Source organism: Podarcis raffonei, chromosome 5 (assembly GCF_027172205.1).
Source record: "Podarcis raffonei isolate rPodRaf1 chromosome 5, rPodRaf1.pri, whole genome shotgun sequence".
NCBI classification, from domain to species: Eukaryota; Metazoa; Chordata; class Lepidosauria; order Squamata; family Lacertidae; genus Podarcis; species Podarcis raffonei.
The window spans coordinates 97,923,627-98,045,522 of NC_070606.1; the positions used below are offsets into that span (position 1 = coordinate 97,923,627).

At 46.2% G+C, this 121,896-nt stretch overlaps 1 protein-coding gene across 8 annotated transcripts; it reads right to left on the reverse strand.

Annotated features, from left to right (window-relative positions):
• Window positions 1-14,894: 14,894 nt before the first annotated feature.
• ARMC9 (armadillo repeat containing 9) lies at window positions 14,895-119,564 on the reverse strand. 8 transcript variants are annotated; one of them, XM_053390846.1, is made up of 26 exons: window positions 119,349-119,564; window positions 118,293-118,377; window positions 117,185-117,310; window positions 116,436-116,591; window positions 113,333-113,488; window positions 111,468-111,560; window positions 108,191-108,215; window positions 104,862-105,019; window positions 102,585-102,683; window positions 95,767-95,802; window positions 88,222-88,256; window positions 86,828-86,939; window positions 83,981-84,073; window positions 83,175-83,265; window positions 79,867-79,990; window positions 76,454-76,593; window positions 75,276-75,352; window positions 72,420-72,494; window positions 64,115-64,205; window positions 60,803-60,861; window positions 53,291-53,395; window positions 52,777-52,892; window positions 46,123-46,247; window positions 45,648-45,780; window positions 37,405-37,577; window positions 33,400-34,393 (listed from the first exon to the last, which is right to left on the reverse strand). In XM_053390846.1, the coding sequence occupies exons 2-26, from the start codon at window positions 118,344-118,346 to the stop codon at window positions 34,371-34,373; spliced, it is 2,475 nt and encodes an 824-aa protein (XP_053246821.1). In that variant the 5' UTR covers window positions 118,347-118,377; window positions 119,349-119,564; the 3' UTR covers window positions 33,400-34,370. The 8 variants fall into 8 exon arrangements, with proteins under 8 accessions (XP_053246823.1, XP_053246821.1, XP_053246820.1 ...); XM_053390845.1 differs by having other exon boundaries at window positions 108,191-108,212; window positions 116,424-116,591; window positions 119,349-119,563; XM_053390843.1 differs by having other exon boundaries at window positions 116,424-116,591; window positions 118,293-118,398; window positions 119,349-119,562.
• Window positions 119,565-121,896: the final 2,332 nt, after the last annotated feature.

The window sequence follows — 121,896 nt, forward strand, 5'->3', positions numbered from 1 at the left end:
ACGTCCAAATATGGAAGCAAGTTGTACCTCTTTAACTTTTAAACTGGCTATCTGGGCTCCTTCAAAATAACGCCAGACTTCTTGATGACTGTAAATAACTCTTTCCTGGTGTGTTTTGAATGCCCTCTGTATTTGGTAGTGATGTATGGAAGTGAGAGCTGGACCAAGAAGGCTGATCGCCAAAGAATTGATGCGTTTGTATTCTGGTGCTGGAGGAGACTCTTGAGAGTCCCATGGACTGCAAGAAGATCAAACCTCTCCATTCGGAAAGAAATCAGCCCTGAGTGGTCACTGGAAGGACAGATCCTGAAGCTGAGGCTCCAATACTTTGGCCACCTCTTGAGAAGAGAAGACTCCCTGGAAAAGACCCTGATGTTGGGCAAGATGGAGGGCACAAGGAGAAGGGGACGATGGAGGACCAGATGGTGGGACAGTGTTCTCGAAGCTACCAGCATGAGTTTGACCAAACTGCGGGAGGCAGTGGAAGACAGGAGTGCCTGGCGTGCTCTGGTCCATGGGGTCACGAAGAGGCGGACACGACTAAATGACTAAACAACAACAACAACAAAGGATAATAAACTTCAAATGGTAAAAAAATAAAAAATAAAAATACTTCTTGACATAGTGCACTGTTGAACTATGGAACTCACTGCCACATGACATGCAATGGCCACCAACCTAGATGGCTTCAGAACAGGATTAGACAAATTCACGGAGGAGAATGCTCTTGATGGCTCCTAGCCAGGATGGCTCTGCCCTGCTTCTCCAGATAGAGGCAGCAACGCTTTGGAATGCCAGTCGCTTTGCGTGTGTCCCATGGGCACCCGGTTTTCCACTGTGAGAAGGGGGTGCTGCGCTAGATGGGGCCACTGGCCTGATCCGCTGGGCTCTCCTGATGCCCTTAGGAAGACGGGCGTTGTCAACATCTGCAAACAGAGCTGCTTTTTGGGGCTCTGGGAGCAGTAGAGCTGTCCGGGAGACTCAGTGCCCCAGCGGTGCAGTACAAATCGTGGTTATCATTTCCTATTGCAGTAAAAATAAAAGGGCCTGCACTTATTAAGAAATTCTTTCCACGAGTACTAGTGGTTTCCAGGCTCTGTGAGCTTATGACAGCTGCGTCCTGAATGCAGCTACTTCAGGAGATGGTGCTGGGGAGGGCGGGGGTCCAAGCACGCCCAGCCCCTCGTAGATGAGGAGGAATGTGGAGGATGATTTGCAGCAAAATGGCAAGCGGGAGAGGCACACACAGCTGCAGCAACAATATTAAAAGTCTAAAGAAGGGGTTCGCAAGGTTTGTGGTGCTACCCCCCAGGGATGACCTGGGGGGGCGCTAAGAAGCAGGGGGGCGTTGGGGCGGGATCAATGACTACCAGACTTTGAAAATCTGATTTCCCTGGATCAAGTCCACCAGCTTTGCTGAACTGATGAGACTAAATACAGTGGTACCTTGGGTTAAGTACTTAATTCGTTCAGGAGGCATAGCTGTCAAGCGTCCCTTATTTGGCGGGACAGTCCCTTATCCCAGCGCCATGTCCCGCTGCTGTCCCTTATTGATTGATGTCCCTTAAATAAGCTACTGAAGTTAATTGGGCCCTTTCTATGTCCAGCTGTCCTTTGTCAACAACAAATTATTGCTGTTTTTTGCGTTGAATATATGCTATATGGTAATTTATGGACCTAATAGGTATCTAAAGCCACTTGCACGCAACAAAATATGTATTTTATCAAAGTAATTGTTGATCCCTTATTTTGGCTGCTGATCTCTTATTTTTGCGGCTGCTGGTCCCTTATTTTCAAATCTGTAAGTTGACAGCTATGTCCGGAGGTCCGTTCTTAACCTGAAACTGTTCTTAACCTGAAGCACTTTAGCTAATGGGGCCTCCTGCTGCCGCCATGCAATTTCTGTCCTCATCCTGAAGCAAAATTCTTAACCCGAGGTACTATTTCTGGGTTAGCGGAGTCTGTAACCTGAAACATATGCAACCTGAAGTGAATGTAACCCGAGGTACCACTGTAGTTTTAACTGGGTTTTGAACCAATGTGCAATTAATGGTTACAGTTTTGAATTTTATTTTATCTTCCTTGGGGGTGTTGTGCAAACCGCTCTTCTGAATAATGCTTTTTATAGGGTCAGGTAGAGGGTACTAGGGATGTGGAACAAAGGGGGAGGTGACCCGGAAAAGTTTGGGAGCCACAGGCGTGAAGTCTGGTTAGTGGTAACCAAGCAAGCGTTACGGTGGTGGCATTTTGTGAAAGAAGATAATTTTAGTTGGCTTCTCTGGGGACAATGGAAGTGTGAGCCTTTGGGGGTAGAGTCAAACCGCTGGAGATTCAGCATGATAAAATTAATTAAAACATACCTGGGATCTCTTCGGCAAGAGGGATGATCCAACATGATGATCTTTTCGGTCAAAAACGACATTAGAATATTTGCTGAGAATGTGGTATTTGCTGAGAAGGTCCACTGCAATGTTAATTAATCGCTTTCTCCTTGCAAGTTCTGTCTCTTTTCTTGCTCCCTGTTCAGCACCGCCGGGGGAGTTTTACACAGAAAGGCTTCTAAGCAGCTCACAAAATATAAAAACCAATGACACAACATCACAGCTTAAACCTCCACAATTAAAACCACAATAATACACGTTCCACAGTTCTAATAAATAATTATTTCAGTGTGGCAGTCAAAAGTCAAAAAGAAAAAGAAAAAAATACGAAAAAACAGAAAAAAATACATAAAAATTAAAAACGCATTAAGTTCACCAAAATTTACTTTCATTGACATATTTTCCCGACCTCCTCATACCTCCCCTTTTTGTATTCCAATTCAAGTTATTGATTCAGCAAATCCTTAACCATAATTCTTAACCTAATAAATTAACATGTTATTATTTTACTTTTACTCTTTCATCCATTTCCTCAATTTATTTTTGCTAACCTTATTTTCCTTTAATTTAGTTCATTTTTTTTAAAAAAAACCAATTTTACCTTATCCAAACTTAAACATCAATACTTATACATCAATACATATTCTTAAAACATTCTTTCTAAAGTCGACCCAAATTCCCTTCCACGAATTTCCTAAATTTCATAAACATTACAAAAACAAAAATAAAAGCAAAACACATTATACTTATGTACCCTTTGGATTCCCAAACCCCACCCCACCCTTTCCCGGTTCCAGTCCCCAACAAATGTCCATCAGTCTTAATCTAATATTTAGCCTGGAGATCTCACATCCGAGGCTCTTAATTCTCTCTCAATTCCTCTCTGCTGGTTTTTTTGATAGACCTTAAAATTAAACACCAACTCTCGGAGAAGCTCTGGCCCTTCAGGATCCATGTTTCTTTCAACCAGTCCTCCATACTTAAAGGTGGAACCCAAATCTTGTTTCTTACTCCTTTCAAGTCCAAATGTCCCCAAGGCTCCAACCTCCACCTTGAACAAATTTATAATCCTTAGGTCTTCGGATCTCCACATAAGGAGATCTTTCCTTTCTTCAATCTCCAATTCAGGCCAGATTTTCCACATCAAATTCTTATTTTCCTTCATTACCATCATGTCAGGCCTCAAGTCCTCCTTCATCATCTGCAGCTCTTCAGGGACAACATATGTCTCCTTCTCCAAATTCTCAAAGTTGTCAAGTTTCTCTTTCTGTTCAGTTGAATAAACTTCCAGATTCAACTCCTTATCAGTTTCAATGATATTGTTTACAGTTGAGTCCAGAGTTGTAACATTTATAGCCAAAACATCAATTTGGCCTTGCAACTTTCCCAAGAGAACAAAGACTCTGTCCAATTCAGCCTGAATTCTCCCTTCTCCAGCCATTCTTGTAATGTCCCAAATCCCCCTCTAGAGGGATTTTGGTTTCTTAGTGTTCATTCCAATCCAGGTCCAAAAATCCAACCAGTTTGTATCAGTTCTTCCTTGTTTTCAACAAATTATAACAAAAATTGTAACATGTATAACCAGCAGAAGCAACAGAAACAAAGTTCTCTTTTTCCGTTTTGACAGCTACTTTGACAGCTGTCAAACTCTTTAGTACCTCATCGACAGGCTCTCTCACGGAACACTCCCGGGTCCGGGAGGGTGGCACTTCGGTTCCCAAAATTAGCTCTTTATCCTCCAGCAAAATTTCTTATACTGCCAAATCGTGAAATTAAAGTCTTTTACCAAAGAAGGAAAGAAGAAAAGGTTCTCTCGACCTTAGTTAGCAGGTCTTTGCTTTAACTTGTTTACAAGACGGGGAGGCAGACTTCCTTTTTACACCTTCCCCGATCGTGCCTAATTCTTAAAAGCAAAATTTTCTTTACAGTACCAATTTCCGTAGTACTCACGGGTTGTTACTTTTAGAGTCCAATTGTTCACAAGAAGAAGTCAGCGCTCTCCGACCATGGCATGCAGCTTCACTCCGCAGGAGAAGCAGTCGACTCTCAGCACCGCGCCGCTCACCCCGTCCCCCGTTCCGAAGCCTTTAAAAAGGCTCCTTCGCGGGTCGGGGGCGCAAATGGTGCCCGCCGAGTCACCAGGTTCACAGGCTTCAGCGCCTGTGATTTCTGAGGGTCCCCGCGTCGCCGCAGCGGCAAGAGCTCGGAGGGAATCCGCCATTAGCCGATGGCGCTAACCCGGAAGTCCCCAACTCTCCAACTTTTCTTCATTGCTCCTTGCTCCTTTGAGTTGCCTTTTTCTGAACGTCTTCCAAATCTACAATATCCTTTTTCAGGTGAGGCAGCCAGAACGGCACACAATATCCCAAAACTGCAGTTGTACCATAGATTTGTCTTTTATTTAAAAAATCATTTTTATTGATTTCCCAATAAAAACAGCCCATCAACATATCCACTTCGTAATCCAATTAAAAACAATAAACTAAAATTTTTTAAAAAATCAAATTACAGTCCAAATTGTTAATTACTAATTTTTCCGGGCACCCCATAGTCTGGACCTCTGAAGAATATCTCCAATATTCCTGCCTCTTCTTGTTGCTTTCATATTTTCCACATTCTGATCTTAACGCTTTAAAGCTCTCCGTCCCTGGCTGCACCATAGATTTGTCTAATGGCGTTATGATGCTGGCAGTTGTTGTAAATAAAAATATGCCCTTTTCCCTTATGGGGTATCCAAGAGCCCATATAGAGTCCTTACATAAGTTCCCTATTGGTAGGAGAAAATAACAGAGGCCAACCAGAGAATATTGAGAAGCAAAGCAGCTAGTAAGCCTGATCTTTATTGATCTGTTGCAACAGGGTGCTCCCCTCACACGCAGGAGAGGAAGAGGACCCCCAAAATTGCTGTGCAAGGGCTTATAAAGACCTTTTGAAATTCCCATCCTGTAGATCAAGACCACCCCCAGAAACATTATGCATACATCACAGAAGGGGTGTAACCTAAGACCACCCCTCAGATACCTCCCACCTACATCACAGAAATTTAAATGTTGTTTTTCTCTTGTCCTTGTTTATCTCCTGTCTGGCAGGTTACTTGATTGGATTTCCCGGGGAGCCTGGCCATTCTTTTGTAGTGGTAAAATACTTATTTCCTGGGCCAGGTCACAGGCTCACACCTTATTCATATCTTAAATGTGTCCTTAAGACAGGATTTGTGAGGAAAGAGACAATGGGGAGACTTTTCCAGTTTGACCTTGCAGAGAAAACATTTGGTCAGTTTAGGAATCAAAATGGTTCCAGGTTGGCCTTCCTGTGTTGATCTATGTATGTGCGGTTATGAACATTGCCATATATCTAAGACCATAAAATTCCTATCACACAGTTTTCTTTTAAATTCTCCACTCAGAGGGTGACCCTGGACCCCCCAATCCCTTCCTCTCAGCCTAGGGTTGTTGTGAAGCCGAGACGGAGGGTGGGGAGAACCACACTGAAAAGGGGGTTGGATATTTTGGGGGGAAGCCAAATGACTGATGAAACTGTAGAACAAAGCCCAGTTCTTTTCTGATTATGGGCCAATGCCCTTTTCTTTCTCCATCTCTGCTCCGACCTGGGATAAATCAGCTCCCAAAAGTAAGATATTCCTCCAAGACTAATTAGGTATTCCGGGCTGCACCCAGGATAAAGGGGGGTGGAAGGGGATGATGGGAAATTCCACAGGATTCCCCCCCAGATGCTAAAGCCAGTCCCTGATATAGAGGAACAAAGGGATTCCTTTTGCAGGAAGGGCATGCATACAGATGAGGCCAGGGCCTGGGACATCTGGAAGAGCCTTTCTCCTGAGGGTGAAGACCACAATATGCATCTTCTCAAGGAAGATTAAATGAAGCTTCAGATAATGCTAATTATTTTTACAAGCCTGAGATGCAAAGCTGTCATGCAGATCCACATATTGCCCAAGGTGATCTATTTTACTTTTGCAATGCTCTTTCGGTTCACTGTTGCTGTTTTTCAGAAAGGGGGCGGTGAGCTTTGCAACATCCTGTTTTTTATTTTTCATAGTTTTTTAAGGTTTCCACCTTATTACAAACAGAGTTTTGCCGTGTTGGAAGGATCCCCAAGGGAATCACAGGTAAAAATCCTTGACAGGTGACCATTCAGGTAAAGGTAAAGGACCCCTGGATGGGTTAAGTCCAGTCAAAGTCAACTATGGGGTTGCAGCACTCATCTTGTTTTCAGACTGAGGGAGCCGATGTTTGTCCAGAGACAGCTTTCCAGGTCATGTGGCCAGCAGGACTAAACTTCTTCTGGGGCAACGGGACACCATGACAAAAAAAAGAGCGCACGGAAATGCTGTTTACCTTCCCGCTGCAGTGGTACCTATTTATGAGAGCCAGTATGGTGTAGTGGTTAAGAGCGGTAGTCTAGTAATCTGGGGAACCGGGTTCGTGTCTCCGCTCCTCCACATGCAGCTGCTGGGTGACCTTGGGCCAGTCACACTTCTCTCAGCCCCACTCACCCCACAGAGTGTTTGTTGTGGGGGAGGAAGGGAAAGGAGAATGTTAGCCGCTTTGAGACTCCTTAAAGGGAGTGAAAGGCGGGATATCAAATCCAAACTCTTCTTCTTCTTCTTCTTATCTACTCACACTGGTGTGCTTTTGAACTGGCAGGTTGGCAGAAGCTGGGAGAGAGCAACGGGCGCTCACCCCATCACGCGGATTCGAACCACCAACCTTCTGATTGGCAAGCCCAAGAGGATTAGTGGTTAGGCCACAGCGCCACCCGCATCCCTTTGACCACCCAACCTCTGCTTCAAGACTTCTTCTTCTTCTTCTTCTTCTTCTTCTTCTTCTTCTTCTTCTTCTTCTTCTTCTTCTTCTTCTTCTTCTTCTTATCCCACCTCTTCAAGTAGCTCAAGGAGGCTCACATTTTATCCCCAGGGCAACAACACTGCGAGGTAGGTCAGGCGGTGTGATAGGAATTTCGAGACAAAAATTTTTTTTCCTTCCAGTAGCACCTTAAAGACCAACTAAGTTAGTTCTTGGTATGAGCTTTCGTGTGCATGCACACTTCTGTATCTGAAGAAGTGTGCATGCACACGAAAGCTCATACCAAGAACTAACTTAGTTGGTCTTTAAGATGCTACTGGAAGGGAAAAAAAATTTTTGTTTTGACTATGGCAGGCCAACACGGCTACCTTTCTGTAACAGGAATTTCGAGGTCTTAGATATATGTTAGATGTTCATAAGTGTACCAACCAAGCACATACATAGATCAGCACAGGAAGGCCAACCTGGAACCATTTTGATTCCCAAACTGAGCAAATGTTTTCTCTGCAAGGTCAAAGGAAAATGGAAAAGCCTCCCCATTGTTTTTTCCTTCACAAATCCTGTCTTAAAGACACATTTAAGATATGATAGGGTGTGAGGCTGTGACGTGATTCAGGAACTAAGTATTTATCATCACAAAAGACTGGCCAGGCTCCCCAGGCAATCCAATCAAGTGACCATTAAACAGGTAACCTGCCAGACAGGAGGTAAACAAAGCACTCAGATTTCTGCTGTAGACCACCCTTTCTGTGATGTAGGTATGATGTATCGGGGGGGGGGGTCTTGAGTTCCAGGGTAGGGAATTTAAAATGTCTATATAAGGCCTTGCACGCCATTGTCCTGGGTTCCTCCTCCCTCCTGCGTGTGGTGAGTGAGGACCCTGTTGCAACAGATCAATAAAGATCAGGCTTACGAGCTGCTTTGCTTCTCATTATTCTCTGGTCGGCCTCTGTTATTTTCTCCTACCAATAGGGAACCTATGTAAGGACTCTATATGGGCTCTTGGATACCCCATAAGGGAAGGGGGGCAGATTTTTGTTTACAACAGAGGAAAAGCAGTGACTGGCACCCAAGGTCACCCGGTGAACTTCCTGGCTGAGTGGGGATTCGAACCCTGGTCTCCCAGGTCCTGCTCTGATACCCTAACCACTACACTACACTCTTATGTTCACATGAAGAAGGGACAAAGCAGTGTTACCCTACTAGTACACGAAAACCTTCAACGACTTGGGACCTGTATATCACCCCATACGCACCCAATCAGCTGCTTTGATTGGTGGAACTAGCACTCTAACGGGTGCCACACAATTCTCCTTTGTATTTGTAAGAATTCAAATTTTTAGCTTGGCAGCACCCATCCTGTGGAACTCCCTGCCTCTTGACACCAGGCAAACTTCTTCTTCACTGTATACTTGTCAACATTTTTTGTTTAGGTAAGCCTCTCCAGACATGTAGAATGATGGCAGGTGTTTTAATCTGGTCTTAGCTTATAGCTAATTTTAATTATTTTCTTAATGTTTTAGATAGTTGCTTTTAACTTTTTGTTGTTGTTACTGATACATTGATTGGATGATTCTTTCTGTAAACCATATAATGCTATATAAATTTTATCAATCAGTCTATTAAAATAATGCATGGGCTCAAAGTCATGAAGTACAAGAGTTAGGCCCTCTGAGACAACTTCTGCAAAGTTCAAATGTACAAAAGATAAACACGGAACTGGTAACAAAATATTGGCAATAAAAATCTTAGCTGTTGCTGGGCTCCCATTTGCAGCCTGCAGTGGGGGGAAAGAGAGAAAAAACACTTGATCTCCACTGAATTCTAAACATATTTGCTAATTAATTCTCATTTAGTAATTTTGCCACGGACCTCCTTTTGAAGACCTTTTATTGGAGAATGGCGCCTTTCACAATGTCCTGGGGAGGCAGAAATTCAATCTGCAATGAATGGGCACCAGCTAATCTCCCAATGTATACATTTGAGCTTGGAAATTTAAAAGACAAAAGAGAGTCCGATAAGATTGATTTGCCAGGGGGAGAAACCAGGAAACAGGGATTGCCCCTTAGGAAAGCAGAACACTTGGGAAATAGATGCATAGGGCTCTGCTGGGACGCACCATGAATTAATTACCACCAGCTTAAGCATTTAGTAATTTAAGAGTGATTGCATACAGTCCATAAAATTCTTTGCTCATATCAAGCCAAGAAGGCAACATTTTATTTTATTTTTTATTTTTATTGGTTTTTCACAAAAATTTAAACAAACAAATACACACATATAAACAAACAAACATAGATCATAGTCTTTATAAACCTTGATTTAATTAACATAGTTTAGTGACTTCCTCAATATATATCATTTTAACGGTTTTCCAAATCAGTGTTCTTATAAAATTTTTATCTCTTGACATCTTTCTTTCTTCCCAATTCCGTATTAAACATATTAATCCATCACATAATACATATTGTAGTCCTAAGCCTGTCCGGTATTTGCAAGGTTTTCCCAACTAATTTAACTTAACATATTTAACTAAATAGTCATTAAATTTCTTTCATTCTTCCTGGAACTCCTCCTCCTTCTGGTCGCGGACTCTTCCGGTCAGGTCGGCTAGCTCCGAAAAATCCATCATTTTCATCTGCCACTCTTCCACTGTTGGTATTTCCTGGGTCTTCCAGTTCTTAGCTAGTAAAATTCGAGCAGAAGTTGTGGCATACAAAAATAATTTAACATCTTTCTTGGGCAATTTCAAACCTGTTATTCCAAGAAGAAAGGCCTCTGGTTTCTTTATAAATGTATATTTCAACATTTTTTTCAATGCATTATAAATCTTTTCCCAGAAGCCTTTCACCTTGCGGGGCAATATTTTTTAAAACAAGATGATTAAAAGGGTGCTCTCTAGAAGGCTAATAGTGAAGGGACACAGCTCAGTGGGTGCAGCAGCTGCTCTGCATGTGTTGTTGTTGTTTAGTTGTTTAGTGGTGCCCGCCTCTTCGTGACCCCCTGGACCAGAGCACGCCAGGCACTCCTGTCTTCCACTGCCTCCCGCAGTTTGGTCAAACTCATGCTGGTAGCTTCGAGAACACTATCCAACCATCTTGTCCTCCTCTTCTCCTTCTGCCCTCCATCTTTCCCAACATTGGGGTCTTTTCCAGGGAGTCTTCTCTTCTCATGAGGTGGCCAAAGTCTTGGAGCCTCAGCTTCAGGATCTGTCCTCCCAGTGAGCACTCAGGGCTGATTTCCTTCAGAATGGATAGGTTTGGTCTTGCAGTCCATGGGACTCTCAAGAGTCTCCTCCAGCACCAGAATTCAAAAGCATCCATTCTTCGGCGATCAGCCTTCTTTAGGGTCCAGCTCTCACTTCCATACATCACTACTGGGAAAACCATGGCTTTAATTATACGGACCTTTGTTGGCAAGGTGATGTCTCTGCTCTGCATGTAGAAGGTCCCAGATTCCCAACCCTGCATGGAGCTGAACCTGAGACCTTCTACACTCAAGGCAGCTGCTCTGCCTTCCTCAAGTTCAGGAAGGGCCAGAGCTCAGTGGATGGGCAAAGGGGCAAAGACAAATTCGAGGAGGACTTGTCAAACATGTTCAGCAACGTCTGCCGTCTGGAATCGGCATAGAATCGTAGAATTTTACAGTTGGAAGGTAGCCCCAGAGTCATCTAGTCCAACCCCCTGAAAGGAAGGAACCTGAGAGGGAGAGGAGAGGCGCCGCCACAACTTATTTTTTACAACCAAGAGTTAGCATAAAGCAGAAAAGTTCAGAAAAAGGCATGCAGCCTGCTGCAAACCCCAGGAAGCTTAACCATCACTGTAATGGCAGTGAAATAAAAATTTTAGGGTCTTATATATATATAATAGGTAAAGGGACCCCTGACCATTAGGTCCAGTCGCAGATGACTCTGGGGTTGCGGCGCTCATCTCGCTTTACTGGCCGAGGGAGCCGGCGTACAGCTTCCGGGTCATGTGGCCAGCATGACTAAGCCGCTTCTGGCGAACCAGAGCAGCGCACGGAAATGCCGTTTACCTTCCCACTGGAGTGGTACCTATTTATCTACTTGCACTTTGACGTGCTTTCGAACTGCTAGGTTGGCAGGAGCAGGGACTGAGCAACGGGAGCTCACCCCGTCGCAGGGTTTCAAACCGCTGACCTTCTGATTGGCGAGTCCTAGGCTCTGTGGTTAACCCACAGCGCCACTCGCGTCCCTCTTATATATATAATAAATGCTCAAAGATGTACCAACCAAGCACGTACATAGATATGTGGACCACATGTCTGGAGCATGGCTGCCAACTTTTCCCTTTTCTTGCGAGGAATCCTATTCGGAATAAGGGAATTTCCCTTTAAAAAAATGGAAACATTGATAGCTATGGTCTGGAGCAGCACAAGAAGACCGTTCTGAAATCATTTTGACTCCCAAACTGACCAAATGTTTTCTCTGCAAGGAGGGAGGGGGTGAGGGAGCCACCCCATTGTCTCAGGAATTTGGTAATCACCATCTCAAAGAAATGGCCAGACTACCAGGAAAGGCAATCAGATAAGGCATTATCAGATAACCTGGCAGACAGGAAAAACTACATTCAAATTTCCTTTTCTGTGATGTAGGTATGATGTTTGTGTGGGGTGGTCTTGGGTTACACCCCTTCTGTGATGTATGTATGATATATGGAGGGATGGTCTGGAGCTCCAGGGCAGGGAATTTAAAATGTCTATATAAGGGCAAACACACCTTGGTTCTGGGTCCTCCTCCTTTCCTGCGTGTGAGGGGAGCACCCTGTTGCAACAGATCAATAAAGATCAGGCTTACTAACTGCTTTGCTTCTCAATATTCTCTGGCTGGCCTCTGTTATTTTTCTCTGACCAATGGAGAACCTACAAAGGACTCTATAAGGGCTCTTGTGTCCCCCATAAGGGAATAAGGACAGATTTTGTTTATTACAGCAGGAAATCACAGAACTGATTCATAGAGTCAAGTACCGGTACATGATGTTCTCTGTTACTGTGCATCAGATGCACAACCGGACAGGGTGCCTGCCAACAATTATTACTATTATTATTATTTTTTGAATTTATATACCGCCCTATTCCTATAGGTCTCAGGATCAGACCTCCAAGTGTCCCTATTTTCCAGGGACAGTCCCAGATTTACAGAAGCCGTCTTGATATCTGAACTGATCCCAGAATGTCCTGCTTTTCCTTAGGATAGCCTTGTTTTCTTCTGAGAAATGTTGGGGGTTATGCAGTTATGCAACCCTGGAGCCCAAGGAGATAAGTAACTCTGCAACCTTTAGAAGACACCTGAAGGCAGCTGATATAAGCAAAGCATTTCCTTCAACCTTGTAGAGAAATATTTGAGGTGACTGAAAGAGTCAAAATGGCTTTAGGACTTTTCCTATGGGTTTCAGACATGTGGTTTATATATTTATGTATGTGTTTGCTTGGTACATTTATGAACATTTATTATACACCTAAGACCTTAAAATTCTTACAACACAGCCCTGTATAGGGAAGATTTTTTTTAAAATGTTTAATATTTTAGTATGTTTTTATATACATTGGAAGCTGCCCAGAGTGTCTGGGGCAACCCAGCCAGATGGATGGGGAATAAATAATAAAATTATGATGATTATTATGGAATAGGACGTCCCTATTTTCCCCGGAGAAATGTTGGAGGGTATACAATATTCTTAAACAGCAGCCTTTTAGGGCATCTTCTTCTTCATCTGCCCTTCATCCCAAGGTCCCCAGGGAGGGTGACAACAATTTGAAATGCAACATAAAAACAGATTAGAGCAAATTACTATCTACCCAAAAGTGGATAGAGAACAGTTTTTCTCTCTCATAGCACTAGAACTTGGCGGACATTCCACAAAGATGAATGTTGGAAAATCCAGGACGGATAAAAGAAAGGAGTTCTTCACGCTGTTAAATAGTTAAACTATGGCACTCCCTGCTTTCTGGTCTGGTCCTAGCAGGATGGCTCCTGCAAAGGAAGGTGGTGAAAAGAAGATCAGCCGTCAATGAGGTGGTACGGTCTCCTCAATGGCTTTCTGCAGCGTGAGGCCTGGCTTGGCGAGGAGACGCCGTTGCAGATGGATGTCCCGGACCCCGCAGACGATTTGATCCATCAGGGCATCGTCTAAGTCTCGGAACTCGCAGTGCATTGCAGCCTGTCGGAGGGCGGTGGTGTAGTTGTTAATTGACTCCCCCTCTGACTGATTCCAGTGGTAGAACGCATGGCGGGCAGCAATCTTGGACGGCTTTGCATAGTGGTTGCGGAGCTTCTCTTGGATCGTGTCCCACGGTGTTGCCTGGACTGCTTCAGGCGCAACCAATGCTTGGGCCGTCTCAAACACCTCAGGCCCACAGAGGCTGAGGAATAGGCCCCGCTTCCGCTCCTGTGATACTCCTGTCAGCTCGTTGGCTTGGAGGTAGCAGTCGAACCGAGCGAGGTAGGAGTCCCATGATTCAGAGGCTGGCGCAAACGGCGGTAGAGGCACAAGTGAAGCCATGATTCCGATGCCTGTGTGAAGGGCGATGGATGGAACACAGTGCTCTAGCCAGAACAGTCAGCTCTGAATTGGTTCTGCTCCGTGATTTCACTCAGTATTTCAGCTCTGTGATTCAGCTCCATGATTCAGCTCTGCTCAGAGGGTGGCCACATCTGGCTGTGCTCTGATGTCCATCGATCCCATCCTCGTTGCCAGTGTTAAGTTGTGGGTGAACATATCAGACGACACAGCGATTCTTCAAACAGCTCTTGTTTATTCACAGGCCAGGACAGAACTGAACTGAAGGGTTCAGTCAGCCTGCTTATATAGAGCTCCAGTACAATGTAACTGTAACAATTTTCTAAAACTATCCAATCACTGAACGTCACTTTCGATCCCTTCTTTGCATAACTATCTACCGTATCCCCCTGCTGGCCCAGGGTGAGAACTTCAGTACATAACAGTGGTTACTCGGGAATATACTATAAACATTCACAAATGGATCCATGGCGTGGGCTTCAGGAAGCGGGCTCCTCGTGCTCTCAAGGAGATCCATAAATTTGCAATGAGGGAGATGGGGACTCCTGATGTACGCATTGACACGCACTTGAACAAGGCTGTCTGGGCAAAAGGAGTAAGGAATGTTCCTTACTGTATCCCTGTGCGTTTAGCCAGAAAACGCAATGAAGACGAGGATTCGCCTAATAAACTGTATACACTGGTCACATATGTGCCAGTTACCACTTTCAAAAGCCTACAGACTGTTAATGTGGATGAAAATTAATATTTCATTACAATAAAAATGTTATGATTAACAAAAAACCTAAAAACTATGGAACTCCCTGCCACAGGAGCAAGTGATGGCCAACTTGGATGGCTTTAAAAAGAGGATTAGACAGATTTGTGGAGGAGGAGAGGACTATCCCTGGTTTCTAGTCTGGAGGGCTCTGCTCTGGTCCACAGTTGGAGGCAGCGATTCTTCTGAATCTCAGTTGCTGGAAACCAGGAAGGGAGAGTTGCTCTTGTGTTCGAATCCTGAATTGCTGGTTTACCACAGGGACCTGGTTGGCAACTGTGAGAACAGGATCCCAGACTTGATGCACCACTGGCCTGATCCAGCAGCCTAATATCTAATATCTAAACGTGATATCTAGACCAGAGCAGCATGTTCACTGATATGCCTCGGAATGGCCGACTTAAACCTAAAATTCGCGGACTTCCATCCAATCCTTACACGATGAAGAGAAGCAGAGCTCGGAATGGCTGGGTCTCTTGCCGCTGCGGGTGGGGGGACGGGAGTTCTGCTCAGACTGGCGATGGCTCTCCCTGCTACAGGAAGAAAGGGCATCGTTTTCTGGCCTGGCAGGGAAAACGAAAAGTCAAAGAATGGTGAATGCTTGTACACTGGTACCTCAGGTTACATTCGCTTCAGGTTACATACGCTTCAGGCTACATGCTCCGCTAACTCAGAAATAGTGCTTCAGGTTAAGAACTTTGCTTCAGGATGAGAACAGAAATTGTGCTCTGGCGGCACGGCAGCAGCAGGAGGCCCCATTAGCTAAAGTGGTGCTTCAGGTTAAGAACAGTTTCAGGTTAAGAATGGACCTCCGGAACGAATTAAGATCTTAACCCAAGGTACCACTGTAACTGAAAACTATTACCGTGCAAGAATTATTGCCTCCTGCATTTCCTGTAATAGGGAGGCATTTTGCATCGCAGGCTCTTATTCTTACATTCTTACTACCACAAGAAAAGCATAGTTCCTCAAAAATATAAATCTCAAGCGTCAAGGGCCATGGCAAATTCTTACGAAGAAAACTGCACAGTGAAGGAGCCAGACACACATCTTGGGAAGAGAGTTCCCCAGATTAGCCAAGCTCCTGTGGGTGGTGGAACTGCCAAGTCCCCCGCTACCTCTGCTGATCTACGAGAGGGTCTGTGGGGAAGGGCCTGTGACTGGGACAGGTATGCGGAATGTACTGGGTTCGATTCTCAACATGGCCAGTTCATACGCCCAGGAAGCAGGTGCTCAGTGTAAGATCTCTTCAAAGCATTCATATAGCCGTGCTCATGCTAATCCTCTTAACTTATTGCATTTCTCTTATTTCCACTGACCCGTAGCATAAGCATGCTTTGCATTCGTAAGGTCTCAGTTTTAATCTTCAGCGTCATCAGTAAAGAATCTGGGGGAGTCCTTTGCGTATCGTCCTGGAGAGCAACTTCCACGCAGAACAGACAATACTGGCTTATGCGCAGCGCTGGCCTCACAGCTTTCTGTGCTCACAGCCAGGAAAATGTATTTGCTCCTGGACCTCAAGGAAAGGAACTCTGCCCACGCTCAGAGGAACTAAGCTCAAGGTGCCAATTTTTGTGTGAAAGAAAGATGGCAGCCGTGTTTGGTTATGCTTTCCAGATCCTCACCGATTCCCACCCACAGAAACCCTTGCTTCAAAAATGATTATGGGCAGAAATTTAAAACACGGCATTTAGATCAGGTCTTGGAAGATGCTGTCCCTCCAGATGTTGTTGTTCTGGCTGGATGATGGGAGCTGATAGCAACAACATCTGGACTGCCACAGCTTCCCTGCTTGTCTTAGTTGTAAAAAGGTAAAGGTACCCCTGACAGTTAGGTCCAGTCGCAGAGCACATCTCGCTTCACAGGCTGAGGGAGCCAGCGTTTGTCCACTTCCCCAGACAGTTTTTTCCGGGTCATGTGGCCAGCATGACTAAGCCGCTTCTGGCAAAGCAAGAGCAGCGCAGGGAAACGCCATTTACCTTCCCGCCGGAGCGGTACCTCTTTATCTACTTGCACTTTGACATGCTTTTGAACTGCTAGTTTGGCAGGAGCAGGGACCGAGCAACGGGAGCTCATTCCGTCATGGGATTCGAACCGTCGACCTTCAGATCGGCAAACCACAGCGCCACCCGTGACCCCGTCTTAGTTGTAAAGGTAAAGGGACCCCTGACCATTAGGTCCAGTCGTGACCGATTCTGGGGTTGCAGCGCTCATCTCGCTTTACTGGCCGAGGGAGCCGGCGTACAGCTTCCAGGTCATGTGGCCAGCATGACTAAGCCGCTTCTGGAGAACCAGAGCAGCGCACGGAAACGCCGTTTACCTTCCCGCCAGAGCGGTACCTATTTATCTACTTGCACTTTGACGTGCTTTTGAACTGCTAAGTTGGCAGGAGCAGGGACAGAGCAACGGGAGCTCACCCCGTCACGGGGATCCGAACCGCCAACCTTCTGATCAGCAAGCCCTAGGCTCTGTGGTTTAACCCACAGCACCACCCGCGTCTTAGTTGTACACCTAAGCTATTCAGAGTGTGCTGTTAAAAAAAGCAACAACAAATGTGACCAATGCAGCAGACAATTAAACTGTGGAACTCATGTCCACAGGATGGCTTTGAAAGATAAGAGAAATTCAAGGAGGAGGAGAGGGCTATCGAAGTCTACTAGCCAGGACGGCTATTGCTCTGCCTCCACATTCGAAGGCAATAATGCTTCTGAATGGAAATCCCAGGAGGGGAGAGGGTTCTCATGCTCAAATTATGCTTGAGGGCTTCCTGTTGCGCCATCTGGATGGGCAGCTGTGAGAGAGGATGCTCTGAGTCTGATCCAGCAGGGCTGTTCTTCTGGTGTCCAGATGTGGTTCATATAGGGGAGCTGTGATCGACTGCCTCTCTCTGCTGAGTCAAACCAAGGCCAGCTTTTGCATACTGTGTGGTGTGATTAGAATTTTAAGGTCTTAGATATATATTAAATGTTCATAAATGTACCAATATACCACAAGTCTGAAGCAGTACAGGAAAACAGCCATGAAGCCATTTTGGCTCCCAAACTGCCCAAATGTTTTCTATGTAAAGTCAGAGGAAAATGGAAAAGCCTCCCCATTGTCTCTTTCCTCACAAATCCTGTCTTAAGGGCATATTTAAGATATGAATAGGGTGTGAGCCTGTGACCTGCCTCAGGAACTAAGTATTTATCATTACAAAAGACTGGCCAGGCTCCCCAGGCAATCCAATCAAGTGACCATTAAACAGGTAACCTGCCAGACAGGAGATAAACAACACACTCAGATTTCTGCTGTAGACCGCCCTTTCTGTGATGTAGGTATGATGTATGGAGGGGTGGTCTTGAGCTCCAGGTCAGGGAATTTAAAATGTCTATATAAGGCCTTGTGCGCCATTGTTCGAGGTCCTCCTCCTTTCCTCCGTGTGTGTGGGGGAGCACCCTGTTGCAACAGATCAATAAAGATCAGGCTTACGAGCTGCTTTGCTTCTCAATATTCTCTGGTTGGCCTCTGTTACTCTCTCCTACCAACAGGGAACCTACATAAGGACTCTATATGGGCTCCTGGAGACCCCGTACAGGAAGAAGGGCAGATTTTGTTCACAACAGTGGAACCGCCCTTTAGAAGGTAGTTGTTCAACACCAAGTGCCTGCAATGCGCTTGTCTTGCAGGCAGTGATTTAAGAACTGTGCCTCCTTTGCTTGAGCTCTTAATCCCGTGCTTCCCTGCCCTTAATTCCTCTCCCTCTCTGGGTTCTGGGTGTGCCTGCATCTGCAAACCCCAACACAGCAGTTCTCTCTGCCCTGCAGCAGCCTTTGCCCGTCTGCTTGAGTCATCTTGCAGAAGGTGCTTGGACATCCACACACACACTGCCTCCATTCAGCGGCGCTTGGCTCCAAACACTGTTGCGCTTTTCACAGCTTCGATGCCCCTGGGATCTCTCTGGCACTCTCGGATAACACAAGGCTCTTTTTCCCCCCTGAAGCAAATCACAAGGAGTGCATAGTGTGTGTGTGTGTTTTGCAGGGGAGGGCCAGAGGCTTCCACAAACAGCTGCTCTTTATCCTTCAAAGCCCTCAGTCCCCCTTTTTCTGTTTGAAATCAGCGCTGGGACAACCAGCCAACCGGTTTGGAGCGTCTACATCTGAGCACCTTCCAACCAAATCCAGAAATATGCTGACACGCATCCTGTCTGTTCCACCGTAACCTTGACAGTACAAGTCCAAAGTAGCCCATTGTTGTCGCCATCCCGCCTTCTCCCAGTTCTTCCTTCTCTGCCAAGCATCCCAGCTCCTCAAACAGGGCTTGGCTATTTTCTCTGCTTCAGGTGACTGGGTGCTGCACAAAGCTCCGCTATTCCCAGAAACAAGAAAATGGTCTTGGTTTTCTAAAAGCGAACGAACTGGCAGCTGCGAGGAGTTTCCAGAAAGTGTTATCACATAAGCAAAGACAACCTCCGCCCCACCCTGTCACAACTGCCGTGAGCCTGTTGCCCCTTGGTAATTACAAATGGGAAAATAAATATTCCCGATGCAACAAATGCCCCAGTGTGACTCCAGAGAGATTCAGGGTTTAGGAAGGAAACAGCTCAGTCTCAAAGCTTTATTAAAAGGAGAAAGACTAAGCTTGCTAGGACAGAGGAAAGCAGTTTAGCTTGGAACGCCTTTAAAACAGCTGCAAATGCTACCAAGCGTAATAAAAAAATTAAGGTCTTATATGTATAATAAATGTTCATAAATGTACCAACCAAGCATCACAGAAATTGGCCTTTTCTGGGATGAATTCAATGGTGACTGTGGAAATCTGGTAGATGGAGAAACTCCATTGGCCAGGACAGTTACCCAACAGCGAATCGTCGTCAACCTACCTATCAAACAAAGAAACAACAAGGGCTCTTCTTTTTTTGCTTGAAATGAGTAAATTATGTTTCAGATCCATTGCTTTATGGGTTGGAAGTATTTTGCTAGTGACTATGACATGTGCTTCCTTTCTAATAATCTCTTATTGCCAGATCACAGCCTCGCAGAATGCAAGCACTCTTTGTCTCAAAGGGTGGCTTCAAGACTGGTTCTTATCCCTGAAATGTTTAAGTCAGGTCTCTATATCAGGGACCCCTCACCCACCGCCATCGTGCCACGGAGTGTAAGAACTCTCTTGGGGTCAAGATAAGCACTAAGACAGTTTCTTCACCCACAACGTAAACCCAGCTTCAAAGTTTGTGTTACTGTTATAAGAATTTTAAGGCAACACACACACACACACACACACACACACACACACACAGTGGTACCTCGGGTTAAGAACTTAATTCGTTCCGAAGGTCCGTTCTTAACCTGAAACTGTTCTTAACCTGAAGCACCACTTTAGCTAATGGGGCCTCCCGCTGCTGCTGCACGATTTCTGTTCTCACCCTGAAGCAAAGTTCTTAACCCGAGGTACTATTTCTGGGTTAGCGGAGTCTGTAACCTGAAGCATATGTAACCCGAGGTACCACGGTGTGTGTGTGTGTGTGTGTGTGTGTGTGTATATAATGCTCATAACTACATATATAAACCACATGTCTGAAACCCCACAAAAAAAGTCCTGAAAATATTTTGCGGAAATAAAACCCCTGCGTCCAGTCACACTTCCCTTGCGTGGCTCTGCTTGGGAGCTGACCTGGCAGGAGAGCAGAGTAGCAGCGGTCCTGTGTCCGTGTGAGATAAGGGATAAATCAAGTCCAGAGACAGTTCGGTTCTTATCTCTAGAAGCGTTTATTTACAAGCCATAAAGCAGTCTCATTCCATCGGAACATGGAGGCATTCTCAGCCGTGCTCCAAAAGCACACACGCAGCCTCTGAGCTGAGCTGCGTCTCAGTCAGAATCGAAAGCAAGTCTGAAAGCAGACACACGCTGTGACTCACTTCTCTGCGACAAGCTCCTCCTCCCAGATAAAGGACACCACGGAGTTTTAACCCTGTCAGTTCCAAACTCCACACCCCCTCTTGTCCTGCATCTGGGGACAGTAGCCAACAATGCTTTCCCCATACACAGACCCTCACAGAACTCCTCGTGCTTCTGGAAGGTTAATGGTTTTGTGAAACCATCGGCGAGGTTCTTGGTTGAGGGACAGTATTTCAGAGCAACTAGCCCCTCATGAACGCTCTGACATACATTCCGGAACCGTATGTCCAAATGTTTGGTCCTCGCCTTGAATTGCCCTGTCTCAGCCAATTTGAGGCATGGTTGATTGTCTTCATGCACCACAACGGGCAGACAATTCTCTCCACAGATTTCCTCGACCAAACACACATAGAACTCCAGTTCTCTGCAAACCTCTGATAGCGCACTGAACTCAGCTTCAGTAGATGAAAGCGCTATGAGACTTTGCTTCCGGGACCTCCACCCAATCACTGAGTCCCCAAACTTCACCACTAGGCCTGACACTGATTTGCGGTCCTCAAGGTTAGCCCAATCCGAATCCACCCAGGCGGTCAGCTTGACATCGCCCTCAGCTGACATCTTGAGGCAAAAGTCTTTGGTATCTTGCAGGTAACGTAGCACCCGCTTAACACCATTCCAGGCCTGCACACTAGGACTTGAAGCCTCTCTACTGAGCAGATTGACAGCAAACGCTATGTCTGGTCTGCTCCACTGTGACAGATACAACAGACTACCCAGAGCTGACTGAAAGAGCTCAGTATTTTCGAACACCACGCGTTCTACTTGCTGACACTCCTTCACGTATCCAGCCTCCATGGGTGATCTGGCACCTGCACATTCAGACATCCTGAACTTCTCAAGCAACTGCTCAATCTTACCTTTCTGGCGAAGCAAAAAGCTTCCATCACTTGCTCTCGTGATCTTTACGCCTAGATAGGACTTGACATCTCCAAGTTGCTTCAACTTGAACCGCTTTCCAAGCTCCTTAGCAAACTTCTCCACCTGTTCACCTGTCCGTGCCATGAGCAAGATGTCATCAACAAACACCTGGGCCACTTGCTGTTGCAAGCCTGAATCTCTAATGTAAAGACAACTGTCTGCAAGAGATCTCTTAAAACCTAGCTCTTCTAAGGCTTCATGTAGGCACATATTCCAATTCCTGGCAGATTGGCGTAATCCATAGATGGATTTGTGCAATCGCCACAAGACGCCTGGCTCACTGACTTCAAACCCTGGAGGAGGAAGCATGTACAACTCCTCCTGGAGATCTGAGTTCAGGTAGGCGACATCTACATCAAAATGGTTCACCTTCCAACCTCTCTGTGCTGCTATTGCCAAAAGCGTTCTCAAAGTCTCCGCCCTTGAGGTCGGCGAATATACCTCTGTGAAGTGGACACCCCTTCTCTGTGTGAATCCACGGGCCACTAATCTTGCTTTGTACTGTGGTTCTCCTGCTTCTGTGGGTTTAAGTCGGTAAACCCATCTGCAGCCTACAGCTTGCTGGTTAGCCGGCAGCTGTGTGAGTGAGAACACTCCAAGAGACTCCATTGAGTTCATCTCCTTCTGCATCGCCTCATGCCATTTGCTGGCTTCTTCCCGAGGCAACATCTGAACATCCTCAAAGGATTCAGGTTCACATCTAGCCACACCAACCCAGACACTCGTGGCTTCATACCTTTCAGGTGGCTTCCCTTTGGTTGATCTTGCTGACCTCCTCAGCGTGAATTCTGGAACTGCGCCTGATTCACCTGGATCAACCCTACTATCCTCTGTGGCAGAAACATCCCCCTCTGACCTGCTGCGCCGTTTAGGGCGAACAGCTGGTTCTGCTGGCGAGGATGGTTCACTCCTTAGCTCAGACTTGACAGAGACCTGTGGAGGGGTCCTGGGACTCCCTTTCGGAGAGATACGGAGCCTCTCCCTTGGAGATCCCTGCTCTGGACTCTGTGGCTGTGGACTGTGCACCTCAGCAACAGGTTCAGCCTCGTCCTCCTCCTCTTCCTCATCTGAGTCTAACAGAACATCCGGGTTCCCGTGAAGACGCTTCCACCCACTCTGCTCGCAAAACTCAGCACTGCCGCTAATAAGCAGCTTGGACTGGTTGCCAGTAGGGTATGCGAAGCGCCACGCCTTTGAACCCGGCTCATAGCCTACAAAGATCATCTTCCTAGACCTTGGCTCACCCTTTCTGCGCATGGCCTTTGGAATGAGAACCCAAGCCGTAGACCCAAAAGTGCGCAGAAAACCCACTTTCGGCTGCTTCCGGTGAAGCAGAAAGTACGGTGTGTCTCCTACACTGGAATTGAACACCCTGTTCTGCAGGAAACATGCTGTTTTATAACTCTCAGCCCAAAAGCGCTGTGGCAAACCCGAGTCTGCCAACATAGCATTCGCTGATTCCTGTAGTGTGCGAAATTTTCTCTCTGCAACCCCATTCTGTTGCGGAGAGTGGGGGGCCGTCAGTCGATGACTGATACCCTTCTGCCTGAAAAACGATCGCAGCGCAGAACCTGTGAACTCCCCCCCCCCGATCAGATTGAAAGGAAATCACCTTGGTAGAGAACCGTAGCTCTACCGCTGTGATCCAATCCCTGATCAGTGCAGCTGCCTCTGATTTCTGTTGCAGCGCAAAAACCCAAGAATGTCTAGAAAAATCGTCAACCAGAAGCAAAACCCATTTAGAACCAGCTAAAGAAGGTGTCGGCATGGGGCCCGACAAATCTGCATGGACAAGTTCAAAGGGTTTACTGGTTCTCCTCTCTGACCTGGGGTATGTGCATGTTGTGACCTTTGATTGCTTACAGGCTTGACAATCTAGGTATTTGTCACATGCTTTGAACCTACACCCAATGGTGTTGCCTGTGGCCTTCCTCACATATGACCACCCAACGTGCCCAAATCTCCTGTGCCATAAGTGTATACAATCATGGTGTGGTGGGACATTAGCACACTGCCCTTGGGCGTCGTCAATGGACTCTCCACTAGCCCCATTTTCCACCAGCCCCATTTTCCCACCAGTCCCATTTTCAATGGGCATCTCCACCAGAAAGAGCCTGTCTTTTCTCTCGACACTGTAGATCTTCTTCCCATCCCTGTAGAAGGAACACAAATTGTTAGAGAACAGAACATCGAACCCAGCAGCCATAAGAGCCGGCACACTTAAAAGAGAGTGGGCAAGCTCTGGAACCACATAAGCTTGCACCCAATGATCTATAAAAGAACAATAAAGAAACCCAGATTCAGTCAGTGGTCTTTGAGACCCATCTGCTAAGGTAACATAACGTCCAGTTTTAACTGTCTTGCAGTTCCTCAGGAGCTCTCGAGAAGTCACGAGGCAATGCGAAGCTCCCGAATCGACAACAAGAGATAAAGAGTGTCTCTGGCTGTTTTCCAACGATGCCATGGCGTTGCTCACACTCCCATCGGTTGCCATGGCCACAGCCTCCCCCCGACTGAGGCTTTTGCCTTTTCTCAGAGACACCATCGCAGCTGTGAGGTGATAAGACGCCTTGTCTTTGTTTTTCTCCTGGCCTGCTGCTTTCCCACGTCTTTGCTGGGAACTGGCCTTGGGAACCTGCTTTGTTGACATTCCACGCCGGCCGGTGTCCTCGGCAGCCTGGGCCTCTAGCAGATGCTTCCCAGCGCTGTTGGACGTCGTCTCAAAGCACAAACAACTTTCGAAGCCTTTCGCTTTCTCAGAGCTCTTGGAATGGCCTGCCTGGCCTGCCCCCCCACTCCTTCTTGGGGTGCAGCCTGTGCCCTCTTTCACAGCTCTCAGCCGCTCTCCAGCACACAGTCCATCACACAGACGTGTTGAAGCATTGCAACAGCTTGCAAGAACAGCCCCCTCTGGTCTGGCTCTCACTTCGGCTTGAGGCTTGCTCCCTTGGCCCTCGGCTTCCTCCCGGCCCTTGGCTCCTGCTGAGCCTTCGCACAGACTCCACAGCACCTGCCAAGCGGCCTGAGCCGATTTAACGCCCTCCAGGTGGGGCAACAGCAAAGCGTCCACACTTGCTTGCAACATGCTGAGCTCTCTCTGCTCTCTCTCACTCAGCAGAGCAGTAGCATGCATGGGTGGGGCCGGCTCCTTCTGGACTGGACTCCAGAGCCCTGTGGCCACAAACCACCCCCTTGCTATTCTTGACCAGGCCTCCCAGTTGGCCCCATTCAGTCTCTCACCGGGGTAGCTGACTTGGCTCTGCTGTGCCTGTGCAGCAGCCATTCTTCCTCCCCCCCGGGGCTTCAGCGTACTCTCACTGCCAGCAAGCTGGACTCTCGAAGCAGCCGTCCCTCTTGGCTCTTGGCTCCGCTCTCCAGCATCTCCCACTGCCCTTCCTGGCAGGAGATCACAGCAACTCACCGCTGGCAGCCTTCTCCCTTCTCACACTTGTCAGGAAACACGCACCGCCATAACCTTTGCGGAAATAAAACCCCTGCGTCCAGTCACGCTTCCCTTGCGTGGCTCTGCTTGGGAGCTGACCTGGCAGGAGAGCAGAGTAGCAGCGGTCCTGTGTCCGTGTGAGATAAGGGATAAATCAAGTCCAGAGACAGTTCGGTTCTTATCTCTAGAAGCGTTTATTTACAAGCCATAAAGCAGTCTCATTCCATCGGAACATGGAGGCATTCTCAGCCGTGCTCCAAAAGCACACACGCAGCCTCTGAGCTGAGCTGCGTCTCAGTCAGAATCGAAAGCAAGTCTGAAAGCAAACACACGCTGTGACTCACTTCTCTGCGACAAGCTCCTCCTCCCAGATAAAGGACACCACGGAGTTTTAACCCTGTCAGTTCCAAACTCCACAAATATTTCTTTGCAAGGTCGAAAGAAAATGGAAATGCCTCCCCATTGTCTTTTCGTTCACAAATCCTGTCTTAAGGGTATGTCTGTGTATGAGTAGGGTGAGCCTGTGACCTGGCTCAGGAACTAAGTATTTGTCATTACAAAAGACTGGCCAGGCTCCCCAGGTAATCCAATCAAGTGACCATTAAACAGGTAACCTGCCAGACAGGAGATAAACAACACACTCAGATTTCTGTTGTAGACCGCCTTTTCTGTGATGTATGTATGATGTTTCTGGGGGTGGTCTTTAACTCCAGGGCGGGCAATTTAAAATGTCTATATAAGGGCAGACACACCTTTGCTCTAGGTCCTCCTCCTTTCCTGCATGTGAGGGGAGCACCCTGTTGCAACAGTTCAATAAAGATCAGGCTTACAAGCTGCTTTGCTTCTCAATATTCTCTGGTTGGTCTCTGTTATTTTCTCCAACCGATGGAGAACCTACAAAAGACTCTATAAGGGCTCTTGTGTCCCCCATAAGGGAATAAGGGCAGATTTTGTTTATTACACAAGGGTGCTTCCAATCAGGTATCTTTGTGCAATGAGTGCTGCTCATGCTCTTTGCAGCGTCCACACAGCGTTAGCATGAAAATGCCAATCTGCATTTCCTCCCAATTTAATCTAAGTCGCCCTTTCTGTGGAAAATCTGGTCTGTTAAATTTTGTTTTGCATTTAATCTGTTGCCAAGGGTGCTGTGATACCTGAACAACCTGTTCTGGTGAGGCAACGCCCACCTGTCCATCAACTGAGGTCATATGATGTCGGGCATTGGACTGGCGAAGCCGCGATACCAAAAACCAAAGGACGACTCAGCCTGCACAGGGGCAGGAAAAGGTGGCAAGTTCAAAAAACGCCACACTGAATCTGGAAAGGAAGCCCTCTCCAGAATCCTTTTTTGAAGCCTTTGTATTGCCATATTGGGACACGGGTGGCGCTGTGGGTTAAACCACAGAGCCTAGGGCTTGCCGATCAGAAGGTCAGCGGTTCGAATCCCCGTGACGGGGTGAGCTCCTGTTGCTCAGTCCCAGCTCCTGCCAACCTAGCAGTTCGAAAGCACGAAGTGCAAGTAGATAAATAGGTACCACTCTGGCAGGAAGGTAAACGGCATTTCCGTGCGCTGCTCTGGTTCGCCAGAAGCGGCTTAGTCATGCTGGCCACATGACCCGGAAGCTGTACGCCGGCTCCCTTGGCCAGTAAAGCAAGATGAGCGCCGCAACCCCAGAGTCGGTCACGACTGGACCTAAAGGTCAGGGGTCCCTTTACCTTTACCTTTATTGCCATATTGCAGAAGATTATTGATATTTTAAGGAGATTAGAGGGGTGCCTTTAACGTCCATTATAGTGCCTGAAGCCTGTGAGCCTTTAAGTGGTTAAATCTGTTCATTCCATAAAATGGTAGTTTCTGACACTTTCCAGATAAGCTTCCACAAGTATCTCCTGCTGTCACCTGCTAGAGAGGGAGTACAGATTTATCTTAGGAGTTATGTATTGATTTCCTGCTAAGTATTAGTTGGTCTTTTATTCCTCTGTCTGGATTTTCTAGCAGCAGTCCTGGAATAACAAAAGCCACCCCAGCTTTTGATTTGATCCTGGAATGTCCTTATTTCCGCCACCAGTGCTGCCGCCGCCGAGCTCAGGGAGAAGGATGAGCTTGTCCCAAGTGACAGGATTAAAATCAGGATCAAGGGGTTTTCTTAAGACAGTGGAAGGCGTGTGTCCTGTGTCCTGTTGACCGTAGAGGTGGTGGCCCTCGCTCTTCTTCTGATGGGAAATGCTCGGGGGGGACAGGATACAAAAAAATGGGGGCTTGAGGAGGGTCTGAGGAGGGTTGGAGGGTATCCTATTATGGTGGGAACTGTCGGGTCACCCAAACACCAGCTATGGCTTACGTAACCTCAACAGTGTTTTTTGCTCTGGTAGGGATGGGCCAGCTGTGATTTCTAGAGTATACAGGCCCAAAGAACACCTGAATTCTTTGACGTTCAGCATGAGTTATCTGGAAGGTGTTGTACACCAGCTACAGCAGGAGTCACCCCCATTGCTGACCGAGTGCCCAGCTGCGATCCCTTCTAGTTGGACTAGATGACACTTCGGGTCCCTTCTAATGATGATAATAATAATAATAATAATAATAATAATAATAATAATAATAATAATAATAATAATTATTATTTGTACCCCGCCCATCTGGCTGGGTTTCCCCAGCCACTCTGGGCGGCTTCCAACAAAGATTAAAAATACATCAAAATGTCACACATTAAAAACTTCCCTAAACAGGGCTGCCTTCAGATGTCTTCTAAATGTCAGGTAGTTGTTTATCTTTGGAAATGCTAGAATTATATGATTCTATGAAAGAAAGAAAAGGGACGCAGGTGGCGCCGTGGGTTAAACCACAGAGCCTAGGACTTGCCAATCAGAAGGTCGGCGGTTCGAATCCCCGTGACGGGGTGAGCTCCCGTTGCTCGGTCCCTGCTCCTGCCCACCTAGCAGTTCGAAAGCACGTCAAAGTGCAAGTAGATAAATAGGTACCGCTCCGGCGGGAAGGTAAATGGCGTTTCCGTGCGCTGCTCTGGTTCGCCAGAAACGGCTTAGTCATGCTGGCCACATGACCCGGAAGCTGTACGCCGGCTCCCTCGGCCAATAAAGCGAGATGAGTGCCGCAACCCCAGAGTCATTCATGACTGGACCTAATGGTCAGGGGTCCTTTACCTTTTATGAGAGAAAGAGATGGAGAGATGGAAAAGGCATAAAACAGGGGTCAGCAACCTTTTTCAGCCATGGGCCAGTCCACCGTCCCTCAGGCCTTGTGGGGGGCCGGACTATATTTTTTTGGGGGGAATGAACGAATTCCTATGCCCCACAAATAACCCAGAGATGCATTTAAAATAAAAGCACACATTCTACTCATGTAAAAACACGCTGATTCCCGGACCGTCCGCAGGCCGGATTGAAAAGGCGATTGGGCCGGATCCGGCCCCTGGGTCTTAGGTTGCCTACCCCTGCCATAAAAGATAACTGCAGTGCTCTGTCACTTTTTTGGAACTTTTTAATAAACTTATTATTCTTTACCCCTTTTTGTGTTCACTGTGTTCTACGCACCAAGTGCCTCCAGTGTCAGGAAAGAGCAACTTAATCAATTTGATATTGCTGCTGGTTTAACCCCAGAGAGGTTTAATCCAGCCATCTTTGGAAATTTTACTATGCACTTTTATTTGGGCCCTGGGTGGGGTGAGGGAGTTCTTCGACAGCAAAATTTTGGCTTGGACCTGGGCAGCCCCATAGACTTTCCTGCCCCGGTTAATTTCAACTTTAGGGCAGCCTCTTAGAGTCACTTTCGATCACTAAATGAGCAGCATCTCTCGAAGGACAAAAGGCAAATTCACATTCCGCGGCCAGAGAGAGGAAACACCTGATCTCCATTTATTGTCTTCCTAGATGGTCACAGGAAAAATAATCTACACTCCCTTCTCGCCAGCGGTGGAAATTTATTGCCTACTAATGCATTTCCTCCTTGCTTGGCAAAAAGAGCCTACGCTGGAGCCAACCAGTTCTCCCCGCCCCCTTTACACACACATATTAGAGATTATAAAGCAGAACAATTGCAACAAGGCATTCAGGGCAAAGGCAGCAGGTCTCGGGGCAGAGGGTGGGGTTGGTCCCAAGTGCGTAAGCATTGGGGCATCTTGAAGCATGTTTGCCAAGGGCTTGCCCAGAGTGTTGGGTGCCAACTCTACCTGCTCCCCACAAGAGTACAAGTTGCAGTCTTGTCAAGCGTCCCCCCAGTTCTCCTTTCTTTACGGAGAGAAGGAAATCAGAGCAACTGGTGAGCAACTCTTTCCCCAGAAAATCACTTTGCGATGGGAAAAGAGGGTTTGCAGCAGGGGTCAAGCAAACTTTTTCAGCAGGGGGCCGGTCCACTGTCCCTCAGACCATGTGGGGGGGGCCAGACTATATTTTGAGGCGGGGGGAAATGAATGAATTCCTTTGCCCCACAAATAACCCAGAAATGCATTTTAAATAAAAGCACACATTCTACTCATGTAAAAACATGCTGATTTCCGGACCATCCGCAGCCCGGATTGAGAAGGCGATTGGGCTGGATCCGGCCCCCGGGCCTTAGCTTGCCTACCCATGGTTTGCAGCACATCCACACCTGAAACCCCAGACCCTATAGCGACCTGGTAGCACGTTCTTTAGCCATATTCATTCCAGTGCTGGGAGTTTAAAGGAGGAAGGAGCAAAGGGGCAAAGGGAAAGCAGGGCAGCTGGCTAAAAGCACCTTGGCACAGCTATGCTCGGCTTGTAAATAAAAGCAAGTATTACAGAGATGCCCAAAGTCTCCAGAGTGTGCTCTCAACCAATGCAAACTGTTTTTGGGCCAAGAGCTATTGTGGCATTAATTAAACAGGGAAGTTTTTAGTGTTTGATGCTGTATTGTGTTTTTTTTACTATTTTGGGTTGGAAGCCTCCCAGAGTGGCTGGGGCAGTCAAGTCAGATGGGAGGCATATAAGTAAATTATTATTATTATTATTATTATTATTATTATTATTATTATTAGCTATACCTGCCTTTTTAAAAAAAATAAGAAGCGGCTATTAAAAGCCTAGAGGGACACGGGTGGCGCTGTGGGTTAAACCACAGAGCCTAGGACTTGCCGATCAGAAGGTCGGCGGTTCGAATCCCCGCGACGGAGTGAGCTCCCGTTGCTCGGTCCCTGCTCCTGCCAACCTAGCAGTTCGAAAGCACATCAAAGTGCAAGTAGATAAATAGGTACCGCTCTGGCGGGAAGGTAAATGGCGTTTCCGTGCACTGCTCTGGTTCGCCAGAAGCGGCTTAGTCATGCTGGCCACATGACCTGGAAGCTGTACGCCGGCTCCCTCGGCCAGTAAAGCGAGATGAGCGCCGCAACCCCAGAGTTGGCCACGACTAGACCTAATGGTCAGGGGTCCCTTTACCTTATTAAAAGCCTAAAGCCAGCTGACCTCCTAAGCTCTGCAAATTCTCCGGGAACGAACGGATGTCTTGGGAATAAGAAAACCCTTTCATCATGAACGCTCTGGAAAAAGATGAGCTGGGACAGGCAACAAGTTGCTGCAAAGGGAGGAGGAAGAGGCAGGAAGAGAGGCCAGCAAAGGCATTTGGCAGTGAGAGGGTCCTCCTTTCATCACCACTGAAGTGTGCTGCTTCCTGCTATTGAGAACAGCAACGCTGAAAGCCAGTGAAACACACCAAGGGAAGCTCCACAATGCACAGGTTTGTTCCCCAGGAGCTCCCAGGCTCCGCCAAGGTCAGAGCGCCTGCCAGGCCCCAGATAAAGTCTAGCTTGTGCCGTGCCACATCTGTCGGCACAGGGCAGCGACACCCGGGTGCTTGTGCCATCCGCCGTTATCTTAGCTGTTCCCTGTTCCCAACAGCTCCTGCCTTGGATGGCACAAGGGGCTCCAGAGTTCTTTGGGGGCCAATTCCTTTATTGTTGTTGTTGTTGTTTAGTTGTTTAGTCATGTCCGACTCTTTGTGACCCCCTGGACCAGAGCATGCCAGGCACTCCTGTCTTCCACTGCCTCCAACAGTTTGGTCAAACTCATGCTGGTAGCTTCGAGAACACTGTCCAACCATCTCGTCCTCTGTCGTCCCCTTCTCCTTGTGCCCTCCATCTTTCCCAACATCAGGGTCTTTTCCAGGGAGTCTTCTCTTCTCATGAGGTGGCCAAAGTCTTGGAGCTCAGCTTCAGGATCTGTCCTTCCAGTGAGCACTCAGGGCTGGTTTCCTTCAGAATGAAGAGGTTTGATCTTCTTGCAGTTCATGGGACTCCCAAGAGTCTCCTCCAGCACCAGAATTCAAAAGCATCAGTTCTTCGGCGATCAGCCTTCTTTATGGTCCAGCTCTCACTTCCATACATCACTACTGGGAAAACTATAGCTTTAACTATACGGACCTTTATTGGCAATGCGATGTCTCTGCTTTTTAAGATGCTGTCTAGGTTTGTCACTGCTTTTCTCCCAAGAAGCAGGCGTCTTTTAATTTCGCGACTGCTGTATTAGGTCAACCAAAAAGCTTTCAAATCCTCCAAAGCTGCTCATTAGGGCTAGACCTGGCTGGGGCAAAGGGGCTGGAGGGCAGCAGGTTGGGGGAAGGCCGAGCTAGATGATCAGGGAAGCAGCAGAAGGGGAACTGGGCTGGTGGCAACGAAGACTCCCATTCCAGCAATCCCAATATTTATGTGTTTTACTGTTTTTTCCAGCTCTCAACTGGCTAATCTGGTTTTAGCCTCCACTGTGCCCCAGTCCACGTAGGGTTAATAATAATAATAATAATAATAATAATAATAATAATTTTATTTGTACCCTGCCCATCTGACTGGGTTGCCCCAGCTGTCCTGGGCAGCTTCCAGCATATACAAAAAGATAATCAAACATTAAAAACCTCCTTTAGATGTATTTCCCTCAGACACGTTGAATTCTCACAGCCACCTAGACCTCTTTACAAGCTTTTCGATTTTTTTATTTATTTTGGCTGCGTCAGACCAACACAGCTACCTACCTGAATCTACAATATTAATATGTTTATCCACGTTGTGTGTAAAATATAAAGGAAAGTGAAATAACAGTCCATTTGCTGCTCCCTAAAAGGCACCTCAACCTGTATTTTTCCCCCATGGCCTCATGGAAAGGGTAGACCTGGCAAAAGAGCCCCATCTGTTCTCCCAACCTCGGAAGAGAATCACAACTTCTGGTTTCAGAACATCCTGAAATTCCCCAGGGAGACGGATCTGCTCTCTGTATGAGGAGAAGGGAAAGGGAGTGAGGGGGCCAGGGACAGCGTGGATCAAAGATCCGGCCTTCAGAGGTCGTGTGCCAGGGGCAAAGTGATCCTGGCAGCATCTGTGGGCTTCCTGGCTTCTCCTTGTGAGGAGGAAACGCAGGTCTACAGCCCACTCATGGATGGGCAAGCACGTGAGTCATCAGAGGGGTTTTTAAAAACAGGAAGAGGACTACAAAGGGATGGAAGGGCAAGGGTGGAGGAGACTTCTGAAGGCTGCACAAAGCGGTGCCTTGCTTTCAAGATGCTCCAGGGACTATTTCTAATATCTCTGGATTAACAACAGCCACCCCATCACATTTCTCCTTCCCTACTCAACTTTCCTCCCTTGCCCAAAATGCAAGCATTAGCTTGCTTACCTGCTCTCTCTCTCTCCCACCCCCACTCAGTCTTTACACTCCTTTACACCCCTCTCCCGCCTCGCCAGATGGATCAGCCAAACTCCAGGTGTCAGGAACAGGCCAATCATATGTCAATTGGCAGTTAAAAGGCGAGTCAGGTCAGCTCCTGCTTGGCAGGGGGTTGGACTCGATGGCCCTTGTGGTCTCTTCCAACTCTATGCTTCTATTCTATGATTCTCTCTCCACTAGTGGAGGCTGCCCAGCAGCCTTCCCTATCCTCAGCCCTCCCAATGTTCTGGCAGTGGCTGACTTGGGTACCATGCTGCCGTGTGCAAGGCCAAAATTTGTCCCCTACCCGTCCTCAACCTGCCTTCCCAAAAACGGGTGCCTGGCTTTGGGGAAGAAGTGCGAGGACTCAAGGACCCTGTCAGACCCTCACGCCACCTTCCCAAAGGCCTTGCTCACAACTCCTGCTTGGCTCAGCGCAGCGTGTGGGCACCAATCACAGTCCAAAATCTGCCCTTGGTTCTGGGCTGCCCTGGCTGGGGCTGGTAGGAATTGTAGTTGCCCTACAGTTTCATGCAAGATCATTCGAAACAGTCTCTGGTTTTGATTTAGGGGTAGAGACTAATAATAATTTAAAGTACAGCTCTGTTGCAGATCTTTCTATTAGACCAGGGTCCTCCCATCCAATGCAGCTGCACATGTCTTTTAATGAACTGAACATACTGAAAGATTATGAGGGCTTGGGAAGGGCGAGAGAAGTTTGTGTGCGTGAACTTAATAGCGTTTGGCTTATTTTTTTAGTTGCTATTTTGTTAATAGCTTTCCAGATTATAAATGCCTTTTTTATTTGTTTATCGTACAACATGACACATGCTGTAACTGTGATGCTTAACTTATTTTTTTACAGTGAGGGGGGGAAAGTATTTGATCCCCTGCTAAATTTGCCCGTTTGCCCTCTGACGAAGAAATGACAAGTCCATAATTTTAATGGTAGGTTTATTGTAGCTGCGAGAGACAGAATAACAACAGGAAAAACCCCAGAAACCCAGAAGACAAAAGTCAGAGATTGGTGTGCATTATAATGAGTGAAATAAGTATCTGATCCCTTTGCAAAAGATGACTTAGTACTTGGTGGCAAAACCCTTGTTGGCAATTACAGAGGTCAGACGTTTCTTGTAGGTGGCCACCGGGTTTGCACACATCTCGGGAGGTATTTTGTCCCACTCCTCTTTGCAGATCCTCTCTAAGTCAGTAAGATTTCGAGGCTGACTTAGCAGGGGATCAAATACTTTCCCCCCCCTCACTGTAGTTGCTGTTTTGCTAATGGTGTTTTATGGATAGTAATGGCTTCGCCGATTTGTTAATGGTATTATATGATGTGCGCTGTGATGTCCTTTATGTTTTTGTCATTTATTGTTTGTAAGCTGGGATTCGTTTGAATGGAAAGCAATAAACCCAAATAAAATCATGAGAAAGGCTGAAGGTGGATCTGCGTCACAGGCAGACGGATGCAAAGAAAGCTATGAGGGCAGGAGGCTGGGTAAATGCACGACTGACGTAAGACTGCAGGGTCTCTACCAAGGATGCCAACAGTAGCAAACCGGCTACTTGCTGTAAGCTCAAGTCCCTCAGGACGCCGGGGTGGGCTTTCAGTCTGTGTTTTTTTGGCAAAAAGCAAGGGACTCCTGGACTGTGCATTTGTGCCTGGAAGCAGAGATGTCCAAAGAATAAAACGTTCCTCCAGGCAGAATCCTTTGGCCAAGGTCCAAGGTAAGGTGCATCCCATCAGATAGCGGCTGAATCTCAGTGCATCCACGGCCCTTGTGCTAATAACCTCCCTCTTGGCTCCGTCGGCTGCTGCAGAAGCGAGGATCCCTGTTACAGGAAGCTGGTCGAGTCTGTCCTTAAGCGCTCGCTCAGACAGGTGATTCCTGAGGAAAGGATCTGTCCTCACTTCCTGGAAGACTGGCTGCCTGCAGAGGAGAGAGAGGGAGGGAGGGAAGCTATCAGCTAAAGCAGAATTCAGGACTGAGCGCCTCAGCATTGGGGGTGAGGCTATGCCCACAACGGCCACGTCCTCTAGGGGATTAACAGGGAGTCTGTGGTGCCAGAGGATGTGAACCGTTTACTGTAAGACAGAGTCACAGTCACTTTGTTAATTACTTATTACACGTTACTGCTTCCTCATTCATGGCTTAGTCTCTTCACCAGCTAAGGACATCCTGGATGCTCAAAGGGAAGGGCTGCATACTTAAGAACACATCTTTGCCCATCACTATGGCAAACTCTCTGGAAGCAGCAGGGTTGCAAACTGCTTCCCAAGTTTGCCTCTGTGCATGTGAGCCTCAACAGCAGCAGCAGCAGTCTTGAGGCTTCTCTGCCCTTCCTCCACTTCATAGCCCCCGCCCCCGCCCTGCCTGGCTCCTTGATGTCTCAAGACTGGGACCTCCCCCCCTCCCCCAAAACAAATTCGCCCCTTTGCATTGTTTGCTCAGTTTCCTGCCTTCAAAATGGGGCTGTGCCCTCCTCAATTTGAGAATTAATCAATGTCCGTGAAGCCTTCAGCAGATGAAGGATGACTACAGGAGCTGCTTATTTTTTAAAACCAGGCAAAAATTTGGAGTAAGGCTCTGCAGCCTCTTATAGTTGTTTTATCTGCAAGTCTTTTAGTTCTTATGCTCTTACAGCTGTTTTAACTTTGTTGGTTTTTAGCTCTTATCTGTTTTAATTATTAGTTTTTTTATCTATCCATTATCTGTGTTTAATCTTGTATTTTATTCGGATGTTTTATGCCTGTTTCCTTGTCCTCATTTGCCCTAACAATTATCGGTCAAAAATCCCAACTGCTATTTTATCTATATGCTTTTCTTAATCCTGATCTGTGACCGTAATAAAGTTCATTCATTCATTCATTGGAGTAAGGCTGCCTTCAAAGAAGAAGAGGAGGAGGAGTTTGGATTTGATATCCCGCTTTATCACTACCCGAAGGAGTCTCAAAGTGGCTCACAACCTCCTTTCCCTTCCTCCCCCACAACAAACACTCTGTGAGGTGAGTGGGGCTGAGAGACTTCAGAGAAGTGTGACTGGCCCAAGGTCACCCAGCAGCTGCATGTGGAGGAGCGGGGAAGCGAACCCCGTTCACCAGATTACGAGTCCACCGCTCTGAACCACTACACCACACAACGCCCCATGAGATCCCTGGGCCACTTCCACCTGATCCAATTTGTATCCTGGAGCGAAATTTCCCTCTTTAGGGCTAGCAAGCCAAAAAGGTTTGAGGAAACTGCGCTCAGGCCTTTCTCCTTTGACCAGCACAAGACTTGCTTCGTCAGGTAAGAAATCTTACTGCTTAAAATGTATGGAAGGGTTAGAAATGTGTTGTCTTTAAGACAATGGAGATGGTGGCCCAAACTAGGAAGGGCAACCACAAAAACCAAGTCATGCCACTAACAGGCAAAGGAAGGGGGAAGGAAGAAACTCCAGCTACTATCAGAAAACATTTCTTGTAAGCCTCAGAGCTTTTAAAAAAAGCTATAATGATGTGGGTTTGCATTATGAGAGTGCCACAAACTCTCAAGTTGACACTGTATGGAGGACTGGGGCTTCTATTCCACTCATGTGCCCAGAAGTTCAGTTCCACTTTCCCTGGAAAGCGGGGAGCACGGGGGCTTCAGGGACCGCTTTCTTGGCCAGTCTGCACTTTCCGCATTTCAGTCACGCTTCCTTTTCAGCGTGACAATGAGCCAGCAGCAGGAGCGAAGCAGGAAGAGCAGGAGGACTCCTGTGTGTGATCGCAGAGCCCTCTTGATCCAGGCTGGACAGAGCTCCTATCGCAGGAAACAGAATGCAGAGGCAACAGGAGTAAACAGAGGATGGCGGGCAGGGGCGGGGGGCTGCAGGGAGGCAGCAAGGAGTGCTTGACAGAGCGTGAGGCCAGAAGGAAAAAGCATCGAACCTGCCTGGAAAGCAGCTTCTCATTCCTAGTACCAGCTGTGCTAACCTTCTCATTTCGTGGACGTGATGAGGATGAGAACACTAAAAAAAACCCTCCTCTTTCCCGTCCTTCCATCTGCTGCATGGCGAAGGAAGATGCCAGGTGCTATTCAAGTTGCTGACATGGGCCCCAGGCTATGGGTGCTCAATGGTGCCGCTAAATGGTGCCTGCGACGTAACGTGATGTCACGATGTCACGTTGCGTAGGCATGCCGCAGCAGCACTTCTGAGGCTGTGTGGTGGAAAGCCAGTGTGGTGTAGTGGTTCAGAGTGGTGGACTCATAATCTGGTGAACCGGGTTCGCTTCCCTGCTCGTCCACATGCAGCTGCTGGGTGACCTTGGGCCAGTCACACAAGTCTCTCAGCCCCACTCACCTCACAGAGTGTTTGTTGTGGGGGAGGAAGGGAAAGGAGAATGTTAGCCGCTTTGAGACTCCTTCGGGTAGTGATAAAGCGGGATATCAAATCCAAACTCTTCTTCTTCTTCTGTGCGGGTCCCTGGAGGTCACGTCCAAGGCCTCGCCAGACGTCTGATACAACTTCCAATTTCGCAGGGCCTCGGACATTTCCTCAGGCCTCCAACGCAGCTTCCGGTACCAAACTGGAAGTTGTGTCCGAACCCCCACAATTTTTTTTGTGTGGGTGCCCAGGCACCCAGGGCCCCTAGAGTTGGCACCAGTGCAGCTATCGCCAAAGCCCCTGGAAGGAGCTATCCCAGAGAAGCATGCACACTTCTCCAACACAATCCTTTTCTTAACCCGTCTGGCTGTGTGCCATCAAGCAACGAGGTATTATTTGTCTGTTATCCACCCTAATACCCCAGAGCAGGTTACAGCAGCAAAGCAAAGCATTAAAAACAATTTACAATAACAACCATAAAAAGAAGGTGAGTCCCAAAAACATACACCTCCCTCAGGGGGCAAAAGACAGGGTCAAAGATGTTTCCTTGAACCAACCCAGACCATGTAAAATAAGGCGATTTTGCTCTTACTCTGCCTGCTCCTTGATGAGGATCCAGAAGAGCCGGGGCGGCTGGTTTGCTGGGGCCCAGACTGGGAGAACTGGGGAGCGATGGTTGGGACTTTGCCCCTTCCAGGCCTGGCATTTGGGAAGTCCGGGGAGCAAGGGAGCCTGGGTTTGCTGGGGAGGCCAGGAAGGAAGTCGCTGCAAGAGGGAGAAATGGAATTAAGAAACAGGGGACAGAGCAGCCTTTGCGACTTGGAGAAAGATGGGATATTAATCTTCTGAATTAATGAAGTCAACTGAGCACCACAAGACAAGGCAGAAGTTTGCAAGGAGTCTGGAATTCTGCAACAAAAGACTCTGAATCCTACAACATTTTGAAAACGTATCGGATTAGAATCAATTGATGTGGCAGACCCTTGTAACGAAATTGTTAAGTACCTGTTAAACAGCTGACACGTTGGCAAGGAACAGCATTCATACCATTTATTCAGGCAGTCGTCTCACATAAATTCCTCCTCAAAATTCACATTTCCCATTAAATACTTTAGCTTAACCTTCCTCAGTCTGACCCTACAACAGCTGCCTAAGTAAACAGCCACTGAAGTGAATGCACATTCTCCACCTTCCTCTGGGGCTGTCCAGTGCTAGTTTGTAACCTCCTCAGGGCAGGGACCTGTCCTCTTGCACTACTTAAAGCAGTAGATGCACCATATAACAGCAGGTGTTAATAGCTATGGAGAAGCTGCAGAAAGGAAGCCTGGGTCTTCCATTTGTCTCAGGGCTGAGTCCCAGAACTTCCTTTCATAAGGAAATAGGAGGAGCTGGCTGCACCAGGCCAATGTCCCATCTAGTCCTTCCTCCTGTTCTCACAGTGGCCAATCAGATTCCTGTGGGAAACCGGAAAGCAGGAACCGGCAAGCAGGATCCAAGCACAAGAGCCTTCTGCCCACCTCCTGTGCTTTCCAGCAACTGGGATTCAGAAACATGGCTGCCTCTAAATGTGGCCATCAGGGCCAGTAGCCATTGATAGCCCTCTCTTACATGAATTTGTCTAATTCTATTTTAAAGTCATCTCAGTTGGTCGCCATCAATGCCTCCTGAAAAAGCGAGTTCCACAATTTAACTAGTTTAACTGCTGGGAAAAGCTCAGAGTCAGGCTGAGTTTACATGCAGCCTCTGGCCATGTGAAAACTTGCCTCTGGGCATGGACAAAGTGAACACACACACACACACACACACACACACACACACACAATACTGCCTGTCTGCGACTTGGGCTTAGGAAAACCGATTTCTGGGCAAAGAAAGGGCTCATGCCTTTCCTCCCCTCTTCTTGGTTTGTTTGGTTTTTTAAAACTAAGCACAGAACACTCCATTGTTAAGAGGGTTCTCTGGCTGCCTTAACAGCGGCCCCATTAACTACGAACCAACGCTGCAAAACAACTTCAACAGTTTGCAGGGGATTCCAAATTTTGGGATTCATACTTAATGTTAAGTACAGACCCTGTGTTTCGTATCGATTTCTCAGTTTGTGGGGTGCTGAAAAATGCAGGGGTTTCGCTGCAAAAAAAACAAACAAAAAAAACTGCACAGGTTAATTTTCCTCTTAATAGCCAGGTTGTGACCCAACAGGCAAGGAGCAACTCAGGTGCAGGAAAGGAGTAAAAAGTGATAGATTCCTGAGATGTCTCAGGAATATAGAGAAGTAATTAAAACGGGACCTCAAAGGGTCTCTCACAAACAGGCCAACACAGATGCCCCATCAAAGAAAGTCACTGTGAGGGGAAGGGGGGGGGTTGAAAAAAGCAGGACTCTTCCCTCTTGAAAGGAATGTGGATGAGTTTGGAGAGCTTCCTCCACAGCCACCTGCCAGAGAGGTGGCCATAAGAGTTATCAACCTCCCAGCTTCTCCATTTCCTCAGATTGCTCCCATTGTTTGAGACTTTGCTTTTGCAAACTGTTGCCATTGATGGCTCAGGCCTGCTAATAAGGCAGTAAAAACTCCAGTGTTTGAACTGCCTTTCGGCAGCCCTGTTTGCTTGCTTCTTTTTACAGCCCTCTCTCTTATCTTTTCAGAAGATCTTGCCAAGCCCCTTTTCCAGTCGAGCAGGAAGCCTCTGGTCAAAAATAATAAATAATAAAAATACAGAGATCATTATCTGGTAGAATCTCAATCCTCATAGTTAGAAACTGAACTCAGAGGGGTCCAGAACCAAATGGAGCGGATTCTAAACGTTTCGTTTAGCAAAACAGGCTGTAATGGCTTGTGGGCCATTTCTAAACACATGGTCCCCCCTCCCCGCTACATTCACAATGCTCACTTCTTGTGCAATGATCTACTGGTATCTGACAGGTATTATCGATGACATCTGGAATGTATACAGACATGGACACTTGCTAAAGAACTTACAGCTCCTATTCAAATTTCAGTTTGAGATGAGATAGGCCTTTTGCCCAACTCATGGGAGCATCAGCCATGCAGCAGCCTTAGTACATCTAAATTCCCTGGGTCTATATTTTGGGAACTGCCTCTAGCAGCTTGGGGGGTGGGGGGAGTTGCTGGTGGAAATGGCACAAGGGGGAAAGGGTTTCAAGCCAGCCAGCCAGCCGGCTCGTTCTGCCCCCAGCCCAAATTCCATTCAGGGGCCTTCGTGGTTCCTTTTAAGCTCAGAGAACAACCTGCTCAGACATCCTGCGTCACGTCTGGTCTGGCCAAAACGTGCTCCATCAGCGAGCCCTTGTGGCTCTTCCCTCTCTCCTTTCTTCAAACTGTAATAAATGAAAATCTGCCCTAATTCCCTTAGGGGGGGCACAAGAGCCCTTATAGAGTCCGTTGCAGGTTCTCCATCAGTCAAGAGAAAATAACAGAGGCCAACCAGAGAATATTGAGAAGCAAAGCAGCTAGTAAGCCTGATCTGTATTGATCTGTTGCAACAGGGTACTCCCCTCTCACGCAGGAAAGGAGGAGGAACCCAGAACCCAGGTGTGTCCACCCTTATATAGACATTTTAAATTGCCCACCTTGGAGTCTAAGACTACCCCTAGAAACATCATACCTACATCACAGAAGGGGCGTAGTTCAAGACCACCCTCCAGAAACATCATACCTACATCACAGAAAGGGCGGTCTACAACAGAAATCTGAGTGCGTTGTTTACCTCCTGCCTGGCAGGTTACCTGTTAATGCTTACTTCATTGGATACCCTGGGGAGCCTGGCCAGTCTTTTGTAATGATAAATACTTAGTTCCTGAGCCAGGTCACAGGCTCACCCTATTCATACACAGACATACCCTTAAGACAGGATTTGTGAACGAAAAGACAATGGGGAGGCTTTTCCATTTCCCTTTGACCTTGCAGAGAAAACATTTGATCAGTTTGGGAGCCAAAATGGCTCCAGGACTGCCGTCCTGTGCTGCTTCAGACATGTGGTTTATGTACGTGTTTATGTACGTGTTTGCTTGGTACATTTATTATATATATAAGACCTTAATTTTTTTATTTCAAAACTCACAAAGTAGAGGGAGAATACAGGGGGCTGTCTTATTTATTTATTACACCTTTCCTCCGAGGAGCTCAAGACACTGTACTCCCTTTCCCCCATTTTACCCCCACAACAACCCTGCAAAGATGATTAGGCAGAGAAAGAGGGAGCCATTTGCCCAAGGTAACCCAACGAGCTTCGCAGCCGAGCAGGGATTTGAACCCTGGTCTCTCCCAGGGGCTAGTCTGACACTCTGACCGCTACGTCTTGGTCTGCCTTGACGAGTGCTGCCTGCTCTGGTCGTCCCCGGCCTGCCTGGTGCCCTCCAACGGCAGGTGCCAGGCGCTGAATCTTTGAGCCTCACACAAGGAATGCATGTGACATACGCTCCGTGGAATTTGCCTTCAGGGAAAATGGGTTTTATTGGGGATACACAAACCGGTGCCTCAAATCACATCCAGATATGAAGCACCTGACAAGGCCATCGCAGAATCTCCCTCAATCTCCGTATGTGAAGCAAGTCAACATTAACCAACCGCAACATCGTGACCCAACCACAACCTGAGGGCAAATCAGTCGAGCCGGCGGTGGGAATGAGCAGGGCTTCCGCGATATGACGGCGGCTAGGTGCTACTCTGGCAGGAAGAAGAAGGGGGGCCATGTGAGACATCCGCCACAGAGACATAAATCTTTATCTGCTGGCTCTCTGTGTTCTCTCGCTTTCTTGGGAGAAACCACCTTGAAGGCACGCAAGCGAAAGAAAAGAAATTCTGCTCCGGTGACTCATAAGCCACAAATAGTTGGGGGAGAGAATAAAACGCAAGTAGAACAATGTTCTCTCACCTTCCCACCCACGCCAGGAAACATTTAGTTATCTTCTAATATTACAACCAGGGAATCATTCAGGTATAGCATGGCATATACAGGGGGGACGGACACACCACTACTTAGCTGGGATCCAAATGCAGCATACCAGAGAATCACACAGCATGCCAGGGACCCAAGAACCTCAGGGCTGTATTCAACAAACTTTTACTCAGAGTAGACCCTCTGGAATTAATGGCCAGGAGTAACTTAGTTCCATTAATCTCTGTGGGTCTACAGTGAGTAAAAGTTTGTTGAATGATCAGCTTCATTTCTACGAAGTGTAAGCAGGTAATCCTCATGGCTCCACAGAAAAAAACATCTAAAGATGCACCAGAACATAAAAGCATAAGAGAACATCTACCATCTCTGCTCATAAGGCACAGTGGGATCAAGAAGTCCCTATCTATCTATCTATCTATCTATCTATCTATCTATCTATCTTTTATCTGAACTCATCTCCTACAGGTGACTGTGGGACAAAGGCAAGCCACTCGGGTATCTTACTGTCTTGGGAAAGAGTGTTCTTCAAGGATTTCCCTATCCAAGTAACCCTGCACAAATAGTTCATTGTTCTTATGGTTTCTCCAGATCACTTTCTTCCCTGCTCAAGAACCTGTGCAGCTGTTAACTCCGCTGTCGTGCAAGACTGAAAACTATTTGCCCAGCGTGGAGCTTCATTTATGGAGCTACCACGTTTTCAGAGCATCCACACATTTTCTTGCCACTTCCTCCCCTTAGCCACTGTGAGCATTTTTGTGGGTTGCGGCTGCACAAAAGGGCATCAGTGGATGGCAACACAAAGAGTTGGGGCTGATGCTAAGCTGTGCCTGAACAGGAACCCAGAAGGAGGCCCTGCTGAAATTGCTTGGAAACTGCCAAAAATGAAGAGTGAAAGGTAAGTAAAATAAATAAATCCCCTCTTCACCAGACCCCAGGGGCCAAAAGCAGCTCTCCAGGCCTCTCTGTCTGGGCACCCACCTCAGTGGCCCTGATCCGTGCCCTCTTTCAAGTGCTTTTGGTCAGCTGGAATGTACCCTTGAACTGCATTGTGTTTTAAAATGCCTGGAGAACAGAGGGGTGTTTGTGCAAAAACCTGAGTTTTTGCGTGAATTGCCCCCATTGCCCCCACCTGCTTGTTGTCTCTTTCCCTACGCACCATTTGCATGTGGCCCCTGGAAAGTTGCCCACAAGGGAATGTGGCCCTTGGCTCCTCAACCCTGATCTAGCCCAATGCCTTGCTTCTTTTTTCAGCCAGCCAGTTGCTTCTAAGAATCTTATAAGTAGGCATCACAAGGGTGATGGCCGTCCCGTGGGGTTCTGACTCCAGCAGGTGGGACTCGGGAGTTAGACTGCGACTAAACATGGAGGTTCCATTTCTCTACCATGGCTAACACCTGCTGATGATAGACTTCCTCAAGGAAGGGACTATGGATCTATCTAGTTCAGCATTCTGTTCGCAACAGCAGCCAGACAGGTGGCTTCCAAGAGGCTTGCAAACCGGGAATGAAGACACACACAAACACACACAGCTCTCTTTGTTCCTGATGCAGTTTATCTGTACCATTTCAAGACAACAGCTGTTTAACAGAAGAGGCCTAACTTCAGGGAAGTCAATTCCCACCTCAACCTCCTCTCTGGGCAACGCTTGAACACCCTGACACTTTTATAGCCCTCCTAAAGTGAACGTCATGCTATACAGAGACGCAACCAGAACTATATACACGCAGGTTGGATTTATGTGGCACCTTCTGAAACACATTTGCCCCCTTGCAAAAAGGGGGTGGGGAACCTTCTCCCCCCTCCACCACTGCTGAGGGCTGCTTGCTCTTTGGGGACCCTTAACACCAAGCATAATTACTGGCCCAAAAATAACAATAAAAAAAAAATGAACGCAAGATTATTGCCTCTGCTCTGCCTCCACAGCTGGAGGCAGTGAGAGAGAATGTGCTCTTGTGCTCGGATCCTGCTTGCAGATTTCCCGCAGGCACCTGGTTGGCCACTGTGAGAACAGGGTGCTGGGCTAGATGGGCCGTTGGCCTGATCCAGCCAGCTCTTCTTACGTTCTTAATCTTCCACTTTGAAAGGGGAAAACACACATTGTGCAATGGAATGATTAACTGTGGCTACAGATTTTTGCTTTTGGGCTGCAAAACACAGGCGTCTGTTTCTTTAGCGCAGAAGTCCAGACTGCCTGCTTCGAGATGCTGATTCCCGCAGCCAGGACAAGTCAAGGACTTCTGCGGTTGCTGCCCCGGAACTGGGAGACGTCTGGAAGACTTATGAGCAAATGAATCTATCTTACACCAAATCATTTGGGCCATTAATGTCATGATTCTTTATGAGACTTGGCTTGCTTTGGTACACTGCAGCTCCTACAAGTTTCAAACCACATTTTGCAACTAAAGACTCTGTAAACACACAGAAAAGATATGGGTGAAATAACACCTTGGGCAACTTAAAGGTAAAGGGACCCCTGACCATTAGGTCCAGTCACGGACGACTCTGGGGTTGCGGCGCTCATCTTGCTTTATTGGCTGAGAGAGCCGGCGTACAGCGTCTGGGTCATGTGGCCAGCATGACTAAGCTGCTTCTGGCGAACCAGAGCAGCGCACGGAAACGCCGTTTACCTTCCCATTGGAGCGGTACCTATTTATCTACTTGCACTTTGATGTGCTTTTGAACTGCTAGGTTGGCAGGAGCAGGGACCGAGCAACGGGAGCTCACCCCGTCGCGGGGATTCGAACCGCCGACCTTCTGATCGGCAAGTCCTAGGCTCTGTGATTTAACCCAAAGCACCACCCGCGTCCCTTTGGCCAACTTGGACGGTTTTAAAAGACTGTTAGACAAATTCATGCAGCAAAAAGCTGCCAACGGCTACTAGCCACCACTGCTATGTTCTACCTTCCTTGCCAGAGGGGGTATGACTCTGAATACCAATCACTGGGAATCACAAGCAGGGAGAGTCCTGTCGCACTCGGGTCCTGGCTTGTGGGCTTCCCTTAGGCATCTGACTAGCCCCTGTGAGAACAGGATGCTGGACCAGCCGAGAGCCCTGCTTACGTCCATGGCACTGATTCACACCCGTGAAATGTCACGTCTGCCCATTTGCCTCGGAACTTCCCCATTTGCAAGAAACACATTCAAAGCAAAACGCTATGAATTATTATTATGAATTAGCCGAAGGCTAATTGCAATTGATGGACAAAAGCTACAGTGGAATGTGAACACTGAGAGGAACATTTACGAATAAACTTCTGATGGTAAGAGTAATTTGGCAGTGGAACGGACAACCTCAGATGGTGATCAACTCCCCTTCATTGGAGTTTTCTAAACAGAGGTTGTCACCTGTTAGGGATTCTTTACCTGCGATTTCCACATTGTAAGGGGGCTACTCTATTCCGAACTTAAAAATGGAAAGCGTAATGCTGGTGGTCAACAAAAGAGGTTTAAAGACTCTCTCAAGGCAAATCTAAAAAAAATGTAGTATAAACACCAACAACTGGGAAACACTGGCCTGTGAGCACTCCAACTGGAGAACAGCCTTTACCAAAGGTGTCATGGGCTTTGAAGATGCTCAAATTCAGGATGAAAGGGAGAAATGTGCTAAGAGGAAGGCACACTTGGCAAACCCTCACAATGATCAGCTCCCACCCGGAAACCAATGTCCCCACTGTGGAAGGACGTGTGGATCCAGAATTAGCCTCCACAGTCACTTACGGACTCACTGTTAAAACCGTATTCATGGAAGACAATATTACTTGGCTACAAGTGATCGCCAAAGAAAAATAAAGAAGAAATAGGGGGCTGAGCCCGGTGACCCTTGGGGTCCCTTCTGACTTTATGATTCTGCAATTCTATGATAAACACGCTACTTAAGAATTTACAGGCCACTCTTTCAATAGACCATACACTTACATACCTGTCTGACGGTCGGTCTACGCTGTCCTGGGCAACACTGAAGGACTGGAGAGTCAGGATCTCAGCAGCTGATGGGGGAGAACCAACCATTCCAAGATGCCCCAGGGACCCCTCAGAGGTTTCAGTTTCAACTGCTGTTTTAGAAAAGAAATGCTTCAGGATTTGGGAGGTGTGCTTTTTCTGCCAAATGTTTGGGCCCACCTCTCGTGTCCCGTGCCCCGTCTGCTGGTCCACCCATCTTTCAAACCCTCTTGTGGCAATAACGTTCCCCCAACTTGATGCCCTGCAGTGGGTTTGGACTACAAATCCCATCATGCTGTCTGGTGCTGATGGGAGTTGTAGTCCAAAAATCTAGATGACACCAGATTGGGGGAGTGCTAGCAGCGTAATATCTAGACCAGAGCAGCATGTTCACTGATATGCCTCGGAATGGCCGACTTAAACCTAAAATTCGCGGACTTCCATCCAATCCTTACACGATGAAGAGAAGCAGAGCTCAGAATGGCTGGGTCTCTTGCCGCTGCGGGTGGGGGGACGGGAGTTCTGCTCAGGCTGGAGATGGCTGTCCCTGCTACAGGAAGAAAGGGCATCATTTTCTGGCCTGGCAAGGAAAACGAAAAGTCAAAGAACGGTGAATGCTTGTAACTGAAAACTATTACCATGCAATAATTATTGCCTCCTGCATTTCCTGTAACAGAGAGGCATTTTGCATCGCAAGCTGGCTTGCCAGCACCAAAGCAGCCTTGCGGTGCAGTTTCCCCCTTGTTTACCGAAGTCAGGACATTTTTGCGGAGAACTCTGGGATTATGTACGCAGCTCCTTAGCAAAGCTGGGCAAAAGCCTCCCCTCAACTCCTTCCACTGTGTCAGATCAAAATTTACATTTACATTTGATTCTGTCCCTTTTATAGTAAGCTGAATGCTGCACCTGCCTTATAGGAAGTCTTCCACTGGCCCATTAGCTCATTACGGTCTGCTCCAGGCTTCCCTAATCTGGTGGCTCCCTCCCATAGGTTTTCCGACTGCAGCTCCAAACATCCCTGACCACTGCTCATGCTGGCTGGGCTAAAGGGAATTGTTGTCCAACAATATGCCCAGAGATCAATGTAAATGGCAGAGATGCAGCATTCTGATGACAGGGCCTGATCCGGTGAATGGCAAAGGCTTTCCTCAAATCCAACTGAGAAAGAAATAATGATTCCCCCTGGTCTGGAGAACGCCAAATTAAATTGCCAGGTCCGAAATGTGCCTTGCAGGAAGCGGCAAGTGAAATCTGAGGCTCCCACGAGTGGCACCTGGGGCTGGTGTCCACATGACGCATCAAAAGGCCTGTGCAAGGGATTATCGCAAGGGATTATCGCAATCCTTGTGATGTTATCTACGGTTGCAGCAGCTGCGGCAGAGGTGGTCCACTATGGCCACTCCATCCGTCTGGCTTGGAGCAGCTGCTGTTTGGCTATTCCTGCTCCAGGACTTCACAAGGTTGGTCCAAGGCATTTTGCAGCCTGTGGCAGAGCAGCAAATGCTCCCTGTCTGTCTCTTCCCAGACATAATAATTTAATAATTTCTTTTTTAAAATCAAGGTGAATAGTACCCCTGACAGTAGCAACCCTCATTTACCTACTTTCTTTTTCTTTGCTCCATTCAAACTGCCGCCGCCCGCACCTCCCTGTCATCGTTCTTCTCTTGGACTACTGCAATGCGCTCTACGTGGGGCTACCTTTGAAGGAGACCCGGAAACTGCAACTAATCCAGAATGCGGCAGCTAGACTGGTGACTGGGAGCGGCCGCCAAGACCACATAACACCGGTCCTGAGAGATCTGCATTGGCTCCCAGTACGTTTCCGAGCACAATTCAAAGTGTTGGTGCTGACCTTTAAAGCCCTAAACGGCCTCGGTCCAGTATACCTGAAGGAGCGTCTCCGCCCCCATCGTTCAGCCCGGACACTGAGGTCCAGCTCCGAGGGCCTTCTGGCGGTTTCCTCCCTGCGAGAAGTGAGGTTACAGGGAACCCGACAGAGGGCCTTCTCAGTAGTGGCGCCCACCCTGTGGAACACCCTCCCTTCAGATGTGAAGGAAATAAGCAGCTATCTTTAAAAGACATCTGAAGGCAGCCCTGTTCAGGGACGTTTTTAATATTTAATGCTGTACTGTTTTTAACATTTGATTGGGAGCCGCCCAGGGTGGCTGGGGAAACTCAGCCAGATGGGCGGGGTTCCATTCCACTCATGCTCAGTCGGCAGAGCATGAGACTCTTAATCTCAGGGCCAAGGGTTCGATTCCCACGTTGGGTAAAAGATTCCTGTGTGGCAGGAGGTTAGACTAGATGACCCTGGTTGTTCCTTCCAACTGTACAATTCTACGATTCCTGAGTTTACGCTTCTCTTTGAAGCAGCATCTTGTGCACACATAACGCTTCACTGAATACAAGGGGACTTAGTAAGCTTAGGGTGTTTTCCATTGCCCATTGCAAAATGAGCCATGAATCAGACTCTGAGTAAACAGGTACAGAGTTGCCACGGTGTAAATCTCTTTCCCTCCAATCCACGTTAACACCAGTACTTCGCTGCCCCTTTAGTAATAATAATAATAATAAATAATAAATTGTATTTATACCCCGCCCTCCCAAGCCAGAGCCAGGCTCAGGGCGGCTAACAACAATAAAATAAAATCACAGTAAAAACAGAATAGGGGGGAAAGAGAGGGAGAAAAAAAAACCCAATTTAAAATACAGGTTAAAATGCAATTTAAAATGCAGTCTCATTTTAAAATAGCTGATAAATCAAAACCATAAGGGGAGGGAAATGTAAGGGTCAGACCGAGTCCCAACCAAAGGCCAGGCGGAACAGCTCCGTCTTGCAGGCCCTGCGGAAAGATGTCAAGTCCTACAGGGCCCTGGTCTCTTGTGACAGAGCGTTCCACCACGTCGGGGCCAGTACTGAAAAGGCCCTGGCCCTAGTTGAGACCAATCTAACCACCTTGAGACCTGGGACCACCAACGTGTTGTTATTTGTGGACCTTCAGCTGGCTGCCTGGCTCACAGCGTGGATGGAAAGTGGCTCGTGCCCGCTTCACGACCTGCTCCTCCCGCTCTGCCACCTCTGCTCTTCCCCAGCTGAGCAGCAGTCAGTACAGTGGGAACAACAGGTAGTTTTGTCTTGTATCTGCTGTAGCAACCGCTGTGAGGGGCAGCTTGTGATGGGCCTCTGTGCTGGGGATTCCCTCAGCCGACTCTCGGGCTGGCACAAAACCAAGCAAACTGCCCCCTCCCCTCGCCTTTTGTGGGTGTTTGGCCCAGGCGCCATGGGAAAGGAAGTGCTGGGCTTGCTAGGCTGGCCAGTGGGATGGCTCCGCTTGCCAGGTGCAAGAGCACAGCAAGCTGCACAAATTTATTTCTTTATTTAAATTTATATGCTGCCCTTCATCCAAGGATGACAGGGTGATTTAGGGTATAAAAACACACAACATAGTAACAAACAAAACTATAGTGCCCTGCACACTGTCTTAAAGGCCACAGATTGTTTAATTAACCAAAGGCCCGGTTGAAGAGGAACATTTTCACCTGGTGCCTAAAGGTGTATAATGAAGGTGCCAGGTGAGCCTCCCTTGGAATAGAATACCAGAAATGAGGAGCTACTGCAGACCAGGCTCGCTCTTGTGTTGCCGCTCAGTCCTCATGTGGCACATCAAGAAGGGCCTCAGAGGATGACCGCAGGGTCCTGGACAGTTCATATGAGGAGAGGCGGCCCACCTGTCCAATCTGAAGAAGCAGCATCAGGCGAGTGCCAAGTGTCACAACTGGCAACAGGTGACTCTGAGCCACCTGCCATCGGGTATAACTGGCCCAAAGGAATCCAGAGATGGCAGAAGCAACAGGGCACAGGAAGCAGAGTGTCTTTGCTCATCAGCCACCTGAGGTCAGTGTCTCATTTTGTCCAGCCAGAGGGCTGGCACTGCTCCCTCAGCAACCATGCTCCAACATGGAGGTTCCATTTGGCTATCTTGGCTGATACCAGTGCACTGGAATGCATTCAAGGAAGAGACCTGCCTGATCAGAGCAAAGGCTGGCATTATTTAGGCAACCGGCTTCCAATAAGGTACTTCTAGGAAGTCTTGTTTCACACTGCAGATGGCTTGCAGGAACAGAAGCACACCAACACTCCTGTTCCTTAGAGCAGGGGTTGGGGGGCCTGATACCCTACAGATGTTGATGGACTACATCTCCCATCATCCCTGCCATGCTGAGGCTGATGGGAGCTGGAGCCCAGTGACTTAAGCATGGGCACAGGTTGCTACCTTAAGCTATTACTGACCATTTCCCAGTTTGCGTGTGACATGGTGTGCTCCAAGGGAGCCTGTCTCTGGCATAGAATATTACATCATCATCATCATCATCATTATCATTATTATTATTATTATTATTATTATTATCATTACTACTACTACAGCAACCTTTAGTAAGCTGGAGCCTTCGAGTTGTTTTAGACTCCCAGCAGCCAGCTCAATGGTTAGCGATGACCAGAGTGGTACTCCTGCAATATCTGGAGGGCACCAGGTTGGTACTGCGCTGGGGGAAATGCTTTCATCATCAATTCGTTTCCCAACAGCCTGGGTCTGAGAGCGCTTTGCATCTCATCTCTCTCCCACCCACCCCCACCCGAGTTTTCACAGCCTTGTGAGTGAAAATTGAGAGGGGAGAGAAAAAGGAGCAAAGAGGGGTAATTTCATGGCACTTATCCAGCGCATTGTTTAAATCTAACCACTTCATTATTTCCACGCTGGCTGTTTCTGTTGCTAAGTTCTGTTAGGTCTTGCAAATGGTGACAGCAGGGGTAAAAGTAGGCAGAAAAGAAAGAGAAGCGGCAGAGAGTTTGTGAAAGCTATTACCTCTCTGCAGTGGTTGTGCGCTGTTCAAAAAGTAAAGGGAGGGAGTGACAGCAGGTGGAAAGCTTTAGATCTCACTATATTTTTAGAAGCATAATCCACCATATTGTAATAAGGAGGACTTCTCATTCTATCGTACCTGAAAACACCTAGAAAACGAAGAAAGCCCCACCTGCTAGGAAGGGCAATGAGAAGCCTGCTATTTTGCAAATGCCTCTTCTTCACATTTATGCAGTTTAAAAGCTTCCTGCCATGCACGCTGAGATGAAACACCAACCGTGGCTGGAAATGTCACAAGAAAACCAGCAAGGGCGCTTAAAAAACTAAGCAGATGACAGCCATTCCTGCAAACCAGGCCGCTCTTCCCAACAGTTCTGGCTGGCTCCCATGCTGGCTCCCTAATTTGGGTAATAATGCAAAAAGGGCTGTTGAGCCTGAGAAACAAAACCGGCTTCTTTGAACAACTATGTTCATATTGGTCAGATTTAGCTGCAATTCCTGCATTGCAAGGGCTTGAACCAGCTGACCCTTTGGGTCTGTTCCAGCTCTACAATTCTATGCTTCTGAGATGACGATGATGATACCATATCACATTTTTGAGCATCCAAAGCTTATCTGCATCATCTTGCCAGCCTTACAACATCTTTCTGAAGACTGGAGCATTCACAGAACAGCAGCCTCTTTGCGCTTTTGCCCTCTGCACTCTTCCTGCTTCCTCCTGACCTTTACGCATTGTCTCCAAGTGTTTCTTTTGGATGGAGGTTCTGCCTCTTTCTCCATACAGATTTGTACAAACATTGACACAGCATGGATGTGAACCTGTGGCCTTTCAGATGCTGCTAGGTGACGACGGCAGGAGAGAGACACTAGCATCTGGCAAGAAACACAGGACAGGAGGGGAGAGGCCTTGTGATTTCCCCTGCTCCTTTCCCTGAGTCACTGGCTCTTAAGAGCTGTAGCTGGAGGAAGCGGCTCCAGGGAGGGCGTAGGAGGGCCTGGCTAGCCCAAGGGCTTTATAGGAACATGCACAGCAAAGCTGGAGGTCGACACCAAAGGCAGGGCTTTGCCTATTCCACTCTCTTTCAAAAAATCTGCATCTAGAGGCAATCCAAATATTACAGCAAAAAACTTGCAACTTGTGTCTGCATAACTTCGCCTGGATTTACTACGTTTTTGCTAGTTATGGGGAGACAGAATCATAGAATCATAGAGTTGGAAGAGACCACAAGGGCCATCAAGTCCAACCCCCTGCCAAGCAGGAAACACCACCAGAGCACTCCTGACATATGGTTGTCAAGCCTCTGCTTAAAGACCTCCAAAGAAGGAGACTCCACCACACTCCTTGGCAGCAAATTCCACTGTCAAACAGCTCTTACTGTCAGGAAGTTCTTCCTAATGTTTAGGTGGAATCTTCTTTCCTGCAGTTTGGATCCATTGCTCCGTGTCCGCTTCTCTGGAGCAGCAGAAAACAACCTTTCTCCCTCCTCTATGTGACATCCTTTTATATATTTGAACATGGCTATCATATCACCCCTTAACCTCCTCTTCTCCAGGCTAAACATGCCCAGCTCCCTTAGCCGTTCCTCATAAGGCATCGTTTCCAGGCCTTTGACCATTTTGGTTGCCCTCCTCTGGACACGTTCCAGTTTGTCAATGTCCTTCTTGAACTGTGGTGCCCAGAACTGGACACAGTACTCCAGGTGAGGTCTGACCAGAGCAGAATACAGTGGCACTATTACTTCCCTTGATCTAGATGCTATACTCCTATTGATGCAGCCCAGAATTGCATTGGCTTTTTTAGCTGCCGCGTCACACTGTTGGCTCATGTCAAGTTTGTGGTCAACCAAGACTCCTAGATCCTTTTCACATGTACTGCTCTCAAGCCAGGTGTCACCCATCTTGTATTTGTGCCTCTCATTTTTTTTGCCCAAGTGCAATACTTTACATTTCTCCCTGTTAAAATTCATCTTGTTTGTTTTGGCCCAGTTCTCCAATCTGTCAAGGTCGTTTTGAAGTGTGATCCTGTCCTCTGGGGTGCAAGATGCAAGGAGCTATCCCACCCACCCCAACAAAGGGCATATGTTGTTCTAAGTGAAAACTCCTTTTAAAAAACAAAGCAAGGGCAACGTCCTGTCTAATGCTGTTTTATTTCGTCAGAATCTTTCCATCAATCTGAATGGCATTTTCTTTGAACCAAGGTCAAAGGCAAAAGGCCTCCCAGCCTTTGGCCTGTTTGCCCAGACTTACGTTGGGTAGGCAGCCCTGTGATGGCCCGGTGTCACGGGTCTCTGGAGGGGCTCGTCAATGCTTTGCGGGATGCTGGGGATCGGCTTCTTCTTCGCTTTCGGGGTGTTGGTCATGATCTGAAATGAGGAGGAGAGAACAGCTGCACTAAACAGAGACATCAGGAGGGGGACGCATCCTGAGTCCATGCTAGTGGTTGTCCAAAGGCCAGGTGCAGTGGGGAGGATGAAGAGGGTCAAGTCATGTCCCACCACCCCAGCCTCCCCCAACACATGGAGGCAACGTTCTAAGGCTTATTAGGCAAATCAGTGCCTTTTTTGAAAGAAAAAAAGAAGGCAACATTCTAAGGCTTATTAGGCTATTGCTACTAAAATCTGAACTACCATATGTCTTCAGGTTGGGTAAAAGGGAGGGAGGGATGCTCAGTTTGTCATTTTTCTCTGTTTGATACAGAACTCAAAATACAATTTTTTTGTGAATATAATACCCAACACTTGTCTCTAAAGCCACTACTTACTCCCAAGTATTCCGTGGTCAGGAGCTTCTCGCCCGACAACTCCCCCTGTTGAGGCTGCAACACTTCATCTTTGTCCAGGTCGGCCTCCATGCTGTTGTGGTCTTCCTGCCAGGACATGAGAGCAGAGAGTCAGGGACCCCCAAGAGCCGGGGCAGTTCTCAGGTCATGGGAATAAACCATGTGACAGGCAAAGCCAATGAGATGCAGTGCATGGCTCCCAACGCCGTGCAGTGTCTTCCTTAGGCAAAAGCTGCTCAGCAATTAAGGCAGACACAAAATTACAGCTGAGTCAGCTGCGAGTCGGGCAAGGTGTCACCGTGGTTCTGCTCCTACCTAGAGGGTCATCTCCAGAACACAGAAGCAGGTGGCCACTCTTGAGTCCACAACAGTTAAGTTATGGTGTTCCATAGGGTTTCATTCTGTCCCCAGTGCTATCCACCACCCTAAGTCAATGAAGACAACCATTAGGAGATTTGAGGCAAAGAGCCATCAGCTCACTGATCCGAAGAAGGTGGAGGCTTTGTGGAGAGGTGGTTCCCTTGGTCGGGGCGTTGGAGAAGTTGCCTGTTCTGGGCAGGGCTGAGCTCACTCTGAAGGAGCAAGGGCATGGTCTGGGGTGCTCCTAGCCCCTGTGCCACACTGGTTCTCTGAAGTTACCGGAAGCAGCATGGAAGCAGCCATGGAAGTAGGGGCAACCATGCTGCCCAGACAACAAGCACACAGGGGTTATGTCAGCTCAACGCAAGCTGGTTGGCAAGGGGAACACCCTGCAAACCAGTGGTTCCCAAACGCTTTTGGTCAACCACCCCTTTGGTTCCATAAACACATCTCCAGTACCCCCTACCCTACAAAAAGCATTATTCAGAATAGCGGTTTGCATGACCCACTAAGGAAGCTTAAGGTAAAGGTAAAGGTACCCCTGCCCGTACGGGCCAGTCTTGCCAGACACTAGGGTTGTGTGCTCATCTCACTCTATAGGCCGGGAGCCAGCGCTGTCCGGAGACACTTCCGGGTCACGTGGCCAGCGTGACAAAGCTGCATCTGGCGAGCCAGCGCAGCACACGGAACGCCGTTTACCTTCCCGCTGGTAAGCGGTCCCTATTTATCTACTTGCACCCGAAGGTGCTTTCGAACTGCTAGGTTGGCAGGCGCTGGGACCGAACGACGGGAGTGCACCCCGCCGCGGGGATTCGAACCGCCGACCTTTCGATCGGCAAGCCCTAGGCGCTGAGGCTTTAACCCACAGCGCCACCCGTGTCCTTAAGGAAGCTTATGACTTAATAAAATTCAGTAACAATTGCACATTCGTTCAAAATCCAATTAGAACTATTTAGTTTCATTTATTCAACAAAATGGGTGAACCTGATCTAGTGATACAAGTTTTTCAATGTCTGATAGTCATTGACACCTACAGAGGTCCCCTGATGGTCGCTTGTCTCTTAGCACCCCTCTAGGTGATCCCCACCCCACCCCAGGGGGCAATGCGACCACTTTGGGAACCCCCGCTGTAAATCATCAAGGCAGCCGCAGACTTTTGAGTATGGCATGCTTGGATTTTACTGTGCCTTTTACATGAATTGCCCAAATCCGTGCTGAAAGGAAGCAGAAAGCAATAAAACTGTAGTGTCATCTCCAGTGTGACAAAGGCCAGAAGAAATAAACCCAGAACACTGGTATCACTGTTCACTGGGAGTAAACTGTCGCTGAGGCAAGGAGGGGGGCTGAAATCTGCCCTTCGGGCTGCAGAGGCCAAACTCTGTATAGGTTTCCAAAATAGGGGCTGTTTGCGAAGGTGAGCTTTGCAGGAAATAGGAACAGGAGATCCATACAAGGGAAACCGGCCAAACAAATCCCCACTGAAGCTAACGCAATTCCGCTGCAGCTCTGACAAAATGTTCTTTCTAAACAGTTAAATGAAATTAGCCAAATAAATTGCCACCAGAGTTTGCAGGCTATTTGTACAATGAAGGCATTGAGTAGACATGCAAAGCCCATGATTTTCATTCCCTGATTTACACCAAATACTACACAGCACCCTTGTGAGTCTCCTTCTGTGCAGGGGGTGGGAGGAATTAAACTCACCAACTGCTGCAGCGATTAAAACAATGGGCAGGATTAACGTGCCCCAGGAGTGGAAGCCCTGCACAAGGACTCCCACTTGAGGAAAGGGGCTCTTCCCACCGTTGTCCCCCAAAATTGGCTCAGCAGAGGAAAGGAGGTAATTCGGTCTGAAAAGCTGAAACACTTGTGTAGACAGAATGTTCGCCATGGCGTAATGCTGAATTCCACCGATTTTTAAAATTAGTAACAATTATTATTTATGTGGCGGCACTTTAGAGAGTTACATAAGCGAAAACCTGTGTCCAGTTCTGGGCACCACAGTTCAAGAAGGACACAGACAAACTGGAACATGTCCAGAGGAGGGCAACCAAAATGGTCAAAGGCCTGGAAACGATGCCTTATGAGGAACGGCTAAGGGAGCTGGGCATGTTTAGCCTGGAGAAGAGGAGGTTAAGGGGTGATATGATAGCCATGTTCAAATATAGAAAAGGATGTCACATAGAGGAGGGAGAAAGGTTGTTTTCTGCTGCTCCAGAGAAGCGGACACGGAGCAATGGATCCAAACTGCAGGAAAGAAGATTCCACCTAAACATTAGGAAGAACTTCCTGACAGTAAGAGCTGTTTGACAGTGGAATTTGCTGCCAAGGAGTGTGGTGGAGTCTCCTTCTTTGGAGGTCTTTAAGCAGAGGCTTGACAACCATATGTCAGGAGTGCTCTGATGGTGTTTCCTGCTTGGCAGGGGGTTGGACTCGATGGCCCTTGTGGTCTCTTCCAACTCTATGATTCTATGATTCTATGATTCTAGGTCTCTGCCCCAAGATGCTTACAATTTAAAGTTCAATTGCTGCGGGGAGGGCAAAGATAACAAAGACAGACGGAGGGAGGGAGGGAGGGAGGGAGGGAGGGAGGGAGGAGGCAACCATAACCAAGGGTGATCATGTGAAGAAAAAGAAGAAAATTGTAACTTAATTCAGGCTATCTGCTCAAATGGAATTTGGAAGATCACGAAAATGTTGTGAGCTCATGCTTCCTTGCTTGCTTCCTTGCTTCCTTCCTTCCTTCCTACCTCTCTCCTGTCTTCTTTCTCCATTTCCTGCTCAGCACCAACCATAGTTTTTCATGAATTCCAAAATGGCACACCATAGGTAGTGCTTGCTCTCCAAAGCAGAATCAGAAACCCTCACTCGGGGTGCAAATGGGCTTGTTGCAGGATCCTGGTTCCTCACCCCAAAGGTGAAGCCTGACCTAGGGCTTGGTGCAGGTTCTCCTGGTCTTCCTCTGACGAGGACTCCCCCAGCTGATCCATGCCACTCTGTTGTGTTTTACTGCATTTTAATAATAGATCTTTTGATAGGATATTGTGATTTTAAACTGTTCCAAGGCACCTGTAAGTAGTGCGCAGGCACTAGAAGAAAGGGGTAGAAAATGTTACGTCAATAAAAAATAATCACGGGAACAGAAAGCCTCCTCCTTGGCACAGTTTGGGAGGATGGCATTTTGTTTCCTGGGTTATGGAAAGAATGTGTTGACATAAACTCACACCTTTCTTGACACTGACAAAGGGAGTAGGTTTGTGGTTTCAGGGTGCTTCTACATCCTTCAACTCTTCCTCTTGCGGGCTAAGACCTTGGTAGACACAGGTTGGTCCCTTACACAATTTCACCACCTCACAACAGCAATTTATTCCTTCCTGCATTCTGAAAGGAGAAGGGGTCCAACCGCTTGCCGTGTGTCAACAAACGACTATTTGCTCAAAAACCAGGAACAATATCCTGCAAGAAGCTGGTAAGTATCCCTGGTGACATTCAGGAGGTCATGGCCTGCAAACCCATTTTGCAATCCAAGGATTAAACCTGCCCAAGCGGAGGAATAGAATTACAAGCGTAAGAACAGAAAAGGCCTGGCTCTCAACTGGACGGAGAGAACTGGGATTTCAGTCTCTGCCAAAATCGTTAATGCTTAAATCATTACGGGGCAGAGGCAGGGCTTAAAGGCACATTAGGTGAATTGCATGGCTGGAGGCAAGCTAAGAAGTTGATCCAACAAGCCACGCGCCACCCTGCCTCTTCCTTTTGAAGCGTGGGGTGGGCACAACCTTTGGTACAGCCAATGACAGGGATCCTGAGACTGGGCAAGCAATTGGGTGCTCTGTGACCTAGGAGGCGAAGATAGTTCCAGTGCCCAATTGGCAACCAGACTGTCACCAGGGACATCACTGATAGGAGGAAGTGCTGGAGGTGGTTCCACGGTGGGAGGGTCTTTGGGAGGGTCCTGGCTATCAGGGGGTGGTGGCAGAAGAGTACAAGCATGCTATAGTCCGATGGATAATTCAACTACAGAAGACGACAGCGGCAGCCTTGCTGGTTCAATCAGAAGTCTATCCACTCAAGCATTCCAACTTCTCCCCTGCCCCTCCAAAAAAAGGAATAACTCTCTAGTCTTGATCAACAAAAGCAGATTGCCCACAGGGCAAAGGTCAAACACATGCATCTCTTCACACATGCAAAGGGGAAAGAGTCAGTGTGGGCAGTGTGCTCTATCTGGATTCAAACCACTTATCAGATATGAAGTTACTATCTCTCTGTCAGGAGCCAAGTTGCACCATGGGCCTCTTGTGTAGGCAAGAGGAGATTAAGGTGCAAGAGATTCAGCGGTCTATGTATGCTAGACCTGAGCTGTGGACCTGAATCAGACCATACCCATAAGTCAAGGCCAAAGAGCCCATGTGCAGAAGAGCTGGTCAGCTGTGGGCAAACATTCCCCCCCCCAACCAGAAAAAGGTCTTAGTCCTCATTCTACAAAAAAGGCAACCTGTCCAGTACTGTTAAAAGATGTACCAGGGAACTGAAACTCACAGCCTAGCTGAACGCAAGCAAAGAAAATCAGGATCCTGGGTCACTGTAGCAGTCTGCAAGTCATACTTCACACATTCAGGTTTGGGGTTCCTGTGCCCCCCAACTGTCTCACTATGTTTGCTGATCAGACACGTTCACAGTGTTTCAAAAACCTGGAAAACCTGCTTGACTAGAGATCAGAAAGGTCGAGAAAAAATTGACATGCATCAGTCAATGATGCTTCCTTCATACTATCTACAGTCCTGTGAAAAACAACCATTGCTACACAGCCAAAGAGACAGAACCACAGCAATTGGGGTGTGGGGGTGTGTGACTTCTCTTACACAAATAAGTAAACAGTAAAGCTTAGAATTGCTTGTCTTTCCACGCTGGTGAATGAAAGGTGCTCTGTAACTTGGAATAGGAATATTTTACAATCCTCCCATCAGACGCAGTGGGCCCTAAACAGGAGACCTTCTCGGTGGGCTCTGCCCCAAGTCTTTCGGGTATTTCCAGGTATTCCCAAACTACAGCCTCATCTTCCCTTTAAATAGCCCGCAGAGCTTGTCCTTTTTGACTTGCTGAACATGAGACAGAGACATTTGCTTTGGCAAATGATAAACTACAGCCTCATCTTCCCTTTAAATAGCCCGCAGAGCTTGTCCTTTTTGACTTGCTGAACATGAGACAGAGACATTTGCTTTGGCAAATGATCCTTTCAAGACCACAAATTTCACACTATTTATATCCCAGTATTTTTCCAGAAATTTCTCACCGGTTGTAATCGTGCTGGCACAGATGCACCAGATATTGCTGCAGTGGAGGAATGCAAACAGGGCAGATGGAGGCTTAATTATCAGAGCATCTTCTTTAAAACGTGCTCCGCAGGTTGGCCTGGTAATTAAGACAGGTCAGCACGTCCACATAACAAGCCCAAGGATTGGGACCGAGCTAAAACTGTTTCACTTTTGTGTGCCTGCTTTGGCAGTGTCAAAAAACACCTCCCCTTTCTGATGATTTTTCAACACTCCTTGCCAACATGCTCATTTATTCATTTGAATTGCCCCTCACGTGCCCTCGCCAAATTGCCTTCAGTGACCCGTCCAAGGCTAATAAAATGCTTTGTGATTTCACTTCATGCTGTGACCTCACCAGAACTGATATAAACTATGCCATCCCACTCAATATAGGATTCCTAACTAGATGGAATGAGCCATGTGACTATATTCAGGAAGAAGACTTGAGGAGGGGATGAAGAGGAACAGTGTGACAGGGAAACACCTAGGTCCAAATCCTGACTCTGTGGCTTCAGGGAAGTTTCTCTTCACCCCACCCCAACCCCTCAGCATCTCAGATGCAAAAGTACAGAGTTTTGTCCATCCTGTTCTGGAGAGTGAGATGACCCATTTCTGGAGGTCCAGGGTGCCTAAGGGATCGCCCAAACCCTTGTACCGCAGCTCAAACACTCAGATAATCCACAGAAGCATCACTGGTCATTCCCTGAGTTGATGAGGCCCCACTATGAACCCCCAAATTGGGATCCCCTCCAAATCTGTGCCAAACTTTTGCAGTGTTTTGCAGCAAAAAAAAACCATTTTGCAGCGCCCCACCAATTCATCAATTGCTACTCAAACCTGGGGTCATAGCTATCAATCCTAGGTTTAAGAAACAATTGCTCCGTTTGTGGTGAGTGGCAAAAGACAGGGTTTTCACTGCAAAAAAAACAAAACAAAAAAAACCCTGCTAAACTTTGGCATAGGTTTGCAGAGGATCCCAACTTTTGTAGTTCATATTTATTGGGCCCATAAACGGAGCCTCCGGTGTCACTGGCCCAGTCCTGTGGAATACGCTGCCTTCTGTGCCAACTTTTTAACATCTGCTGAGAAGTTTTCTAGTCTGCCAGGCCTTTGCAGGCAATTAATAATACATCCAGCCACAATGGTTAAGTGTTAAGTCCTTTTTTATACTGCTTATATTGTATGGGTTTGTTTTTATTGCTGTAAAACCACTGTGATGTGTGACACAGTGGTATAGAAATATTTTTATAAATAAATAAACCCAGCCACCAAGTTCAGCTGAAGCCTTGGTTTTCTTTTGCCTCTGCAATTGTCAGGTGAAAGTGCAGAGCCACGGTGGATCTCTGCTCCCTGACTGCAGCTCAGAGTTGAAAGCAGGAGACAGAGATTCACTCCTCTGAGCAGCCATCAGGTGTAGAGAGGGAGAAAATAGATGCAACTCTAGCTCCCATCATCTCTAGCTCCCAACTGGAGGATGTAGGTGCCCCAGGACTTGCTTTGTAGAGCAAGTGGACCTGCCTCCACTTCCCACCTCCAGCTTGCAAAACCCCTCCAAGTCTTGGCAGCTTCAAGCCAACAGGTGGACAGTGGGGCAGTAAATCCCCCTGCCTAATGCCGTGCTGTGTCCCACAGCTAGAGGAAGAGGCCAAGGCAAGAACCTACCTTTCTGGCAGGCAGGACCTGGCAGCACGGCTAGCCAAAATTGAGCGACCCAGAAATGTTATGGGGCACAGAGATATTATGACGGTCAAGTATTCCAGCCTCGCATAAGGCATAGTGAGCTCTTAAGACTTTCAGGCATCCAGCTTATAAAACTTACCTCGTCATTATCTTCCTTCTCCTCATCATCAGACTCAGCGCTATCATCCAATGGATCTTCTAGAAGGAAACAAGATGAAACGTAAGAGAAAATGAGCACAGCAGTTTGCTTCAGCAGAAGTTTCATTTAGCGGGTCCCTGTCCCCCCACCACTACCCTCATTTTCAACACTGACTGATATTTTTACTCTCTTTGGGCATGTTCCAAAGGGGACATTTCCCTGCACAAGCCATAATGAAAGCAGTGCTGTGTTAAGGCATTTGGCCTAACCATTTTCCATCACTTTATAGAGGGGTGGCCTTAAAATGGGCTCGGAAGTTCTTTGCAATTGGGCTGGGGGGCCGGGCAAAGCTGTAACATTTTGTGTTGGGAGAGGTGAGGGAGCAGACAGATGCAACCTTTCTCTTGTAGAACAGTGCTTGGGGCAACAGCGGAACTGCGGTGAGTAGCAGCTTGGTGACATTCCTCCTGGCAAACTTCCAGGGGAGAGGGTTTAAAACAACAACAACATCCAAGAACGGCCACATAAAACTTGAAATCATGATAAGCATCGCTCCCTTTGGGACACTGGCATTTGCATGGAGGAATGCTGCCAAGCTTCTTGTCCAAAGTTTTTCAGGTAAGAGAAAGACTGACCCTCTGCTCCCTTCTTATAAGAACATAAGAAGAGCCTGTTGGATCAGGCCAATGGCCTGTCCAGTCCAGCATCCTGTTCTCACAGTGGCCAACCAGATGACCATCCAACCTCTGCTTAAAAACCTCCAATGAAGGAGAGTCCACTGCTATCAGGTGCTGATGTGGTTGCTCGGGAGCAAACAGGCAAGACTCCAACCTGTCTTTTCCAGGCTTTATTATCTGTACAAACTACCGTATTTTTGCCCCATAGGTCGCACTGGCCCATAGGACGCCCCTCCTTTTTTGGGGGGGAAATGAATAAAAAAAAATTATTCCCCCCCCAGCCGCGGGGCTTCCCCCGACCCCAGAACAGGCTGCTATCCGCAAGCCTTGCGAGCTCGTGGCAACTCCCGCCGGGCTCGCAAGGCTTGCGGACACCTGCGCGAAGCACCAGGCGCCCTCCGGAGGGCGCCCCGTGCTCCAGGCAGCAGGCTGCTATCCGCAGCCTAGGGAGCACTGCGGGAACTCACGTGGGCTCCCCAGGCTTGCTGATAGCTTCTGAAGCCTGGAGAGCGAGAGGGGTCGGTGCGCACCGACCCCTCTCGCTCTCCAAGCTTCAGCGAAAGCCTGCATTCGCCCCATAGGACGCACACAGATTTCCCCTTCATTTTTGGAGGGGAAAAAGTGCGTCCTATGGGGCGAAAAATACGGTATTTACAGTGCAGAGCGTCTCAAGTCCATGTCTGCTCAGTCGCTAGCAGACTCTGGGAGTGGGCGGTCCTTATACTTTCCCCAGCATAACAGCCGTGTGACCCCCAACCTTCTCCTCCCCTCTCTGTGCCGAAGACTACTGCGCAGAACGGGCACTGGCAAAGGGGGACTCGCCTCCCCTCCGCTTTGCTCAGGCGCGGTGTTGAGGCTCTCCCTAGCATCTTCTGATCCTTGCCCCCCCCCACTGGAGGTGTGGCTTTCCCTCTTCACTTTGCAAGACCTTCAGAGGCTCCCTGTAACACAACTGCCCTTCCACCTCTCGCCTCTGAGCTGATGGCAGTTCCCTGACAACTGCCTTCCAAGAAAGTCCATTCCACTGTCAAACAGCCCATGCCATCAGAAAGTTCTTCCTACTATTTAATGTTCCTAATATATGTGTGCTTCTAGATGAGTGTTTATTGTGGGAAGGGTGCTCCACATGCATGTAAACTTTCCAGGGAAGGTCAGTTAAGTTTTTTTAAAAAAAACACATTTATATTAACTCAACAACCTGTTTATTGCAGTAAGATCCTGCCTGGAAGTACTCTAAGACACCTAACTCCTCCATAATTTGTAATCTAAATGTATTTGCAAGCTGAGAAATGACTAGCTGAGTCACAATACAGTTCAGCTCACAGCTAGTGGCTATTTAGCTCATGGCCAAACTATAGTATTCAAGCACATTGCTGCAAAATTTCCACTGATATGTTAAATGAATCGTGCTCTGCAGCTGACCACACAGAACAATCACGTGACTGCCTCATGATGGGCTGAAAGGCGACAGAGATGAAATTGCCATGCTAAAAGCTGCAATCCTAGTTCACTTACCAAGAAGTAAGTCTGGCTGAAATAAGTGGGCCTTATTCATGAGTAAACACAATTACTGCGATGCTGTAAGGCTGCAATCATAAGCACAATTACTTGGAAGTAAGCGCCAATGAACTCAGTGGCGTTTACCTGCAAGTGAGCAGGTTTAGGAAAATGCTGCCAGGCTGCAATCGTCTGGAAGTCTTTCCAAATGAAATCAGTGGGGTTTACTTCTATGTATACGTGGTTATCATTGCAAGTGTTGTGTGAATTGATACTAGAAGACGCACCTTCTGTTTCAGCTTTAAAACATCTGCTGAAAAAGTTTCTATTCCAGGGAAGATCAGGTAAGTTTAAGAAACATGTTGCCAACAACCCATTTGTTTTAAGTCTATTTCCATTAGGCCTATGCAAGGAATTAAAAGCACATATTTTATTTTATTTTATTTTATTTTATTTTATTTTATTTTATTTTATTTTATTTTATTTTATTTTATTTTATTTTATTTTATTTTATTTTATTTTATTTTATTTTATTTTATTTTATTTTATTTTATTTTATTTTATTTTATTTTATTTTATTTTATTTTATTTTATTTTATTTTATTTTATTTTATTTTATTTTATTTTATTTTATTTTATTTTATTTTATTTTATTTTATTTTATTTTATTTTATTTTATTTTATTTCTATACCCGAAGGTCTCAGGACGGTTCACATAAAGGACCACATACATAAAATCAAAATACAAACAAACCCTAAAAAGAGCCAGCATTTCAAAAAGGTTATAGGATGTAGATCAGGTCAGGCAAAGGCCTGGTTAAAAAGGAACCTTTTTGTCTGGCACCTAAAGGTGTATAGTGAAGGTGCCTGGCAAACTTCCCCGGGGAAGTTCCGTAATATTTCCATAATAGCTAGCTGATTTCTGATCTTAACATTTTAAATGTTTTTTATTGCATGATTTTGCATAAAATTATAAAGACTTATGATTTTTAAAAAATGAATAGTGGTATATAAACATTGATGCTCTCAGTCTGAAACCCCCTAGCCTGCCTTCATGTCTTCTGGTCCTTTGCCTGAGAGCAACAAAAGCTTTTTAATAAAGATTTTCAGCCCAGATGCGACTGTGTGTCCCTCTGACCTGATTTAAGCTGCTTGATAATAAACTCAATCTGCTGGATCATATCAGCGTTTCCTTCCTCGATGTAGCAGCGCAGAATGTCTTCCATTTCCTGGACGGGTTGGAAAACAGAGCAGTGTCAGTGGATCATATGGGTGACCTCAGCAAAGGGTCATTTCACTGGCAGCGCACATGGTTTGTTTAGCTTCAGAAAAGAACGTTGCGGTGGGAGAGCTGCGCCCAACTGCAGACATTCTGTTCTCTCCATCCACCAGAGCAGTTCCTGGCCATGGGAGGGGAAAAGCAGACATATTTCTGACACCTAAGTCAAACACAGAATGATTTAAGACTGGGTGTGCTGACCCCTGCAATTTCTCCAAACGCGGGAAACTCAACTGCATAATGTGTAACAGTGAAAACTCTCAAACAAATGTGGTTCACAGCTTCTCAAAGTCTTCCATATCTCGCAGAGGCCAAACCAGAACAGTACCCAAATAGCACTTTGGGTAGGGCTTTTTTTCAGCCGGAACTCACCAGAACTCAGTTCTGGCACCTCTCAGGTGGGTGCCATTCTAAGAGAACAAGGGAGGTGTTCATGGTGAGTTCTGGCATCTCTTTTTCTAGAAAAATAGCACTGCGTACAGGAACTTATTAAAAGTCACCAAGTAGCAAGCTAACCTTTAGCTGCTCCTAATACAAGTATAGTATTAGGTATTGTATCCCATTTGTCCTCACTGCCTTGTCGTGGCGAAGGGGCTTGAATAACTCAGAGAAGCTATGAAGCTATGTCGTGCAGGGCCACCCAAGACGGACAGGCCATAGTGGAGAATTTTGACCAAACGTGATCCACCTGGAGCAGGAACCACAAGCCACTCCAGTATACCTGCCAAGAAAACTCCATGGACAAAGACAACAGGCATATAAAGGTTATGACGCTGGAAGATGAGCCCCTCAGGTCGGAAGGTGTCCAACATGCTACTGAGGAAGAGTGGAGGACAAGTACAAGTAGATTCAGAGCTGATGAAGCGGCTGGGCCAAAGCAGTATGGTCACTCAGTTGCGGATATGCCTGGAAGCGAAAGGAATATCCAATGCTGTAAAGAAAAATATTGCATAGGAACCTGGAATGTAAGAACCATGAACCTTGGTAAGTTGGATATGGTCAAAAATGAGATGGGAAGAATAAATATTGATATCCTGGGCATCAATGAACTAAAATGGACGGGAATGAGCGAATTCAGTTCGGATGACCATCATATCTACTACTGTGGGCAAGAATCCCATTTAAAAAAAAATGGAGTGGCCCTCATAGTCAACAAAAGAGTGGCAAAAGCTGTACTGGGATGCAATCTCAAAAATGACAGAATGATCTTGATACGAATCCAAGGCAGACCTTTTAACATCACAGTAATCCAAGTTTATGCACCAACTACCGGTGCTGAAGAAACTTAAATTTACCAATTTTATGAAGACTTACAACACCTTATAGAAGCGACACCAAAGAAGGATGTTCTTCTCATTATAGGGGATTGGAATGCTAAAGTAGGGAGGCAAGAGATAAAAGGAACAACTGGCAAGTTTGGCCTTGGAATTCAAAACGAAGCAGGGCAAAGGCTAATAGAGTTCTGCCAAGAGAACAAGCTGGTCATCAAAAAAACTCTTTTCCAACAACACAAGAGACGACTCTACACATGGACATCACCAGATGGGCAGTATCGAAATCAGATTGATTATATTCTCTGCAGCCAAAGATGGAGAAGCTCTATACAGTCAGCAAAAGCAAGACCTGGAGCTGACTGTGGCTCAGATCATCAGCTTCTTATAGTAAAATTCAAGCTTAAACTGAAGAAAGTAGGAAAAACCACTGGGCCGGTAAGATACAATCAAAATCAAATCCCTTATGAATACACAGCGGAAGTGAGGAACAAGTTTAAGGATTTAGATTTGGTGGACAGAGTGCCTGAAGAACTATGGATGGAGGCTCGCAACATTATACAGGAGGCAGCAACGAAAACCATCCCAATGAAAAGGAAATGCAAAGTGGCTGTCCAACGAGCCTTACAAATAGCGGGGGAGAGAAGGCAAGCAAAATGCAAGGGCGATAGTGACTTCCGGGTTAGCGCCAGCAGCGAATGGCGGAGTTCCTCCGATCGGAGGAACGGGCTCCGTGGAAACTGGGTCTTCCCGCCGCAGCAAAGGTGGGGACCCGCTAGAAATCCCAGGTGGAGGAAGCCTGGGAACATGGGGTTCGGCAGGGCACCAGGAGCACCTCCCCTACTCGCGGGGAACCCCATTTTGGGGCTCCGGAGCGAAGTGGGGTGAGCGGAGCGGTGCTGCGAACTGATTGCTATTTTCACGGAGGGAAGCCGCATAGCCATTGCCGGAGAGCGCTGACTTTTTCCTGTGGACAATTGGACTCTAAACAAGTACCCGTGAGTAGAAACGGAAAATTGGATCAAGAAACATTTTAATTTGGCATCGAAGCGGGAAGGTTTAAAACAGGAAGTCCGCCTTCCGCTTTTTGTAAATAGACTGAAGCAAAAACCTTGTAAGCTAATAGCCTGGAAAGTCGTTTGTAAAGGTCGAAATCTTCATTTATAATCACTAAAAACCCCTTGGAAGCAGGAGAAAGGGGGGGGGGGAATTTTGACTGTTCAAGCCTGCAGGAGAAAGAGTAAAAGAAAAGTAAGTTTCCACCGTCTCAAACCTGGGAACGGGGTGTCAGAGACAGAAATTGTAGGAGACGTTCATTGACTGTAAATGGAACACTTTGACAGATAGTTAAACAAAGAGAAACAAACTGATTCCAATGTTGCCTTTTGCATCCTAAAGAAACAAAATATTTGAAAAACGAAAGTAACTTTCCTTTGTTGGATATGTTTTAAAAGGATGGACACAAATAGAAACTGTCTCCTCTAGAGGGAGCTTGTTAAATTGTTGCTGCAGTCCACTAGTCCACTAGGGGATTTTACAGCTGCGAGATTAAGATCGTGGGACCAGTCTTCTGACCTTGAATAAAAATGTGTTGGGAGGAAGTCTTGGTGCTGGCCTTTTGTAAAACAAATGCTTTGCTGGAGCGTTTGCATGAGAAGATGGATTTGATGAATGAGAAGTTGGACTTGATGACTGTTGTAGTCAGTAAATGCGGACAAACAGGGAATACTGACACAGAAATCATACAGGGACCAACCCAGGAAACTGGTTCGACTGAGGAAGTGCAAGGGCAGATGATAATGGAGGAGGTGGCGGATGCACCTCAAGTAATGCAAACGGAGCGATCCAAGGCCCTGCAGAAGCAGAAGCCGCTGCTTTTGAAGATTGAATTTGGAGTGGGCCAGGGGGAGTCTGAAGCTGAGGAGGCTCTTAACTTTGGAGGGACTTTGAAATATGCTGTTAATTATTTTTTGGATTACATTGATGACTGCGGGGAGTGGGACTGTGGGGAATGGGTTGGTCTGATGAGGGGAGATGGAAAGAACTATCGGCTGGAATCCCCCAGAGATCTACTCCTCAAGGAGAAAGGAAAGAACTTAAGAAAGAGACCAACAAAAGACAAGAAGAAGTGCAAGTATAAACAAGAAAAGGAAATCTGCAGAAGGGGCATGGAAGAGACTTAAGGGCCTCGGACATAAGATCACCAGGTTGATGGACTGGATGGAATGGACAGTAAGGACTGACACAACCCGAGACCAGGAAGAAGGGACGTTGGATGAAAATTAGAAGAAAGTCTACAAAGAAAAATTTTTATTTTGGGAATTAGTGTAAAATTAATGAATATTAGGGAAAATGTTGGAATGAAACTATCTGGCTTTAGTAGAGATGATATAAGGAGTTATGTATAAATAAGTTTTAAGCTTTAAGGTATTTTATGGTAAGGTAAGGTTAAATAAATTAAGGTAAATTGAATAATAGAATATGGTGAAAGATGGAAAGGATTTGCTGAGCTAATTAATAGGCTAGACTGTTAAGATAAATTATTCAAACAAAAACTGAGAAAAATGGAAAGAATTTGCTGAAATAATAAATTAAGCTAGAATACAAAAAGGGAGGTGTGAGGACGTCAAGGAAATAAGCAAATGAAAGAAGTAATATGGGATTTGTATTTTCCTTTTTTGTTGTGGTGTTGTTGTATTGGTTTTTTATGTATTTTTTCGTCTGTCTTTTTCGTTTTTTGTTTTTCTTTTTTCTTCTTCCTCCTGTACTTTTGAAACTCTGAATAAATATCATTTAAAAAAAAAAGGAAATTTAATGCAGATTTCCGAAAAATAGCAAGAAGAAAGAGAGCCTTCTTAAACGAGCAATGCAAAGAAATAGAGGGAAAAAATAGAATGGGGAAAACCAGAGATCTGTTCAAGAAAATTGCAGATATGAAAGGAACTTTTTGTACAAAGATTACCATAAGGACAAAAGTGGTAAGGACCTAACAAAAGCAGAAGACATCAAGAAGAGGTGGCAAGAATACACAATTATACCAGAAAGATATGGATGTCTCGTGCACCCCAGGTAGTGTGGTTGCTGACCTTGAGCCAGACATCCTGGAGAGTGAAGTCAAATGGGCCATAGAAAGCAGTGCTAATAACAAGGCCAGTGGAAGTAATGATATTCCAGCTGAACTATTTAAAATTTTAAAAGATGATGCTGTTAAGGTGCTAGCAAGTTTGGAAAACTCAGCAGTGGCCAGAGGATTGGAGAAGATCAGTCTACATTCCAATCCCAAAGAAGGGCAGTGCCAAAGAATGCTCCAACTAGTGCACAATTGCACTCATTTCACACGCTAGCAAGGTTATGCTTAAAATTCTACAAGGCAGGCTCAAGCAATATGTGGACCAAGAACTCCCAGAAGTGCAAGCTGGATTTCGAAGGGGCAGAGGAACCACAGACAAAATTGCAAACATGCGCTGGATTATGGAGAAACCTAGAGAGTTCCAGAAAGACATCTACTTCTGCTTCATTGACTATGCAAAAGCCTTTGACTGTGTCGACCACAGCAAACTATGGCAAGTTCTTAAAGAAATGGGAGTGCCTGATCACCTCATCTGTCTCCTGAGAAATCTCTATGTGGGACAAGAAGCTACAGTTAGAACTGGATATGGAACAACTGGTTGGTTCAAAATTGGGAAACGAGTACGACAAGGCTGTATATTGTCTCCCTGTTTATTAAACTTATATGCATCATGCGAAAGGCTGGGCTCCATGATCACTGCAGATGGTGACAGCAGTCACAAAATTAAAAGACGCCTGCTTCTTGGGAGAAAAGCAATGACAAACCTAGACAGCATCTTAAAAATCAGAGACATCGCATTGCCAATAAAGGTCCGTATAGTTAAAGCTATGGTTTTCCAGTAGTGATGTATGGAAGTGAGAGCTGGACCATAAAGAAGGCTGATCGCCGAAGAATTGATGCTTTTGAATTATGGTGCTGGAGGAGACTCTTGAGAGTCCCATGGACTGCAAGAAGATCAAACCGATCCATTCTGAAGGAAATCAGCCCTGAGTGCTCACTGGAAGGACAGATCCTGAAGCTGAGGCTCCAAGACTTTGGCCACCTCATGAGAAGAGAAGACTCCCTGGAAAAGACCCTGCTGCTGGGAAAGATGGAGGGCACAAGGAGAAGGGGACAAGATGGTTGGACAGTGTTCTCGAAGCTACGAACATGAATTTGACCAATCTGTGGGAGGCAGTGGAAGACAGGAGTGCCTGGCGTGCTCTGGTCCAGGGGGTCACGAAGAGGTGGACACGACTAAACAACTAAACAACAACAACATCCCAATTGTCCATTAGGGAGGAAAAATCCAAACATGTCTGCTTGCATTTTTTGCCTATTAGAAGTTGCCAAGCCAATAATAAGATTCTCTTCTAAGTTAAGAACATCAAAGCTTCTCCTGGGGAGATTCTTCCATCTTTCCTTCTCAAGTGATACAGGATGAGTTGATGGTGAGTAGCAATTTAAAAACAAAGCCATTTGATCCACCAATTTAAAAACCCTGCTGCAGTGTGTTCACAGATAGCTTTTTAGAATAGGCTAGGGGAGATAAGATAAGAATCACAGGCAAGAACACAAACATCCATCAGGCTTACACTTAAAATGGATTTCACATAATGGCACAGACCCAGAGTGAGAGCTAGCGCAAATCAGAACAGATACCAGCTTTTGTTGGGCTGTTTAGTTGTGGTGTATTGTTATCTCCCACTAAAACATTTCTGCAGAAGGCAATTCATCACCTCTTCCCATTCAGCAAGACCAACTTACAAGGATAGCGTACTGCCTCTTTCACAATGCCCTGCGGTTCCATTAAAGCCCTAATTTAACACAGATAACTTCTTGCAAGGGATGGAACTGATTCAGCCTACACCATTCTGTGACCTTGCAAATGTTACTTAGGAAGCAGCTGGCAAAACTCAGCCTTGGCCCAAGCCCACTCAGCAACACTGCAGCTGCTGGCAACACGCTCAGATCCTAAGTGGATAGAGCACCAGAACATGGAAGATCAACACTGCTGGCCTCAGGCTTTGAGTTCATGGCTTGTGTTCAGAAAAAGGCGAGAGAGAAACAGAATGCCAACTCAGGTGTGCTTGCGTTGTCATTTTGCTATGCATTTACAGTGGTATCTCGGGTTACATACGCTTCAGGTTACATATGCTTCAGGTTACAGACTCTGCTAACCCAGAAATATTATAATATTATAATATTATCTCAGGTTAAGAGATAATGAGAAATATTATCGCAGGTTAAGAACTTTACTTCAGGATGAGAACAGATATTGCGCGGCAGCAGCGGGAGGCCCCACTAGCTAAAGTGGTGCTTCAGGTTAAGAACAGTTTCAGGTTAAGAACGAACCTCCAGAACGAATAAAGTACTTAACCTGAGGTACCACTGTACTGTGATAGGAATTTTATGGTCTTAGATATATGGTAATGTTCGTAACCGTACATACATAGATCAGCACAGGAAGACCAACCTGGAACCATTTTGATTCCTAAACTGACCAAAAGTTTTCTCTGCAAGGTCAAAATGGAAAAGCCTCCCCATTGTCTTTTCCTTCACAAATCCTGTCTCAAGGGTATGTCTGTGTTTGAATAAGGGTGTGAGCCTTATCATTACAAAAGATTGGTCAGGTTCCTCAGGAAATCCAATCAAGTAACCTGCTAGACAGGAGATAAATAACAACAGGAGAAAAACAATATTAAAATTTCTGTGATGTAGGTGTGATGTATCTGAGGGGTGGTCTTAGGTTACACCCCTTGTGTGATGTATGTATGATGTTTCTGGGGGTGGTCTTGATCTACAGGATGGGAATTTCAAAGTCTTTATAAGGCCTTGCATGCCATTTTTGTGGGTCCTCCTCCTTTCCTGCATGTGAGGGGAGCACCCTGTTGCAACAGATCAATAAAGATCAAGCTTACTAGCTGCTTTGCTTCTCAATATTCTCTGGTTGGCCTCTGTTATTTTCTCCTACCAATAGGGAACCTATGTAAGGACTCTATATGGGCTCTTGGATACCCCATAAGGGAAAAGGGTATATTTTTATTTACAACAGTACTGAAAGAACTACCATCCCTGGGAAGGCCCATATACCTGGAGGGTGGGACCATTCCCCCCCCCCGAAGATGTGCTTTATTTTGGTTGCAATCTGATGTGCACATACTTAGAAGAAAAACCCAGTGACAATCAAGTCAAAGGTACTCCCTGCTGGGTAAACATAGTTCAAACAAAGCTGTTAATTATCAATAGATGGTCCACTTGCAGTTCTGAGCAATGAAGGAAACAAATTCCCACAGGCATCTTGATGTCCAGCATGAGAAAAGATTGTTGGACTGGATGGGCCTTCGATCTTACCCATCAGAGATATTCTGAATGTTAAAGGGACAAGGTGGAGAGCTCTGGGATTTGGAGTAAGTGAAAGGACAGATTCGTAGTAAGCATAGCTAACTCACTGGGAATGGGTTCCCATTAAGGGAGACCTTAATACAGAATGTGTGGATTAACCAAGTAGTTGCTCTGGAAATTACCATGGAGGTAAATTGAATTTCCCTTAAAAAGTAGCATGGGATCACATCAAGGGGAAACAGCATCCATGCTACTGGGGGCATAGTATCATTCTGTCAGCACACCCACGAAGGAGGGGGCTGAGATCTCCTTCAGAAACCAAGTATCCCATTGAGGCATGAGGCCTTTTCAAGAAAGGAAAAAATACAACTTAAAAGTGAAGTATTGCAATCAAAAGTGAGGCAATTATTAGGAAATCCTAGCTTTCTCTCATTCACTGCTGCTGACTTAGCCCCTTGCTTTGTTTAGAGCAAATAAACAGCAGCCCAGGCTCTCTCACCATTGCTCGAGCTTCTTCTCGTATGGATGGAATAGCGAGGATGCTGTAAAGTGCCCCATTCACGTACGGATGAATCTGCAAATGAAAAGCAATGTATAAGCCCATTTCCCACCATCTGAGACACTGCCTAATGCTCATCCTCTCCCTCTTCTGTCCCACCTTCCCTCAAGAACCACATCTTCAGCAATGCCTTTCCAAGCTGCCCTGGACCTTCACTTGTTCCTCCTTAACTCACCATGTAGTATTATGGCTAAAAGTGCAATGTACAAGCCAGGAAATCCCCAGGTCACACCGTATTTTTCGCTCTATAAGACGCACTTTTTCCCCTCCTAAAAAGTAAGGGGAAATGTGTGCGCGTCTTATGGAGCGAATGCAGGCTGCGTTGCTTTTGCTGAAGCCAGAACTGCAAGAGGGATTGCTGCGCAGCAATCCCTCTTGCTGTTCTGGCTTCAGGGATAGCCGCGCAAAGCCTCTTCAACAACATTTGATTCAGAATGTTTTTTTTCTTGTTTTCCTCCTCTAAAAACTAGGTGCGTCTTATGGTCGGGTGCGTCTTATAGAGCGAAAAATACGGTATTTCACTTCCACCATTAACTCAATTGGAGACCTTAGGCAAGCCAACCTCTCTGAGTCCCTATCCCCAGGGTGCAATTTGGAGGGATTAAGCCTGACCTACCTTGCAAAGATGTATAAGATCAGAATACAAAGAATAAGATAAGAATTTGAAACCCTTTGAATACGAAACACTATCCATTGTAGTCCTGAGATGTTCCACACAAGTGTTCTCAAAGCCGTTTAAATAAAAAGTGAACACACCATATAAACACAGCAATAAAAAATAATCACGTTTCTTGCTGCAATTGAACTGATTTATCTACAAAGTCCTAAATGGTTTGTGACCAGGATGCTTAAAAGACTGTCACTACCACCTGACCCTTGTCATTCACTAAGGCGGTGGTTCTCAAACTTTCTTCTATGGGCCACACTTTCAGAAAAAAATTGCTTGTGCTACACCCAGTTTTTTTATTGATAAAGAAATATATTGGGAAACAAAAAGAAACACCCGGTAGCAGTGCTTCATTTATAACACAGAACACAACTATTTTATAATATGATCACAGGACATCCAGAAAGTTTAAAACAATGCAGCTACATAAGAACAGGAATTATTCTCAAAGTATAATTATAAACGAGCATCTTACATACAGTATGCACCTTAAGTATGTACACAAACGCAATGGAAGGTGTGAGCTTGCTTTTGCTGGGAAATCTCATTTATACATCAGGTCTAATTTGAGACAAACAAATTCTCATCTCATCAACACAGAGAGCCCTTTTTTGTGATCTTTCACATTTGTCAAAGTTGAAAGTACCTGTTCACAACAGTATGTCCTGGAAAACTGCAAAAGAATACCCAATGCTCATGAAGAGAGGCGTGGATACTATACTATACGTCATTGAAATGATCAATTTTTTCTTTGATTGCCCTTGAATCTTCCCGCCATCTTCTCCTGCCAAACCAGTGTGGTGCAGCACACCCTTTGAGAACCACTGCACTAAAGTTAGGTGGGGAGGCCCTTCTGCATGTCCTGCCGCCATCTAAAGCAGTGGTGGCCAAACTTGGCCTTCAAGCAGTTGTTGGACTACAACTCCCATCATCCCTAGCTAACAGGACCAGTGGCCAGGGATGATGGGAACTGTAGTCCCAAAACAGCTGGAGGGCCAAGTTTGGCCACCACTGGTCTAAAGTGTGGTCGACAGGAAGGGAGGAGACAGTTTTCCACCACTGAACCCAGGCTGTGGAATTCTTTGCTCCACAAGAGTTCTCCAGTCGTACAGTTCCAGGTACAAAGGCAACCTTCTCCAAACCGGAGACCGCCAGCTGTTTTGGACTGCAGTTCCCATCAGCCGCTGCCACCAAGGCGCTGCTGCTATTAATGCAATACTTTCAGTTTGCAAATTGCCCTCCAAAGCCACAGAAGCCGGTGGCTCTGTGTCCTGACATCTCCAGAAGCTGAGATCTGGAATCGTGAGAGCAACATGTGCGTTTCTGCAAGAGGCCCGCATGACACAGAGCGTTGTGACTCAGGGTCAGAGAGATACTTTGAAGATAATTCCAGGAACTGGCAGTCTGGAATCCAAATGGGCTTGGTAAGAATGATACAGCTGTCTGACATTTCTTACTTTTTCTGTTACCCTTTGAGAATTCTAAAAAGAGGGTGGAGGGAAGAAGAGCGCCTTTGCAGAATCCAGATAATTTCCCAAGATGAAGAACTTCAATTCGTCACCAAGGTATTTTCAGAAACAGTCACACACCCAGGTTTTTATTTGCAATAAATAGAAGATGTTCTGTTTTGATTTCTAAAAGTGTTTTATCTTTGCCTCCTTCCTTCTTATCCTTCCTTATCTTTGCCTCCTTATTTGCTTTCCTTATTCCTTCCTTATCTTTGCCTCCTTCGCGGGTGGCGCTGTGGGTAAAAGCCTCAGCGCCTAGGGCTTGCCGATCGAAAGGTCGGCGGTTCGAATCCCCGCGGCGGGGTGCGCTCCCGTTGTTCGGTCCCAGCGCCTGCCAACCTAGCAGTTCGAAAGCACTCCCGGGTGCAAGTAGATAAATAGGGACCGCTTACTAGCGGGAAGGTAAACGGCGTTTCCGTGTGCGGCTCTGGCTCGCCAGAGCAGCGATGTCACGCTGGCCACGTGACCCGGAAGTGTCTCTGGACAGCGCTGGCCCCCGGCCTCTTGAGTGAGATGGGCGCACAACCCTAGAGTCTGTCAAGACTGGCCCGTACGGGCAGGGGTACCTTTACCTTTTTTACCTTCCTTCTTTATACCTGCAAGTATTAGCTATAAAATTACCTCGTGGTTCTCGTGGCCAAGGAGATCTGAGAGAACTTTGAGTACCTCGTTTGCAATGTTCACACACATTTTCTTCCCTGTGGAGGTTCAAAACACAGAAACAAAATTCCATCGAGTCAAAAGCATTCCATAGAAGGAGAAGATGGCATTTTGAGTTTCCCCAGACCCATTAATATGACCTGGGCTACCCTTCTAGATCTTAACTGCCTTGAGTCCTTGTCAGGGAAAAATGGGAGGTATAAATAACTATAGAAGAAGAAGAAGAAGAAGAAGAAGAAGAAGAATTAACGACACAACCTTTGGGATTTTTGAGATTTAGACCAAGAAGAGCCTGCTGGATCAGGCCAAGTTGCAGGGAACCAGGCAGAGGGCCTTCTCGGTGGTGGCACTGGCCCTGTGGAACGCCCTCCCACCAGATGTCAAAGAGAACAACAACTATCAGACTTTTACAAGACATCTGAAGGCAGCCCTGTTTAGGGAAGCTAAATACATTACTGTATTTTAATATTTTGTTGGAAGCTGCCCAGAGTGGCTGGGGAAGCCCAGCCAGATGGGTGGGGTATAAATGGGTGGGGTATTATTACCCATCTAGCCTAGCATCCTGCTCTCACAGTGGGCTACCAGATACCTGCAGGAAGACCTGGAAGACATCATTTTGGCTGCCACAGAAGTAAAGGCTACTGAGTTGGATGTGCTGATGGTCTGCCTCAGTAGAAGGCACCAGGGAGGGTGGGAGGTGCTTGTGGGGTTTTCTGCCTCAGGTGCCAAAGAGGTTGGATGTTATTAGGAACCGGGAGAAGGACTGCAATTTGCTTCAGGCAGCAAAATCCATTGTGCTGGCACTAGGTCAGCATTGTCTAGGGTTGAGTCTTTCCCACTCTCTGCTTACCTGATCCAATTTGGATAATACACATGCCATTTTATCCGCACTGTGTTTCTAAACCAATTCACAACAGACATCTGAGCAAACTAACCCAAGTCCTATTAGGCTACCTTTGACATTGGTGTGATTGAAAGGCCTTTGCCCCACAGATTCCTGCCTCTGGACCCCCTCACCACTGGGATGTGCCCCACCACACCCCAGAAAGCTCACCATGGGGAAATGCAGTCCCCAGGCTAAAAAAAAGGTCTCCCATCCCCGCTGCACATAATATTTCCTTACACGAACTGAAAGATACCTGAGCTCCGAAGGCAGAGGTTCATGAGTAAGGCTACGGAGTAGGCCAAAGTATAATCTGACATGCTGTCTGTATCTTTTAGTGCATCCACCAACCACAGGATAAGCCCATCTTTGATCATAGTCGACTGCAGAGCCCGCCTGGGAATTCAAAGACAGTGACAAACATTTGCTTGTTGATTATTATTAATAATCAATTAATAATCTCTGTGAGAACAGGATGCTGAGGTAGATGGGCCTCTGACCCGATCCTGCGGGGCTCCTCTTAACATTCAAAAATCTGCCACTTGAAATCCACCACCTCCACTTAGCTTGCATCCAATGAGAAAATTTGCAAGATACAATCTCCTGGAATAACTAATTTGTGGCACATTGTGATCCCATCGCACAGTGAAGCATTTCACAAGACTGCTCCGCATGCTAACTGCAGGAAAAGCCGGCTCATGATGTCTTAAACTGCGTACAAAGTGGTCCCATGAAATAGCCCTAAATCAGTTATCAGGGTGAGAAGAAGGAACCCAGAAGGAAAGTTGGGGCTTTTTTTCTGTTTTTAAGCTGCGAAGCCATAAATAGTCCCGATAGCAAGGCAGTTAATGTTTCACTCCCTTCTTTATGCCTCTGTCGCTCTCACCCCTTTCTTCAAATGCTAAAATAAACCACGACCCATAAAAAGAGCTAGTGAAGGGATGTATTTATGGTTACTGCGGCAGCTGATACGGCTGGGGCCTATTTTCTCCTTTCTCCAGACAGGCCCTTGGCTTATTTAACTCTTTCCTCACCCAGCTTACTCTGCTTGGCGTAAGGTGCCACCAGTGGACACTCTTTCCAATTACTCAAAACTCAATGTACCTTATTTTTTGCTCTATAAGATGCACCCGACCATAAGACGCACCTGGTTTTAGAAGAGGAGAACAAGGAAAAAAATATTCTCTCGCTCTCTGCACAGCGCCTCTCCAGCAAAGCGGGAGGAGAAATGGAAGGGGCTCAGTTTCTCCTGCCATTTCGCTGAAGGGGTGCTGCGCAGCTCTCCCTCTCTGCACGGCGCCTCTTCAGCACTGAAGAGGCGCTGCACAGAGAAGGAAAGCTGCGCAGCGCCTCTCCAGTGAAGCAAAGTCAGAACAGCAAGAGGGATCGCTGCACAGCGATCCCTCTTGCTGTTCTGGCTTCTGGGATAGCTGTGCAGCCTGCATTCGCTCCATAAGACGCACACACATTCCCCCTTACTTTTTAGGAGGGAAAAAGTGTGTCTTATAGAGCGAAAAAATACTGTAATCTGAATGCACCTGTCCTAACATACCCTCCCCCCAACAAATGGAGGAGGCAGCTGAGAAACATTCAAACACAATGATTCCAAAGTTGGATACAAACATTTGTGCCCCGGCTGCTTTTCAAAAAGATTGGAAGCTTCAGCTGCCACAGACACAGCAGTCAAGGAAGAAGGCAGTCGGATCGTTATTGCCATGAAGTAGTGATCCTGTAAGCAAGTATCGCTTGGGGGGGGGTCAGGCAGGTGGTAACAATTAGTCCCCAAAGTGGGAACATGCGATGGGTCTGGCTGGTTGCCAGCATTCCCCAGCCCCTACAAATCTTTGCTGTACTGTTTTTAACATTTGATTGGGAGCCACCCAGAGTGGCTAGGGAGACTCAGCCAGATGGGCAGGGTATAAATAATAAATTATTATTATTATTATTATTATTATTATTATTATTATTATTATTATTATTATTACTACTACTACTACTACTACTACTACTACCTGCCAGGGAAGGGAGAGAAAACACCGTGTTTTAGACTTGCTGTTTGATGTTCTGTAGCTGGCGCCAGCCAATAAAGCCTGGTAACCCTTTTGGTGCCTGTGTGTGACTGATTAGTAGCTTGGAGGGAGGACTCAGGAAAGCGGCCCCCTCCCTTGACAATTGTCACCCTAGTGATGTTTCAGCTACGCTGGCTCAGAATCAGCTTTCAAATCCGATTCACAGTGCCCCAAACAGTCTGGGACCAGGATACAGTGGCGCAGGGAGTCCCAGTGGCACCAGGGATGGGTGCCCGCAAGCGCCACTCCACAGGGTGGGACATTCTGGGTGCGGGGTGTGCCACCGAAGCTGCGTCCCTCCCAGGAGTCCTCCATCTAGAGGGCAGATGCCAGCCCCGCGCTGCCTTTTTGGGACAGCTGAGGGGGAGGCAATAGGTGTGGGGCTGGAAGGTGCTGCACCTTTGGGTCTGGTGTGCCGCCCCCAAGGTAAGTGCGGCCTGGTGCACCCCACCCCTTCCTCTGCTACTGCCAGGATACCTTAAGGACCGCCTCTTTCCGTGTGAAGCTGCTCTTGGAGTCAATAAATGAATGAAGGCCCTGCTGGGTCTCCCCACTGTCTCAACTATACACAGCAGGGCCTTCTCAGTGGCCACTCCTAGGCTGCGGAAGGCCCCTTGCAAAAAGGCCTGCATGTCTAGCTCATTTCCCAGAAGGTGGAAGAAGTAACAAGGGAATCCTCTATCTTAGACCTGGGCCTCACAACAAGGAGGAACTGATCTAAAGGGCTGTCACATGGAAGATGTAGAAGCCTTTTTTCTGCCGCTCCAGAGGCTGGGACCCAAACTGTTGGATTCAAGTTACAAGAAAGGAGATTCCGACCAAACATCAGAAATAACTTTCTGACAGTAACATACGTTCAACAGTGGAACGGACTACATTTCAGTGCAAAAGATAACAAATCCAGCCCCCCCCCCCCCGGATTATAAGATTTGCATCATATAATCACTTTATATTTAAGAATGACAGATAATAGTTCAGTCAAGTATGTTTATTTCTTTGTTAGATATCATGTCACTGATTCTCTCTAAGGCAGGCTTCCTCAAACTTGGCCCTCCAGATGTTTTGAGACTACAATTCCCATCATCCATGACCACTGGTCCTGCTAGCTAGGGATCATGGGAGTTATAGGCTAAAAACACCTGGAGGGCCGAGGTTGAGGAAGACTGCTCTAAGGCTTAAAAAAGGTTAATTTCATAAGTCTACTGCTTTAATCAATCCTCTATTGTTTGGCATCTATAGATACATTTTCCCCAAAGTGTGTAATGCGGATGCATGGGTCACTTCCGTATTTCTCCTCAATATGGTTTGTTTTAATGTTCTGTCTGTATAAATATCAAAAAGTATGCGCAATGATCACTAAAATGAGATAAAGGGATGCGTAAGTTGAGTATGATTATGCGGGAAAAGGCAAATCACTTTGCCAACCAAGCTCCCTCTGAGCTCCCTTCCTCCTCCAGCTCTAAGCGATGCTCCTGTCATCAGCTCTGGAGTGCTCTGATGACAGTTATATGAAAATCAGGCCTTCTTTCGTCCCTGAATGCAACCTAACAAGCCTGCATTTCCTTTCCTGCCGCCAGCAGGGCCCCTCTGCTTTCATCACCTGAGGCTGAGTTTCTGCAAAGCCCCCAGGACGTTCTCTCGAGTAAGTGAATACTTGTCTTCAGCTTTCAGCCTTTCTTCCAGCATTCGGAGCAACCGGGGATTCTGGGAAAGGTAGATTCGGCCTGGATAAAACAGGGCAAAGAATGAGACAGAGGAGAGCATCTCGGGGAAGGAACAGGCCCCTGAGATACAGTTTCTAAACGATTCTTGCAAGATTCATCCCAAATTGTTTATATAACCCTTGCTGGGTTTCCACCTTTAGATCTTGTTTCTCTTTCTTGACCATTTCTACAACCAGAACTTGAGGATAACCTTGGCTGCATCAGAGGGAAAAGTGGAACAGCAATTGGCCTGGCTAGGACCAAGTCTTCTCTATGAACTGCCCCCACCTCCACTTGGCCATTCCACTTGGTTGCATTGGAGAGGTGAGGCTACAGGGCCTCTTCCACTGGCTTGGCTAGAACCGTGTCATCCGTCTCCTTCTGTCTAATAACCATCCCCACTAGGAGCCATTCCCACCAGGTGGCATCCGAGGGATTGCTGGGAGAGTGAGCCCCCACTTCATCCACCTGGCTAGGCCAGCTGCCATGTGATCCTTCCCTCCCAGGACTGTTTCATTCATTGGTCACAGAGCTTAGATTTAATTACTGCCCTCTAACCTCACTGCCCCCTTTCCCTTTCGTAAGATCTATATTAAATGGTAAACCATCCTTTTAAAACTGTGAGGCGCCTCGGCTGAATTGACAGAAAGCCCATATATAAAGGCAATAAAGAATTTAGAACGGCAAATCAGCTGTACCTGGGCAAACGTAAGAATCTCTCTTTAAACATTTATTCTCTTTCTATTGGCCTTACAGCCGCCTCAGCACCCAACGTCACCTCCCTGCCCTCTGTTTTATGGGAAACCCTACATCTGATGAAAACAAGTTTTGTGCAATTTAAAAGCCTGCTTCCAGCACTTCCGGATGCCCTTTGACCCAATAAAAGTACTGCCTCATGTGCTTTCCAGTTCTTCTTCTGCAGTCAATACACCTCTAGAGTACCCACCAAGGAGCTGGACTTTAAACAAGCCCTCAATAGGGACAAAAGATGATGAACTTCCACACAATGAACTTCCAGGCACAAGAACAATGAACGTTGTTTTGACTCTTTTCCCACAAGCACCCTGCCCTATAATCTTAAGCTTCTCCTCCAATCTCAAGCCAAGATCTGCATGCGTGTGTGCACATGCACTGCAGAATCCTGGATTGCTCTCGGCTGTGCCATTGAGTAGCCATACTGCACATACAGTGGTACCTCGTGTTACGTACTTAATCAGTTCCGGAGGTCCATTTGTAACCGGAAACTGCTCATAACACGAGGTGCGCTTTCACTAATGGTGCCTCCCGTTGCTGCCGCGCCGCCAGAATGCGACTTCCGCTCGCATCCTGAGGCAAAGTTCGCAACAAGGGGCATCTATTTACGGGTTAGCAGAGCATGTAACCCGAAGCATTCGTAAGGAGGATGGTACGTAACACGAGGTACCACTGTATATGGTTTCATCCAAGATGCTGGCTGACAGATGCCCCGTGCAATGGCATTCCGTCAAACTGCTAGATCTACAGCGCAGTCCAGCCACAGACCTTGATGCCACATATCTCTGCATCACACTGCATCACACCAGGCTGCCCGTCCTTATGTCCTGCCATCTCAGAGTGCCTTCACTGCTTTATGCCAGTTTCCCACAAAAAGGCATAAAGGGCACAAAGTGAAGCCATCAGATGTCAAGGAGATAAAGAACTACACAACTTTTTAGAAGACATCTGAAGGCAAGTTCTTAATGTCTGGCGTTTTATTATGTTTGTGCTGGAAGCCACCTATTATCATTAGTAAAAAAGGTAAAGGTACCCATGCCCGTACGGGCCAGTCGTGTCCGACTCTAGGGTTGCGCGCTCATCTCGCTCAAGAGGCCGGGAGCCGGCGCCATCCGAAGACACTTCCGGGCCACGTGGCCAGCGTGACGAAGCTGCATCTGGCGAGCCAGCACCAGTGCTGCACACGGAAACGCCGTTTACCTTCCCGCTATAAAGTGGTAGCTATTTATCTACTTGCACTTAGGGGTGCTTTCGAACTGCTAGGTGGGCAGGAGCTGGGACCGAACGACGGGAGCTCACCCTGCCGCGGGGATTTGAACCGCCGACCTTACGATCAGCAAGTCCTAGGCACTGAGGTTTTACCCACAGCGCCACCCGCGTCCCTTATCATTAGTAGTAGTAGTATTAATTTAGGGATGCTGAAAATAATTGTGAATGTGACAATTCTATCGATACTAAAATCGCTCTGAGTTTGCCACATAATAAAAGGCCTCATCCAACAGGCCTGCAAGTCAGGTACTTATTGGAGGAGAGAGCCTGCATTACAGCCAAGTCTCCTCCTGGGCTGGAAACCACATGAGCTTAAGAAAGCCAATCCCCTCCCCTGCCTGCTGTCTGGCTCCCAAGACCTGCTATATGGGCAATTAATCACTAACAGGGACCACCTCTTCATTGCACCTCGGTGGAAGTATGCATGCTCTGCGTGCAGAGGGTGCTATGCCATTCCATGTCTGCGAAAGTCCTCATCTCTGATCCTGGAGCACTGCTGCTTGTCAGTCTAGACTGGGATGGCTAACCAGTGGCCCCTCCACATGTTGATGGACTGCAACTCCCATCGCCCCTGACCATTGCCTATTGGCTGGCTGGGGTAAGAGTCAAGCAACAGCTAGAGGCCTGCAGGATAGCCACCTCTGGTGCAGACAATACTGAGCTTGGTGGACTGATGCAATATATGGTGGGTTTCTATGATAGCTTCAGACTGACTGGTGTGTTCCACTTCCTTGCCAGCACTGGGTCTTAAGCACTGGCTCCCTCGGCCTGAAGCAAAATGAGTGTCACGTCCCACAGTCGCCTTTGACTGGACTTAACCGTCTGGGGGTCATTTACCTTACCTTAAGCACTGACACAACCCATTAGGACACTTACATATACAGTGGTACCTCAGGTTACAAATGCTTCAGGTTACATACGCTTCAGGTTACAGACTCTGCTAACCCAGAAATAGTGCTTCAGGTTAAGAACTTTGCTTCAGGATGAGAACAGAAATTGTGCTCCGGCGGTGCGGCGACAGCAGGAGGCCCCATTAGCTAAAGTGGTGCTTCAGGTTAAGAGCAGTTTCAGGTTAAGAACGGACCTCTGGAACGAATTAAGTACTTAACCCGAGGTACCACTGTAAATACTACGAGCCGACAGAGTTGAAAAGCAGCTACCTTGGTAGCCGTTCTCTTCTTACCTTCAGCCAGTGAAGCAAATGCATTGATAAGCCTGGCTGTATATTGACGGACAACCTCGCTCTTTGACTGTATTAGCATTAACACGCTTCTCTGCAGGAGACAAAAAGACAATTCAGTGCTTGAGTCTTGAAATTGTATCTGTCTATAGATATATCTCAATGAGATATATATCTTGGCAAAGACTGCGTCACAAGTAGCTGAGTTGTACAATACACAAAGAGAGGCATCTCTGCTGATTATTAGGCAAATGGGTGCCACGCCCTCGTCTGATGCTGGCTTGCAGGGAGCTAGATTCCTAGGACAGGGGGCTGACTAAACTCAGGAGGGTTAAGGTAGCAGTCAGATATCAGGGCACCCCAGAAATGAAGAAGCTGGGGTGAGGCCCAGTGAGGCAATCTAAAAGAGGGTGGTTCCCGTATCTGTGAGGCAAATCCAAGGACACAGGAGAGCAGTCCAAAGGCGTGTGGGGTTTTCCAAGGGCAGGGCGTCAGCAGGGATCAGGAGGAAAGGGCAGGAAGCAGGAACAAGAAACTGGGCTGCACTGAGCTAAGGCCTGTGTTGTTATTCCAACAACAAGCAGTCTTCAAGTGGGAACTTGTGTAGCCTGATCTTGCAGAGTAAGAATATTTAGCCCAGCCACCAATTTCTCTGCTTCTAAGCAGACCCTCTTCTTCCCAAGAAAGCCGGTTCTGATGTGCCTTGTGCCTTCGATGGGTGGCTTCCTGTGCCAGCACCTTCCGACATTGGCATTCCCAGAAAGCTAGCTGTGGCTCTCCCAGATCTCCCACTGATCGCCACTGCTCACCTGGACATTGCTGTAGCAGTCCAGAAGGTCGTTGTTGATATAAGCCTGGAGAACGGTGTCTCTCTGCTCACCAGGGTGGGATGTTGTCAGGCGCTATAAAAGAAGCACGGAGGAACAAGCATCAAGCGCACAGCTAGATCATCTATAATTAGAGGAATTGTTTAGGCACAAGAAGGCAGCACCTCCTCATCATCCTTCTCTGCTAAACAATCATCCTCCAGGGCCGGCTCAAGACATTTTGTTACCTGGGGCCAAAATCAAGATGGCACCCACTCCCAATTCCTACAGAAGCCAACCAGGCTTGCAGTTCAGTCTTACATCAATGCTGGCAACAGGGCAGCATCCTCATTTCTTGCATCTGATGGAAGAAGGCTAGCTTGTGGGTTGCAGGCCAGGCCAGGCATGGTACGTACAGCTCTATCCTCCAACATCTCACCCCCACTCTTGGCCCCTACCCACAACTACTGCCACCTGAGGCAGATGCCCCACTCTTTTTCATCTCCGCCAAGCTAAGCAGTTGGCTCCTTACCTCTCTTGCGCTGACCTAGCCACCGTGATCCACACGACGGTCACCTCCAGACTGGATTATTGTAACTCGCTCTACGTGGGGCTGCACTTGAGACTGGCCCAGAAACTCCAGCGGGTGCAGAATGCCGTGGTGAGACTGCTTACGGGCTCCTTGCCGCGGGATCACATTCACCCAGTGCTATACCAGCTGCACTGGCTCCCGGTGGAGTACAGGATCAGGTTTAAGGTGCTGGTTTTAACCTTTAAAGCCCTATACAGCCTAGGACCCTCATACCTATGGGACCGCCTCTCCTGGCATGCCCCACGGAGGCCCTTACGGTCTTCAAACAAAAACATCTTGGAGGTCCCAGGCCACAGGGAGGTTAGGCTGGCCTCAACTAGAGCCAGGGCTTTTTCAGCTGTGGCTCCGATCTGGTGGAACGCTCTGTCACAAGAAAATAGGACCCTGTGGGATTTGACATCTTTCCACAGGGCCTGCAAGACAGAGCTGTTCCGCCTGGCCTTTGGCCAAGGCACAGTCTGACCCCCTCCTTTGGCAATTCTTCACAGAACTCTAGCCCAATGGTTGCCATTAATCTAATTTGAACTGATTTTATAATGAAATGATTTTAGAACGTTGTATCATTTTACTGTTGTTAGCCACTCTGAGCCCGGCTTCGGCTGGGGAGGGCAGGATATAAATAAAATTGATGATGATAATGATGATGATGATGACGACGATGATTAATATTATTTTAAATAGCAGGAGTTATGCAGCTTGCCAAAGGTGTGCACCTTCTGCATTTACACCAGAAATACATAAACTGGTACTGGGCTGAGAATTCAGCATCCAGAGAAACTTAGATTTTTCTTCCTCTTTTGGTTAAAAAAATTAAGCCCTCCTCACTCAGAATTACACTAAAATGAGAGACTTGTGAGAGGGTCTAGGGAGCAACAACGTAGGAACATTTTGAGAGAAGGTCCACCTTCCCTCCAAGGTCATCAACTTGATTGCTCTCTTCCTTGCCAATTGGGTCGAACAACCACAAGGGAAGGATGGATGCTCTAGGAAGCAGCACCAGCCCTGCATCAACTGGAGGCTGGTCCGTTAGGGCTCACTGCCCCACTGATGGCAGTCTGCCCTTACCCAGTTCACACCCAGCGGTGGAGAAAGAAGAAGAAGACGAAGAAGAGGAGTCTGGATTTGATATCCCGCTTTATCACTACCCAAAGGAGTCTCAAAGTGGCTCACAATCTCCTTTCCTTTCCTCCCCCACAACAAACACTCTGTGAGGTGAGTGGGGCTGAGAGACTTCAAAGAAGTGTGACTGGCCCAAGGTCACCCAGCAGCTGCATGTGGAGGAGCGGGGAAGCGAACCCGGTTCACCAGATTACGAGTCCACCGCTCTTAACCACTACACCACACTGGCTCTCGGGCACCTGGGGCAGTGTGCCTGGGGCGGCGCAGGTCGCCCATAGGGGCAGGGTGCACCGTGGGGCCTCCAGAGCCTGCCTGCCTCCTCCCACTCAGCCGCCCTACAGCTGGGGGGGGGGGGAGGAAGCAGGCAGACCGTTTGGGCAGCGCAGAGCCTGCACATGCCCAAGCCACCGCGTCTCTCCCAGGAGACACGTGTGGCTTGGGCGCGCTGCAGGTCCTGTGGTGAGTGCCGCCCAGCATTTTGTCGCCCCCCCCCAGTGGTGATACCTGGGGGCCTGCACCCACCACACTGTCCTTCCTCCGCCCCTGTTCACACCCACCTGCCTTCTTATTTGTAACCAGTTCAGGGGGTGGCCCTGCCTGTCAGCTTCCTCCCCTTCCTTAGTCTCCGTGCTGCCCTTGTGAAACTGAGCAGGGAGCAGGATGGGGCAAAACTCAAATTAGTTGGCTCTGCCTGTCCGTGTCTCTGGCTCCCCCTCCTCCCGGTCTCTCCACCTTCTGCCCTCCCACTTCCACTGTACCAGCCAGCAATCTCTGCTGCTCAAACTTAATTTCAGTGGGTGCTACGTCACTTGAAGCCTCTCCGTTTCCCCCCCTTAACCAACCTCCCTTTTCAGCTCCTCAAATGGTTTTCTGCGACATGGAATTCAAATTTCCCCTCTGCATGTTCAAAGACTGGAAAGGGGCCAGAGTGAATTCTCAACCCTGAACGTCAAACGGGGTGAGGCAGTGCAGCCCAGAGAGGGCAAAGACAACAGCAAGCAGAATTTGGGACAGTCAAATTTGGCAAGAGAGACCAATTAATATCCAGGACTTGGAATGCTGCAACATCTTTTGGTGAGGATGGGGTTACGTCATCTTCCTTGCAAGAGATGCACCTCTCTGCTCTCTAGCTCACCCACCCAGCGCAATGCCTGCAGCAAGAAGGTTTTCAGGCGGTCGCTCCCTTCAACCAGGTCTTTCTTTAGCTTCTCGTAATCCAAAGATGGCAAGAGCGGCACCTCCTGCATTTTCCTGCATGGCAAAATGAGAAAAGATGCACTCATGAAAAGCATAGTGACTTCTTTCAAAGTTGCACGTTGACCCCAGCCAAGTGAGACGTTTGGAGATGGAAAACCTGTGCAAGGAACGCACCACTTCAGACCAAAGGTGGGGGTTCGTGTGACTGAATATACCTCCATATTAAAAAATGAATTCTTGCACATAGAAAAAGTAAGGGGAAATGTAGCCAGTGTGGTGTAGTGGTTTAGAGCGGTGGACTCGTAATCTGGTGAACCGGGTTCGCATCTCCGCTCCTCCACATGCAGCTGCTGGGTGACTTTGGGCTAGTCACACTTCTTTGAAGTCTCTCAGCCCCACTCACCTCACAGAGTGTTTGTTGTGGGGGAGGAAGGGAAATGAGAATGTTGGCCGCCTTGAGACTCCTTTGGGTAGTGATAAAGCGGGATATCAAATCCAAACTCTTCTTCTTCTTCTTCTTCTTCTTCTTCTAAGGCAGGGCTAAAAACCCATCTCCATGACCTGCTAGCTTTCCGTGTGCAGGGATTTACTTTTTTCCCCAAGGAGGAACATTCCATCATGTGAATGCCCACCTGCCTTTTGAAGTGGCACAGTCCACAGAGGCTTACCACTTTTGTCTGAATTAGTTCACAGTATGTCCCCAGACCCATCTTTTCATTAGGGTTAGCTCCATCCCAAGATGCAGACTCTGCTCCTTTACAGATAAGCACAGTCCCATGATCCTCTGCCCACTGTGTTTGAAAGGTTTTGATTGTTTCAAGCACCTTGGCAAGAATGCTGCAAGGCCGTGTGTCATATCCCCTATGACCACCACTGACACTAGTTTTTCAGGTTCCCCTAAACTGGTTTCCACTCAAGTGGGATTAGAAGGGCAAGCAGTTGCAGAGTACACTCACTTCCAGGGCTGTCTTACCCATAGGCGCTAGGGGTGCGGGGCACCCGGGCGCCAGGCTCTCAGGGGCGCCAGGCCGAGAGTCTGGGGCCCAAGAGTTGAGTCTGCACTGCAAGTTCGGGGGCGACCGAGCCAGCGAGATGCTGAGGCGGCCGGCCGGCTCCACCGTCCTGCGCGCCTGGGACTGGGCAACTGGGGGGGGGCACTTGGCGGATCCTTGCACCCTGGCACCGCATATGCTTAAGAGAGCCCTGCTCACTTCCAAGAGGGTCAGATGAATGAAAGGAGTCTCCTTTTCAGCTTTGACTTCTCAGTGCATTTCAGGTTACTGCCCAAATTACGCTTTTTAAAAAGGAATAACAAATTTAAAAGAAAATTACTTACACGGGAACTAATGATGCTCTTAACATTGTTGAGGCCTGTAGTTAAAAAACAGAGAGACAGAGAGAAAGGGAGATTTAAAAAAAAAAATCAAGATTTTCTTGGTTTACAAAAGTACATGCATTGTCTCTTTTTCAGGTTGTGTTTTCTACAGATCAATTACATTTGCTGTAAGACATTAGTGCTGTATGCAATATAAGGTTGGGGAAGAAAAGAGGGGGATGGGGTGGTAAAACTTACATTCTTTTATTTAGTGTATGTCTGGGGTTTTGTGTCTGCATCACATTGGTAGGTTAGAGATAGAAAGAGAAACTAAGGCAAAACCAAACATTGGGTTTTTCTCGTGGCTACCAATACTCTTCCAAAATACAGTTTGGAAACCTTTATTAAAAATGTAGCTTGCATCCAAGGCAGTTGTGATAAATTGAAAAACACCATAAAAGATCTAGGATGATAAAGGCACTGAGAAAAAACACTGCTAATCAGTGAAATAAGCAAAAAATAAAAATCACCATTGATCATTATCATGAAATGGAGCGGGAGGAGGGGACCCTCATCATAATCCAAAAGTTTTGAGGGAGGGGGTATTTTAAAGACCTAAAGACAAGAAGCCTAGCTGAGGTTTCTAAAAGTCTGGAGAGGGAATTCCATCAGGCTACGACCACCACTGCCCACAAATCTGGCCTCAGATAGATTTCACTCAAGATTACTTACTGCAGATTAATTATACGGTCTGCTAAGAGATCCTGAGTATGCAATCTTGTTTTATGAATTTAAGGACAAAGGGATGCTATATATATTAAAAAATACAGACCAGGGTGTTACTAGCCCAGAGATGGAAGGAAGAGACAGCTCCGACCAGAGAAGAATGGCAAACCAAGTTGATGGACTATCCAAAATGGCAAAATTAACTGGGAAGCTCAGGAATCAAGAAGACAAGAAATTTTAAAAAGAATGGGAAATGTTTATAATGTATACACAAAATCATTGTAAACAGGTCAAAACATTAGCAGGATTTTAAATACACTTGTAATGTAACAGAATGTATAGATAATTTAGGAAGATGAAAAATTGGAGAAGTATTGATATGCAGTTGAAAACAGAATCAACAGGACGCATGGAAGGGACGGGGGGAAGTCAGGAGATTCAGAGTCATCTTGATATTTGGATTTTGTACTGTTTTTTGAGGTACCGTACTTTTCCATGTATAAGACTAGGGTTTTTTCTTTAAAAATCATACTAAAAAATGGAGGTCGTCTTATACATGGGTAGTGCCTAGGGTGGGCATTTGATTGGTTGCTGTTAGAGGCTATTGTGCGTGTTATTGGTTGCTGCGTCAATGGGTGGTGTTGATTGGTTGATGCTGAGGCAAATTTGAGTCCCCCAAAATAGGAAGCGTCTTATACATGGGGGCATCTTATACACGGAAAAGTATGGTATGTTTATTCTCAAATAAAAGGATTATGAAAAAGTGAAAAATAATAATAATAAGCAGACCACACAAGACTCAGGCCACACATGCATGCTCATTGCTCATATGGAGGACTCAAACAGCCAAGGACTCTGAAGGCCACTTCAAGTGGGAACTGTTAAGCCCTGGGAACTCAAGCGTAATACAATCCCAGCAGCTTGTTCTGGGGAACAGCTTGAACAGAATAAGCTTCTAGATCATCCTCAAGGTCCTGCGTGGTTATTAAGGGAACAAACTCTACTCACAGGCTTAACAAACATCTATCAAACAGGACAATTTGGAGGAACAAGAAGTTGGAAACAGAGTTAAGAAAGGTCCAGGAGAAAAGATAAGCTTTTCCAGATGGGGTTTAAATCCTTGCAAGGAGGAGAGAGGGGTGTAAGTGTTGGAAGCAGGAAGGGGAAGAGTTTTGGATAAATTGAGCATCCAAACAGAACGGATGGAGATTCAAGATGGAAGGAGCTCAAGGCTTAGGCCAAAGAAAAGCACCAGGACAATGACGACAGGAGAGCAAGTAAAGAGAAAGGAGGAGGAAAAAGAAGTGACCAAAGCAAAAGCTTATGATTTCAATTGGCACAAACAAACCAGAAATTCTCCCAGAGTACCTTGCCCACAAATCCGTAACTGACAACAGAAGCATTACGGGTTTTCAAGATGACTTGGGACTGTAAAGCTAGGTGCCTGATAAAGGGAGGACCTTTCTTCAATGCATAACATGCAGCGATCCCAAACTACAAATAAATAATAACAATAACAATAACAATAATTTATTTGTACCACCTGGCTGGGTCTCCCCAGCCACTCTGGGTGGCTTCCAACAAAGATTTAAAATACAGTAAAATGTCACACATTAAAAGCTTCCCTAAACAGGGCTGCCTTCAGATGTCTTCTAAATGTCAGGTAGTTGTTTATCTCTTTGACATCTGATGGGAGGGCGTTCCACAGGGCGGGCACCACTACCGAAAAGGCCCTTTGCCTGGTTCCCTGTAACCTCACTTCTCGCAGGGAGGGAACCGACAGAAGGCCCTTGGTGCTGGACCTCAGTGTCTGGGCAGAACGATGAGGGTGGAGACGCTCCTTCAGGTCTACTGGGCCAGGGCCGTTTAGGGCTTTAAAGGTCAGCACCAACACTTTGAATTGTGCTTGGAAATGTACTGGGAGCCAACGTAGGTCTTTCAGGACCGGTGTTATATGGTCTCGGTGGCTGCTCCCAGTCACCAGTCTAGCTGCTGCATTCTGGATTAGTTGTAGTTTCCGGGTCACCAAGCCCAATATCATTCTTTATTCAATCAATCAATCACTTATTGTGTTTGACTAAAAGCCATTACAGATCATTTTTATTAGAATAAAATTAAAAGTGGTATGGGCCCTGGTGACCAGATAATCGCCACATACACATCCCAATGCATGATCAAATAGTGGCCAATGGTAGGTTTTTAAAAAAATGTTGAACAATTTGCTGAAATCGAACAATCCATAACAGAGTGACTATCCCAAAAGATGCCTCTTCCTAGTAGACCTGGCTCTGGAGTTGATTAAAACCTCTGAAGTCAATGCAAAGTCAGAAAGTCACAGCGAACTATATGCTTTGTGCAATCATTTTATCTCTTCTATTCATGCAATTGTGAAATGTGATGATTGTGCATAGGTTGATCAAACAGCGTAATGGTTGCAAGGTCTGTAAAGTTTCAAGGTGCTGTTATAGGGCATGATTACTGCCCTGTTATGCAGTTACACCCAACATGCTGCCCGTGTACAATTATGGACTTTTACATCATGGGTGTTGCTGACCTCAATATAGTTTCTTCTTTGAGACTATATTGTTTTATTGGAAAAAGAAAGTTCCCAATAAAGGCATTTTTATCACTTGCAAATGGTGCCACGCATAACACATTTCCCAGCTGTACCGTGGAAGCCAAACGGAATCTGTTCCAGAAGTCCATTCAACTTCCAAAACGTTTGGAAACCAAGGCACGGCTTCCGTATGGCTGCAGAAAGCTCCAGAAGCCACACCGGATGTTCAGGTTCCAAAGAACATTTGCAAACCGGAACACTCACTTCCGGGTTTGCGGCATTCGGGAGCTAAAATGTTCAACTGGCAAGGCGTTCGTCAACCAAGGTACGACTGTAGTTTATTCTTACAGCTTCCTTGGGGTACGTATGACCTCCAAACCAAACTGATACAGTATTTTTTTCTACTGACAAGAGGCTTCATTAAATCGAACACCGTTTAGCCCATCAAAAGCAGTAATGTCTTGCCACGTTTTAATAAGATGCATCTGTTTCAATGCAGGGACTGCACTGAGATTACTTGGAGGCGGCCAAAAGAGGAGGAAAAATATTCTGCGCAGATCTTCCCATTACCCATTTCAACTATGTCAATGGGCACCATTTATTCCCAGAATATTCATCACCATCTTTTTTTGGTTAGAATTAAGACCCCTCACTTTGCAAAATCATTTTCAGGCCCACTAATACCTTTAAAGACTGGCCTTCTTTCATAACTGCGGCTTCTTTCATGGCAGACTCTATAATCAGCGCCTATTGTTAGGCGTTGGAGCTGGGGAGTTTTAGAAGACAAAGGGCAGAAAATGCCGGGGAAGATTGTATTACTCCATTTGACATACCTTCCGAGTGCTTGGGAATTTTGCAAAGCTGCCCTATGTAACACAAGGAGCATCTCTGCCACAAACGAATAAGTGTATACCTGCATAGGATGTCATTTCATATTATGCTTAAATCAATGAGTGATGATACATAATAGCCAATTAAAAGCCTTAAAACTAAACATTTCTCTTACAGTACAGCGGCTTCCTTTCACAGCAAGAGTGGCATCCAGACGCATTGTGTTCTACCTAAATCCACTTGCCTTGCACTCATTTTTATTCATTTTCCTAGGTACTTTTGATTTGTGGTGGCAGTCTTTTTGTTTCGATGAGACATCGCCGCCCCCCCCCATCAAAAGCTATCTAACTCAATGAAATCATGCTGATTTGTTCCATCCCAGGCAGTTACCTATCCTGAAAAATATATGCTTGAAGCCTTTAAAAAACCCAAAAAGAGAGATGTGAAGGATAAAGTGCAAATGTGGCAGCCTGTGGACATTGCTGAGAACCATTCTGGTCCAGTCAGTGGATTTTTATTTTTTAAGACTGGATTAAGCATCTGGAAGATATGATTAGTTATAACGGGTAGGATCTGCAACAAAATGTGGCAGTGTGGAGTTTTCTAGCCACTTTCTTTCATTCCCTTCCCCAGATTTGCGCATCTGTATATACGTGTATGTATAAAAGACACAGTCTGTCAGCATCCTGTGGTCATAGGGCATACTCAGTCCTCATTGGATGGTTTGGAGGGGGCTTCTCCTTATTTCCCCCACTAAATACATATTTTTAAAATACAGCAACCTTGTGGGTCCCCATAAACATGCGGATGCGGCCCACTTTGGATAGCCATCAGCACTCAGCACCGCTATTGGAGGGAATAATGGAATCATGTTATTTGTGCTCAAAAGCAAGAGTACCCTACATACACAGAGTAGCTCCCATCCTTGGGAATGGCAAAAGGCATGTTTCACACGAACACAGTCCCAGCTTCAATCTCTGGTTTCACTAGTTAAAAGGATTAACCCAGGCACCCCCAAACTCGACCCTCCAGCTGTTTTGGGACTACAACTCCCATCATCCCTAGCTAACAGGACAAGTGGTCAGGGATGATGGGAACTGTAGTCCCAAAACAGCTGGAGGGCTGAGTTTGGGGATGCCTGGATTAACCAGAAATCCTGAAGCCTCACTGCCACTCAGCGTAGAGAACACAGAGCAAATGGTTCTTCCCATGTTTCTGGATGCACATGCAGGAGGCACAGGTCTCTGCCAGAGATTATGTCTGTGCACACTGGGGTACAGTTTGGCGCTACGCAAGCCTGTCAGTGAATGGGAAGAAGAATAAAAGAGTTTGGATTTGATATCCCACTTTATCACTACCCTAAAGAGTCTCAAAGCGGCTAACATTCTCCTTTCCCTTCCTCCCCCACAACCAACACTCTGTAAGGTGAGTGGGGCTGAGAGACTTCAGAGAAGTGTGACTGGCCCAAGGTCACCCAGCAGCTGCATGTGGAGGAGCAGGGAAGTGAACCCGGTTCACCAGATTACGAGTCCACCGCTCTTAACCACTACACCACGCTGGCCCTCCCTGGGAAGGGAAAGATGAAGGGATATTGCATGGGGATCCACTTCCTCTATACACAAGGGAGGAGATCAGCTGGGCTTGGGTTTCCTTGGGGCAGCAATGCAAATGGAGACCATCAGGAAACTGAATTCTGCACCATGAATCCCACATTCTGTGATTTCCCTTCCCCCTTTTCTTTGCACAAACTCATCTAGGCCTCACACCATAGGGAAAAGCTTGTGCCTAATGTCTCCACTAGAAACAGTCTTAAGAGACCATTTCAGCAGGAGACTGGAATCATTCTAAACAGGGCTGCAGTTGTTGTTTTTTCCTATTCCCTAACTCCGCGTATGTCTGAAGCCTAGAAAGCCAATATCCTCTCCCTGCAAAGAATGCACTGGCTGTGGGCAATCTGGAATGGTCATAAAGGTCTGTTGGCTAGGAGGCCTGCCTGCAAATGGCCATCTGGGCTGCAGAAGGTGCAGCCAGAACCTGCCTCTCAACAAGATGTGCTTTAAGACAATCTGCTTCTTCCAAAACAATGCCATCTGACTCATCATGCACAGGCAAAGATGGACTCCTGAGCTCATAGCCATTATTGTAATCATTTCCAGAGAGGTAGCCTTGTTAGTCAGCGAAGCAAAATCAAACAGTCTTGTGGCACCTGAAAGACTAACACATTTATTATGGCATGAGGTTTCATGGGCCACAGTTCACTGACTCAGATGCATGAAGCACTGTCCAGAGTTGCAGGTAAATATAGAAATGCTTTGGTGGTTGCAGATGTCCGTGCCATCTACAAGTGGTAATAATGTAATCACTGCCTGTACTTATCTGCATTTCCTTTCCATTCAATCCCTCCATTTACAACTGCCACAAATATGTACAGTGGTACCTCAGGTTACATACGCTTCAGGTTACAGACTCCGCTAACCCAGAAATAGTACCTCGGGTTAAGAACTTTGCTTCAGGATGAGAACAGAAATCACGCGGCAGCAGTGCGGTGGCAGCGGGAGGCCCCATTAGCTAAAGTGGAGCTTCAGGTTAAGAACGGACCTCCAGAACTAATTAAGTTCTTAAGCCGAGGTACCACTGTATCTCCGAACTCAAGTTAACACCATGCAGTGCTGAAATGGACTGTAGTCAGCAGAAGGGTGATGTAACTCTATTCTAAAGGCTTGTTTTCCCTCAATCAGTCTTAGGCCAGTTCAGCCAGAGGTAGCCCCACTGCTGAACAGTGTGGATCTGGCACACTTTGCACCAGTTTTGCTTAACTCAGCATAACTTACACTTTCCATTCTTCCGATTGTTCCCTAAGAGGTCTTTAATCGAGTTGTTGGCATTGATCTGTCTCAAGAGACAATGGAGTGCACCTCGGGGGTGAAGTCAAACCGCTGGAGAATCACAGCGCCTGCTGTGGCTGCAGTTGACCGGTAACTTGTAACTGCTGCCTCCCAGGTTGCTTTTGCTGTGTCAGCAGCACCAAAGTGACCTCCCTGGGGCAGAAGGCTGGGCAGCGGGTATGGAGGTCCTGGGCTGCCCAGATGACAAGACCCTCCTCTCGGCCTTTGGCACCAGCTTGGCTACAGAAGTTGCCAGAAGGAGGTGTACAAGGTGCCATTCAACCGCCTTAGGGACTCCACTCTGGATTTGTGTAGAGTTTACTCCTTAGTCTGCCTATTATAAGGCACAGGCTTAATTTGACTTGTAGTTGTACTGCACTTTCCCATGCAAGCATTCCAACAGATTTTCATGCAAGCATTCCAATACCTTTTGCCATTCAAAAATGTCACTGGTGCACAAGCAGAGCAAAGAGAGTGGGCTAAAGAGCCCGTGAAGGGGAGAGAGGACAGGAAAAGGAAGCATAAGGCAATGTGGAAAAGATAATAAAAGAAAATACAGGAACTTACATATTCATCATCACAGGGGCTCATACAGCAATATCCCTTTAGGGGTAAACAGGCACACATTAAAATAAAAGAGACGAAGAAAAAGAAGAGGAAAAGTTAACAGAAATCACACAGAGATGATCAGCAGCTTAAAGAAAAATACAACACACAAAAATAACAATAAAATTAAAGTTTGTTAAGGAGTAAGAGAAAACAGATTTTGGAAAGGGACAGGCACCTGAGCTTCGACCATCTTAAAACCTGTGCTATTTCCACCAATATTCTTGTGTGGGACCAGGGAAGGTCTGGAAAAGAGGGTGTAACAGACGATGTAAATTCATAGCTGTCAACATCTCCCTTTTTAAAAGGGAAATTCCCTTAATCCAAATAGGATTCCTCGCAAGAAAAGGGAAAAGTTGACAGCTATGCTTAAATGCCAAATTGAAATTGGTAGTGGGAAAGACAGAGAGAAAGAGATATCCGTGAGTTACCAACTATTCAAGGCCGGCCCATCCATTAGCCTTGGTAAGGCAGTAGCCTCGGGCAGCAGGCTGTGGACAGCTGGGAGGGAAAACAGTTCCAGGCCCCTGAGGACTGTGCTGCTTGCTGTCTCCTGCACTTGCCTTCATCATGCCAGGCTTCCCCAGACAACCTCCAGTCACCTCAGGCAGCAGAGGAGGATGGGGAGGCGGGGGGGGCGCCATTTTCTGTTCTGCCTCAAGCGGTAAAATGTCTTGGGCCAACTCTGCCACTACTTATCTTGATTTGAAGCAAGATGCTGCAACCAAGGGAGCTATTGAAACAGACCTTACGCTTGCAAACAGCCTGACCTCACTCAAACTGCCGAGTGAAAAACTGGGAAAGGATCTGCCTCTCGCCAGCCAGTGAGCAAATATATTGTGGCACCTCCAGTTAACAAGGAAAGTTCCTGGTTCCTGGAGGCTTCCTTGGGCAGGCAGGCAGTTCAATGCCACTCTTAGTTTAAAACAAGTTAGGCTGCACTTCTATACCCACTTACTGAGATGCAAGTCTCATTGAACTCAATGCAACTGTCTCTCAGTTTCATTCCCCCCTCCTTGAAATAATATCTTCATAACTTCATGTTGTTTCATAAATGCCAAGGGAGAATATCAACATGCTCTAGAAATCCACAAATAATAATCCTACTGTTTATGTTTTAGGTAGGCTTGGGCCTATGCATGCATTTATAAAATATTTGATTCTTGCTATTTAAAAAACAAACAAACATGTCTTAAGATGACATGGTTTGATTAGAATTAAAAGGTCTTTGCAAGTGCACCACAATAAAGGATTAAACGCCCAAAATGTGGGACGCCCCGTGGGCTTAGTCAGTCATGAAAGCAAAAAAGCAGAAACCAAAACAGTATCTGAGAGGCTGCGGCAAGAGGGTCTTTCTGTTAAAGCAATTGTCACTGATTTTATGGCACTTCCTTCTCATCCTTCGTCCAAGGAGAAGATCATGGGGAAGTCTAAGAAGGATCCTGGAAACGGCCACATCCAGGCCTGCTTAGTTCCAGAGACAGCACCACAGCAAGTCTGTGCACAATCTGCGCTAAAATAAATATTGGAGCTCTGCGCCAGGCAATGCAAATTCTTCACCAAAACCACTGAATTCTACAACCAGTAACAATCATGCCAAGTGAACATGAATTCCCTTATTTCTAAAAAATGAGTCTTCCTGCTTAGCCCATTCTGGCTGTGATCATGACAGGGAGGGACAAGGAACTGCGCAAAGCACCCTGCCCACTGAACATCTTGGACAACCACCTCCAGCTTCTGAGCAGCCCTGCACCACCAAGGCAACTGCAGCTGTGTATTATGGTACGCTGGGAACTTGACAGAGGAGTACTTCTCAAGGAGATGACAAGAATGGGAGATCTACTAGCCAGGATGGCTATGCTCTGCCTCTACGGTCCAAGGCAGTAATGCGTCTGAACGCCAGCCACTGGAAACCAGAGAAGGGCAGAGTGCTGCTCTTGTGCTTAAATCCTGCTTGCAAGTTTCCCACAAGATGCATCTGTTCAGCCACTGTGAGAACAGGATGCTGGACTAAGTGGGCCATTGGCCTGATCCAGCAGGCTCTTCTTATGTTCTTATGAGAACCTGGTGGGCTGCTTTTTGCTTGCCAGGACATACGTGACAAGCTCCAGCAGAATGAAGCAGTAGAATCCTGAGATCATTGAGTAGATTTGCCGGTCCCTAGTCTTGCCCCTTGTGAAAAACCTCCATGCACGTAAAAAACTAGCAGAACAGGGAGAAATTTCTAGCTCAACTCACTCCCTGCTGTGTTAAGTTTTCTACCTGGAGGCAGTTTTAAAAAATGGAACCTCACATCAGAAGCCTCAAGTTTCCCCATTCATTCTATTATGGCTTTTTCACCTCATTCTGCTGCATAGGTAGACAAGGCTATATTGCCTTCTGAAAAGATGCAATATGTACTGTGAGCAAGGCAAGCTGCTGTGTTTTGTCTAATGAAGAGTTCTGTGTAACTTGAAAATTTACACTCTCCTGTATCAATACATAAAAACGCAGAACTTTGCATTTGGGGTAGGGAGGGGGAGAGACTGGAAGTTTCTAAAATACTAGGCGGTGATTTCCATCTGCTTATTAAAATGTCTTATAAAAATGTCTCTGTGAAAAGTAAAAATAAGGGAGTTTCCTCATTAAATTGCAAAGCAAAAACAAACTTACTGTTTGCCAAGTGGCTGGCTACCACACAATTGGAATTCTAACCATTTGCAGTAAACAGAATGTACAAAAAAATAAACAACGCAAGAATGCGCCCAGCTCCTTTGAACAAAAGATTAAGAGGTTTATACAATAATATGAGATCAACACGAGTTTCACCTGTCGGCACCTTTAAATGCAAAAGCAACATATGACAGTATGAGTGTCACACCTTTTAAGTTCCCAAGGCCCAACAATCTCATTCACTTCATTGCCTCTGGAACTTAGGAATGTCAAAGACTCATCCAGTGCAAGCGTCTTTACATCACTGGCTGCCTTTGCTTTCATTGGGTGCCGCACCCTCTATAGCAGCGGGGGGGGGGGGGCTAAGATGCAGGGCTGAATGTGGCTTCTATCTTTGACCCTCAGGATCAGGACTCCCCCTCTCCAGTGCTGGATTTAGGGCAGTGCAAGCGGTTCCCACCCGCCCCATGGCACCAAGCCGAGGGGGTGTAAAATAATATTATTATTAATAATAAAACCTATATTTATGCGGCAGGGGGCCCGCCCTGTGGAACGCCCTTCTGTCAGATGCCGAAGAGATAAAGAACTACACAACTTTCTGAAGACATCTGAAAGGAGCCCTGTATAAGGAAGTTTCTAATGTTTGGTGTTTTTGCTGTAACTATGGGAGCGCCTCTCCCGGTATGCTCCACGGAGGACCTTAAGGTCCATAAACAGCAACACTCTAGAGGTCCTGAGCCCTAAGGAAGTCAGATTAGCCTCAACCAGAGCCAGGGCCTTTTCAGCACTGGCTCCGGCCTGGTGGAACGCTCTGTCTCATGAGACCAGGGCACTGCAGGATCTGATTTCTTTCCACAGGGCCTATAAGACAGAGTTGTTCCACCTGGCCTTCAGCTTGGAATCAACTTGATCCCCTCCCCCTCTTTCCTTTTTCCTTCTGTGATGGAACTCCTATTTGGGGACTTCCCTGGCTTTTTCTGGCCCATGTAGGACCAGTCTGAATAGTTGGCCTTGGTGAAGATTTGACGTTTTCATCCCCAAAAAGTTTCTGATTTGAGCTTCTATTGAAATACATTTTAATGTTGTATTTTAATCTTGTTTTTAAGTTGTATCTTAATCAACTGTTTTATATCTGGTGTTAGCTGCCCTGAGCCCGGTCTTGGCTTGGGAGGGCGGGGTATAAATAAAATTTATTATTTAATATTATTATTATTATTATTTTATTATGCTGGAAGCTGCCCAGAGTGTTTGGGACAACCCAGTCAGGAGGGCAGCGTATTATTATTATTATTACCATTATTATTATTATTATTATTATTATTATTATTATTATTATTATTATTATTACGGTGGCAGCAGCAGCTGTGAGGCTGCAGAAGGTGCAACCCCCAACCAACCTGTTGCTTGTCTCGCCACTTTGGGCAGCGGCTGATCTCCTAATCCTTTTAGGATTTGCCCTGAAGCAGCTCACTTCAGACTGCTGTGCCCTCTGGCCCCAGCTCCCACTGACATGTGGCACCCAGAAGGATGAGGAAGAATCCCAGCAGAAGCATCTGAGCGGCAGCTGGAGAAAGCCTTGGACAGAAGACAGAAGATGTGAGATGCAGTTGGGTGCAATCAGTGTGTAAGTGGTACTGGAAACACCTGGAAAATATGAGGCTATCCAGGGACAAAGTCTATATAGAGTGGGGGGGAGGGGGAGGGAGGGGGAGAGAGAGAGAGAAAGAGAGAGAGAGACTGACTTGTGGCTCTCCAAATTAGGTGGGCTCCAACTCCTTTTATTCCTCATCATTGGTAGTCCTGGCTGGTGCCAATGGGAGCTGTAAATCTCTGAAAAGCCAATGGTTTCCTTCCCCTGATATTCAGAGGATAGGAGAGGGCTACCCACAGAGCTCAATGGAGACAGGGAAAGCAAAGGAAGAGAGTGTCCCCCTCTTCTTCTTTGGCGATCCCTCGTAGCCGAGTAAGATTGTCTTCCAAAAACACAGATTTAACAATGAGTCCGTAAGTGACTGTGGAGGCCAATTCTGGATCCACATGTCCTCCCACAGTGGGGAGATTGGTTTCCAGGCAGGAGTTCTCCCCCTCCAGAGACCTTGAAAGAGCAATTATTCAGGCAGGTTGGAAGAGAATCAGCTGATGATGGAATCACGAGGCATAAAGGGAAGCAAGTAGGGGAGAGAGAGAGATCAACTGTATTGGAGGCAGCAGAAAGGTCCCAGACAAGGAGGACTAAGGACAGGCCCATAGGTTTAGCAGTGAGAAGGTCACTAGTGGCTTCCGTGAGAGCAGTTTCTGTGGAGTGCAAGGGGCGGAAGCCAGATTGTAAAGGGTCAAAACAGAGTTGGAGGAGATAAAAATGAAACAGCAGGAGTAAGCAGCGTGCTCCATGAGCTTTGAGGGAAAAGGACAGAAAGAAAATTGGATGGCAGTTGGGGGAGGAAGGCAGGGTCAAGGGATTAGAACCAAGATTCTCAAGAAGTTTAAATCTGATCCCATTATGACAGTCTCCAGGTTTTCTCCACTTGCTGAGAATCACAATCACTGCACACAGAACCCAGTCCATATTTCCACCAGATAGGGCCGGCTGAATTTGGAAGACCTGGTTCAAAGAGTCACAAACTCACTCAACAGATGGCCTTGCTAAAGCACTCCCTTGCAACTTCAGTTTCCTGTCTGTAAAAATGAGAACAAATAGTGCCCTACCTCCCATTCATGTTTTATAAGCAAGCAAATTAAAAGTTTTACAGTGGCTCTCAAACTTCTTGCGCCTGGACAACTTGAAAATTGCCAAGGGTCTTGGCAGACCACTTCATGATTTTTCTGCCTGTTGTTTAGCCACTGCAAAGCGCTGTGCTAAATATTAAATATTTTTCTTCAAAAAAATTAGGAATTCTTTTTTAATACAATAATATACCATTAAAAATCAATATGAATATTTTTAGGAACAGGGTGCTATCCTTTTTGTTTATTAATGGAGAACTCCCATTCGGAGTCACTCTCTCGCTCATGCATTAGCTTGGCTCCTTCCCTCTGACTTTTCCACTCCTTTCCTATTTCCCCCCCCTCAGGAACTTCCCCAGATGTCATAAACTGGTTGAATACATAAGTATGGTGGAGGAACCAGCTGGGAAACCACCAAAGAAAAGGCTCAGAGTCCGGGGTGTGGTGGTAGGACAACAATGAGTGGTCAGAGGGAGAAGTCTGGGAAGAGGAGGTGTCGGAAGGTGAAGAGGTAACAGGGTTCAGTGAGCAGGGGGAGTCTGTGATAGAGAGAAGTGCAGAATCAGAGGCAGAAGCTGAAGCAGGAGAGGCCAAGAGGAAGAGATGAGTCAGTATGGTGAAGAGTCGTGGGTGTCTCCGCCTGCTGCTGCGACAAGCTCCCCTCCTGCCTGGTCTCCCAGAACCAGAAGAGGCATAAAAAGGGCGGAGCAGCGGTTGACTGCATGCAGGTGCAATCTCTGACTGCTTGGGAAAAGCTCTGGTGAGGAGGCAGGGACTTTTAGTCTCAGCCACCAATTTTCATGGAGGAAGACGACCAGGAATGAGCTGCTCTGCTCATAAGGCCTGGCACTCAACCAAGTCTGTGAAGGTGATGTTTTTGCTCATAAAGAGTTAACTCCCTCTTTGAACTATGTGATTACTGGTCTATGTGATTGTGGAATTCTCCTATGACACCAGCCATGGCTTTGTTCCTCTGGGGGAGGCAGAGCACCCTCCCATCACAACTGGCCTGTCCTACCCACCAAGCTTTGAAGATCAACAGAGGGGCCACTGTGCCCACCATTCTCTACACACCTGAGCCCCCCCCCACCTCCATGTAGCTACACCACTTTGCAGAGCTGCCACTGCAGACCACTTCAGTGAAGCTCATGGGCCACTGACAGCCTTTGGGAACTGTTGCTTTAGAGAGTGCTCCGCACATGTAAAAGTGCTGCCAGTGCACCACATTCTGCTTTTTGAGAACTGGTAGGAACGACCTTCCTCTAGGCCATCAGCACATGACAAAACCATCACAGACTTATGCACCGCTGGGGAAGTGTACTGGTTAGGTGGTACATCATTGTATGACCACAGAGTCATGGTTTTATCTTTTAACAAAGACAAGCGCCAAAGGTTATACTCACAGTTCCAGGCCTTGTGAAGTCTATGCTATGCGCTACGCTCTGCCTCATCTGGTTGCTAAATAAACGAACACAAACGCTCTGCAGATCTTCTGGGGTGATCTACCAAAAAAAGGTAACACATCAAGTCAGTGGGAAATTACATTTTCTTTTGACCTCGGCTACTTATTTGCACAAGGAGGTGCCAAAAGGGACAGAATGCCACCCTGCTCTTATAGGTGTGAGGGCCAAAAAACGGGGGAGGAGAGGCTAGGAATGCTTGAGTCATGTCAGTAAAAGTACGGCAGAACAGCCATTCTGTGCTGTGCAAGATCCCTGCAAAGCCCCTTTTGTGCAAGCCCCACCTTGACTGCCCCCACACCAGACACCATCTATGTCATGCGTGGGGCAGGGGGGTGTAGCTCAGACAAAATAGTCTGGCAGGCCAAATCATAGCCTGTGTGGGCCAAGGTTTCTCGCCCCTGCATTAAGCAGTTTGGTCACAACTGCCTCCAATTTCATTTGGCTGATCCCTCACATAGGTAGGCTGGAAAAAGTCGATAGCAATACAGTCAGACCTGGTTTTACAACCAGGATCCGTTCCGGAGCCCCGGCCGCTAACCAAAAAGGACGCAGGACAAAGCGACGCATCTGGACATGGAGTGGTTTGCACTTCTGCGCGTGTGGCAAACCCGGAAGTAACCTGTTCCGGTACTTCCATGTTTGCCGAGGATGTTCGCCAGAATGGACGCTAGACGAGGCGGACGTTCACGGAGGTATTACTGTAAAGACCATGTAAAGCTTGAATGAGTTTTAACGTAAGACTCCAATCCTAAGTTGTACTCAGGTCTCACTGGAATCAACGGGGCAAGGTTTGCAGTGTGACCTAACTAAGTCTGGATCTAACCCATAATCACTCTGGACTCTAATACTGTACATTTTTGTTTGTTTGTTTAGGAAGGTTCACATCAATGGATGAGTTTTGCTTTATGCTCATTGAACAGTGATAATACCTGGGACCAGAAAAGATTTTTCTCCCTCACTTGACGGTCTTAGTAACCCCTTGGGATTTTGGAAGTGAGGAGGTAGCTCTTGTCCTCGCAAGTGGGGGTTTATATGCTTGCTTTAGTCACTGAGAGCTAACTGCGCTGGTGCAGCATATTCCTGTTGGCTCCTGCTCTCTTGTCAGTGGGATTCTGTGTGATGCAGTTTTTAATTATTATTAGATTTATATATGCCACCCTGCATCAAAAGATAAAATTCTGTGGCTTCCTCACCTTGGGATGCGGGGGGAGGAGGGGAGAAGGGCTGGTCTTCATTTAGCCTTTTCTGCCACTGTGATTGTATCATTGTATGAAATAAGTGTATGAAATCCAAGAACATAAAATGCAAAGTCGGATGAGCTCACAGTTCATTTCCAAAACTCCTTTGAATGCAACACTCGACTAAACAGCACCACCACCTGGTAGAACTAGAATAAAACAGTAAACAGATTCGCAAAGAATGGGTGTCCAATTTTCTTGGAGCTCCTTGGGACAAGGCTTTTTAGCTTAGAAAAAGAGCAATTGAGAGGAACTGAAATTACTTAGGGTGTGGAGAAAGTGTATAGGGAGAAGATTTTCTCCCTTTCTCTAGAGCTTTTGGTTATCCTGTTTAGGGACGTTTTTAATATTTAATGCTGTATTGTTTTTAACACTCGATTGGGAGCCGTCCAGAGTGGCTGGGGAAACTCAGCCAGATGGGAGGGGTCTAAATAAATTATTATTATTATTATTATTATTATTATTATTATTAGCCACTGAAACTGAATGGTGGGAGATTCAGGACAGGCAAAAAGGAAGCACTGCATCTTACAGTGTATCGTTAAACTACAAAACCCTTCTTCGTAGGGAAGTTTTTCCTGCCCCGTGAACATTCTGGCTGCCTTTTTCTGAACATTTTTGAGCAAACCCATACGCAGCACTCCAAGTGCAGTAACAGCACAGATTTGTCATCACAATACTGGGAGTTTGATTTTCAATCTCATTCCTAAATCCCTAAAATGGAATTTGTCTTTTTCACAGCTGCCACTCACTGGAATGACATCCTCATCGAGCTATTCACTGCAACCTCCATGGTCTCTTTCTTGGTCATTCACTGCCAGTTAAGGCCTCAACTGCATAAATTCCAATTTATGTAGGCATGCCACTTCACAGGCAAGAGCCTCTTTCATCAGACCCATCTGAATAAGAAGTATTTGGCAATATGCAAATGCGGTTTATCCCAACCGCCAAATGTGGATGCTCTCAAGTTCCCCCTTACCATTTTGCCACTGACTGTGGCCTCAAGGGAATCCACCAGCTCGGCTGTCACCCCAATGAGGTTGTGGTAGTCGGCTTGGATTTTGTTGAACCGCTTGAGGTAGGTCATGGTTTTGCGTTCAGACTCCACCAGCTGCTGATGTAGCTGCTGCAGCATTTCTGTGGAAGAAAGGGAAATTATGAGCCTTTCCCCCTTGCCATCTGCACTGACATACTGAGGACTGGCACAGTCCTGTTTCCTTCATAGCACTCCAGCTAATGCAAAACACACACACACAATGGCTTGCACATGGTGTTGCTCAGGAATTCTAAGTAACAAAAAAGTGCAGTTTTGAAATCTGTGATTAAAATAAGTGCTGTTTTGAATGGTTCAGTGTGCCATCTCTGCATTTTAAATTGCATTTTAACCTGTATTTTAAATTGGTTTTTTCCCCCTATTATGTTTTTACTGTATTTTTACTGGTGTTAGCCACCCTGAACCTGACTCTGGCCGGGAAGGGCGGGGTATAAATAAATTTTATTATTATTATTATTATTATCATCATCATCATCATCATCATCTCAATCCAAAATGGTGCCTATTTGTAGCTAAGAACAGCCAGAGACTTGCTCCTCAATCTCATCAACCATCATGCAAAATTTGGTCACAGCATCTGAAGAAGATTCCAAATGCATAGTGAACAAACTATATATAACATCTACACGGACACACGGAATATGCTGTTGGCGCCTACTTTGGCTAACAATCCAACGTGGTGACAAAAGAGCAGGAGGTAGCACTTACTCAGTTTTGCAGCACCAAGTATAATTGTCAGACAATATCCTCACCGTCATAAGACATAGACCAGGAGAGGGAGAATGTCCTCTGTCACCTCTAGATTACATCACTACCCTAACACTGAAACAAAACATGGGAGAGCGGGCAGAGAATATTTGCCTCTAAAACTAGACAATTTAACGGTCTTGCTAGAACATTGTGTCTCAGCAACTATTGCTCAGGATAGTTAAGGTGGCACTTGTAAACAGAGCCGAGTATTTACTGGGGAACATCCAAATGAAAAAGAAAATCACAGAAATCAACTTTACAACAAAGCATTAAAACAGAACCGGTGTTTTCATTTCGCAGATGGAATCACTTCATGAGGAAATACTTGAAAACTCCTCTGCTAGGATATAGCACTGCTTTTAGAAGGTGCATTTGAAGCCATATATATTCTCAGAAATCACCATCCCAGTACCAAAAAGTAATGTGTGTTTGCCTCTTCCAACAAACACCCAGCAGTTCTAACCTTTATGGGGGGGCAATAGGGAGAGAAGCATTGCAACCTGCTTTAGGGTCCATACTGACATACGCAACCTGACTGATGGAAGCACTCGCTGTTCCTTACCAAATGGACAATCTTCTCCACGGGTTCTGCTATTTGAGAGCAGAAGTCAGCATTGTACAGCACAGCACAGATGTCTGGCAGCTGCACCATCACAAATCCACTCACATCCCTACCCTCTGGGATGCTTGTTCTTTTCTTCTATTTTTACTAAATTTGTTAAGTTATTTTATCTTGCCCAAAGAAACTCAAAGCGACATACAACCAACCCAAAAAACAGAGATACATGAAAACCAAGTAGGGGAACGGAAACACATTAAAAACATCCCATCCACTTCTAAAAGGCCCCAGATAGTTAAGCATCAAAGGGCCTGGTTGCAAAGAAAAGTTTTTGACTGGTGCCTTAAGAGATTTAATGATGGCACCTGACAAGCCTCCCTGGGGAGAGCATTCCACAAACAGGGAGCCAACACTGAAAAGGCCCGTTCTCATGTCGCCACCCTCCAGACCTCTTGCGGAGGTCGCACACAAACAAGAGTCTCAGAGGATGACTGCAGGGTCTGCATTGGTTTATATGGGGAGAGGTGGTCCCTGAGGAAGGTCTTGAGCTGCATTTCACTTATATATGGCACCAATTGAGCTTTTAATTTCAAGAATATACAAGAAGTGCCTTAAACATTTCCCCCCAAAGTCGGACCACTACATCACACTTGCATTTCTTCCCAGAAAATGTACAGAGCCCCTTCCTTAGAGGTAGCTCACTGGCCACTCACAAAACCACTGTGACTAGTCTGAATCTCAACCTCCGCCTTCCCCACCATTACTGAACCTGAAACTTTCTCAGCCGTTCAAGCTGCTGCAAAAGGAGGCAAGCAAAAATGAAATCATTACAGTACTAGGCTGGTTTTCAATCTTGCTTCTGTTGACAATGATAAGAGACAGCACTGAAGAGCTCCTAAAACTCCAAACCTACTGCAGAAACTCTAAAATAAGGTCAAAAACAGCTTTGCTGTTTTAGTTTCATCAGCTTCAGCAGACCAGAAAAATTAAGAGGATTTCCAAGGACATTTCAGTCAAATTTTCCCCCCAGTTGAAAAGCATTTCGTTTTGATTTTGTTCCGACAACAAAATGAACCATGCAACCGCAGCCATCAATTGCCTACCAGGTATTTTGTCCTACACAACTGAGAAACTTGATTTTTCCAGGCTCCCCTAGTCTTGGCAAAGCTCAGAAGAACCTACTGCTTTCTAAACCAGATTTCTTTTGTGTCTCCGGCTTTTATAACTATTGACAAAAACAATAGATTGGATGGGAAGGGACATTTTCCATGAAGAGAGTCACACTATACAGTAGTTATCAGAGAATTAAAAGTTACATATACACATAATTAAATGTGCTTCTGAACATGTTTAAAGGCTTAGCTGGGTCAGCTCCAGACATTAATGCATATTAATAGAAGGGTTTCCCTGCTGCATTAGATTAGGAGTCCACCATTTAGTCCAGTATTGTGTTTGACTGCTTATATATAGTATTTTTATTTTTTTTATTTTGCTCATCAGCCAAAATTTGTTCTAAGGTTTATTAATGTAAAAGGTGCAACACAAAAGAAAAATGGATAGGGAGGGAGGAGGAAAAAGCAAACTCACCCACCAATTCCCAGTTGCAATGTTTTTGTAAGTGCTCTTTTTGGAAGCTCAATAGGATGGAATGCATTATTTGCTGGGCGGTAGGGTCCTACAGGCAGGCAGGCAGGCAGGCAGTGTTTTGCCGTCTGGAGCAGATCTGGGCAAGGTGCAGGGTGTGCAAATGGAGGAAGGGGTCCATTGCACAAGTGTACATTCTTGTGCTGATGGAACACTTTAACTGGATACCGCCCAAACATTTTAGCCTCATGTGTAAAAATGCTCAGAGCCTAAATATAATCACCATTTTAATGCCATATGACAGGCATTCTGATTCCAAAAGAGAATATACATGTCATCTCCAGAAAGGCTGCTTATTTACCTTGGCTGCACTGTGCGTTCTCCTTCTGCCGTGGGAGAGAATGAGAGCTAAGGAAAAGAAGCGCTCAGTGAACAGTGAGAGAAAATGGACTGGTGCCTCGTTGATCTCGTAGCACTTTTTAAGGACAAAAAAATCCCGTAAATCCTACAGATGGAGAACCAAGACTCAGCAAGACTATGGTTAGTTCAAAGCCCTGCGAGAACGCTGGTCCACGCCAGCTCCTTCACACATTTTCTGCATCTGGTGTTAAGTGAAAGGTGTTGCACTATAGCTCAACTCAGTTTCAAATTATCTGTCTCCCCAGACTCTCTTGTCATTCTTATTCTTTTGCAAGCGTCTGATGTCTGCTTCTGGAAAACTTGCTGGGAATAAGAGGTGGATGTTGTCGACCCAAGCAAGTTTAATGGACCTTTGAATGAAGTCAGCCTTTGCCAACCTGCTGTTCTCCAGATGTTTTAGTCTGGTCAGCAATGGTCATGCTGGCCAGGGTTGACAAGATCTGTAGTCCAAAACATCTGGAGGGCACCAGGTTGCTGAAGGCAACTCACCAGAGTTCCAGGAAGAGGAAGGCCTTCTTACCACCTGGCCCTGGGTCCTTGTAACAGATGCCAGGGACTGAAAGTGGAATCCACTACTGCATGCAAAGTGTAAGCTACGATATCTCCACCTGACAGTATTGGCTAATGGGCCCCCATGAATGAAATGAAATTAAGACAAATCAGAGAACGAAGCATGAAGGGTACAAGCTTTCGCAACTGAGGTAAGACACAGCTGGAAGACATGCTAGAAATTTGCTTTTAAGTGTGAGAAATAACAACTCAGATGAATGCAAGGAGCCTTACACTGTGCCAGGCCACTGACTGGTTCACTTAGCATGGCAGACTCTGCTCTGACTGGCAGCTGTTCTCCCTGCTCTCAGTCAGCCCTGCCACTAGAGATCTTCTTCGGATGGGGATTCAAATTGGGACCTTCCGGGTTCAGCTATACAAGATCTAGGTTTCAAAAAGAAGTGATCGAAGGGAAAGTGAAACTATTGAAGGCCGCATGCAGCATACTGCTAGAATGGGAGACGAAAGATGAAGAGGTAAAATCAGTCATGATCAAATGGGGACAAGATATAGGTCATAACATTATGATGGAAGATTGGGAAAGGTTATGGAAAATTGATTTAAAATATGAAAATGATATATAGATGGTATATGACACCAGTGCAGTTAGGAAAAATGAAAACCAGTTCAAATTTATGTTGGAAGTGTAAGAAAAAGGAGAGGACATTTTACCATATGTGGTGGGATTGTAATGAAATTAAGAAATTTTGGGAAATGATATACAATGAATTGAAGAAAATGTTCCATCTAACATTTGTTTAAAAACCTGAAGCATTTTTGTTAGGAATTGTAGGGAAAGACCTGCCAAAGAAGCTGAAAAACATCTTCATGTATGTGACGATAGCGGCGAGAGTCTTAATAGCACAAGGATGGAAGACTGAGGAAATCCCGACTAAAGAATTATGGCAAGAGAAACTGATGGACTATGCAGAACTAGCAAAATTGACGCATAAACTATGGGACAAGGATAACTGTGACTTTGAAGAGGAATGGGAACCTTTTACAAAGCACCTAAAGATGCAACAAAGTGAATTGGACTCCTTGGCAGGCTTTGAATAAACACTCACAAATTTTTTTATTGATAATAATTAGTTAGATAAATTACGGACTTATACAATTCTGTAACATGCAGAGAATAGTATTTATAGAGAAACCAGAGATTGGAACTGAGGGAAGTCAGGGGGGCGGGGAGGGCGGGTTGTTTATGGGAGGGAGGGGGAGGGGGGAAATGAGGGGGGAAATTAAGGATGATATGTTTTAATATGTTTTGTTGAAGTACCTAATAAAAAAATTAAAACAAATAACAAATTGGGACCTTCCATACGGTTCATTGCTGAGTGACAACCTCTCCCTAAGGATGCAGCAAATTTTGCATAATAAAATGAGGATTGCATTGGGATACTTGGTTCTTCCTAGGTATGTAAACAAGCCTGAAGGCTTGGGAACTGTCTCATAAAATTCCACCAGACAATGGCTGGGATCTGAGCAGCCAACAGAAGGTTCATGCAGGGACACTTGTCTCAGGCAAAAGCCACTCAATTCTAAATCATGGCAACCCACTATAAACAAACATATAAGTACGTGCCAAACATTTAGAAGTATATACCTTAACTGCATGTTTCTCTTTGGAGGGTGAAAGAGAGGGAAGACATACACCAGTGCAGTCCCAGAGGCTTTTAATTCAGCTCTGCCAGTTTAAGCAGTCATTGAGGTTGGAACTACGTAAGCTACCTCAACATCGCATCTTTGAAAGGCCACCTGCCAGTCCTCTTGTGCAGATCAGGGACAAATAGGCACAATTTGTAGCAGAGAGGTTTTTGGTGAGCAGAGGATGGTCAACTTTTTCTTTACAAAAAGGAGGCCTTCTCAGTGGTGTCCCCATCGTTATGGAATCCCTTCCAAGCGAACTATGCTTGACTCTAAATCAGGGATGGAGAACCTCCAGTCTGTGAGCCAGATTTGGACTGTGTGGCCATTTCAGTCAAGCCACGCTCACCTGCCCTACACCAGACATCATATTTCAGCTTGGCCAAAAGGGGTTTTGCAGGCACTGCTGACTGCGAGTACCTGCAAAGCACCTTGCACAATGCCTCCCAAGCACTTGGCAGCCAGCTGATTGTCAGGTATGTCAGGTGCTATGTGCAGGGCGTTTTGCAAATGCTGTGCTCAGTGCTTCCCAGGAGCTTGACAACCAGCTGGTGCTTATGTGTCTGGGAAGCACTGTGCAAAGCTTTTACAAATCTCAGCTGTCTTACATCATTATGGCATCAGATGATTGACCAGTAAGTGGTCCTGCACACCTGCCAATACTGGTCCACAGGAGGAGATAAAATATCTGACCCACTGGGCCAAAAAGGTTCCCCACCCCTTCTGTAAGTTACCCTCAGGTGTTTCATAAAGCATTCAAGGTATGGATGAGGCCCAGATTCTGAAAAGCTTATGCAATGATTAATCAATACAAATATATCTAATTAATCATCTAAAAATAAACCAGATTGCTGCCTACTTGAAAGTAGTATAATGCTGATCCCAGCAGAACTTTCCCCGAAGTAAATATACACAGGGCTGCAGAGTATCATTAACTGGCTGACAGCTCCACTAATTTCACTGCTCCCCTGAAAGGGATTAAATTGCAGTGAATTATCTTTAGAGCATTTTGCAAAGGATACATAGAGAGTCAGAAGTCTTGGGGTATTGCTGGCTTTTAGAGATGCAGACAGGAATTCTTCCAGCCTCATTTTTAGATCAGACTCCCAAGAATCCTAGAAAAGCAACACACAAATCAGAACTGTTTATCAAATATGTACAGCAATTTTCTACAACACATACCAGCATTTTGCAAGCCAAAAAGCGAGGAATATGTCACTTAAAACATGGCTCCTGGTGAAATGCAAAGAATAGCAGACAATTTGGAGTAGTTTTATGTAGAAGCCATGGTAGTTTTATTAAGAGGATTGCAAACGTGGATGGGCCACTTAAGCTACAGTAGGTCAATTTTGTAGCAGCAGAAACCACCATGAAGTTCTCTTTTGCAAACTTTGTTGAAATGATAACAGCTGCACAGAAGCCCTTGCAAAGGAAAACCTTGTGGACAATTGTGTATACCAAAATCTAAGCAGGTCTTAGTAACAGCTAACTTAGATAGGTTTCTGTGAGGCTGCCCTTGAAAAATACTTGGAAACTGGTTCAAAACAGATCCATCTGAGTTTGAATTGGGAAAAAGCACATTGAACATATTCCTCCAATATTAAACCATCTTATCTGGTTACCAATTTGTTCGCAAGTCCAAAAAGTGCTAATTTTAACCTGTCAGACCCTAAACAGTCTCAAATCAGGATATGGACTCCTATGTACCTAGCCAGCTATTCAGATCAGCATTTTAAAGTTCTTGTCCATGTTCGTAAGCCTAGAAAACACGGGACAGAGAAGTTTCCCCCTTGCCCCACTCCTTTCCCAGGGAAAACCCACTCTTTAGTGCTAAACTGGAGCAAACGTCCATCTGAAGAAAACCCAAATTGCTGTTTGTTCCGACTGAGCGCTGAAGAGCTGTTTTCCCTGGGGGAAAGCAGTGGGACAAGAGGAAGTGTGAGTCCTGAGACACAACAGTTGAGCATGTGGGAAGAGGCCTGTCTGGCCACAACGCCAGATGCTGAATGCCCTCCAGAGAGAGGTCCTTCACATCCAGTAACAGCTGGCCTTCTGACATATTGACAAGAAGAGGTGGCCATTTTTGCAGCAGACTCAGCAAGCGGATTTTAAAGGCAATGGACAGCTTGCACCCTGGCTGTTTTTCTCTCTTGTTTGGCAACTCTTTTAACATATTTTGATCTGTCAGGCACCTGGGGTTCTTCAACAATTTTGGGCATTCCACAATTTCAAAGCATTACTGAGCTAAAAATCAATACTGCATTCCCCACTCCTGACAGAGAAACCATCATTCATCATTCCTTGTGATTTGGAATATAAGATTAGACAAAAGGCCTCCCTAGTCCAGCATAATGTTTCTTATAGCTTCCTTGCAGGGACTGGTGGCAGCTTCTACGCTGTGGAACTCACTGCCTGCTTACATTTGGTAGACACCTTCACTGGAATCCTTTCATTGCCTGCTAAATACCTTTCTGTTTAGACAAGCATACCCAACATGTAAAGGTGACATGTATTTTAATCTATAATGTTCACTTAGAATATATATATTTGAATATTGATTTTACTAATTTTGCTTTTTTATAACCTCATTTTTAACAATTTTAAAGATTTTTCATGACCATTTTTTAATCATTTATATTTTCACCTATCTATACTGAAGTGCAGCAACCAACCTTCAACAGTCCCATCCACCCATAGCAGCAGATTTTATTGATAATTTGTATATTTTGTATTCTTTGAAAACCCTTAAAGCATTTTGGGCTTTTCTGCAGTTAAGCAGTATAGAATTTCTGTTAAATGAGTAAGATAAACAAATATCCAAATCCTATTGCTGCTGATCCTGAGGGTAGGATTCAGCCACCATGACTAGAAGCCACTCAATACATACCTGGAAAAGTTCTTTGAAAGATGGGTGGATCATAGGGTTGGGAACAAACGGTAGGGCATAGAATGGAAGGAATTCTGTAGTTTGGCTCAGTGCTGCCCCTTTGGTCTCCAAATAGGTTTTAAAACGTGCAACCCTTTCATCCAAAGCTGCTTTGTTCTAAAAAAACAACGAAGAAACACAAGTCAGCAACCTGGAAAACAGCATGACGGAACTCGCGGTGGGAATCTTGGTTTTATATATCAATTGGTGCAGAGGCCTCCAAACTTATTTTATCCTCAAACACAACACCAGATGCTTGGGTTCTATGTGAGTCACTCTTTCCCATAAGCGATGTGCATGGAACCAGGACGGCAGAAATGGAGGAAGCAGATTGCACTACTAAAGCACAGACGCTGCCTAGTCACCAATCAGGAAGTCCACCATTCCAATCTCTCTCATCTACCACAAATTCACTAGGTGGACTTAATTAGTCTCCCTCTCTTAGCCTCAGTCCCCTCAACTACAAATGCAGTGTTAATCAAAAATTCTGGTTACAGAAAGGTAGCCGTGTTGGTCTGCCATAGTCAAAACAAAATTTTTTTTCCTTCCAGTAGCACCTTAAAGACCAACTAAGTTAGTTCTTGGTATGAGCTTTCGTGTGCATGCACACTTCTTCAGATACACTGAAACAGAAGTTGCCAGATCCTTCTATATAGTGAGAAGGTGGGGAGGGGTATTACTCAGAAGACCTATTGCAGTCGTTAAGAGTCGTCAACAGGCTCATCACAGCTATCTGCCAATCACCCATTCCCACCACCCTTCTGAGTAATACCCCTCCCCACCTTCTCACTATATAGAGGGATCTGGCAACTTCTGTTTCAAGTGTATCTGAAGAAGTGTGCATGCACACGAAAGCTCATACCAAGAACTAACTAACTTGGTCTTTAAGGTGCTACTGGAAGGGAAAAAAATTTTTGTTTTCAAAAATTCTGGGTTGTTGGAAGCATTACTAAGATAATATACGTCAAGTAAGGTAAAGGTAAAGGGACCCCTGACCATTAGGTCCAGTCGTGGCCGACTCTGGGGTTGCGGCGCTCATCTCGCTTAATTGGCCGAGGGAGCAGGCATACAGCTTCCGGGTCATGTGGCCAGCATGACTGAGCCGCTTCTGGCGAACCAGAGCAGCGCACGGAAACGCCGTTTACCTTCCCGCCGGAGTGGTACCTATTTATCTACTTGCACTTTGAGGTGCTTTCGAACTGCTAGGTTGGCAGGAGCAGGGACCGAGCAACGGGAGCTCACCCCGTCACGGGGATTCGAACCGCCAACCTTCTGATCGGCAAGCCCTAGGCTCTGTGGTTTAACCCACAGCGCCACCCGCGCAACAAACCTAAAAGACTATGTAAATCCTAAGTATTATTAAACACAACTACTGTGTTTTCTTCTGCAACTTGCATCTCGCCTATTATCAAGTTTCTACTCTCTGACGTTTTTCTGGTTTCAGAAACGACACAGCACTCTTCCAGAGAAACCAACAATGGGATATTTTTTTAGTATTATTTCAGATCTACTGGGAGCAGTAGAGATGCAGTGAGTATTTTGTTCTCCAGGTTTTTTGACAAAGTATCTTTAAATACCTGCAATTTTGAGTAGCCAATAGCACTATAACACCTGTCCAGCAGTTTAAATTGAGCAGGGACCCAAACAAAGAGAAAGCAAAAGATCACACAGCAAGACTCTCTATTTCTAGAAGACATCAATTCTCACCTATTAAATACTGCAGGCAGCCTGCAGGTGATCTTATTGAGCCATCCAAACTGACTCTTCAGAGCCACTGGGATATTTTGGTGCTTTATTGCCAAAACAGACTGCCCTAATTTTTTCCCCTGTGTGCTACACAAGTACTATTAAGCTTATATTGCTTCCTTTCAAACTAATCCTAAACAGTAGGTAAAAACTTTATCTGTCCATTGGTCACTGCTGAGCAAACAGTGACTCCTGTGGAGACACAGTTACCTAACCATCTCACCATCCAGGAGGGCATGGAGGAGCAAGAATTTGGGGGTGCAACTCACCCAAAAGTACTTTATACTTGCATAACGGCAGACAGGACTCAGTGAAATCCTCTGCATGCTGTGTTCAGTGCAGCTTATTCCCTAGTGTGTTTAAGAGTGCATCGTAAGGTTTGTTAGGTAAAGGTAAAGGGACCCCTGACCATTAGGTCCAGTCGTGACCGACTCTGGGGTTGTGGCGCTTATCTCGCTTTATTGGCCGAGGGAGCCGGCATACAGCTTCCAGGTCATGTGGCCAGCATGACTAAGCCGCTTCTGGCGAACCAGAGCAGCGCACAGAAATGCCATTTACCTTCCCGCCGGAGCGGTACCTATTTATCTACTTGCACTTTGTGCTTTCGAACTGCTAGGTTGGCAGGATTTGTTTGTTACTCACATGGTAAACCCATGGTTTCGAGGATCAGGACTGGGCACCATGGAGACTAAGGTCTATGAACTCACTTCTCTCCTTATCCACAAACCAGGATGCCCCACCAGGATCAAACCATAGTCTGGGAAATCTGTACCATCTAGACATTAATGGGTAACTATGATTTGTTGGTAGGCAGAAGCAGAAGCTTCTAATCTCCTCCTCTCCTACACACAAGAAGGGGAGGAGTAAGCCCATAAGCCTGTGGCTAGGAGTTGTTCATTCCTGAATGCAGTCTAGATCTGGACTGAACCATTATGAACTGCAGGTGAGAGCTCCCAACAGAATGATCCTAAAAAAAATTAAAAAATAAAAAATCCCTCTACAAAGAAAGCCAAGCTGTCAGGGTTAGCTAGAACCCTTCTCCTTGACATCTAATTTTCTCTACAGAGGGGTTTTTAATTTTATTGTTTGTATAAAGGAGCACATAGTCAGAAGACCTATCTTGGACACTCTAACCATCTTAGTGAGAACTAGGCGAAAGCCACAAGCCTAGATGACACTGGAAAAGGGGTGAAACCAATGGGTTATTTATCTCAGCTGTTGACTGAATCACAGCCTTCTCCACTCACTTAAGAAAAGATAAGAGTAAAAATCTATAAGGACAAATGTATTAAAAAAAGAAACATACAGGTTTTCCTACACTGTGCTTTAACAGATAGATGGCAAAATGGATGTGAAGATAGAACTCTAGCTTCTGAGCAACAGCTTCATTGTCTCGGATTGAGGAGGGAATATTTTCTTCCCACAGTTCAAAGAAAACATCCTGGTCTCCATCAGTGAAGGACGTTAGTAGATCCTTCCAAAGAGAAGAAAAGAAAGAAGTATTTAATATCTCACTTCCTACGTGATGTTAAAGATGAAATCACTTATACTGAAACTGTTCAATTCCAGAAAATCCCCTTCCGAGATTCTTCATGGACCAATCTGCTCAACAGCGTAAAGGCTGATCAAGAGCACCTAAGTCAGGGCACCATTTCTGTGCCAAATCCAAATAGTACAGGTAGCATAATGTGGTACAGGTACTTAAGAAACCTGTCAACCACCTAACAAAAATGTTCCTCACCCCTACAGTACATGCTCACAATTACTATTACCATTACCATTATTATTATTAAATTAATTAAATTTGTTTACCACCTGAAGATCCCAGGGCACTTCACTACTTGGCAGAACTTAGGAGTGGGCTTTAAGTGATGAGCGAGGACATCCCAAATGGGAATCCCTTCCAGCAAGGACAGGGGAAAGCAGATTTGAACTAAGGGGTCACACTCAATGTGGTGAGGTGTGGACTGCCACAGACAAACCTGAGCAGAAAAAAACTTGGATTTTAACTGCAATAGGGGTCCCATATAGATGAAGCACTAATTTCACAAAAGAGAGAAATGTTACCTGAATTATCAGAGCCTTGGAGTCCTTCACTGAACTACCCCCAGTTTTAGGTAATGGTTTCCCTTTTATTTTGCATTCCTTTGTAAAAGTTTTCACTGTATCTTCAAATTCTGCAAACTCCAAATACTGCAAACAAGAAGTTATAAGAAAATCTGCAATAATTCCCATTAAAAGACAAGCAACAACAGATTAAGGCAACAGAACAGAAACCTGTTTGGATGCCTGACCTTTGATAACTAGAAAACTGGAGAAAGCCCAAGCAATACACATGACTGGGCACTAGAAAAACATGACCTCCATATCAACCTATACATTTTCAGACTTATTGTACATGCACACAAATTCTATGGATAAGTTAAGTTCAGAGCATGATGTCTATACAAACCAGTCTAATGATTCACTTCCAGTGACTGCATTGAGGTTTGCATATTGACCACTGAGGAAGACCCCTAGCGGGTTGAAATGCGTCTGGTTCTCAGTATTATTGCTGGTCATAAGAGCTTTGGTTTTCAGGATTACTGTTGGTTCTTTGAATTAGATGACTGCATTTCAGACTTTATATTTATATGTTATAGGCCTCATATATGTTCCTATTTTGGGAACAATTAAAATACCATATTTATATATATTGCAGTAATCATCTGCATTCCCCACCACCACCCAATTTTCTGCCTTAAACCTACTTTTTGAGGTTCAGTTCTGTATTTTCTGTTACTTGTATCTTGATTATCTTTTCAAGAGACGTTGTTGGACGATTTCACATCAACAAAAAATGTGCTGATGTAATGTGAATTTTACTATCTAATGAGACCATTGATTCATAAAATGAAAGCAATAACCAATGTACTGTACTACAAAATAAATAAGACAATATTGTAGATGATTTAAATTAAAATCACTTTTTTTCTTAAAAAAAACAAAACAAAAATTGTGCTGTTTACTTTTTAAGGTTTGATGTTTTAATATGCTTTTGACTGGCAGCCCAGCCAGATGAGCAGGCTACAAATAATAAAATTATCATCATCATCATCATCCCAGCAATTCTGGACCACCCTACACAAGTTCAGCAAATGTTAAACAAGCAGTCCCTTCGAAGAGAAAAACACACCTCCTTCACCATTCCAAGTAGCTCCGCTTCATAAGCAAGGACGTCTCCCATCATAAATGTCGGGCGACTCTTGTAGTAGCGCAACCTGCAATTACAATGTGAAGGGCTATACAAAACAGCACATAAGAAATAAAGCGTTGCTTTCAATCAAAATTAGCTTTTCCAAATCGTAAAAAATCATCTCGCTTCGGAATCCAGCATCCTGCTGGCAGCTCCTGACAATTCTTTATTTTTATTTTTGTAAATCTATTTATTTGGGTTTTTTCAAATTAAAATTTTACAATAACGTATCGACATGTTAGAAACAAGATTCCACAGAATCTCCTGGACTTCCCTCCTCCCCTTTGTGGCTCCGATTGTTAGCACTTTTCTCCTGCATCTTTTATAACAATCCAAATCTTTTGCATCTCCATTATGTCCATAATTCACTATTAAACTACAAGTGTTATTCCAAGCCCACTTTAGCTTTTTACAATGGTTTTTAAGATAGATTACACATTTCCCCATTCCTTATTAAAATCCTCCTGACAATGTCAACACGCTGCTCCGTGGCCGGGTTTCCTAGAACCAGCTGCAGAGTTGGAAGGGACCCCGAGGGTCATCTAGTCCAACCCCCTGCAATGCAGGGATCTGTAGCCCAAGGGTGGAGCTCGAAAACCCACCACCCTTGCCTGTTGCAGGGGGTGCCAGCTGCTCCCAGGCTGCATCTTCCCGAGGAGGTTCTCTGCCACTTTCCAAGCTTGGCTGCTGCACCACCATTTCTGCACAGGCAGAAACCCAACAGGTGAAGCTCTGCTCCGCAGAGAGAGGCTATACCTCACCTGTTGAACTTCTTGCCCGTCGTGGAGCAGTCTTGAGGCGAGAAGAAGCGGGCGGGAAAGGTTTTGGAGGAAAACCAACACCCCTCTGAGCATGTGCAGAGTGCCCTTCCCTCTCTCCCCCCTCACCGGGGTCTGCAGCCCGCAAGAGGCAGCTTTCTTTCGGGAAACCCTCTCCTGCTCCTGCTCCCAATTCCCTCGGGCTTCGGGGGAAGGGGAACCCCCCGACCCGGCTTACCTGCTCCGCTTCCCGAGGCTTCGAAGAGGAGTAGGCCGCGCTCCCTTTCCCCGTCGCCTAGCAACGGCAGTCCCGCTCCGGCCCCGCCCTTCGGGCTTCCAGCGGGTTGAAAGCCACGCCGCTCCTCGGAACCAATGGCAAAGGAGCGCTGCGTCACGTGGGCCCGTTAGCCAAACAGAGGCCGGGAAGAAGGTGGGGAAAGAAGCGTCCTAGCAACGGGCTGGCTCAGGGAAAGGAGGGAAGAGAAGGCTGCGAAGGCAGAAGCCCCAGAGGGATGCTGGGAAATTGCCTCTTCCCAAGGATGCTGGGGATGAAGGGCATGATGGGAAATTCCCTCCCAAAAGGTTCTGGGAAAGATGGGGCAGTGAAAGGGCAGCCATTTTCTCACTTGGGCACACATACTTTTAACTTTAGAGTGTTTTAAAAGGGTGGCTGTTGGCTTTCCTTGATTTTAATGTTTTATCTTTTTGTAAACCTCTATATAAATATTATTATTATTATTATTGTTATTGTTATTGTTATTATTATTTTATTTGCGTTTCTAATACAATTCCATATCTAGGAAATGAAGGAAAAAAATACAAAGACCACAAAGAAGAAAACTCTGAAATAGAAAAGAAATAACAATTTTAAGAGATTAAAAAATAAACTGAAAACCAGAAAATTTTCCTCCTCCAATTTCCCATCCTCTCCTTCCATGGTCCCTTTTGCCTCCTCTTTTTCTCCCGTTTCTTAGTTCACGCCATCTATTGCAACTGCTTATATACACATATAGTTTTTTCTTACCCCGCTGAAAATCTTACTATCCTGCTAGGTTAATTGTTTGTTTATAATGCATTTTCATATATTCCTTAAAAAAATATCCACTCCTCCTTATATTTTTCATCATTTTGATTTCTTCTCCTAGTGGTCATCCCTGCTAACTCTGCGTATTCTAACAGTTTAAAAAATTGTATATATTTTTAAAAATGTATACATTTTATGAAATAATTAATACAATGAGTAAATACTTGAGAGCAAATGCCTTGCTGAACTCGGTGGCGCTTGCTTCTCAGTGGGCACTCACAGGGCACCCGCTGGATCAGTGTATGCAAAGCACTGAACTAGAAGTGGGATTTGCTCCCCACACCATTGGAAAGGCGCACAGCCTCCTCCCCTAGGTTCTCCTGGGGATTAAATGAGGGGAGTGGAAGCATGTATGTCACCTTGAGCTCCTTGGAGGAAAAGGTGGGATATAAATGCAGTTAATAAACAGTAATAATAATAATAATAATAATAATAATAATAATAATAATAATAATAATAATATATAAACAGTTGCACTAGATGGAGCCAGCCCAGGTTTCACTAACACAATGGGGATTCCCCGCTCTCCTGCCCCATGTGTCATAATGTTCCTCCCCACCAAGAAGCCCTGAGGGGGTCTATAAAAACCCCAGAAAAGCATGCGCAGGAAGAGAAATGCTTGCTCTGATGGAACTATCATAGTGTGACATTGTTGGGGGCTGGACTAGGGATCTTTTCTGATATAAGTAAAAAAAACTGCTCCTTTTCCCTTATGGGGAACCCAAGGGCCCATATAGAGTCCTTTTGTAGGTTCTCTATCGGTAGGGGAAAATAACAGAGGCCAACCAGAGAATATTGAGAAGCAAAGCAGCTAGTAAGCCTTGTCTTTATTGATCTGTTGCAACAGGGTGCTCCCCCACACGCATTAGAGGAGAAGGACCCAGAGCCATGCGTGCAAGCCCTTATACAGTGATACCTCTGGCTGTGAACAAGATCCGTTCCGGAGGCCCATTCGCAACCTGAAAAGAACGCACCCTACGTCTGCGCTCACGTGGGTCACGATTCACCACTTCTGCGCATGCACGTGACGTCATTTTGCGCATCTGCGCATGCTTGAACGGCGAAACCCATGAGGTATGACTGTATAGATATTTTAAATTGCCCACCCTGGAGTCCAAGACCACCCCCAGAAACATCAAAAATACATCACAGAAAAGGTGGTCTACAACAGAAATCTGAGTGTGTTGTTTATCTCCTGTCTGGCAAGTTACCGGTACCTGATTGCATTATCTGGGTTTTGGCCACTCTTTTGTTATTATAACTACTTAATTCCCGTGGGTTTTCAGACATGTGGTTTATATATACAGTTATGAACATCATATATATATATATATATATATATATATATATATATATATATGACCTTAAAATTCTTATAACAATTTCCAACCCTACAATTCCATGATTCTATGATTCCTCCCTTTGTTCCATTATTTTATAGATTTTAGTTAGTTGCATTGGTTTTTTTGTAATAAACTTGATTGTTATGCAGTATTGTTAGGTGTGATGCCATTGTTAATTTATGCCCATTGTGAACTGCGTTTGAATGCAGTATCTGCAGGAAAAGAGCATTTCAACAAACCTGGCTTGACAGCCTTGAAATATGAGTGTCTCTCACCAGTTCCAATGATGAAGCTGTTTAAAGCCGTGCTTGGCTGGGACCAATTTAAACTATTTTATTGGGTGATTAAAGGAAAGTAGT

Bases quoted from the DNA above. Each gene is read 5' to 3' on its own strand.
- ARMC9 (XM_053390843.1), bottom strand. From the start codon at position 118,346: ATGATGGGAGACGTCCTTGCTTATGAAGCGGAGCTACTTGGAATGGTG. The intron at 116,592-117,184 runs GTAACATTTCTC...TCTCTTTGGAAG, and splicing joins CCAAGGCTCTGATAATTCAG to GATCTACTAACGTCCTTCAC. The intron at 86,940-88,221 runs GTAAGTAATTTT...TTTGCCATGCAG, and splicing joins AGAGCATCATTAGTTCCCGT to GAAAATGCAGGAGGTGCCGC.